Source organism: Rhinoderma darwinii, chromosome 8, assembly GCF_050947455.1.
Source record: "Rhinoderma darwinii isolate aRhiDar2 chromosome 8, aRhiDar2.hap1, whole genome shotgun sequence".
Taxonomy (NCBI): domain Eukaryota; kingdom Metazoa; phylum Chordata; class Amphibia; order Anura; family Rhinodermatidae; genus Rhinoderma; species Rhinoderma darwinii.
Window position 1 is genome coordinate 86,245,068 of NC_134694.1, and position 144,179 is coordinate 86,389,246.

The 144,179-nt window shown below is 40.4% G+C and overlaps 1 protein-coding gene across 1 annotated transcript; it reads right to left on the bottom strand.

Moving 5' to 3' along the window:
• Nucleotides 1-6,046: 6,046 nt before the first annotated feature.
• PASD1 (PAS domain containing repressor 1) lies at nt 6,047-66,112 on the bottom strand. The gene is made up of 20 exons (XM_075834361.1): nt 66,064-66,112; nt 64,752-64,808; nt 61,024-61,178; nt 60,833-60,924; nt 50,669-50,758; nt 49,712-49,832; nt 47,666-47,779; nt 40,431-40,549; nt 38,459-38,541; nt 27,290-27,396; nt 24,098-24,245; nt 20,025-20,106; nt 19,222-19,345; nt 16,312-16,418; nt 16,116-16,202; nt 14,589-14,747; nt 13,008-13,202; nt 11,477-12,003; nt 10,736-10,943; nt 6,047-10,429 (listed from the first exon to the last, which is right to left on the bottom strand). Exons 2-20 carry the CDS (start codon nt 64,781-64,783, stop codon nt 10,274-10,276), a joined length of 2,706 nt encoding a protein of 901 aa, XP_075690476.1. The 5' UTR covers nt 64,784-64,808; nt 66,064-66,112; the 3' UTR covers nt 6,047-10,273.
• Between the last annotated feature and the right edge of the window lie 78,067 nt (nt 66,113-144,179).

Sequence of the window (144,179 nt, forward strand, 5' to 3'; positions counted from 1 at the left end):
ATGGGCAGATCTTTGGAGGCGTTTAGCCCCCGCATTTTTAGCCGTTTTTTGGGGCGTTTACGACCCGAAAAACGTCTAAAAATAGCCCGTGTGAACATAACCTAAGAGTTCTTCTATAGAATCTGTTGCCTTAAATAGAGATGAGCAATTATTTTTGCAAAGTTGGATAATTTTTCGTTCAAAACCTTTATTTTGTTTTCGATGAAAAGAACATTAAGGCCTTATTCACACGAGCATGTCCGTTTTACGCGCGTAAAAAATGCACCGTTTTGCGTGCATTGCAGTTCCATGTGACATCCGTATATGGTGTGCGGCTGCATCTCTTACGCGCGTATGTCATCCATATGTCACGCGTTTTTTTACGTCCGCAAAAAAAAATTAAGGAGGTGTTTTTTTTAATCATTTCTTTAGCAACTGTTGCGTGAATCACGGACAGCACACGGATATGGGACCGTGTGCTGTCTGTGATTTTCACGCACCCATTGACTTCATTGGGTGTATGATGTGCAAAAAAACGCACAAGTATAGGTCATGCAGTGAATTTCACGCAGCAGACACACGTTGCGTGAAAAACACAATGTCTGAATGGCCCCATTGAATTGCATAGGTCCGGGTGACGTCTGTTGTTTTATCATGGACGTGAAATACGCTCGTGTGAATAAGGCCTAACAGAGTTAAAATGTTACTTCATAACTATTATTTGTCAATGTACAAAAAACAAACGATTTTGAAAACAAGAGGTCCAGCGAGTTGGTCTTTGCCCAGTGGCAGTTCAATCAAGTTACTATATAATCTGCACCAGCAAAACCTTTCAAAAATAAATAAAAAAAATAACAAAATAAATAAAACATAAATAAATTGCACAGTTGTCCCGATTTTATGTTTATGAACATTACACTTTCTAACTAAAATAGAACAAAAAGGGACAACAATTCCTCCAGGCAAAACGTTTAAACTGTGTTGTTTAGTGCCGAGCCTGAGGGGTGGAGTATGACTCAGGAAATGAAAGAATACCAAGGACAGAATCATTGTGTCATGACGCTTGAGAAAGGGGGAGGTCCCCCGAAACGTCGCACCTGGCGTTGTCTAGTCAAACGCCGTCTTATCCTCCCATGTAGGTCTCTGCTGACGTCCTCCAGATCTCTAGTTCGGAAAACAAGACCTCTTACCGGTCTATCTGAGTGAAAGGACTTCTCCATGTGGGGTGACTACTTTTTTACACGTCTGCACTATTTTTATAGTGATTTTGTATATCATTATATTGATACAAAGAATATACCTTTTTTTTTTTTTTAAACTTTAACAGGTTGTTCTCTATCATTTTTTGATGTGCCTATCTCTACATTTTAGCTCAATCCCTTCCACCAGGCACAGGAGGCTAAACATGAGAAGTCTATCACATAGAGGTTGTCCCGCGAAGACCACCGCTTTCGAGACTGAAGCCACCTCGGCGATCAGCTAAGATCAACCACTTTTTTTAGTGAAAAATGTTGAGGTTGTAGATATTTGTGTATAAATTTATAGGTCTGAAAGGCGTCGGTGTTTGGATAAGTGCTCATTTGCATTGTTTGCAAATTTTGGGTCTAGAGTCCAGATTAAACTGACAAATAATTTCACCCAAGTTCAACAGGCTTTAAAAGTAGTCTTTTTTTTAATTTATTTTTTTATCTTTTTTTAAAATATTATATGCACTCTATTAAAGCTTTTTTTCACATTGCAACAGGCTCAACAAGAAAGCTTGTCCAAGACCATAAAATAAATCTACCAGCCTGTCCTTTTATAAGACACATTTCATTACAAAATTATATCCATAGGAACATTTATAAACGCCTCTATTTGACATCATATAAAATAAACTAATTTCAATATTCGACTCAAAATTTGTACACGGAACATTTACAATATGTACATTGTAATAATATAATCAGAAATATTTTATTTACAAAAAGTCAAAAGTGCAAGGCCGTGTTAACCCTTTAAGTGCCAGTCACAAGTTTACACATGTAAAAAAAAAAATATGCTAACATCAGTAATGGGGACACTTAATAAACAGGAACTGTAAACAAAAATGTATTTGGAAGATGAGAATAAAGAATAAATGTTATACTTTAATACTTCAACTACATTAAATTTAGCAGTGATGTTTTGCTAATAGTTATTTTTCTTTGTTCCAGAGTAATTGTTTTGGGCTGTAACCATGAACCTAACAAATATGGAGCTTACATTCTTCCAACGTTAATATAACACTGCAAAACGTTAAATCACTACAATATTTTACATCTTTGTCACAATAGATAATCTATAAAAAAAAAAAAAAGATTTTCTTAAAGGCTCCCTCCTAGTGAAGCATGATAAGTCAGGATACTGGCTTCACAGCAGCTTTTATGCTCATAGGTATTTGAAGAGTGTGTCCACCTAAAATTTATTTTCAAGAAAAATAATACAAATTGATAATTATGGGACTAAGGACTCCTGGACAACGCCGTATTACGACTACGTGCATGAGCTGTAAAGGGGTTGTGAGATTAGAAAAGCATGGTTGTTTTCTTCCAGGAACGGCGTCTCTTTTGTCTGTGGGATGCATCTGGCATCACAACACAGTCCTGTTCACTTGAATATGTCTGAGCTGCAATACCATACGCAACCTATGGACAAAAGTGGGGCTGTTTCTGGAAGAAAGCAACCATGCCACGAACAGGATCAGATCTAATCCATCAGATCAAGAAAGACTTTCTTGGAAAATGTAGTATGAAAACCGCATATTAGAAGTGTCTCAACTGACTTAGGCTATGTTCACATTTGTATTCTGTTCATATGATGAATAACACTGGCGTCCGACAAACCCCATTGACTTACAATGGGATCCATTCCGTTCTGCGATGGTGTTCATCATTTTTCCTGTTAAATCTGATGGAAGCTCCAACGCAGATGTGAACAAAGCCGTCGCTGTTCAGCTCAAAGTTCTACTAGCAGTAGAAAAGCACATTGTTGGCACACCTTTGCATTCCCTAGCTCTGCTCATTACTATAGGGGACGTGTGTGGAAGTGGAATGGTTGAAAACTGAAATATACATCCCAATATTTACAATGAATTGCCAAGAATAGATCTAAGCCACATCTCTGTATATTTTTCCTCCTTTCGAAGTTAGACAATTGTGACTATGCCATGAAAAATTGGGATGGTTCGGAGGCCTTGCTAAAGACCTCCTATCCTGTCTGCTATGAAAAGAATGGTTCTTCTTATAGTGAATCATTATATTTGTGCTATATTGACTTTCCAAATGTTTTTGGTTTCCAAAATATTTAACGTTTTTGTAACTTTTTACTTAATGAATGTTGCAATTATTATAGTTGTGTTTGTATCCACTTTATTAGATTAGGGATTCTAGTTAAGTATTATAATAATTACTAAATTGTAATCTGTTCCTTATGCCAATATAATTATTAGAATCTCTTCCTTCACAAGTAAAAGTGATTGCGACTAGAGCACTGGATAACCGTGAGGAAATGTACTAATGACAGCACCACCAGGAAAACAGCAGGAAATCCGAAAATGAGAATCAGGAAAAATTCTCACAAATTTTACAAAAGTCACCTGCTGCAAACACAACAGAAAATATAACATAAGGGAATATGTATCTATGGCAGTAAAATCTAAAAATATTCTTTGTAAATTTGTAATAAATACACTATAAAACAGGAGACGGCTATTACGTTACAGGTTGAGTACAAACATTATAAAGGAACTAGTCGTTTCTTAAATGTCTTTTCCACAGGGCCCAGTTCATCGTACTTGTCTGACATCCAAAAACCATAGGTCTCTCAATGTGGGTTTTAGGACTGGGATAAGGGAGTTCATATACAAGTGACCATCGTAACAAAAACATTTCTCACAATGTTGCAAACAAATCTAAGAACTCGTTTACTTGGAAAAATGAGGTCCATGGTCTCGGACGGGAACACTAATCTTAAGTATGACTAAGTTGAGTGTGGTCTAGCTTCGAGAATTCTGCGGAGTATCTGGATCTACTGTCCTAATTGTGAGTTCTTGGATTATCGTGTCTCTACCCTGGGACGTCTGCCTGTGGGGCGGACCCTGAGGATAAGTCCCCCCTTAATACCCCTCTTTCCCTCTCTTCTTCCTTCACCTCTCCAGCTCCCCTTCTTTTTTTCCATTTTTCCTAGGATGGTATAATTTACATTGGTGTTCTTAGGTCATGTCTATGTTTTTCAGAAGTTGTGACGTGTTATTTTTCTGTCATTCACCTTTGATAAATAAATAAACTCAGAATTAAAAAAAAAAGTATGACTAAGTTTACGAGGCCATATAAAGATATCTCGTAAGCGAACATACCACGGTGCTCAAATACAGACTACAAAATAGGCCTACGCTTTTTACATGCTACCCTCTGTATCGGTCTCCTGCTACCATTAAATAAAATGACATTACTGTGCCTCTTTCATGTACAGACGGTGAAGGCAGCCATTGTATGGGCTGTCGGAAGGCAGGAACAGATGTTTGTCTTTTCAGATAGAACTGCCTGTGACATCATAATCTAGTTGTCCACTGTTCTGTCCCAGGGCCTCAGAGTGTCGGGCTCAGTGTATGGACCATAATGGGCTGCAAAGAATCCTACTTTATCTCCTGCCAAGTAACAACATGTGTATTGTAGTCCACGACAGCGTTTTCGGGACTATTGTTTTAGTCCGTAAAATAGTTACCTCCACTATGTGCAGTAGACAAAGTGGGATTCTAAAGGGGTTCTATTATCAAACATCACATGGGATCCATTGTTTTCAAAGAAAGCCTGAGATTCTGGAGAGCCGCTTTGGACGCAGGTTTATCATTGCTTTAGCTAATGGAGTAGGGAGGATAATTTGATTGGGTCATATGGCGTGGGGTTGTCTACAGCAGACCTCCTCTATGAGGCTATAGTAATTGTTACTGCACAGCGCCATTTTATAACTTCTACTGGTTATGCTCTTCAGTTACTATGAGAATAAATATAATATGAACATAAATTGAAGCTGGTTTGGGTGTCAACTTTGATAGATATGAATGGAAACTCTGTCACACCAATCTAATAAACAGATCAAGTTATAGATTTATGGGTTTTAAAAAAAAACAAAAAAAAAAACCTATAAAGCCCACCCTTGTATAGTGCAGTCCCTAGTAATAGAAATAAACATTGATGAAATAATCTGTTGATATGCCGTAAACATGTTTGTACTAAAACTGTGACTGGTTGGCAGATGAGCCATTCCAATACATTTTTATTAATTGTTTTGACTCCTACCTCATGTGTATGAATTAAAGGCTCAATTGGTTAAAAGAGAACATCACTTTTAGGCCATGTTCACACAGAGGTTTCAAGCAGGCAGAAAAATCTGCCTCACAATTCCTAAAGGAATTCTGACACAGATTTTGACCTGCCTGCACGTCCTTTGGCGCGTTTTTGGTCACGGCCATCGAGCGCCGCGGACAAAAAAACGCAGCGAAAAGCACTCCCATTGATTTCAGTGGGAGGTCAGAGACTGAACCGCGGGAAGAAAGAGCATGTCATTTTCTTCATTCCCACAAGCGATTTATTTTTCTCCTCTGCCTCTCATTAAATGGAATGCGATTTCGGCCAGTTTTTTTGCGCAGTTTCCGCGTCAAAATCAGCACAAAAAAAACTCTGTGTGAACTAGCTCTTAAGATACAGTACACGCACGTTACTTGGATGAATGATTCTGTACACCTGACAACCAGGGTGCCTCTTCTTACTGTGGGAAAGTAGCCCAGTAGGTTGCACTATTGATTCATCCTGAAAATAAGACAGGGCCAGCAAAACACACCTTAGGGTATGTTCACACACAGTGACCAAAAATGTCTGAAAATACGGAGCTGTTTTCAATCGAAAACAGCTCCTGATTTTCAGACGTTTTTGTAGCAACTCGCTTTTTTCGCGGAAGTTTTTGGAGCGGTTTTTCAATGGTCAATGAAAAACGCCTCCAAAAACGTCCCAAGAAGTGTCCTGCACTTCTTTTGACGAGCCGTCATTTTAAGCGCCGTATTTTGACAGCGACGCATAAAATAAAGGCTCATGGGAACAGAACAACGTAAAACCCATTGCAATCAATGGGCAGATATTTGTAGGCTTAATGGAACTGTTTTTCAGGCGTAATTCGAGGCGTAAAACGCCCGAATTACGTCTGGAAACACTGCGTGTGAACATAGCCTTTCCATGCGGTATAATAACCAATCAGTAAATCATCTGCCTTCCCTTAGACTTTTTATATTACTACAATAACTCTTCGACACGTATGACATTAACCTATTAATCTGCTCCCCTGTATAAGCTAATGTAGACCTAAAGATTCTGAAGACCGTTCCTTTTTATGCCAAGCATGGATTCTTCTCAACAGCGGCGTGTACAATGCAAACTGGCTGCCTCCAAAGTAAACCTCCAGTTTGTTGAAATCTGACACTCCAACCCTCATTTTGGTCTGCAGCTTTTTCTATGATTGTTCTCTATTATGTGCTATAAAATGATCAATTATATTGTGCAAGCATTTTTATGGGCAATGCGCCTCTCATAAGATCCCTGAATTACTCCGCTGATAACTTTCTGGCATAGGTTTGGACTGACTGTAAGGGTATGTTCACACGCTGAGCCAAAAACGTCTGAAAATACAGAGCTGTTTTCAAGGGAAAACAGCACCTGATTTTCAGACGTTTTTTGAGCAACTCACGTTTTTCGCGGCGTTTTTCGCGCCGTTTTCATGCCGTTTTTTCGGCCGTTTTTGGAGCTGTTTTCATTGGAGTCTATGAGAAAACGGCTCCAAAAACGTCCCAAGAAGTGTCCTGCACTTCTTTTGACGAGGCTGTAATTTTACGCGTCGTGTTTTGACAGCTGTCAAACGACAACGCGTAAATTATAGGTTGTCGGCACAGTACGTCGGCAAACCCATTCAAATGAATGGGCAGATGTTTGCCGACGTATTGGAGCCGTATTTTCAGGCGTAAATCGAGGCATAATACGCCTCGTTTACGCCTGAAAATAGGTCGTTTGAACCCAGCCTTAAATGTAAGCAGCGCCTGCAACAGAATTTTTTACGTTTTGTATATTTAGGGCTTATCCACACGTAACGAATTTCTGCAGCATTTCCGCTTAAACTAGTAGTCAATTTGCTGCGGAAAAACTCCCATTTCCTGTGTTTTTTACTGCAGAAAATAGTGTGGATTTCACTGCGTTTTTTTCAATAGTAATTTAGTGCATTTTCTTCAGCAGCAGGAATGGACATGCTGCGGAACAAAAAATACGCACGGCAGATGAATTTCCGTACTGAAATTTTCCACAGCGTGTGGCTGACATTTGTTCATTCACACCTACACAACTGTAATCCGCTGCATATTTTTCGTCCACAATTCCAGACGGAAAATACGCAGCAATTCCATTACGTGTGGACGAGCCCTTAGAGTATAGTTATGATTTGCATATCGCCCTAACCTCAGGTTGTTGAATAGACAATTTGTGACTATTCCATGCATGAAAAATTCCTGAAATAGACAGATCAGAGAATTCTTCAGAATTCTGTCATATTTTAACAATTTTTTTTATATATTCTCAAAGAGGATGACTGGGATTAGCGAAAAGGTGCTGCTTTTTTTTCCCCTCTCAGAAACAGCACCACTCTTGTCCATGGGCTCTGTCTGGAAGTGCAGAGTCCCATTTATTTGCATGGATATAAGCTGTAGTACCAGACATAACCCATAGACAAGAGTAGCGCTATATTTGCTTTTTTTTTGGGGGGGGGGGATTTCAGTCTCCTTACCTGGATCATTTAATTTTTTTAAGCGAAAATAAAACATATCCGAGGAGATCTATCAATACCTGCGCACCATGTGGTCTGTGTGCAGCAGTTTCGTTAACATTACGCACACTCTCGGACCTGGCATTGTTCCTCCAAACATTTTTAGTTAAAAAAGTGTTGGAAATGCTAGATAAAGGAGTTGCATTTGATGGGACACTGAAGTACTGGCCACTTTTTCCAAATTCATAGTCTGTATGTGTCAGAAAAAGTGGTGCAGGCCCTTAATAAACATACACCAAAAAAACTGGTGTAAATACATTGATAAATCTTCTCCATTGTCTAAAATGGCCTCAAACTGCAAGCGGCAATTGCTGAATTTTAATTTCCTAACACACTACATTTAAAGGGCCTTAGGACAATAGGCCGGTGCAGCGAGCGCCGATCAACGAAACATCGTTGATAGGTGCTCGTTTGCTCCGGTCACACAGAGCTATGGATGGGGACGAGCACTGGTTACTCCGATCGCTCGTCCCCATACATTATTATCATGTCGGCAGCGCGTCTTCCTGGTTGCACAGGGAGATGTGCTGCCGACGATAATATTTAACACAATACGATCACCAAATGATCACTAATGTTTGCTCGTTCATCTGCTGATCGCTCCCCTGTTTACACGGGGCAATTATCGGCAACGAGCGTTATATGAACGCTAGTCTGCCCAATAATTGCCCGGTGTAAAACCCCCTTAACTGCAGGTAAAAGCGCTGTGTGTGAACATGGCCTTACAGTTCCATCTAGGGCGCGCTTCATTTTAAACTAGTTCTTAATTCACTATGAACAGCCCTTATTCATTTTATGGCTTGACTCTAGGGGTCTGGCAGGCCTATGCTCGTTTTGTAGGGTTATAACCTCAAATAAAAGCAGCGTTTTGGTATTACAAAGTTAATGATTCCTATTGTTTTCATTTGATACATTCCAATAGAATAAATATCTGGGCATTTACTTAATATACGAGTCACATAAATAACAGGTGTACAATAGATCATACATAATACAATACAACGTAAAATTACAATCTGCCAAGGTGAGGTGTTCATTATCTGTCATCCTCACTGGATATAACCATAAAAGTTGCTCAATTGAACAGTTTGTACATCATGCCCAGATGTGCCAAGGTGCCCACTCTACAATCCGTGCCCGCTTCAGTAGTCATATACATAAGCAGGATAGGCCAGAACGCATATGGAATTGCTCCGTAGAAACAATTAGGCAGAATGAGCAGCTGGACAGATATTATTTCTTTTATATCAGAGGCACTATCGAATATTGTGGAACATTTACCTGGAGACAATAAAAAATATAGATTTAAGAACACATACCAATGCAATAAATATATTTATATAACAAATATAATTCATAAATCTGTACATTCTTATTTGACCATCTATTCTAACAATATCTGGGCACATATGAAATAAATGCTACACGCCTGCATATTAACAGCAAGCATGCAGCATTAATAAGCATTACAGTGCAAGTAATTCTACAGCAACCTGGCATCATGGGTAGTACTCATGTGCCAACCTTTAAGGGCTGAACCAGCCGTTCCGTCTATATACAGACATAGCAGAACATTTTCTTTTGTGCTCCATTTACTGCAACAAGATAACCCTGAAGGTTTACCTGCATGGAAAAACCCCACATGACATATTTTAATATTACAGCACAAATGACAATCTCAGCTCTGCTGCATTGACCAAGTCGGCTGTTACATCTGTGGATGGACGTATTAGTCAACCAGCACCAGGCTGGAGCATTATGACCAGTTTGGTTATCTGTTGGGCACTTCTCTAGGTACTTTTCTGATATAGCTCTAAATAGTATACTTTGGCATAAAACACCTAATTGATGCAAGGGCATATAGAACATCACGGTATTAGCATAAATCTCTGAATTTCTTCATAAAGTAGATGTACAAAGATGTGGCTACGTAATGTAGCTTCTATGGTACATAAAAATAGTGCCTGAGGTTATTTGACTTAACCGTAGACTGCCGTCCTCACCCACCGTGCACTCTTCTGAAACATTCTATGCCTAACCAAAACCACTAGATATATGGCTATAGTTTGTGGGCATAGGTATACATAATATAGTTCATAGTCACTTATTGGGTATGCTTTGGCAAACCAAAAAGAAAGCCCCTGACATACACTTTGGTGTAGAGATACTCTCGGTTCTTTTTGAAGGCAGCTGGGAATCTATAATAATGTATATGTGTTTGTTGCTTTCCGCCCTGCATCATTCTGTTTTCCCCCGATCGGTGTATAGCCCATCTTTAATGAACACTTCTCAGAAAAATCTTCAGTGGACTGGACTTGCTATGGGAGAGAGCTTGTGAGCCCATCAATGTCTACTACTACTGTAGCACATGGTGCACGAGTATAATGACTGAGGTCCATTTCTCCTTCCTCTAGTGTCATGGGAGTTGCATCTCCGGTAGGTCGGATATATTTCCAGATTGATTTTGTTGCTGAGGATGCAGAAAATAACCCATGTTATTCTGCTGAGGGATGTGAGGCTGCTGAAACATACGCGGAGACTGGCTCGATTGCATTGATTCTGGATTCTGCATCTGAAACACAATGGAGAACAGTGAAAACAATACCAACATGGGACATGTTCTAACTTTTAATGGCTGCCCACTGTATTTTTCATCATTCTGCTGTTCTTCCTTTATATGGCGCATGAACCTTTGTGGAGCACCAGGTCAAAAGCCCATCTGTCAAGCAGTCCGTACCCAATAGAGAGGGCAGGGGCAGGAGTCAGGTGTTTCGCATAGGCACTTGTAGTGTCTCACCTACCTCCTGATGGCACAGCACCCTGTGATTATTGAAAGCATGGAAGTTCAGTTTTTACAGATCCCTATGGCTTACTTTACCTGAATATAGAGATGCTGTGGTTGGGCCGGCTGCTGCTGACAAGGGTGTAGGTGAATTGCAGCATGGGTCTGCTGGGGGGTAAAGCTGGTTGGAGGGATCATAACTGAAGGAGTATATGCTGGAGCAGGGGACGCTGCAATCACTGTGCTACATGTGATTGGCTGCATATGTAATGAAGGCGGCCGCATTTGTTGGTCCTGAACAAACCTGTCATACAAAAAAAAAACGTAAGAAAAATACAACAGCGAGCTCACTCAACAATTCTGCCGTAAGAACAGGATAAGCTTTGTTTTTCTATCCACAGGGTAGGTGATAAATGTCTGAACGCTGGGAGCCCCACGTCTTGGACCCCTACAAACTACTAGAACAGGGATCCCGAGCCCCCGGTTTCTCGTCACTGCATGACCGCAATGAGGAGAACTTTGAATAGAGCGACTGCCGCTACATTCAAAGTCTAAGGGACAAGTAGAGACACTCGATTACAGCGCTCAGCTGTTTTTGTTCGGGGAGGGGGGCAAGGTACATGGCCTGGCAAGGGTCTCTGTCTTGCTACGCCCCACAGAGTAAAATCTATGCCAGTCTCTGGCATAATTGTAATAATTTATAAAGGTCCAAAGTTGCAATTTTGGACCCACATGAAACTTTTCTTTGCCAGAAAAGTGTCATAGAAAGGTTGATAAATTCCCCGGATAATGTTGAACTTAGTCCAGACACTACCGAAATAAGACGACATTGTTTACCTCAAATGCCTATCTTGAGTGAAATCCGATGTTTGGGATCTGTCCACATTGTCTGTAGAAATCCGTGAAGAAGCAGGGAGGAGAGTTTGTGGGAAAATCATAGTATTATTGTATAGTGGCATCACAATGTTGCCCTGAGTCTGTAACACAGTTGCCTGCTGTGTCTGGTTTACTCTCAACATCCGCTGATGCCTCTGTAACTGTTGCTGGTGCTTCTGCAGCTGCTGTTGTTGGTGACGCTGTTGCTGCTGTAGCTGGTGCTGCAGTTGCTGCTGGTGCTGTAGTTGCTGTTGTGCTTGCTGGACTTGCTGATGCTGGTTTTGCGGCACTTGTTGTATTTGCTGGTGTTGCGGTGCTTGTTGTATTTGCTGGTGTTGCGGCGCTTGTTGTTGTATTTGCTGGTGTTGCGGCGTTTGTTGTTGGACTTGCTGGTGCTGCGGCGCTGGCTGTTGTATTTGTTGATGCTGGTGTTGTGGTGCCTGCTGTTGTATTTGCTGAGTTTGAGGGTGTTGCTGGTGAGGTGCATTCTATTTTTTAATGCAAAATAAAGATGAACAGTGGTTAGTCAATGATAAAAGTAGTATTTCCATTCAATCTCATTCATTTACTGCATGCATTTCCCCATGTGAGACGTAACATGTATTTAAGACCCTAGAATATAGTGTTAACAGGCTTCTGTCATTGGATAGTGTCAGAGCTTATATATGTATTTTGAGTCCGTGCCTAGGACTGGATATAATTGACCTGCTGAAGGTTATAACCCTGTTCTAGAGGTACAAGTTGGAAACACTCTGCCATAGACTACTACCCAAGACCACCCCCTATGACCAAAGCGGAGAGACGCTAAGTATCAGCGGGTCCTGTTCTGAGGGACCCAGCCAGTGAATGTATAATGTGGACGGACATTCTTTTGAATGTATGACTGGTTACAACTTTCCTGGGTGATAAAACCTTATCTCCTGGGGTTTTTAAAACTGGACTCGCAGCGATCAGCTGATCACCAGGCCGGCTTCATTTTCAGAAGACATTGTCATGGTGACACAATCCAACCATACAGGAGACGTTGCCACCCCCAGGTACGTTCCAAGAGCTGGGACCCGCATCTTTTAGATATTTATGGAATGTCCTGTGGATATGCCATAATGGAAATAACCCTTTAAGGTCTGTGCTGAGCTTTTCTATACTGCAAAAGTCTACTGACATATACCAACCCAGCGAATGCCAAAAGGACACTCTTTTCGTCAAGCCCATAGGCACTCTATCGACACTTTTGGCGTATATACTAAGAGCATTTTCTAACGCATATGCAAAAAATACACAACAAATGCAGTCTGAATATAACCTAAAGAAATATTCACAAACATGTGACATATATTTCCTCCCACCTATTCTGTCCGTATCAATATTGAGCATTGTGGGTTTCATTTTCAATGGCACATATAATAATATCTGGCAAATTGCCAGCATCAGCAACATGGATCTCATCTATGAGCTTGACTAATAGATTATGTACTCAGAATGAATTAGTTACCTGATTTGGTGTAACATACGGAGGAGGGGAGGTTATCTGAGATCCACAAAAGTGTTTGGAACTCATTATCGGCTGAGATTTTTTTCCCATTTCGAGACTTTGCCTGGCCACTACTCCAGACTGGCGGGACGCCCTCCTTGAATCCGGCTGCTGCACATTATTAAATTCCATTGGGATCGGTTGCTGCATAAACATCTACACAGGAGACAAAAAAGAAAAACAATATTATATTCATAGACCATGTAACCATTACCTTACCACTAGCAATCTATAACTTCAAGAATATTTCATTCAGCCGGTGTGCTGTTCAATGTTGCCCAGTATTAAGGTAATCTGGTATCCAGCAAATGACTTAACAGCACATACCCTATAAAATGACAATATCAAGATGGCAGACTTTCTACCAGAAAATGATGAAATATTCAAAGCCAAAAACAATGTATCCAAATATTCTACCTTTTTATGTTGTTACTTGATCAGGGTCACCAACAAAATGGTGTTAAAGAGGTGCCCCATCAGGACAACCCCTGTCCATATGCCGTATTAGGGGATATGGATGTCACAGATGTAGGTCCCTGGCTAGGCACTAACAAGCAGCGGCTCTTGTTCTGGTGGGCTGGGGGCACCTATGTTATTTATCAAGAATTTCCAGATGGCAACAAAAGCCAGTTTTTTTCCAACTAACTAATTTCGATAGAAATATATATTTAGGTAAAACATTGTAATAATCTTTATTAAATTAACCAAAAAGACGAACCACATACAGAGTTAAAATTACAATGTAATCCGGTGGAGAGTACGCTCAATACTACAGCTATATCTCAGTGTAGTGGTAGCTGTAGGGAGGGTGTAGTCATATTACTACTGCTCAGTTGTGGTTGAGGTGCATTGTATCTATCTATTAAGTCTGTCTGTTAACACTGACTGCCTGAGGATGATATTGCGCTAAAAATTCAGAGAAGCCCCCCCCCCCCAGAAATGTTTTGCTGCGTCAGGCAGCGTCTTCAGGGGTTTTGGGGCTAAGGGGGGGGGGGCACCAATGCATTACACAAATCAGCTGTTTACTGGAGGTCTTTGGAACTCCAGCCCATAGTCCTCCCAGTCACACAAAAAGGCAGGATTATGCCTGTTCATATCTGCGTTGGAGCCTCCATTAGTGGACTCCGTCACAGATCTGGTCCAAAATGGCAGAAATAATAGTGCCGCATGAACACAGATATGAACAGGTCCCAAGCTTAGACATTATCAAATAAAGCTACAGGCCCGGAGCCTGAAAAAAAGATTCTGATCACAACATTTGCTGTTCCGATTTCTGTCAGAAGTTTTAATCATATAGATCTTGTTTGTATTCAAATTACCGAATACATTTATGTCCCTCATATACACACATAGCTACAATATTCAAGCCAGGTAGGAATTATATATATATATATATATATATATATATATATATATATATATATATATATATATTGTACTTGATTATTTAAATCCACTTAAGGCTGCATGTACACACAAGTGGTAGTGTGCCACTCATGGGTTCAATGTGTTTCACCTGTGAAACCGCGTACGTCGGGGTACCTGCAAATTGGAGTCCTGAACTAGCATTAGCTGTTCCTTTAAGACATCTAGTTCTTGCTGTTGCGTTTTGATGTCTGCCTGTAATATCCGCGTCCTCTCTTCCAGTTGTTCTTTCAGTTGGTTCACCATTCCTAGGTGACTGGGGTAATGACAGACCGGCTACAAAACATATTGGTAGATATTATGGAGAGGATAGTTCGTAGTTATAAAAAAATTGGTCCATTAATACATAAAGTAATATATATTAGAGTCTCTTTTCAAAGCAAACATGTCACATAACCTAAATTATTAATTTAAATTTTTAAAAACACATAAAACGATGATTCATATATATAAAAAAATACTTTACTATTGTTAGTAATACTTAAAAAATTAGTATGTACAATTTGGGAGTCTTGTGAGGTGAAATTTGATATGTAGGATAAGTTGAAAAGTTATTGGCATATTAAAGAAGGTGTTGTACGAATGCATTATAGGGCGCCCATGGACTGCTGAGTCCGTGTTGTACATCTGTGCGCCTCTGATTTTATGCTGAGGCACTGAGAGAAATTATGTGGAATCCATGAGAAAAAAGTAGTTCTGGTGGGGTACTCATTCTCCTTGCTGAGATCCAGCTGATAGGAATTCTTAAGGTCTATGCTACCTGGGAAAAATATGCAAAATAGCTCTCCTCCAGAAGAAAGAAAACGGTCTCCCTACTGCCCCCTATAGGTGACTACCCTCTAAGTCAATGTATAACCCCTTATAGAGCCTACAAACATGACTTGGGTTAATAGCCAAACCAGAGACTATTATCTGGATCTCTGCAAGGAGAATCTGGACCTTCCAAGAGTTGCTTTAAATTCAACCAGAACCCTACTCTGTACTGATGTAGGGAAACAACTTTGAAACAATGCTGTCCGCAGATGGTGTCCCTGGTTTGGCTATTACACCATGTTTAAATGTTTCAAGGCTCTATTAAGGTTCGGAAACTGACTTGCAGGGTAGTCACATATAGGTGGCACTAGAGAAACTTTCTTCTTTCTGTAGGAGAGATATTTAGCAAAAAAATGGTGGCATGGAGCATGTCGTATAACGCAGGTATTCTTTTAAAGAAGCAGTACTTTGACAGCATGATATTGAGGCACCGTGAGGCAGCACATGGAGTGTCTACAAGTCCAAAATATTTTCGCTATTTCAGTCATTACTTGGGGCACACCAGAAATGTGAATGATATGATAAGAAGTGTGAAGCTCCACCTTTGATTAATATTGGCTCTATAGTCAGTAAATGGTTAATGCAGCATCTTTATAGCCAATTTTAGTCAGCAATTTAAAGCATGAGAAAGTGATAAAATATGTATGTACAGTGTGAAATAATATTATTCGTAATGATTAATCGTGGCGCTAAATATTTTAGAAGACTGGAGCCGCAAACAATTTATTGTAAAATGAAGACCTTTGGTGGGCAGGATGTCTCATTGTATACATTTATTGAGAGCCGTAGGATGTTCTCAGTCATGTGGCTTTATTGTAACTTTTTATTTACCAAGATGGCTTGCTTTGGTGAAATAGTCGGCTGCGCCACGTGATGTTGGGGTATATGTTCAGCTGCAGGTTGAGGGGTTACTACAGGCTAGAGAAAAACAAAGAAGATTAACAATATTATAGCTCAAGGATTTGTGTGAAAAGATATAGGTTTTGTGATAACTCTAGTGCATGGATATAGTCACATATGTATATACCTGGTTTGCATTGGGTGCCATTCTTATTTGGGGCATGTCCTGCTGACTCAAAGTCATGGAGTGTCTAGAAGGAGTACTGGCTTCTGTACGTCTCATAGATGATGTTGCTAAAACACAGGACAAAATAACATTAGGAACACTGAACAGTTTATACTTTACGGTAATATGACAGTTTACATTCTGTGTTCTGAATCATATAGAAAATGACAGACTTACATTTAACAAACACATTTTAGTCATGATTAACCCCTATCCTGCGCCGCCATTTTTTATTTTCACTTTATTTTTTTCCTCCCCACGTTTGAAAAGCCATAACTTTTTTATTTTTCTGTCGATATAGCCGTATGAGGGCTTGTTTTTGGCGGGACAAGTTGAAGTTTTTTTTACATCATCATTTATTGTACCATATAATGTACTGAGAAACTGGACTTTTATCTTCGTGAGGTGGATGGGAAAAAAGAAAACAGGGATTCCTCCATTGTTTTTTGGGTTTTGTTTTTACGGCGGTTACCGTGCGGTCAAAACTACATGTTAGTTTTATTCTGCGAGTCAATCCCATTATGGCGATACCAAATTGATATAGTTTTTTTTATATTTTAATACTTTTAAAAGAAAAAAAAAATTTTCTCACTAGTGACGGACGTCGCAGGACAAGCGTGATACTTGTAGATATTACACGCAATCCGACTGTTTGAAAAAGGTCTATGATTGACTGAAACGTCACATACGTACATACGTTGTCTGTGGATGGCTATACAAAATAAAAAGATTATTCTTTCAAAGATCCCGCTGGTTACACTGATGTATCGGCTGACACTGAGCCCACTCCATACTCCCCCTCGAGACCTCCGCCATATATACACAGCAGATGTCAGGTAGGGGTTAATAGGCCTATATCCAGGCTAGGAATCCATGATGACTATAACCACATGTTATTACAGAAATACACATATATAACATTGTGTCACAATTTGCTTAGTGGCCTATGTAGAAGAGAATGGACCCCATATTATAGTGCTGGGTTTTGCCACATAGGACAGAAGGACCAGGTGTTTATTTCCCGCACTACATCCTTTCCATGACCCTTGGGCCAATTCCCCCTTTTTTGCTATCAATATAGTTCCTCTGGAGAGAGGAGTCCTGCTTAGGTTCTCAACACCCAGTAGCAAAGTGGATGAGACCAACCAGGTGTGGGCCCGCTCTCTCCAAGGGTCCCCTATTGCAGCTGCATCATCTGCATCTATGGTATGTACGCCCTAGAGTTTCCTGCAACATACCCTCAGTTTCATCGCTGGAACAATCAGAACAGAGCGGTTCTCCTGGCTGCATTACAGCCTCAAGAGTACAGAAGAGTGCTGCGCAGCCCTAACTTTATACAGTCGTGCTGTATTGGCATGTTTTCGATTCCACCAATTTCAGCAGGATACAGTATGAAAGCAATATCGTGTGTATGGGGGAAGCCTGACTGTCCCCAGATATTGCACACTATAATCTATTTATACACCATACATATCACTGACTGCATGTGAATATAGTGATAGGAACATATTTTGTACAAATTGTGTTTAGTGACCACCACGTAGTTGCCAGGGGTGAACGTCAGACTAGATACCTATACCACTGTCTGACCCTGTGTAGACAGGCGTAATACAATAGAGTGGAGTATAGAGAGGTTGTTGATAAAAAAAGAAGAGAACTTTTACCTAAGTGACCCTATGATGTTCTGGGTATACTGGATAAACCTACACAATTAGTGTATATAGCCCCTCTATATACCTGGTAACTGACTGCACCCCTTAATGTGAACACCGATTGGTAGTGTTCACATTAACAATAGTATTTAAACTTAGACCATCATCTCATTTTACAGATCTTTTATCTCTACGCGTTTCATCCCCGGGGCTAAATATCACGCTGCTGGAGTCCACCATCAGGGCTCTGGCAAAGCAGTTTTCACTGCTCTTCATCTACTTTATTATTTATCAACAGCAGTTTTTACAGCTCTTAATATCCGCATCGATCTCCTGGGGATCCCCCAAATGTTAGGGGGTGAAATGCGATGAGATAATTGTCTAATTTTAGATACTATTGTTAATGGGAACACTACCAATCGGTGTTCACATTAAGGGGTGCAGCCAGTTATCAGGTATATACAAGGGCTATATACACCAATTGAGTAGGATTATAGGCAGTATACCCAGAACATCATAGGGTCACTTCGGTAAAGGCTTTTTTCATCAACAACCTCTCTATACTGCATTCTTTTGTCTTACGCCTGTCTACACAGGGTCAGATAGTGGTATAACTATACTTAATCTATAATTCAGTGATACATTTATTTATACATAGTAGTAATAATAATAATTTCCATGGCTAAATAGTTTAATTAATATTTAATGTCTATTTTGTCAAGGAGAAACCAGTGGAAGTAAGGCAAGGAAAAGGAAGCTGAAAATAGACATAATGATCAGGTTTATTAATATTACTGTAGAAAAAAACAGAAACCTGATGGACCCTGTTGTAAGTCAATGGGGAGGAAAAAACAAATCCATCATATCAGTCATAAATCCTGTAAAAACCAAGATGTCAGTGTGAACAGAGGTTTATAATGGAAGCCACAGAACTGTGCTAGATTCATCATAAAAACGGATTCCAGTGACGCCTGAAGCACCCATTGACTTCTAATGGGGACTGTCCAAGTTCCATCGCAGTCTTCATTGTTTTGGCTGCAAGAATAGCGCTGTATGCAGTGTTATACTTGCCGTCAAAATTGACACAACTGCCAAGGGAGTCTCCAAACGAAGTCCCTGATGCAGATGGGAACAGAGCCCAGGGTATCAAAAATTACTACAAGTGTTTGATAAATGTCAAAAATAAAAAAACAAGAAATATTTAAAGGAGTATACATACACGCAGAGTCTGAGAGGGCTGTGTGAGACGATCTGCGGGAGCTATGCGATGAGACAGACATGCCTTCTCTGCTCGGCTCCTGGTTATTTGTACATTGTCTAATATCTAGATACGTGTTTTGGATCTGCATTTAGAAGAGAAGAAAACACTCATGTTACTTCAATGCAGATAAAGAATACAAGTGACAAGAACATCTATTACATAATTCATTCAATTCAGCACCAGATGGTCTGCATTTTCCCAATTAATCCCAATGTCAATTTTCTCTGTGGGATGAAGTAAAGAGTAATTCCAGGTAGGTCATGACAGTGGAAATCCTCTTGTTCTGAAATTTTAATATACAATATCTTCCAGAATATTCACTAAAAAGCCACGAAGGTGGTTTTGTAGATGCTGGGTTAACATAATTCTTCAGCTCATGCTCCATTGAACATCCCCTAGGGCTGGTTTTACATGGGTGTAATATGTTTGAATTGCAATGTCCATATTATGTCCGCAACACCCCCCCCCCCCCCCCGTCGTTATACTGAATCTAGCTTAGATCTCTATAGAATCCAATGGTGATCTTAGTCCAGTTCAGTAGAGCAGCAGGTTGGGGGGTGGGGGGTCCAGCTGTTGAGGACTTAATGCAGACCCTAAAATAGAGGAGTATTGTACCATGTGAAACCAGCCTAAAGTTGGTGTCAGTTTATCACTGCTATATCAGGACCGTGGCACCTAAGGTATGTCTGCAAATTACACAGGTGAGATCGCTGGGTCATTATATATTAGACATCACAAAAACTCTGATAGGTGCAGTGTACCTTTATCGACGACTCCGCAATTTCTAGAGCGGACTCCTCCAGGCCCAGGTCTCGCCTCCTTTCTGCTCGGACTTCGGCATAGCTGTAAAATAGTACAGTAATAAGGACCATAAAACATGTGTAAAAAGTGATGCAACTTACTTGTACCATGACTCTATGGATATATACTATATGGATCCAGGTTATGGTAAAGGTGTCTGGGTACAGACACAATAATATATATACAGGGAGGGAGAGAATGCTTGTATCTAACAGTATTGTATTCATATAAGGTCTCGGGTACCTCACTGATCTTGATCCATCGCTCTGTATGTCCGTATACATTGAGTTGTTAATCCATTTTAAAAGTGCATTGCTACATTTAAAGAGGTTGTCCAGATTCAGCAAATTAATGTTATTTTTTGTATTATTAAAAGTTATAAATTTTCCCTAAATTCTTTCTGTATTAAGTTTTCACGGTTTTCAGGATCTCTGCTTGTTGTTATTCAGTAGAAACATTCATGGTTTATTTCCAGTGGATACAACTCTGTCCATGGTCATGTGATGGACACACAGGTGCTGGGGTCATTAAAAGACACAGCTCTGATACACATACTGTAACTGTAATGAGCCCAGCACCTGTGTGTCTATCACATGACCATGGACAGAATATTATCCACTGGCATTCCTCCCTACCGCCCCGCATTCATCGGGACAGTCCCGGATTCCGGGTGGTGTCCTGCTGTCCCAGGCGGCTGGTGATATTTCCAGTGTCAACTGTATCTGCGTACTCAGGATGCAGATATAATTGATTCCAATGCTGAAGCAAGTAACCGTCAGCTCCCTACTTCAGCATTCAGGGAGCTGACGGTTACTTGCTTCACCATTGGAATCGATTGTATTTGGCGTTCGCTGTGTGAAGTGGTCGTAAGCGGCTCAGGCACAGACAGGTGCGATACAGTGATGTAATTGCGCCGAGCAACTCACAACACAGAGCAGAGGAGCAGCGGAATATCCTCCATTTGTCGTGGGAACAGGTATAGATGAGTATTTATTTTATTTTATTTTTCTTAGGCACTATCGGGCATTATACTGTATGGGGGAAGCTATAGGGGCATTCTACTGTATAGGCAGCTGTGGGGGCTTTATACTGTATGGGGCAGCTGTGAGGAATAATACTGTATGGTACAGCTATGGGGCATTATGCTGTATGGGGGGATTTGTGTGGGAATTATACTGTATGGAGGCATCTGTGTGGGCATTATACTTTATGATGGCAGCTAAGGGGGCATTGTACGGTATGGGGGCATTATACTGTATGGAGCAGCTTAGGGAGCAATATACTGTATGGGGAATCTGTGTGGGCATTATATATTATTGTGACAGCTATGGGGGCATTATACTGTATAGAACAGCTTTGGGAGCGTTATACTGTATGGGGGCAGCTATGGGGAATTATACGGTGTAGGGCAGCTTTAGGGGCATTATGCTATATCGGGCAGCTATGGGATATGATGCTGTATGGGGGAATTTGTGGGCATTATACTGCATGGAAGCATCTGTGTGGACATTATGCTGTATGGGGGCATCAGTGTAGGCTTTATACTGTATGGGTGCATCTATGGGGCATTATACTGCCGGGACAGCTATTAGGCGGCATTATACTGTATGGGAGGCACTATGGGGTGTTATACTGTGTGGGGGCAGCTATAGGGGCATTATACTGTGTGGGGGGGGGTTCTATGGGGGCATTATACTGTGGGAAGCACTATGGGAGCAGGATGCTGTGTGGGCTGAACCGGGTGTGTATGGAAGGGGTTGGAGGCGTAGATGCGCATGCTGCAGCAGTTGACACTCTTTGCGATACTTGAAAGTTGGGAGGTATGTCCACTGGAAGTAAACAATGAATGCTCCTACTGAATAACCACAAACAGAGATCTTGAAAACCGTGAGATATTAAAGGGCTTTTCCAGTCCCTACAAATTGATGGCCTATCCTCAAGATAGGCCACCAATAGCTTATGGGTCGGGTTCCGACTCCCGGGACCCCCGCCGATTAGCTGTTTTGAAGGGGGTACATCACTTGTACGAGCGCTGCTTCCCTTCATTTCTTCTTGCTCACTATGAATCATCGTCACGGATGTAGCGGAGATTCACAGGTATTGCAGACTTCTACTCCCATTCACTTCAGTAGGAGAAGAAGGCTGCAATACCTGTGAATCGCCGCTACATGTGTGTCGACAATTCATAGTGAACAAATAGAAAAGAAGGGGAACGAGCGATGCACCCCCTTCAAAACAGCTGATTATTGGGGTATGAATAGCACAGTCTACTACGGTATTGATTGCGTCACAACAAAGGAAACCCTTAAACAACGGTGACAAACGGAAACCATTTGCATCGGATCCGTCACCATTGAAATCAATGGTGATGCAAACGGAAACCTATGGTTTCCGTTTGATCCGTTTTGGATTCCGTTCATGGGTTCCCCTGATGGAAAGCTCCGACAGAACCCATGAACGGAGTCCCAACACAGATGTGAACGAATCCTAAAGTGTAGCTAACAGCTATATACTCTCACAATTGCAGAGGATAGTTGTTTTCTATAAAGTTACACTAACTGTAAATTTACCATCAGATGGCGCTATATACCTGATTTAAAGCTGACTGATTATTGCACATTTTCATGTTTCTATATGCAGCATATGTAGAAGGTTATGTACAAGGGTTAAAATCTAACTATTTCTGTAATTTAATAACCATAAAATATCTTGTCATTTGCTGATGTGTATTATCCTTTCAAATTCTCCATCTGCATGTTCTAATATAGCTGGATGATAATATAATATAACTAGAGGCATATTATAAAGTTACAAATACTATGTGTGATGGGCAAGTCTTGCTGCTTGGATCCCCCAAGAATGTCATATATCACAAGACAAACCATAATGTAAGTGTTCCTTTCCCCTGAGGTGCAATGCAGTGAAACGAAAAAATTTACGGTATTGATTTCAATACTTCCCGGTAGTCCTAAAGAAGTCGGGTCTGCTGCAGATCTCAGCTCTGGCTAATTGAGGGGTTTCAGGACATTTTACATGTTTTTTTTATGGAAAGAAAGTTTCTATACATTCTAATATAGTTTCAACTCCTCGCCATTTTTAAGATCCTGCGTCAACCACAGTAGTGTAATCACCGCAAGAATGCTATGGGGCCCATAGTGGGAGGGGTCCGGCAGTAAACTGCTTCTCCTGCCTCCACACACACAGTCAGAGCCTTTGCCTGAAGATGCCACAAGGGGGAGCTCACTGCATAGAACTTTTTACAGCTCCTACTCAGTTTAATAGCTATATAAACCCATTTGCACTGAGCTCCCCCTAGTGGTGGCTGTAGGAAGCCAGGGTTTTATCATTTAACTCCATATGATTGAACTCCATATGATTTGCAGCTCAATGTCAGAATGCCAGAGCTCTAAATTAGGCTGGGTTCACACGAGCATGTTACGTCCGTAAAGGACGGAACGTATTTTGGCAGCAAGTCCCGGACCGAATACACTGCAGGGAGCCGGGATCCTAGTATCATAGTCATGTACGACGCTAGGAGTTCCTGCCTCTCCATGGAACTACTGTCCCGTACTGAAAACATGATTACAGTACGGGACAGTTGTCCTGCAGCGAGGCAGGGACTCCTAGCGTCGTACATAACTATGATGCTAGGAGCCCGGCTCCCTGCACTGTGTTCGGTCCGGGACTTGCGGCCGAAATACGTTCCATTCATTACGGACGTAACATGCTCGTGTGAACCCAGCCTTAGGGTGAACATTAACTTTAATTGAAAAAAAAAAAGTAGCGCATTTGTCGGAGCTCTCTTCAAGCTGTGGGAAGCATTATAAGTTTTGCTCTGGGGCGCTATACTTTCTGTATACACCACTGGTCAAACGCATTAAAATAGCTGGCTTGAATTTATCTTGCAAAACGCCAGAAATCATATTAGACAGAACGCAATAATAAGAAATACACAAGGCCAAACAGCTGCAAGGTTTTGGCACAAGATCAGGTTCTGCTTTGGTTTTCAGTTCTCCGCAATAATAATTCTTACCTAACAACGGTGTGTGTACAAACAATGAACTCGGGCTTGGAATTCCACTGGTGGTAGGTGATGTAGTAGTGCGTCTGCAGCCAGATCCATTGTTGGCCTTTGGTTAGAAACCTGTAGTAACAGGACTTTCCCTTCCCGTATTGCATCACTAATAATCAATAAATGGAAAGCACAATAATCAGTGACAGACACATAAGGTATACTGAAGCCAAGAAACTTGCCGGGAATCACATTAAAACAAAGCAATAAAAAAAAAAAAAAACATAAGGAAGGTTATTAAGTAGGTTTATAAAATCTTCTGATCTTTGATTTTACCTGTCAACTTATTATAGAGGTAGCAGTGTTGAAATTGTTATTGGTTTCCTTAGGGCTGCATTATTACCCAGAGAATACATAGTAGGTTTTCTTGCGGCCCATGTACTGCTACAGATACGACATTGTGATATTACCAGGTAAGAAACCCATCCGTACAAACAAACTCAGCTCTGCTACATCTTGTTAAATAATTTGTTAGTTCCATAGCATGTTGGAATTTGCATGTTCATGTAAAACGGATAGGTGGCTCTTAACATGCTAATATCAAAAATTCTATTCAGACGTTTATTAGTTAAATATATTTCTGGAAAAGTTAGATGACAGCCAATTTTGAAGTCATTACATATCTCACAGGGTTTAATCACCAATATTATTATACTATATAAAACACGATTATTGACATAAATACCATATCTATATTCCAGCCCTGTTTACTTTATAACTATGTGTGTGTGTATATATATATACTTAATTACTATTGATTTTCCTGAAGCAATTTTCTCTTTAGGGTATGTTCACACGGGCTATTTTCAGCCGTTTTCGGCCAGTAAACGTCCCGAAATACGGCTGAGAAAATCGGAATCAGAACGCACAGAAACATCTGCCCATTGATTTCAATGGGAAATACGGCGTTCTGTTCCGACGGGGCGGTTTTTTACGCCTCATTTTCAAATAACGGCACGTAAAAAGACGCCCCGTAAAAAGAAGTGCATGTCACTTCTTCAGCCATTTTTTGAGCCGTTTTTCACTGACTAAATAGCTCCAAAAACACAGCGAAAAACAATAGTTTGATTAAAAAAACGGCTGAAAATCAGGAGCTGCTTTCCCTTGAAAACAGCTCCGTATTTTCAGCTGTATTTTGTTAACTGTGTGAACATGCCCTTACAATTAATGGGGCTCTGGTGTAGAGTTGGTGTAAGACTTTTTGATAATTAATTGAAATGGAATGATTCTTGGGCAGAGCTTTGGTATCTACATCACGTTCATTGTCGGAACAGTATTTTTCATAGGCTGCGTGGCTGCAGCTCTTCATGTAATCTTATTAAAAACTTGTGATTTATCTGTGCACTTCACTTTACTTTTATCATTAAAAAAAAATCCTGGCGCAGAAATACCAGTCTGCTAGTAGTAGGATACGGCTGGGTTCACATTACTTTGGGGCATTGCGTTCAGTGGGACCTTTTAAAATAAGTTGCCAAATTTATGCCTCGGATGTATACAACTGTATGCCTATACACATATACATAAATGTCTATACAATTGCAATCGTCTTCTATTGACTACCATTATAACCCTACGTAAGTGTTGTTTTTTTTTGCATAAAGTTGTATCGAAAAGCTTAGTTGGCTTATTAACCCCATAAGGAGACACAGACAATTTTTGGCCTTCTGGACGCAGCAAATTTTGTAAAAAATTTTCATTGTCGCATTTCAAGGGTCATAACTTTTTTGTTGTTTTTTTGTCGACGCAGCCATACGAAGGACTAATTTTTGTAGGACAAATTATATTTTTTAATGGTATCATTTTAGGGTACCTATAACTCATTGATTAACTTACTTTTTTTTGGGAGGTAAAAACAAAAAGCAACTCAAACCATTTTTTTGTAATTTTTGAGGCCATTTATTGTACGGTAAATATATCATTTTAACTTTGTTCTAAAAAGTCATTACCTTTACACCGATACCAGATATGTACAGGTTTTTTATATTTTACTACTTTCCCACAATAATAGCATCTTTCATAAAAAAAATTTTTGGGTATTTCAACATTCTGAGCGCTATTACATTTTTATTTCCCCGTCGACATAGATTTATCAGGGTTTGTATTTTGCGGGACGAGTTATATTTTTCAATAGTACTATTTTGGGGTACATCTAACTCATTGATTAACTTTTCTAAACATTTTGAAGGAAGATTAATAGGAAAATACAGCTATTCCACCATTGTTTTCTATTAAAAAAAAGTATACGTCGTTCACCGTGCGATATATATGAAATGTTAACTTTATTATTCAGATCATTACGAATGCGGCGATTCCAAATATAAATGTTTTCATTATCTTTGCATTAAAAAATTATTTTATTGTTTTAAACTTCAAAACTACTTTAAAGCTTTTTTATTTATCTTTTTCTAAACTTTTTTTTCATTTTTAGTCTTACTACAGGACTTGAATGTGCGCTCTCCTGAATGTTTCAATAATACACTACAATACTTCTGTTTTGCAGTGTATTATTGCCTGTCCGTGCTTTACTGAAAGGAAACCTACTAGGTCCTGCCAAGACAACCCATCGGCACCCCGCGATCGCCTTGCCATCACGGTGACTTAGATGCCGTGGCAGCTATTGACCATCTAAGCGGTTAAGTAGATCTGATCAGCGTTATCTCCTATCCCGACCGTTACAGCGGGATGAGAGTACTTGTCCTGCACCATCACCATGATGTGATAGTACAGCGGTTCGCGGGAACGACCCGCTCGCAGTGATGTACTATGACGTTATGGGGCAGGAAGGGCTTAAATTTAAAGTACAGATATCAGAGCTGTGTCTTGCAAGGTGTCGTGTACCTGTGCGTCAATCACATGACCAGGACAGCATTTTATCTACTGGAAGAAAACAATGGAGGTTCTCTCTATCTTTAAAACCGTGAGGAACTTCTATATGTTGAAAATGTTATAAACTTTCATTATACAAAGAATAACCTTTATTTGCCTAAACCAGAATGCCCCCGGTATATAAAAACAGCCAATACAGCCCGCATGTGGTTGGAGGTCATACTGTACAGTGTGTACTGGTGAGGATACACCATAAATGAATCTTTCCCAGTCTTCTAAATGAAACGTGGAAATCCCAAGAAACCAAGCAATGAAGGCGCGACTCACAGTGAACATGGCACCTTGCTAGGAGCTCCAGGTCATCTGCATGGTAGTAATCATACCCCGATGTCCCCAGCACTTCAAAGGGTAAATAGCCAATTATAGGTGGAGCCCTGAAATGATAAAAAAGTGATGTTAATGGGGGCAGCGGTGCTTGCTGGACTACCATAGAACACAATGCTCAACCTAAAAGCAGCCATCTCTGCACACATTGTAAGGAGGCCCATTACTGAGAGCCATTGACCTGCTTTTAGTGAGAATCACAATGGTTTGTCGAGTTCTGTCAGGGTTCTAGTAAAAGCGTTATGGTATTTTATCCAGCAATGCAAAGTCTTCCTGTAATAAGCAACATTTGGTAGAGGACATTCAAGATGTGATTATCACGGCACTTCTCCAAGTGTCAAGAAAATAGAAAGATGAATCAAAGGAAGTAATGTTCTTGCCCAAAGCAAAATGCCATGTCCTACTATTTAAATATATATTTCTTTAAAAACAATAAGGGCTTATTCACACGAACGTTGTATAGGTCTGAGTGACGGCCGTTAAAACAACGGCCGTCACACGGACACATTTATTTCAAAGGCGTAGTTCACACAACCAATGTTTTAACGGACCGCGTGAAGGGTCCGTTGAAAAATAGAACATGTCCTATTTTCTTCCGTTTTCACGGATCACTCGATAGACTGAAATATTTTAATTAAAAAAAGCAAAAAAAAAACAAAACGATTTTAAAGGTATAGCCTTTACGAAACCTGGTAGAACTATTTGAGATCTCAATGTTAGGGTGATTCATACTGCATCTTTATTGCAATGTGGCCAGGGGACTGCAGAAGCAGAAGTGAGGTGGACTGACAGAGAGCTAATCTAAGGATTATAAATCTTCACATTACGATCTTAAATCCCTGTAAAGCCTTTACTCTAATAAATTTCACTCTTGTCAATTCCCCCATTCGCCATTTTTATGATATTTAATTTGAACTTCTTACGGTATTATATTTTATGGTATCATATTGAAATCACTTTTGTTTGTAGCATGCGCAGTTTCACATATAGCTATTAACATATATTAGGAGCATTCTTCTATAATGTTAAGGATTATGTTTGATTTCATCTTGAAAAGAAGAAAACATCATATCTAGCAATTAAAAACAGCTCCAAAAATGGCTCCAGAAGTGACGTGCTACTTCTTTTTACAGGGCATCTTTTTACACGCCGTTTTTTAAAACGGCGGCATAAAAAACTCCCCGTCTGAACGAAACACAGTTTTTCCATTGAATTTAATGGGCAGATGTTTGTAGGCATTTAGCTATCGTTTTTTTCAGGTGTATTTCGAGGAGTTTACGCCCCGAAATACGCCTGAAAACAGAGCGTGTGAACATACCCTCATTCTGGTGATTTGCAATCAGTGAGTGTAGTCTCTACCCCAAGCACAGCACAGTAATCTGTTCTAGGAGAATCTAACCATCCCAATGCAATAGGAGCTCAGCTAATACATACTGTATTATACTCCAGAGCTGCATTCACAATTCTGCTGGTTATTATTACAAACAGTAAAAATACTTGTTGCCGGACAATGTATTTACAAAGTAACTCCGCTATTTATATAGATTATATCTTTGTAAACTGTAAAATGTTGATTGAAGGTTGTGAATAAAGAGGATCAGAGCAGCCTACATGCTCATGATAGGTCACACAGTTGAGCCCAGCCAAAATCATGTACTAAAATTCAGTGAAGACGAATCACAGCTGTATACAGTATGTGGTCTATACAGGCAAATCACACAGGACGTAATCCCCTTTCTAATCCCAAACCAAAGGCTAAACCTTGTGGCTAGTCAGTAATTCAATCTACAGTCGGATTAATTCTTTCACACACTTCCAACGTAGTGTAAGAGGGAATGTGAAAGTGGACAGTATGCTGGCTGCAGGTACCTGAGTAATGACAATCTTGAAATTTAACTCACAAACAATACAGGTGATTTTAGCATTTCTCAAGGTGTTCTGAAATAAATATTAAACTCAGAAGTAGTCCTTCGGGTTACTGTAAACTACAGAACAACTTCCACAATCGTCACACATCTGCGAAAGCTTATAGGACCTAGTGACAACTGGAATGCTGGACCATTGGGTTACTCTGGTCCCTGGAGGAATTTCATTATGTTCCCAAATTTAGTTTAGCCTGTCTGTCCTCATTCCTGGAAGTGAATCGGTTAAAAATAGGCTTGTTCATAAAGAAAAAGACAAAGATCTGTACAGCAAGTGTTAAATGTCTCAAAGTAGAGAATCACAGGTAGAAATCTCTGGGAAAGCTGATGGCGTATTAGGACTATTCCTGCCGTAGGCAAGATGATTCCTACTCCCATTGACTTCAATGGGAGGTTTGGTCAGAATCCGGCAGAAGATCGAGCAGGATGCTTCTTTTTCCCGCTAGCTGAAAAAAATCGAAATGAATGTGAAACAATTTTGTGGTGGAATCCGCCACAAATTTCCTCCGTGTGAACATACCCTTACTGATTGGATTCCTTTTTTAATCAAATCAATTATATGTAATTAATGTCACACAACTAAATGGCCCACCCTAGCGACTTCTTGGTAGGATGCAAGTGAAATCAATGTATTGTGTTCAATTTTTATGTTTTTAACCGCATAGTGTGGAAGGATGTTTTTTTTTCATCCCACCCACAAGCCGGAACCCACATATCTTATGGGCGGATTTTGGTACGGATTCATTGCGGATTTCACTTCTTCTACATTGAAAACGGTTGAATTTGCTGTGAACCTCCATAACAGTATAAGCATGCTGCAGATTTGAAAAGCTTTTCCACATGGCTGGTTCTGTAATCCACTGCGGATTTTCTGTGCACAAATCCGCACTGGGAATCCACAGCATTTCCATCCCATGTGCAAGAGGCCTAAGGAGTCACAAAATAGACAGTATTTTTGAGATGTCCTAAGACACTTAAGATAGTGCTAGGTAGGTTAGAAAAGAGACACGGCGCCGCAAATGAGTATCTGATAAGGTCAGAGAAATGGTGAATGCGGTGATTCCGCTTACCTCGGGTGGTGGACACCTTAAGGTGTCGGTAGGGCTTGAAAAGCTGCAGCCAGGTCCACGTCACAGTCAAAAACAAGTTGCTGTCAATGTTAGTAATGCGATAGGGTTGAGAAAAACGGGACCAACGGCGCTGCTTGGTTTTGAAGAATATCCACAACCATTCCAGTAGTAAAGGATAAAAGGGTTTATTGGTAATAGGCTACGTGTTTCGATGCCGCACCGGCATCTTCCTCAGGCCAATGCAGACTGGGCGGTTTCAACCTTATTTATACACTAGGGTAAGGAAGAAAGACCGCCAGAATGCAAAAGGGTCAAAGGTCATAAAAACAGAAATAAGAAAACAAAAAGATGACAGGAGAGAATAACAGCATAATACATTTAGACAACATTTGTGCACAACGATTATGTATATATTAGCCGAAAGCATTCATATTTTAAAAGCTTTTTGTAAAAAATTTTTTTTAGGGTTAGATTTTTACAACCATAGATTGTTTGTGTCAGCATACATACTGACACGTCATTAGCGGGGTTACACATAAGAGGGACTTTTCGGACCAAAATGCTGACTTTTAATTATATAACTGGTTGTGGATAGACAACAGTCATCAGGTTAGGACAGAATTGAAGTTTTGTTTATTTAATAGTATAGCGATGTAAAACTACAGGGTTTGTTGAATCGGAAGCGTCCCTGGTTACCACGGACCGCAACAAGTACGGAAGCCGGGAAGGATCAAAAATTTGTAATGAAACGCACAGTTGGAACGCATGAAGTTACGATCCTCGATACAGAAGAATCAGGAGAGGAACGAGGTGCCAGGACTGGTGAGTGAAAATGACCCGTACTAGGAAGGATATGCAGGGATATTAAATAATTAAATGATTAATTAATGAATTAGGGCTAAAAAAGGGGGGGGGCCCTTGTTAGAGATGGATATTATAAGGAACATGATAATACTGGTTTAGCTGTAAGTCGAGTTTGTGTAGAGATAAATAGTTAGCTAAAATGATGTAATTGCATGCCGTAAGCAGGAGAATGTTTGCTTGTATGATTGGAGGATACAATATTGTTAGGTTGAGGGCAGATCTAATAATATTATAATATAATATAATAATTTAATTAAAACATTTTTTAAAAAAATTAATAGAATAATAATACAATAATATAATAATCCCTGAATTTTTACCAGTGGGATAGAACAATGCAATATAATGGAATATATCCAAATAATGGTTTATATATCTGTTTTATGACGTGTTTGGTTTGAAATTGGTTTTGGTTTTATATATATATATATATATATATATATATATATATATATATATATTTTTATAAATATCTTTTTACACATATGTATATGTTAGATCCTATTTTAAATTATTCTAATGCGGACTCCGTGAGGTCATTCAAATCTTTCGGATGTAGAGTTTCTAATTTGTAAATCCAAAAGTTCTCTCTTTGTTTTAGTCGGGTGAATCTGTCTGGTAGGTCTAATGGAATCTGTTCAATAGGTGTGACCTTGATATTTGAGAAATTACATTTATGTTTGTACATGCAATGGCGGGACACGCTTTGTTTTAGAAAACCTTTAGTGACATTGAACCTATGTTTGTTTATACGGTTTCTCAGAGTTTGTGTGGTCCGACCTACATACTGGAGATTACAAGTGCATTCCAGTAAGTAAACGATATAAGTGCTCCCGCAATTTAGAAAATCTTTAATTATAAATTTTTCCCCGGTCGTTGTTGAGAAGTATTCTTTGCATTTATTTGTAATGTTATTGCAGCAAAGGCATCTATTTTGGCCACATCGGTAGGAGCCTTTTAAATCTTTCGTTTGACTCGGGTTTGATGTGTTTATTTTCCGTAGTTTACTAGGGGCTATTATATTTTGAATAGTTTTCGCTCGTCTATATGTGATATTGGGTTTAATTGGTATTAGTGGTTTTAAAAAGGGGTCATTGGTCAATATATGCCAATGTTTTTGGAGAATGGTAGCGATGGTATTGCTCCCTTTTGTGAATGCAGTAATGAAGTTTGTTTTAACCATTTTTTGACTTGATTCATTCTTGGTGTTTGTGTGTTTTACTTGAATGCATTCTTTTTGCGTAAGGCTCCTGGCTTTGGACTCTGCGCCTTTAATGAGACTTTTGGGGAAGCCTTTCTCCAAAAATCTCTGGTGTAAAATCTTACATTCTTGGTCAAAGGTTACATCATCTGAACAATTTTTTCTGATTCGTCTGTATTGGCCGAACGGTATGTTTCTAAGCCACGGGGGATAGTGTGCACTTTTAAAATCGAGATAGCTGTTTACATCGACCATTTTAAAATGGGTCCTAGTTGTAAAATGGCCATTATTTTTTCCTATTGTTAGATCTAAAAAATCTATGTTTGTATCCGAGAAGTTGTGGGTAAAAGTGAGGCCAAAATTGTTATTATTTAGAACTCCTATAAAATCACTGGCAGTCTTGGAGTCGCCCTTCCATATAAAAAACAAATCATCGATAAAGCGTTTGTAAAGCAGAATTTTATCTCTAAAAGCATGTTGGCTGAGGATGAGGGCTTCTTCAAAAGCCCCCATATAGAGGTTTGCATACGAGGGGGCAAACCGTGTTCCCATTGCGCATCCCTTTATTTGTTTGTAGAATTTACCATCGGAGTTAAAAACATTGTGTGTTAGAATAAAATCTACACAATCTATAATAAAATTGAGTTGTAAGTTTGAGTAACGTGAGTCTGTTGTGAGGTAGTCTAGGATCGCTTGTATACCCTGCGTATGGGGGATGTTAGTGTAAAGTGAGGATACGTCCGCTGTGATGAAACTAATATTAGATATATCACAGGTTGATTGTAATTGAAAGAGATCGTTTATGAGTTGAGTGGAGTCCTTGAGGAAGGCAGGTAATTTCATAACTAAGGGTTGAAGGTGAATGTCTACAAAGTGAGACAGGTTGCTCGTCAGGGAGCCTATTCCGGAGATTATTGGTCGGCCTGGTGGGTTAAGAAGGGTTTTGTGTATTTTGGGGAGGTGATACATAAATGGGATTAAATTTGAGCTCTTCATAATATAGGGTATCTGATAGTAGTCTGTGGGCTTCTTTTAAAAGAAGCCCACAGACTACTATCAGATACCCTATATTATGAAGAGCTCAAATTTAATCCCATCTCTGAGTTTATAATAGAATACAAATCCTTGATAGAAACTGCTTTTACTAATAACCTTCTATGTAAAAAAGAAAAAACTTTTTTGAATGTCCCATTCCCAAGCATCCCATTTATGTATCACCTCCCCAAAATACACAAAACCCTTCTTAACCCACCAGGCCGACCAATAATCTCCGGAATAGGCTCCCTGACGAGCAACCTGTCTCACTTTGTAGACATTCACCTTCAACCCTTAGTTATGAAATTACCTGCCTTCCTCAAGGACTCCACTCAACTCATAAACGATCTCTTTCAATTACAATCAACCTGTGATATATCTAATATTAGTTTCATCACAGCGGACGTATCCTCACTTTACACTAACATCCCCCATACGCAGGGTATACAAGCGATCCTAGACTACCTCACAACAGACTCACGTTACTCAAACTTACAACTCAATTTTATTATAGATTGTGTAGATTTTATTCTAACACACAATGTTTTTAACTCCGATGGTAAATTCTACAAACAAATAAAGGGATGCGCAATGGGAACACGGTTTGCCCCCTCGTATGCAAACCTCTATATGGGGGCTTTTGAAGAAGCCCTCATCCTCAGCCAACATGCTTTTAGAGATAAAATTCTGCTTTACAAACGCTTTATCGATGATTTGTTTTTTATATGGAAGGGCGACTCCAAGACTGCCAGTGATTTTATAGGAGTTCTAAATAATAACAATTTTGGCCTCACTTTTACCCACAACTTCTCGGATACAAACATAGATTTTTTAGATCTAACAATAGGAAAAAATAATGGCCATTTTACAACTAGGACCCATTTTAAAATGGTCGATGTAAACAGCTATCTCGATTTTAAAAGTGCACACTATCCCCCGTGGCTTAGAAACATACCGTTCGGCCAATACAGACGAATCATAAAAAATTGTTCAGATGATGTAACCTTTGACCAAGAATGTAAGATTTTACACCAGAGATTTTTGGAGAAAGGCTTCCCCAAAAGTCTCATTAAAGGCGCAGAGTCCAAAGCCAGGAGCCTTACGCAAAAAGAATGCATTCAAGTAAAACACACAAACACCAAGAATGAATCAAGTCAAAAAATGGTTAAAACAAACTTCATTACTGCATTCACAAAAGGGAGCAATACCATCGCTACCATTCTCCAAAAACATTGGCATATATTGACCAATGACCCCTTTTTAAAACCACTAATACCAATTAAACCCAATATCACATATAGACGAGCGAAAACTATTCAAAATATAATAGCCCCTAGTAAACTACGGAAAATAAACACATCAAACCCGAGTCAAACGAAAGATTTAAAAGGCTCCTACCGATGTGGCCAAAATAGATGCCTTTGCTGCAATAACATTACAAATAAATGCAAAGAATACTTCTCAACAACGACCGGGGAAAAATTTATAATTAAAGATTTTCTAAATTGCGGGAGCACTTATATCGTTTACTTACTGGAATGCACTTGTAATCTCCAGTATGTAGGTCGGACCACACAAACTCTGAGAAACCGTATAAACAAACATAGGTTCAATGTCACTAAAGGTTTTCTAAAACAAAGCGTGTCCCGCCATTGCATGTACAAACATAAATGTAATTTCTCAAATATCAAGGTCACACCTATTGAACAGATTCCATTAGACCTACCAGACAGATTCACCCGACTAAAACAAAGAGAGAACTTTTGGATTTACAAATTAGAAACTCTACATCCGAAAGGTTTGAATGACCTCACGGAGTCCGCATTAGAATAATTTAAAATAGGATCTAACATATACATATGTGTAAAAAGATATTTATAAAAATATATATATATATATATATATATATATATATATATATATAAAAACCAAAACCAATTTCAAACCAAACACGTCATAAAACAGATATATAAACCATTATTTGGATATATTCCATTATATTGCATTGTTCTATCCCACTGGTAAAAATTCAGGGATTATTATATTATTGTATTATTATTCTATTAATTTTTTTAAAAAATTCTTTAATTAAATTATTATATTATATTATAATATTATTAGATCTGCCCTCAACCTAACAATATTGTATCCTCCAATCATACAAGCAAACATTCTCCTGCTTACGGCATGCAATTACATCATTTTAGCTAACTATTTATCTCTACACAAACTCGACTTACAGCTAAACCAGTATTATCATGTTCCTTATAATATCCATCTCTAACAAGGGCCCCCCCCCTTTTTTAGCCCTAATTCATTAATTAATCATTTAATTATTTAATATCCCTGCATATCCTTCCTAGTACGGGTCATTTTCACTCACCAGTCCTGGCACCTCGTTCCTCTCCTGATTCTTCTGTATCGAGGATCGTAACTTCATGCGTTCCAACTGTGCGTTTCATTACAAATTTTTGATCCTTCCCGGCTTCCGTACTTGTTGCGGTCCGTGGTAACCAGGGACGCTTCCGATTCAACAAACCCTGTAGTTTTACATCGCTATACTATTAAATAAACAAAACTTCAATTCTGTCCTAACCTGATGACTGTTGTCTATCCACAACCAGTTATATAATTAAAAGTCAGCATTTTGGTCCGAAAAGTCCCTCTTATGTGTAACCCCGCTAATGACGTGTCAGTATGTATGCTGACACAAACAATCTATGGTTGTAAAAATCTAACCCTAAAAAAAAATTTTTTACAAAAAGCTTTTAAAATATGAATGCTTTCGGCTAATATATACATAATCGTTGTGCACAAATGTTGTCTAAATGTATTATGCTGTTATTCTCTCCTGTTATCTTTTTGTTTTCTTATTTCTGTTTTTATGACCTTTGACCCTTTTGCATTCTGGCGGTCTTTCTTCCTTACCCTAGTGTATAAATAAGGTTGAAACCGCCCAGTCTGCATTGGCCTGAGGAAGATGCCGGTGCGGCATCGAAACGCGTAGCCTATTACCAATAAACCCTTTTATCCTTTACTACTGGAATGGTTGTGGATATTCTTCAAAACCAAGCAGCGCCGTTGGTCCCGTTTTTCTCAACCCTATCGCATTACTTAAGATAGTGGGTACATTTAGGGTATATCCACGTACAGTGTAAACACTGCAGAATTTCTATCCAGATTTTCCATGTGGAGATTCCGCAGTGTAATACAGCAGCAGCAAAGTTTATGGGATTTGAACAAATCTCAACCACACGCTGCAGAAAAAAAATGCTGAAAATATGTGTGAAAATGTACGGATTCTCCATCTGCAGCATGTCAATTTCTCTTGCAAAATCGCTGCGATATTTCTGCACGGGCAATCCGGATGGAACTTCCACAGTGTTTACAGTGCGTGCGGATGTACCCTTAGGCTAGATTTACATGGGCGCTGCACATCTCTGACGTGAAAAACTGCAGTTTTTCACGTCCGAGGTGCATCCATCCTCTGCGCTGCAGGACGCGATATCACGCATCCCCCGTAGACTGGAGTCCATGGAGGGATGCGTGAAGTGTGAAAAAATAGGACACTTGCACTTTTGCACTAGGGGTAAAAAGTTACCATCAGAAAATAAAAATGTTGTCAATCCGAGGGTTTTATTTATATCCCGATTCAAGTTTTGAAAAATGTAAAAAAAAAAACAGAAATGTTTAACGTTATTACCAGATTTATTTTTAATAATGATTGCCGGTAAGGAATAGTATGCCATGTGTCTGTAGTTCTTTGCTTTTATATAAATAGATAAGGGCCTGTTCACATCTGCGTTGGGCTTCCGTTCATCTGTTGAACGGAAAGTCAAACGGAAACTATCGCTTCTGTTTGCATTACCATTGATTTTAATGGTATTTGTTCTCTTTCAGTTCCGCTAGGTTTCTGTTTTTTTTTACAGAAACAATACCGTAGTCGACTGCAGCCATATGGATAAAAGAAACCGCAATCAGAAAATGACTAGGGTGGCTGCTAAAAAATGATCTCTACAAATCAGGAAGTGTCAACCTATTGTGAGGCTCCGTGGCCAGCGTGGGAACTGCAAGATTTTTTATTTTTTTTTATGCTGATAGTAACATGGAAACAAAGTACCATCGAAAAAAATATGTCGAGTGTAAAGACTGGATTTAAACAAGTAGTACATTGACGATACATCCCCTTAAAGTCAAATGCATTTCCATCATTAATTGACTGATACATGGATGCAATATGCATATATCGTTCAATACAAAACTAAAATTAAATTTAAAAAAAATAGGACTAATTCAGGACCATGATGCAATCCTTGAAAGCTTACAGACTAGAAGAGCTTACCCTTTATTTCCGTAATATGATGCCAGAGTGATTATTTATTTAAATTGAATGGTCCAGTACCCAGGTCATCCCCACATCTAACTTTATCACCAATGGCCATTAAGGGTACATTTCCATTACTGATGGAAGGGTTATTTCAGAATGACAACCCCTGTTAATATTCCCTATTTAAGCATATGGATGTCATAGAGAGATGCCCTGTAAGAGCGGCTCCTTTTTTGGCAGACCCAATGTATCCATATATTACATGGTTGGATATTGATGTTTGACTAGACACGACTTCTTCAAGCGATAGCAGCGATCCGCTGCTGTAGGTTCGAGAAGCTGATCACCGGGCTGGTTTCTTTTTAAAGAGGGTTGTCTTCGTGAAACAACCTCTTTAAGGATCTGTTCACAGTGGCCATCGTTGATTAGTTTTGTAATGCATCCTAATCCATTGACTTATTATGTGTCCGTGTGCAAGGTATGCTAAATGGACAATCTATATTTTTTGTTTTTCACCATGCCTCTTCCCCCATGGTAATATTAGCATTGTATGATCTCAGTATCCTGCACTTTAAAGGAAATGCCAGTTTCTATAGCTAAACTTGTGGATATTTAGAAGTGGCTTGCTCTGTCTTGTGGACCTGAAGAAGGAGATTATTTTTACAAACCATAAACACACTATATTAAATTTACCTGTGGTCTAAAAAGAGAAATTTCCACTCTAAGCTGTGCCTCGATGTAAACTCTTCACAGGGCTCTTCTATGTTGCACAACTCCTGCAAACATATACACAGATAACATGAAAATTCATTCTCATGTAGCAAATCATAAATTTTTTATTATAAATATAGTAGTAACAACATGACCATAAGGCGCTATTATGATGGCATTGTGAACATTCTATAACCCACCATTGTTTTTGAAAGATGTATTTATCATATTTATTTATAATTTAACAAAGGAAAAAAATCCCTGTCAATGGTTCTGTCCTCCCCAATGATATTTCTTACCCTGATTTCCAGCCCTTGTCGTCCTCCCCTTTCATTTCTCTAGCGCTATAGTGGGGTGTGCTCTAGCTAGCGGCCTCGTGACCTGCAGAACTAGTCTATCTAACACAATTCACCCTAGAGTCTCCTACATTGCTGGTACAAGGCTGGGTGAACTAGCAGACCGCGCATGTGTGGTTCATTGGATGCTCCCCTGGAAAACATAGTAGTGAATGGGGCTGCATTGTGAAGTTCTTGCCACGCTCGGCCAACTTTCACCTGGCGTCAATGGGAACGAGCTGCAAACAGATAATAAGGTGCACGTCTAAGGTATTTTTTTCTATTAGACGCTGTAAAAGCAGGGGTAATATGCAATTGGTAATTTTTTAGCATTTTTATAATTTAATTTTTGTATTAATTCTGCTGTATCATGACATGATCATTTCTGCTGGAATACACCTTTAAGTTGTAAAACGATGGCACATTGTTATGGTAAAACCACTGACAAGCTATTTATACATATATAATGATATTCTACATTCAGTATATTCAGTTCAGTTTTAAAGTGTGCTGAAAAAAGATTTTTATTTGTCCTTTGGATCCACAAAGCTAAAAAATTCAATAGGCGAAGCCACAGTAGCAGTCACCTTTGGTGCACCTGCCTTTCATTCTGAGAGGGGCACATTTCTAAGCACTATTTCTTTTAATCGTATCTGTGATGTATGTGTGCCAGCTAAAATACTGTGTTTGGCAGGCATACATATTGTGTATGTAGGCACCCTCCGCCAGACAGTGTATGGGGGCCCTTTCTGACAAGCAATATGTATGTAGGCACTCTCTGGCAGACAATGTATGAGGGCCCTTTCTGACATACACTGTGTATGTAGGCACTTTCTGCCAGACAGTGTATGAGGGCCCTTTCTCATTGGCACTGTGTATGTAGGCACTCTCTGGCAGACAATGTATGAGGGCCCTTTCTGGCAGGCAATGTATGAGGGCCCTTTCTGACATACACTGTGTATGTAGGCACTCTCTGCCAGACAGTGTATGAGGGCCCTTTCTCACTGGCACTGTGTATGTAGGCACTCTCTGGCAGACAATGTATGAGGGCCCTTTCTGGCAGGCACTGTGTATGTGGGCACTCTCTGGCAGACAGTGTATGTAGGCACTCTCTGGCAGACAATGTATGAGGGCCCTTTCTGACATACACTGTGTATGTAGGCACTCTCTGCAAGACAGTGTATGAGGGCCCTTTCTCACTGGCACTGTGTATGTAGGCACTCTCTGGCAGACAATGTATGAGGGTCCTTTCTGGCAGGCACTGTGTATGTGGGCACTCTCTGGCAGACAGTGTATGGGGGCACTCTCTGGCAGACAATGTATGAGGGTCCTTTCTGGCAGGCACTGTGTATGTGAGCACTCTCTGGCAGACAGTGTATGGGGGCACTCTCTGGCAGACAGTGTATGGGGGCACTCTTTCTCAGACACTGCATATGGACGCAATTACAGTAGTGAATATGTCATATGGAGATGCACAACTGAATTTTTACTGAAATCTACTCTGCTGAACTAAACTGGGGGTAAGGAAATGGTGCATAATTTGTCTTATGTTCCTAGGGTGCCAAAGCACCTTGTTTCTCCCCTCTACTTGCATATTATCAAGTCATTTTTGTACTCACCTTCAGGAACTGTGGAGTGACAAGACGGACCGTTGCTACAAGACATATCTGCTCTTCGCTAGATGACCGGAACGCCCTTGCAACAGCTGACTCAAAGCCATTATATGACGATGTAGGCACTGTAATAAAAGCAGACAGGTGGCCACATCAGCACATTTTAAAATGAGATGTTTCTACTTATCAGAACACAATTCTCCTTCTGTCAGCAGTTCCGGTGTACACATAACATAGCATGATCTTATCCTAGCTCTACACATACTGCACTTCAAAACATTCAAGAGAGGACGGATTACTTAAAGCGGTGACTCTGGGGAAATAATCTTCCCATACTTAAACACTGTATCAAGGTCGTCAGATGTATCTGCATATTGTATAAAGGTGACTCTGAAATACAAACAAATGAAATATATAGCAGGGCACATATGAAACTGACTGATTTTTTGGGAGTTAACATGTCACAAGCCAGTGCGTCATGTTTATAAAGCATCTGGTCGCCATTTTATGCACGTCTTCTGCAAGTCAAACCGGTTTCCGTTTGGGATGTGGTTTAATTTGTCCCCAGCGTGCATCAAATTCATAAAGCGAGAGTGAAATTTAAGGCGCGAAGTAAAATGTTGGGCAGCCTAAGTCTAGTTAGACCTTTGAACATGTGACATTTAGCTTCAACATATAGATCTTGGGCCAAATTCTTATACATTCATATAATGATTTGGGGAATTTTGAGCCATTTTTGACAACATAAAATTGTCGGCAAAATTACACTTTTATAAATGTGTCCTAATATATTATTAAGGATACTGCAAACATAGTAACACGGAAGAGTCCGTCCTAATATAGTCTGCATGAAGTCAAAAATCCATATAAATAAATTTACATGTCAGAACATTTTAATTTGCAATGTCAACCTGAATTTTTTTATGTACACAAATAGATGAGTTTAACTAAAATGCTGCACCCCTTTTAACAACAGAAATTAAAATAGTAGTCTGTGCCAGGAAATGTGTCAGCGGGCCGGGATACATATTTGGAATGAAAGCTAATGCAATTAAACCAGAAAACTGATGTTAAAGCAGATCTGTCATTATACTATGCTGCCTATGTAAGGACAGAAACGTATGACAGATCCACTTTAATGCAAATATGTGCCACTCTCAAAGCTTCAATTTTACCAAGAATAATTACATTCACTAATAGTAAGCACAAATAGATATAATATTTGGTTAGTACATGGGTAGGTCATGTGAAATGGGTGCATTTTGAAAACCGTATTGAAAAAGGAATATAGCATTGTATTTGTACATTCAGATTCCTGTAATGACCAATAGCAACAAACAATCGTAACGATATTGTGGAATTGTACGGCCAGGATCACACACGCAATTTTGGTGCAGTTTTTCTCTTTTTTTTTTTTTTAGAAGGGAAATGCATCAGTCTTATATTTATACATTTTCTTCCTTTTAGATCCACTTTTGTTTTTGGCTCAAAAGCCAGAAACTGTATCAATACTGTGTGTGTTTTTCCATGCGTATTTTCTATGGCCCCATGCACACGACCATGGTTTTCATGGATCAGTGCTGGGGCCGTGAATCCGGATCGCAAAAACTCAGGACAAATCATTTTAAAAGTCTGGATTTGCGGGTTCACACTACTGGTGAAATCATTTCTTTTTGTTGTGGATCCGTGTATCCTGATGACACATGGATGTACAACAAAGGGTTTTTTTGCGGCCTGCAAAACCACTGCTGTCGTGTGCATGAGGGGGACATACACAGCTTAAACACTGTTGGTTTTCCACAACAGATTTAATTGCGGAAAATCCGTAGCGTATTACAGTAGTAGCAGAGTGGATGAGATTTGAGCAAATCTCATCCACACACTACGGAAAATAAGTCGCCAAGAAGCCATTCAAAAATTGACCTGCGGTGCAGTTTTTTAATCCGCAACATGTCAATTTATGCTGTGGAATCTCTGCTTTTCTGTTACAGCTTTTCCCCATTGAATTCAATGGGGAGTTAAAACCTGCAACTAATAGGCAACTGTTGCAATATTTGCAGCGAAAAATCTGCGATTCTGCCGCAAAAATCGCAAATTAAAATAAAAAAAACAATCATTTTTTGGGTTTAACCCCTTAGTGACCACTAATACGCCTTTTTACGTCGGTCACTAATGGGCTTTAGGCTAGGCTGACGCCTTTTCACGTCAGCCTAGTCTAAGTCCTGCACGGGTCTCCCGTGCAGGCAGGAGCCGGGGCTCTGCTGTCTGATGACAGCTGAGCTCCTGCTCCAACGCCCGCGATCGAAGTTTACTTCGATCGCGGCCGTTTAACCCGTTAAATGCCGTCGTCAATAGCGACCGCGGCATTTAACTTTGTTTACAGAGGGAGTGCGCTCCCTCTGTCACCCATCGGCGGCCCGCGAATTAAATCGCGGGTCTCCGATGGGGTGTCATGGCAGCCGGGGGCCTGATAAAAGCCCCCAGGTCTGCCCTGGACATATTCCTGTTAGGACGCGCCGGAGGCACGTCCTAACAGATTGCCTGTCAGATTTACACTGACAGGCAATAATGCTCTGGTATACGAAGTATACCAGAGCATTATAGCAGCGATCGGAATATCGCACAGTAAAGTCCCCTAGTGGGACTAATAAAATCAGTCATCAAAGTGAAATAAAGATTATTAATAAAAAGTACAGTAAAAAAATAAATAAAAACATTTTTTTCCATAAAAAGTGGTTTTATTTAGTATAAGTGTAAAAAAAAAAAAAAAAGTACACATATGTGGTATCGCCGCGACCGTAATGACTCCATTAATAAAGTTAATATGTAATTTAAACCGCAAAGTGAACACCGTAAAAAAAAAAACGCAAAAAACCATGGCGAAATTGCAATTTTTTTCCATTGCTCCCCAAAAAAGTCATAATAAAAATGAATCAATAAGTCCCACGCACCCCAAAACAGTACCATTCAAAACTACGTCTTGTGCCGCAGAAAACAAGCCCAAAAAATCACTACATTGATGGAAAAATAAAAAAATTACGGCTCTTGGAAAGCGACGATGCAAAAGCAAATAATTTTAGTTCAAAAGTGTTTTTATTGTGCAAAAGTCGTAAAACATAAAAAAACCTCTACAGATGTGGTATCGCCGTAATCGTACCGACCCATAGAATAAAGGTAACATGTTAATTACGTCGCACAGTGAACGGCGTCAATTTAAAAACACATAGAACAATGGCGGAATTTCAGTTTTTTTTTATAATCCCCCCCAAAAAGGTTAATAAAAGTTAATATAAAAATTATATGTACCCAAAAATGGTGCCATTAAAAAGCACAACTAATCCCGCAAAAAATAAGTCCTCATACAGCTATGTAGACGAAAAAATAAGAACGTTATAGCTCTTTGAATGCGACTATAGAAAAACGAATAAAATAGCTTGGTCATTAGGGCCTAAAATAGGCTGGTCACTAAGGGGTTAAAAAGAATAAAAGGTTCATACTTACCCCTGGGTGTTGTCAGAGGGACGTGATCCTGTTCTGACTGCAGCCCGGCCTCCTGGGATGACGTTTCATCTCATGTGACTGCTGCAGCCAATCAAAGGCTAACAGCACTACGGATTCCCAGCCAGTCTCCCACGCTGGTACTCGCGAGGCCTTAAGCTGTGTAACTTCTGCGATCTGACGAGAGCAGGAACATTCAGCTTAGAATGGCCACGGTCAATAGCCAATCAAAGGCTGCAGCGGTCACATGGACTGCAGCGCCATCCCAGGAGGCCGGGCTACGCTCAGAGCAGAGGGACACATCGCTATGACAAATGAGAACACGGTATATATAAAAAAAAAATTCTAGCAGTGTTTCCGCAGCGGAGATTCCGCCCGAAAAACTGCAGTACAATTTGGTGCGGTTTTTTCGTGCGGCCTGTGGTTTCCAGGACGGATATGCTGTCTACTTCTACACAGCATATCCGCACATTGTGCACTTACCCTGAGCCTTAAGGCTCCATACACATAGCGGTATTTCGGCTCTGTGACAGGATCAGACCCTGTCTTGTGAGACCAGAAAAAGCCTAGCCTTAGGCCAGGATCACACACGCAATTTTGGTGCAGTTTTTGGCTCAGTTATTTATACCTTTCCTTCCTTTTAAATCTACTTCTGGCTTTGGTTAAAAAAAACTGCATCAAAACTGTGTGTGTGATCCTGACCTACAGAAGGCTTTGGGAAATACTTTTTGATCTCACAGTACAGAATCCAATCAAATAATTGGCAATAAATATATGGCACCTGCACTGAGCCATATTATAGTAGTGTACATGGAGCCTAAAGTAGTTTACTAGTGGGGGTAGCTACACAACAAAAAGACGAAATACAAACATTGTTAGTCCTATAATTAAAAACAAAACAAAACACATACAGATAAAGAAGGGTTTAGAGCTCTTTTACACCGAGCAATTATTGGGCAAATGAGCATTTACAGAACGCTCGTTACCGATCATTGCCATGTGTAAACAGGGCAACGATCAGTCAATGAACGAGCAAATGATCGTTCATCGACTGATTGTATCGTTTTAAATGCCCAAAATACTATCGTTGTCGGCAGCACATCTCCCTGTGTAAACAGGGAGATGTGCTGCCGACATGATAGAAATTTATGGGGACGAACGATCGTAGTAACGAGTGGTCGTCCCCATACCAGCTACTTGTGAAAGGAGCAAACGAGCGCCGATCAACGAGCTGTCTCATCGATCAGCACTCATTGTACCTGCCAAAATGGGCAGGGGTAAAAGGACCTTTATTTAGTTTGTTATTTAGAACAATCCATCCTGATATCAGAATGTATTATCTGTAGTGTTTCTTAGGAGTGCAGATAAACCTACTACAATATCTTAAATAGTTATCACGGTGCAGAAATTAAGAAAAAAATGGGGTGGGGGTTTTGGGTCACATAAAAAAAATCTAGTAGGAAGCCTCTGAACTAATATCTGCAAATATTCATATTATTCAATGACCATTTATGCATCCATTATATGAAATCCCAAATATCCAAATCTATATGTAAGCTATATATAAATATATTTATTTCAAAATCTAATACACCAGTTAATGTTTCAAGCAATCATTTACACATTGCAGCCCAACTAGTGATGAGATAAAAATCTCATGTCAACTCAAATAAAGCACCTGAAAAATAAATGGTGGGACTTCTAATGAGATGTTTTCCATTCATGTCAAATTCGCACAATAGCAGCATTACTCACATCGACATAAGAAATAGTGACATATTAGTCATAGTTACAATGTAGCTTATTATCACATTAATATGTACAGATGGTATAAGAGCTCTGGCATAAGGTTAATTGGAAGCAACTTGTATTTTACCATTTTATAAAAGGTTTCAGAGATGTTGTTATCCATGATTATTGTGGGTTCACGCAGTTGGAGTTACCAACAAAAAGATACACTTATACCTATAAATTAACATGCTTTCTCGCACACTTATCCAAGAAAAATAATGATGTCTCCACAAAAATATGAGTATGATTCAGGCCATCGTAGTGACGTCCTGTCACTACAGGAACATGCTGCAATGTAGACCACTAGGTGGCGCTGTGTACAGGACTATAGATCTATATATGTATGCGTGTCACAAGTAATATACAATATTAGCTCACAAGATGATGATACTAATGCAAATATACTGATCTTCACAATTAATGTACCGACACGAAGTCACGAACCATTAGAAACCATTACAGACTCACAAGATACAAAAAAAATATTGACACACTAGATACCACCACAGACCCATATCACATCCAGAGGTCGCAGGCAATAAACAATAAGATACAAGAAAAGACGCACAGGACAGAGGTAGAGGCCGTAAAAAGGCTGACCAACAAGATAAAAACAATGATAGCTAAAGACTTAATATATACATACAACATACAAGTAATGTCCAACATTGTACAAATAGGGAACCACAATATATACTAAACCACAAGATACAAGCACCAAACCTGTTGGCCAACAAGATACAGACATTGGTCCGATGGGTGAAAGCACTGGACCAAAATTAGATTTTAGGGATGCTTATATCAAACATTCTTTAGTACATACAGATATAGCAGGGCTGAGCCTGTCATCACTGACTCTAAGGGTATGTGCACACGAGAACTGTCTTTTACGTCTGAAAAGACAGACTGTTTTCAGGAGAAAACAGCTGCGTCGTTTCAGACGTAAAAGCTACTCCTCGCATTATGCGAGGCGTCTTTGATGCCCGTAATCTTGAGCTGCTCTTCATTGACTTCAATGAAGAACGGCTCAAATTACGTTGCAAAGAAGTGTCCTTGACTTCTTTGCCGAGGCAGTCAATTTACGCGTCGTCGTTTGACAGGCTGGGTTCACACGACCTATTTTCAGACGTAAACGAGGCATATTATGCCTCGTTTTACGTCTGAAAATACGGCTACAATACGTCGGCAAATATCTGCCCATTCATTTGAATGGGTTTGCCGATGTACTGTGCCGACGACCTGTCATTTACGCGTCGTCGTTTGACAGCTGTCAAACGACGACGCGTAAATTGACTGCCTCGGCAAAGAAGTGCAAGACACTTCTTTGCAACGTAATTTGAGCCATTCTTCATTGAAGTCAATGAAGAGCAGCTCAAGATTACGGGCGTCAAAGACGCCTCGCATAATGCGAGGAGGAGCTTTTACGTCTGAAACGACGCAGCTGTTTTCTCCTGAAAACAGTCTGTCTTTTCAGACGTAAAAGACAGTTCTCGTGTGCACATACCCACAGCTGTCAAACGACGACGCGTAAATGACAGGTCGTCGGCACAGTACGTCGGCAAATCCATTCAAATGAATGGGCAGATGTTTGCTGACGTATTGTAGCCCTATTTTCAGACGTAAAACGAGGCATAATACGCCTCGTTTACGTCTGAAAATGGGTCGTGTGAACCCAGCCTTATTTCTATATCCCCTTATATCATAAAAACAAAGATACAAATAATGCAGTCAAATGAATTATATCACATCTTCACCACTGCTACATCTCTACAACAAAGGTTTTTTTTCTGTTGTAGGAACTACTTGCTAACTACTGCAATGTGTGTCTATTATAAATTCCTGGAGAAAAGTAGTCAATGGATACACCCTACAATTATCCAGAGAATAGAATATGTAGGGTGTTTATTTATTTGATATAATGGAATATGCTTTACAAACCGTATAATACTCACCATGTGTAAAAAACTTAAAATCTACGACAAATTTGACATATTCATAAGTTGGAGGCTCATTTGGGTCCAGACTTCCTCTTGCTAAGTGACAGCAAAATTCCACTTGTTTTTCATCTAAAAATGAAGATGTAACACGAAATAATGAGTTTAAATGGTCAGTTATCAAACTATGTGATATGTGTTCATTGTTTTGTACCACTATTTACTTCCCACTTCATAAAACTGTGAAATAATACATTGTTCATACAAATATGTTGTTTCATGACAGACTTTAACTTTACTGGGAAGCAAATTTAATGAAGCACATATTTTGTATCTACAGTATGTAATACGGTATAAGTTTACAACCTCACAAAAAAGTGCTCCGGAAATGTTACCACCACTTCCCTCGCCCCTACTAATTGTATAAAATGTTGTAAATGCTTGCAAACTTCAGATGGAACAGTTTGCTTTTAGATTTTATTACACTGTTGTTTTTACTTTTTCTTCACTGTGTTTTATGGCAAAATGAGTAAAAACTATGAGCTAAAAAAAGGAGTTGAGTAGAGGACTCACAGCAGCATGGTCAGTCACCTTTGCCGAAATACAGACATGCTGGAGGTTGGGGCTTTTTTGCATGGGGATCCACGTCCCTGTTAGCTCACACCTGAACGCACGCTCAACCACTTACATGATGATCGGTTTTATGGAAACGTGAAAATTTCAAAAATTTCTATGAGGCAACAACCATATGGAGGAAGCCAAATTGAGATGATGAACGCTGGGCAAATCCCTGCAAATAGGACATTAGATTGTGGAGATTGTGTCCGCATTCTGGTCTAGCAGTCACTTTGGATATAATGTTAGTGTTGGAAGCTATATTCATCCCTGACATCCTTTCTTCTATAGGATGAAGCCGAGACTTTTAGACTACCGCTTTTCTCCAGTGACAATATAGTGGAAGTGGTAGTCTAAGGCTGGATTCACACGAGCACATTACATCAGTAATGAACGGAACGTATTTTGGCCGCAAGTCCCGGACTATTACGACTGCCTTCCTGCAGGACAACTGTCACGTACTGTAATCATGTTTTCAGTACGGGACAGTAGTTCCATGGAGAGGCAGGGACTCTTAGCATCGTACATAACAATGATGCTAGGAACCCGGCTCCCTGCAGTGTGTTCGGTCCGGGACTTGCGTCCGAAATACGTTCCGTCCATTACGGACGTAATGTGCTCGTGTGAATCCAGCCTTAGACTGTGCAGATAAACATGACAACAAATTGAAGAAGATAGGAAGAAAATGTGATAAGTCCTCCTCTCTGTTGTTACATACACAATATTTTACAAAGACTTATTCAGACAAACGTATTTCAGGTCCATGTGCTGCCCGTGTGTCCAATGGACTGCATACGGACAGCACACTGACGCATTATAGTCAATAGTGCTATTCACTTGTCTGGTTTTTCCATCGGTGCATTTGAAAAAAAATCGCAGCATGCACTACTTTCATCTATTTTGCATCCTAGACTCGGCCATTCAAGTCAGTCGGGATGCAAAAAAAACCTCACAGCCCATGGACACCTAGTTTTGATGGATCTGTTGTTAGGAGACAGTAAAAAAAAAAACAAGTGGCCCTCCTGCTTTTTTTTTTGCAGAGGAGTAAAAGGGAATGACATACGGAAATAAGAAAAAGGTCACATGGAATGCAGACGGACACAACACAGAACTTAACACGGATTAAAAACTATCCTTTGTTTGTGGATGTAAAACGGACACTCTCGTCTGAATAAGCCCTAACATAGAAGTTTTTAGCGTTCGTAAGACCTCAAAAAAAAAAACTCTCAGAGAAAAATTTGCCTTGTCAGAAGTGGTAAATCACCAGTTTCCCTGGGAGTCACCCTACATCAACATCTCATTAATTTTTTAAACTGACCCCCGAAATCCCCTAAACGACCGGGGATTTACCCCTTCAGAACCCTAAACCCCAAGGGGTGCGGCTGCACAAATGGTGGCTATAACTTCATGCAAATCACTGCGCACATGATCTAATATAAGTTTACTTACTGTTGAAAAATTCTGGAGTGTTTGGTTCTGTCGTAGGTATATGTGGAGCCAGCATCTTATACACTTCACTATGTTCCCGCTCCGGCAGAAAGTTCAATATATTTTGGTCCACCAAATCTGACTGGTACAAAAAGATGCTTTGTCATGTTCAGTAAGATGAAAGCCTCATTTGTGACTCAGGCCAAAACTACATCAAATAGTAGCTCAAGAAACTTTATATTCAGTTTCACATGATGGGTGCATTAAATTATCAGATAGTTATAACTTTCCTACATTTTTCTGGCTAGTATTAACGTGTATTGCCATTTTCCGAAGACCCAGCAGTCTGATTACCTTAGAAAAGGCAATTGTTCAAAAATTTGTGATGGTAAATAATTTGCGACTGAATAAACAGACACACATTCATTTGAAATAGGTAATCCTACATGTATAAAATCAACATTATTGTTGCCAAAATTTGCCATTGTCCTGCTCTTTTGTGCACGAATAAGAAATAGCAGCTACAGGACATCTACAGGACTTTTTGAATGTTTGAATGTGTGAACGGTGCTCAGTGGTATAACGTTATTTAAAGGAGGATGTCTATTTAGGACAACTCCTTTCCATATGACCTATTAGGGTATATGGACGTTATAGAGGCTGGTGCTGAGCAGCCAGACCAGAGAGCAGTGCAAAGACCGTCTCTAGCTCTGCAGGACACCATGTAATACCACATTTCTCCTGCAGTGGCCACTGCAGGTAAAATGTGTGGCCACCTGCAGCTCCCCGTGACAATCACCATGAATTTCAGCTGCTGGACCTGCAGCGATCAGCTGATTGACAGTGGATACTCATATATAGAAGGGATTTTATCGCAGACTATTTAAAAAAAATGATCTAAATATTTAGGTATTTATCTATCTCATATCTACAGTATCTATATTCTGTACACATGAATTCATAAGTGACACAACTTACCGGTAAATGACCAAGAAGAGACGAAACACTGTCGGAAACATATATTATCATGCCGTCTGTGGTTAGCGCAATTAGAAACCCATCCAGGGCCTAACAAATAGAAACATAAATTCAATCTTCTCTTAAAGTGTTCAATCCAACTGGACATTGATTTTTTTGGAAGTGCCAAGAGTTTCTATTAAAAGACTATACAGATGGCAATTCAGTTTTTTTTTATCTAATCTATTTTTAGAGAAGGCTAAAATAAGCCTAGAGCAGGACATACAATTACACAGAATCAATGCCACATATATACTGTATGTTAGAAATGTGGAAACACAGTTATCACTAGTCAGTTGCCTTCTATAATATTATGTAGGTTGAGCAGTTTAATATCATTATTGTCAGATTCAGAATATTCTAATTGTCAGCTGGATATCACATCGTACATATACAAGAAGCCGGTGTCATACCAGTCGCATCATCCTAATTGTCAGATCTATATCACTATGTATTTTTATCACAATTGTCTTTTCTATATTGTTACAATTGTCAGATACCTACCATTTAGTAACAAAACTGTCAGCAGTCTTCAAAAAGAAATGAGAAAAGTTCTAGCTACAGCAATTGTGTTCTAAAAATGTTACTGGCTACCAAGATATAATAGGTGAAATTTGTTAACTTTTTATGCCAGTTTTCATTAAAAGTCATTAAAATTTGCGCAAACTTTTGGGACTTTTGATACATTTGCTACCTTTACGCCAATTTTCCAAAAAGTTGGTGGGGCTTAGCGAAAGGGGGCATGGCCTGTCATGGCTTGATAAATTTACTATAATTTACACCAGAAAAGGGAATAAATGAAAGCAGAAATCCATGCCTGCTCATAGCTGCAGTTGATTTTCCTTTTAGGCCCCTGACAGCCAAAGATGTTTTTAATTTAATAAAAGGTGTGCGCCTCTTAATAACTTAGGCGAATATTACTGCAGCTACCTTTATATAAAGACTGGCGTATGAAACGCCAGTCTTAATTTATCTCCATAAGCTTCAACTTTTTTAAACATTGATGTTCTTATATTTCTAAGGCTCTGTGCACATCTTTGGCTCCTTGAGAAGCCTTCATCACAGATACGGTTTAATGACGGAATAAATAGCGCAGTATGCAGCTCTATTTTTTCAGATAAGACGACGGACACCATGACGGAAGCCCAACGAAACCCATTAAAGTCAATGGGTTCCATTGGGCGCCGTTAGTGTTTGTCATTCGACACATTCGGCACTTCCCGTTTCCTATGACAGAGCAGAACAACGGCAAACCAAACAAAGGTGGTGTGACCCTAGGCTTAATTGTATGTTAAATATCTATTTGTTATAATGAAATAAATCATTATTATTATTATTATTATTATTAATAATAATAATAATAATAATAATAAAAAAAGATATTCATGTATAATAAACTAAAAAATAATTTAAAGGGAATAGGGGTATGAGGCTAGATGCTTTAATATGAACAAGGCCCTAAGTACTTATTTTACACGCAAAACATTAAAGGAATATTAGCATGATCAGTAGTCAGACTGTCGCAACTCCCCTAACCTTCACAACGAAGGAGGCACACAGCTAGTTAACCGCTGCTGCTCCGTCACAGTATTTCTAAGATGGTCATCCATTGTGCAGGGAACTACAACTACAATATCTGATACCTGCTGCAGGCACAGCTCCTAACTACATAGCACTAGTGATGTCATTTTAAGGCACATGCCACCAAGGATAAGTTTTTTTTTTTTCCATCTTAAGCATTATGATTGGTGGAGGTCCCACTTTTGTAACTTCTGATGATCACGAGAAAGAAGGGAACAAAGTACTTTGGGCTTTTTCCTGGAAGAGCAGCACTCCCATCCATCGACTGTAAGGAAACGGCAAGGATGTAGTCACACGATGCCGTGGAATTCACACAAAATCGCTGCAAAAACAGTGATTCCACCATAACATTAGATACACCCCAACATAGCTCCATCATGTTAATGGGGCAGTGTTGCAGTTCCTTGCACAGAGGATAGACACGAGCCCTGCTGTGAGGAAAGAACTATGAAGAAACAGCAGTGCTCTACTAGCGCTGCGTTAGTGGTAGTCCTGGCAGTTGGCCTCCCCTTGAACAGTAAAAGATGACACATACTAGAGATATGCCATCATGTCTAATTGTGGGAAAACCCCTTTAACATATGGCTCAGATATTTACCAATGTGGAAATAAATGTGTGATGGCGGCAAGAGCCATGAACTTTTACAATGTAGAAACCATACTGTAACAGTGAGCACTTGATGTACTATGTTCTATCTACATACAGGCACTTCCTGATAGCTGAATTTTTTTTATTGAAGTTTTGATTTAACAACAAATATTCTGTTTCTCTGTTTGAGGAAAAGTTCATATTTTAAATTCATACTTTTTTATTGTCCAATCATCTTTTTAATACATAAATATAAGCACAGGACTATTTCCATTGTCGATGAAAAGTGCCATGTTGGCTATTACAGTTATAATAGAATTCTCATTATAACTGGTGTTTTATAGATTCATTGGGTTTTTTATGTGAGCTTACATGTGAAAGCTGGGCCACTAAGGGTACGTACGCTACCAATGCATTGTGGGCTCTTTTTTTGCTAGAAATCTTCAGTGTTTCTCTGGCAATTTTTACCATATGGGAGGTATGCCCTGCTGTGTCAAACAATGTAACATGTGGCCACTGAAAGGCTCAGCATGTCGATTCACACAATAGGACATTACAAATGTAATGGAAAATGAGGGCTTTTCACGACATAAAAATACTGCATTAAATGTTAGCACTTCCCTGTGGTGCCTCTTGTGTAGATATTTGTATTTCTCTGTTTTTACAATCCATGAACGTGGAGATATCTGGAGTTGGGTAGACACACTCTGTTCTGTGATATTCTCACTTTTACAAATAACTAAATCTAGGCAGTAAAACAATACGAGCAAAAGTTTAATTGCCATGTGAATTTTTAGCACACACTGCACCCTTACTAAAATTAGATAGAAAAGTTCTCCTCCCTCTATGCGTCATAAATGATGGCATTAATTAAAATGAAGCTTCAGTCTCTACCAACGTTCGCCCAAAATCCCGCTCTCACTGACTGATCCACCCGTCCGTTAAAACAACTGAATTCCTGATAAAGCCATCAAAATGGAGACAGATGGGAAACCATTGTTTGGCCACTCTCCTCTGAATTCCTACAACGAAGATACATGTAGTAGTGATTGTTACCAGAACTGAAGTACAACACTTGTATTGTGGATTCAGAATGGCCGTAAGAACTATTAACCAAGGGCGTAAATGCCATAGAGCCATAGAATGCGGTTGCTATCGGGGGGGCTCCTGGAAAGGGGAGGCCTGCTCTGGTTGGTCCCCTCCCCTTTACTACTAGGTGGCAAAAAACAGTGCTGGGGTCCCCTCTCCAGAGGAACTGCATTGTTTTCAAACATAGGGGGTGTCAAACTGGCCCATGGGTCATGGAAAAGTCATGGAGGGGGAAACAAACAAAGGACCCTTCTGCCCTGTGTAGCAAAACCCAAACCCCTCTCTTATGTATACAGTATGTCGCTGCTATTAACAAGAATTGCTGCCAAATGGTGCCTAATTTTAAATTACTGTCGTTTTTTAAAAAATGGTCTACAAATCATTTGGATCTTGACCTGCCTATTATGAGCCAATCATGAGCTTTTTGTGAAAGTTATAGTATATCTTGGAGTCTGATGATGTCATCTGTTTGTTTGCAATAAGCACATTTTACGGTCACAAGTAGGATTCATTCCAGTTCACTAATATCTATAAACATTTGCCGAGAAGATGGCTAACTTGGGGAGGACCTTCTGAGGCTGGGTTCACACGAGCACATTACGTCCGTAATGGATGAAACGTATTTTGTAAAGCAGTTTTTGGCTCAGTTTTTTCAGGCAAACACAGGAGTGGACTCAAAAGAAAGGCGATACAACAATCCATTCCTTTATACTGTTCCTTTTGGATCCACTTCTGTCTTTGGCTTAAAAAATTGAACCAAAAACTGCATCAAAACTGTGTGTGTGTGATCCTGGCCTTAAAATTATATTTATGAGATTGTACCAAATTAAGTCATTCCTTAAGAGCAACTATCTCTTAAAAATAAAAAAGACCTTACAAAATGTTAGGTTACATTTAGGCCTCAAGCACACTTCAGTGAAAGGCTTTAGTGTGCTATCCATTTTTTTAACGGATAGCACACTGACCCATTCATTTCTATGGGGCCATGCACACTTCCGTTATTTTAACGTTTCCATGCCTCCGTTCCGCCAAATATAGAACACGTCCTACTCCTGTCCATCTTTCGTGGATCAGTTTTCGCCTTTCTATTCATTTGGTCCGTTAAAACAACGGACCGCACACAGAAGCCATCCGTGTGCGGTCCGTGTTTCACGGATCCGTGATTTGCGGCCATACAAATAGCAACGGATGCGTGCTTAAGGCCTTAACCTAACCTGCCAGAAGGTCCTCTACTCGATTTACTATCATTTTGTTAGCATACAAGGTACTATGACTTATACAAAGCAAACAAACAGGGTTCCCATTATCTCCCGGGAAGACACTTCTTTTCCTGGTGACACATGTACAAAAGCAGCTGCCCAGATAAAGCATAGCCAAGTTATACTGTATATCTGCTGGATTAGACTTCCCGGGTTGAATCAGTAGGTTGAGAATATATTTTTGATCCTAGTAGCAACTTTCCTGCTACTCTTTTGCGCAGCAGTCACTAGCTGCCTTGGAAAGAGAACTATGGCTAAAGTCTCCTCACGTAAGAGCCCCAGTTTTTACTTTGTATTATCAGTCATGACAAAGAATCTGTAGCTATAAGGAACAACTTTCCTTTAAAACAAACTAGCCAAATGTTCTCTCTATTACAAGGATCCTATTTGTTATTATAATGGAACGCCAGGCACTGTGCCTACCAGCGTGCCAATGTCCCTCTCCTTGTATCACATCCTTTGGGCTCTCCATAACAGAGCCACATCTTAAAGCGATAGCTGTTGGTGCTCAGCCTGCGGCTGAATAAATATGATTATTTATACTTTCTCAGAACTGGCATACCATACCTGAGCAAAAGTTTCCTGTTTATTTGTAGGGCTGGAATCACACATGCAGTTTTTGATGTACTGCATGTGATTCCAGCCCAAGACCAGGATCACACACACAGTTTTGATGCAGCTTTTGGTAAAGTTTTTGGCTCCGATAATTTAGCGAAACACAGACGTGGACACAAAAGGAAGGAGATGCATCAGTCTTTTCTTTATACCTTCCCTTCCGTTTGGATGTACTTTTGCCTTTGGCTCAGAAAAAGATCCAAAAACTGTGTGTGTGATCCTGGCCTTAAAGGGGTCTTCCAGCTTCTGACAACTGATGACCTATCCACTGGATAAGTCATCAGTACATGATCTGTGGGGGTCCGACAACTGGACCCCGCACAGATCATCCTCCATGCACCGGATGTACAAGCTGGAAGCAGTTCACTCCGGCCACAGAATAGCGGACGAGCTGCAGTACTGTAGCTCTGCTCCTATTCAAGTGAATAGGAGCAGACGTGCAGTTCTGCAGCACGGCCACTATGCTATGTACAGAGCCAACTGCTTCTGGGCTCCGTACATAGCATTATGTTCCACAGCATCCGGTGCCCGCAGGCCACCGAAGCGGCTTATCGGTGCGGGGTCCGGACCCGCACTGATGACATGCTGATGACCTATCCAGTGGATAGGTCATCAGTTGTCAGAAGGTGGACAACCCCTTTAAGGTGTTTTATTGTTTGTTGTTTCGGATTTGACCCAGACTCTTTTCTGACTCTTCCTTTTGATCTCTCACAGCCCTGACCTGTAGCCTTGGTGTCTGATTTGTGCAACCACGCTTCTGTTCATCGATTCTGGTACTTTCCTTTGGAAATAACATCTGCAAGGTGTCAGCAGTTGCTATTAGAGATTACTCTAGAGATTCCCTGTGCAAAGTCCATACCCATGTGAGAGGCAATTCAAAGTGATTTGGAATTCGCCCCCCTCCCAAGCCTAATTTAATACTTGACACAGTGAGTGCACACTCCTGTCCAGAGGTATGATATCCCACTACTAAATATGCATGTATGACACGTTACCCCAAGTCTGCATGTCACAATATTAAATGTTTCACAGATATAATGGGACAGATTTACTAATGCTTTCCAATATTTAGACAGTGTAAACTTAGACCAGGCAGTCAGAAAATGTGTCAAATTTATTACAGCAGTGCATGCTATGATAAATTTGGTGCATCTATCTAGACATGTTAGACATTTTTCTCTTCCTTATACCACCTCTTGGTTGGCTTCGTTTACGCCAGTTTTTTGCACCAAAGTTTTGACAAGCGGTGTCACATTTTAAACCACACCCCTTTCTTCTAGTATATGTCCCCTTTCCCACTTAGCCAAGGCCCCTTTGACGAGCGTGTCAAAAAAGTGTCTAAAACAGTTAAAGTGCAGCTAAATGTTTGACAAACTTCTGACATGTTATAGTGACATGTCAGAAGTTTGGATCCGTGGTGGTCCAAGCACTGAGACCCCCCACCAATCGCTAGAACGAAGCAGCTGAAGCACTCGTGTGAGCGCTCAGCCGCTTCGTGTCTGTCCGGCTTTTTCTGGAAAGCCAATGTATCGGAGTACAGACTCATAGACTTTCTATTGAGTCCGTACACCGACACTAATTTCCGGAAAAAGGCGAATAGACACGAAGCGGCTGAGCGCTCACACGACATGTCAGAAGTTTGTCAAACGTTTAGTTACACTTTAATAAATGTGGCGCACAGCATGTACAGCAGAATTCTTGTGCATTTTGAATAGTGAATTTGCCCCATTGTGTTTTCCTGATGCTTGTTATCTATCCTCTGGTCATGTAGGGTAGAAGTAGACTGTTTAGCTCATAATAAGAAAATGTACACATTGTAACAATAATAGATTTGTCACATATAATTCTGCATTTAGTGTATTTTTTACTTCTTTAGGGTATTTCTGTATTATCATTTCACCTGAGTTGATTATAAAATGGAGATACTGGCAGCTGCACCACATCAGATACAACTATAGAAGCGTGAGTCTAACTTGGTATAAATATACGGTCAATCTCCGGCAGTACCAGATCTATCATTTTCTAGTGCAAGGTTAACAAAGGAGGTGACTGACTAGTTAATATTATTTAATCCATGTTTGGATTTTGCTAGTAACTAATCGACAAATACTGGAGGATTATTTGTAGTTTATGAACCAGCCATGAAGATTACATAAAGCTGCCATGTCTGACCTGCTCGGCCTGGTCACTTTCCAAAAGACACAGAGCTGACCAGGTCACACTGTGTTCTTCTCCTCAGCCGTGCTCATTATCATTCCCTCTCTCCATTTCCTTCCTTCTTCCCAGAGTGGTGCCAAGACTGTATTACCCTTCAGGCGAGCAGTGCCTGTGGAACAGCTTCTTCAAATGCTTACGCTATTACCATTATAATTGCAGAATTACTGATGCCAGCTCTACCCACTCCCTTCTTCACAGAGAAAACATGCATTTTACTCTTGACATACTGTGCCTCCACTTGCCCAAGTGGAAAAACAGAAAAAAGGCTGGATTATTTGTAAAGCAGTAGTTATTGTTTCGCAGAATAAATTAGCCTGATGACTAAAGAAGAGCTGGCACTGATTTCTAATGCATGCAAATTGGTAACACAGGCAGAAGATCTAGTCTGAGTATACAGACCGGGGGACGCTACAAAGCTGTGCTTCTCAGGCTCACGTATTCATTTACATTTTTGTTTGGCGATTCATTTTATTGACAGGGTTTTCGTGAACAAAACAACCTAACTAGTGAGGTATTACAGCTGGCCAAGAACAATTGGCTTACGAACCTTAGATTTGTCAATGGCCTGGGCTCTGTTCTATGTCTTAAAATATACTGGGTGATTCAAAAAGGATGGTGCAAAATGATAGCCTCGGTATTCATGACCGAGAGAGCATAACACAAATTTATTAACATGAAAAGACACTCTACCTATCCAAGTTTTATTTATACACTGCAAATGTTCAAAGTGATTTCCATTGGTGACACGGCAGATGTCTAGGCGTTAGTCCAGTTCTATCAAGACGCGTAACAGCATATCCTCCGATATGGACTTCACTGTTTCAGTGATGCATTGTCTGAGGTCATTCAGATCCTGTGGCTGGGGTGGCTGATACACTGAGTCTTTGATGTAGCCCCACAGAAGGGTGTTAGATCTGGCGATCATGTAGGCCACCGCAACATTGGTGAATCGTTGTTTCCGGCGCGGCTGATCCAATGTTCCGGTAGAGTTTTTCTTCAAGTATCGGCAAACATCCAAATGGAAATGTGGAGGTGAACCAGTCTGCAGAAAGTTTACATTTGGCATATCTTCCTCTATCTGTGGCATAAGCCATTCCTTTAACATGTCCAGGTAGGAGTGGCCGGTGACCGTATCCTCGGCAAAAAAGAAGGGACCGTAGACTTTGCGCCTGCTCATAGCACAGAACACGTTTACTTTGGGTGAGTCGCTCATGTGCTTGATAAGGGCACATGGTTTTTGTGGGCCGCAAATTCTAACGTTGTGGCAATTGACCTTCCCACTGATGTGAATGGTAGCCTTATCGCTGAACACCAGCCTGTCAGTGAATTTGTCCTCTTCCAATCAGCCCTGCAAGTCAATGCAAAAGTCACAGTGTTTCGGTTTGTTGTCCGGTTTCAGCTTAGATACGCCATACTGTGGTGTGAGGCACCTGTAGTTCCATACTAGTCAGTCTGGTCGATTTTCCAGGACTACGCTCGTACACGGCTCGAATCCTGTTCACTGTCTCTTCCGAAGACTTTGGGCGGCCCGGACTTTTTCCATGACATAAACACCCAGTGGTTTTGAATTGCTTCACCTAATGCGAAATGCATTTTCTATGCGGAACACATTTACCAAATTTATTCTGAAAGTTTCGCTGTACTGTCACAGACTCCGTTCCTGCAAATTCCAACATGCAAAAAGCTTTTTCTTGCTTCGATGTCGCCATCGTATGTCACACTGTGTAAGTAGATTTTAAATTTGGCTCTTGAAAATGAAAGCTGTGCTGTGATTGGTTGCTATGTGCAACTAAGCCAGTTTTGCTTTGATTTTCAGTCACCGGCCATTTACCACTGATGTTACTTTAACTACAGGCCTTTACTTTTGCACCATCCTTTTTGAATCACCCTGTACAGACCAGGGCAGATTTATTAATGTATTTACTCCAGTTTTTCACATCACAAATTTAATCTCGCGACATGCTAGCAAAACCCTTGACAGGGTGCAAGTCATAGTACAACCACTGGGTGGCCACACATAAACACATATAGCTTAGACATCTAGCGACGTAGTAACACGAAAACATTCTTTTATTCAAGAATGGTCATCTCATGTCACTTATCTTAGCATATGTTGAACCAAGTGTAAAAGTAAGGAAGGAGACATCTGTACATTGAAAAACCCAGGGCATGCTGCGTCTTGAGAAAAAAACGCCACTGACCCCAAAAACATTACAAAAATGCCACTGACCTAAAAACGCTTTGTATGTAGTCTTTTCAACAAGTCACTATAGACTTTAAAGTAACATCTGTCTGCAGGATTCTTGACCTAAAAAAGCCTGTGAAAACCGCCATTGAAAAAGCCACGAAAAATACAACAAAACACCATGTGTATAAATTCAGCCTAAAGCTATCCAAACTGTGTAAATCTGAATAAACCTGAGGTTAGACAATTGGCACAGCATTTTTCGCAAGCTATATCTATGTTCTGGAATAGCATTAAGTGCTTTTAGGTTTACATGTAACTTCCTGGAGAACAGTTATTTTCTGTATTTCTTGTGTCTGTTCACCCAGCCACTAGAGCCCAAGGGGCCCAAAAGATCGATCTGTCCCATTGGAGGAGACCAGTAGAATAAATGACACATGATATTTAGGGGGCCCTTGCACTGATTTCACATTGGGACCCAGTTACGCCTGTAGGGGTTACCATTTTTTTCAGACAAGTCAGCCCCTCTTATAAAAGTGCGTCTGTATATAATGATATAATAAGCTTTATACGTTCTTAAAAAGTCTTACCTCTAACATCAACTGGGTAAACTCCTCATTACTAAGAAAAGAAGGTTTCCAGTCCTGCCTGATTTCACAGGCTTCTGTCTGTGCTGTTATTTCTAAGACAGAGACAAAAACATTGTTCATATGAATTTATATAACTTATGTACAGGTATAATACTTGACACCATATCCTACCACCGCAGTATGGGATATACCTTTCTGTTTCTGCAAGAAATCAATAGTTCTTTGGAGTATGGTGGACTTGTCCATCTTGAGGGGGTGTCCATGACCATGCAGCATTGTACACAGCTCCTTAATGAGGACATTAAATTGGTCTCTTCTCTTCTTCTCAGATTTATTCCGTGAAGCCCTAAAATTAAACCATACAAAGAAAAATCTCTTTAGGGTCAGTTCACACGGAATTAGTTGCGGAAAATCCGCAGCAAATACAGTAGCAGCATAGTGGATGAGATAAAACTGAAAAAACGCTTAGAAATTGACCTGTGGTGCAGAAGTTTATTCCGCAGCATGTCAATTTTATTTGCGTAAATGCTGCTTATTTGTTGCGGCTTTTCCCCATTTAATTCAATAGGGAGGTAAAACCAGCAACAAATAGAAGTTGTTGCGTTTATTCCGGCAGGTTCGCAGCAATACCGCCGCAAAAAAATGCCACTCAGAAAAATACAAAAAAACTTATACTTACCCAGGGGAGTCTGTGTTTCTTCCTACAGGCCGGCCTCCTGGGATGACGTTTCATCCCATGTGACCACTGCAGCCAATTACAGGCTGTAGCGGCGGTCACATGGGATGAAAAATCATCCCAAGAGGCCGGCCTAAATGACGTCAGAGGCCTGGCCAACTGAGAGGACGCTTCATCCCATGTGACCACCGATGGAGCAAATCACAGGCCGCAGCGGTCTCCTGGGATGAAACGTCATTCCGGGAGGCCGGCATGCTAACAGGCCGGCTATGTGCTGCGGTTTTCTGTAGCGGACATTCCGGTCGAAAAACCTGTGGTGCTGTGTTATTTTTTTAATGTTAAAATTCAAATGCAGAATTTATCCAACATTACTAGAATAGTATATTAAAACAGTTAATTCCTTCAATTTGGTCCCTTAAAGATCATAGTTGAATTTGGTATTTGGTAGCCTATAACAAGATAGTGTGTGCAGATCTCCTCTTAATCACCCCTCATATCACACAAAAATTTGATCTGAAAGTAGGGATTTCAATCTGAGTCATGTGGATTTCAGTAAGTGCCTATGATTGCAACCAGCGGGTCCGCTTTGTGGGAGCTGCATGTAATGACTTTATAAAGGCCTACAGAGCTCCAACATTAGTCATCAGTTTTTCCACATTTCATCTTTAATCAAAAGCACAATGTTTGTATAAAGAACAAAACAGCGAAAGCACAAAACCACTGGCTGACATACATAATCATTTGTAAATCATGCTCTGGCTAAAGAAAGGATGCTGCAATATTCCCAAATCTCAGCCTACTGGCGTAACCAGAGAAATAATGGGAGGAAAGTCCAAGTCAGAGGAGGATGAGTGTTTTGTCTAGAATATAAATCTGATGCTCCTACTGTAATATTGGCCATAAGCTATACTGCATATGTCTTTATTGCATAAAGTCTCTGTATAGGAAATCAAAGTGTAGGGCTGCCCCGGGGAAAACAAATATACACTTGCTCTCCTTCAACCTGTCAACAGGCTATGGGCTGTTTTATGACAGTCTGTAACCTGAATTCCAAAGGTAAATTGTAGACTGCCGTAAATGTTTCTGGACTGGCTTCAGGTCAGCCAAGGGAAATCCGTTTGCTGCTATCTGTTAAGATCCGGAGCAATTCAGTTAAAGGAAGTATTTTAGGAAAATGCATGTAATATATGTGTATGGCATATTAGCAAAGATATCTTCAAACCAGAGGTATGCTTTAAATATGTAATTTGATGGCAGCAAATCAACCACAGCTTGGTGGTTTACAAGTCTGTGCCATAGCACGACAATATAAAATTTAATTAAGGATGATATCATTGCTAATTACTCTGAGCTTACAATTGAGAAAAGCTTTGTTGACTGAATAATGACGGTGTGTTCACCATTTTGGTATTTTAAATGTTTATTTCAAAATGTTTAAAGAATACTCATGTCTTGAGATGCTTAAATATACTTTAAGAAAACGTTTGGGCTTGTTCAGACAAGTATTTTGCAATGCTGCAGAAAAAAAATAAAACTTAGGAATCTCCTTAAAAGAATATTGAGCACCACTATATATGTTACATTAAAGGTGTTTTCCAATTTTTAGAAAATTGTGTGCGTATGGTGAAACTGCAGTAAGAATTGTCACTTACTAATGTACAGTCTGTAGCTGAAATGCCTCTGTAACCCAGTCTTATATGCAGTCACATGCCTCTTATCTCGAATGCTCCCTGCTCTTCCCCTTCCCTCCCTGTCTCTGGAGGGATCTTGTTTCACATGCTGGGCAGAAGATAGTGCAGAGCTGTGTCTCAGTAGCAGACAATGAGTAATTACAGTACTACGTTAGTTCTTACAATAGAGGGGCATGTGGATATCGGAAAATATAGGCAATATCTGTAAGAGGGGAGAGTTCATGGAAACTGTAGACCTTTAAATAATAATCCTGCTGTACAGAGATGGGTAAGATAATGAAAATGAAAAATAACTACTTCTGAGCTTTGGTGGCATCATCTAGTGACCATTCAGACACAATACTTTTCTTTTTAAGCTTGGAAAACCTTTTAGTGACAGGAGATTAAGTACAGTAAGCCCAGAAACTTGCCTGTCCCATGAGCAATACTTTATCTCACATATATTTACTGTTCTGAAAATATCTTGAAACATTTACTTCCACTTGCTTCTAAGCTATACTTTTATTAGCTGCTGCCTATATGTTTAGTGTTCCTTTAATGAACATTTTCCTTAAATGCATATTAGGAAGTTTATTTAATTTTGAAAGAGTATTAGTACAAAAAATTTTTATACCTGGAAAACCCCTTTAAAGGGGTTATCCTCTTTGGACAAACCCTTTTTGTTAATAGGGCCCACTGACAATAAGCTGATCAAAGAATGTCTCACTGCTGGTTCCCCCAGCAATCACATATAATCTGGGCAGGAGCCTGGTAGCAAGTGGTTAATTTCCCTATAGTGCCACCTCGGGGCAAATTAAGGCCTCATGCACACGAACGTGCTTTTGCAGCCGCAATTCCCCCGAAAATCCGCAGGAGAATTGCGGCCCCATTCATTCCTATGGGGCCATGCACATGACCGTGATTTTCATGGTCCGTGCATGGCCCAGAAGCCCGGACCGCAGAAAGAACGGGCATGTCCTATTATGGCCGTGTTCTGCGGTCCGGGCTCATTTAAAATAATGGCCCCAGCCATGTTCACGGCCCACGATCTGCGGGCGGCTCGCTGCTGTCACTCCTTGGCCAGCCGACCCGAAAATCATGGCTGTGCACATGGCTACGGTCGTGTGCATGAGGCCTAAGCATTACACAGTTCAAATTGATATCAGTGGGCTGTCTTTGTAATGCATGGATGCATGCGGGATCCTCCAAAGTGAGAGACACTCTTTGTAGCTTTGTAGTCAACTACGCTTTTCAATACAACTGTATGTAAGAGGAGAAAAAAACTATACCGCCCTGTATAGTTTTTAATTGTGGGAATCAATATAACACATATGCAACTGAATAGCCATACATTTGGGGCATATGTTTGGCAGCATGTTTCAAACATTCTTCGAAGCTTAATGCCCAAATGCAGTGTGAATTGATTTAAAAAAAATATTTAACTTTTTATAACATATTAGATACTATATTTTAAAAACCGTTCATACATATTAATATAAAATATATGTACTAATAAATACGTATAAACATCTATACAACTACATATAAAAAAAAAACTAATTGCCACACGTACCTCTTCGCTCTGTCCTTCTCATCTTCATCCATCAGCTCGTTTAGACAACACAGGATTCTAGAAGAGAAAATAAGACACCGGTTAATGAAATTATTGAGAATTGACTTTAAGACCTAAAACAAAAATCGATATAAATTTGCAGCTAATGCGGAAATAAACATTAACGTTATTAATACAGCTGTGTCTATTCCCTGCGGACAATCTCTCAGTAATCGCTGCTGAGTAATAGGGTATCATCAAAACATCTGCTCCTACGGATTACGAGACCCACGATTTCCACTACGCTAAAATGACATATTGCCGGATACAGAACCATGTTCACTTGGGACTCCTATGTTGACTGTATTGTCATTATAGTAGTGCAGTAACTCTAACAGCCTGTATTGTGCTGGCGTTCTGTGCTACTATTACTTATCGTTGTTGGTTTATCAACATTCAAATCTTAGTATTCAAAAACGTTTTTATTTTTGCTTCAAAACGTTGTCAAATTGACTAGAATGTCCCTGTGTAAGAACACTATATAAACCCCTTGGTCTCTAATAGCTCACCACAGAGTGTCCCCCCCTTATGTAGCTAACATTCCACCAGTAATTATGAGCCATGAAACTTATAAAAGTAGAACCTTACATGCAATCTAAATGCTTTTTAGGTGCCAATGGACCCTTTTAGTTACTGGGCAGCAGCACAGGTTACACATATAGTATGATCACACCTGCTGTTATCTGAAAAGTACCTAATCAATCAATCAATCAATCAATCAATCCGGGAGGGGTGTGGTAAGGGACTGCATGACTTCTCAAAAGGGCGGCACTGCCCAGATGACTCTCTATCGGTAATTAACATACATACGCCACCTCTTCGTTGATTTAATTTAGACCAATATTTTGCACCAAAATGTTGGAGTGCCTTGGCACATTTTAAGTCACGCCCCTTCCCGCTAAGTCACATCCCCTTTTCTAAACACTTTTCAAAACTGTCTACTGAGACGTAAAAAGTGTCTAAATTAAATAATAATACTGGCGCAAGGCATGTACGACATTTGTTTTTTTTCGCAAATACTATTAAACTCCCCCATTGACCACATTGAGAGCCATGACTAAAGTGTGCCAGTTATTGCTCGGGACACATATAGGACATCTCAACCATGCTCCATCCAGAGCCAAGTTTGTTGTATTTAATACATGAATTGCTGTAATTAATTCAGTGCTTGAAATATTCTCTACATAGTAAATGTTTTCTGAGAGTCTCTTAAGTGACGTGTGGGCTCTTAAAAAAAAACCTGTTCACTTGTGATAAACATTGTACTACTTACACATCAGTGTTCTCTGTGAGACTGGACACAATGTATTCTGCTTCTATCGGTACACTGTTGAAAACGACATATATATTGAAACATTAATTACATTAAATTAATTTTATTATCGCATATTGTCTAAACATACCTGATATATGGTGATTGTGCAAAATAATATCATAAAATCAATAGGAAAGTGCACCCTATATCTAAAAAGTGTAATAACAAAAACATTTTATTTGACTACGTTTTCTGCATGTATTATATAAATTGCTCTTTTTTTTTTTTTTACTGTAATATGACTCAGCTTAATAGCTGTCAATGCGTTATCAATTTTATCCAGACTTTACAGTTCACACATTAAACTCATTTATACAAGCACATGATGCTTTAGGAGTCAGTGACAATTGTCCTATATCACAGTAATATCAAGTAAGGGCCCTCAAAGGATGGGCTACTAATAAGGCCCTGGTCGCACTGAGTTTTTTTACGCGTTTTTGTACGCGAAAACCACGTCGGAAAACGCGCCAAAAAATGGACGAAAACGCCTCCCATTGATTCCAATGGGAGGCGGAGGCTATTTTTTTCCGCGAGCTGTAAAACCGTCTCGCGGGAAAAAGAAGCGGCATGACCTATCTTCGGGCGTTTACATCTTTGACCTCCCATTGACATCAATTAGAGGTAGAAAAAGCGTTTTTCCCCGCTTTGCTCGACGGCCACGGACGAAAAATGTAGCGAAAAACGATGGCGTGCAGGCAGATCAAAATCTGACTCAAAATTCCAGACGGAATTTTGAGGCAGAATTTTCAGCCTGCAAAAAACTCAGTGTGAGCATACCCTTAGGGTATGTTCACACGACAGCGCAAAATACGTCTGAAATTACGGAGCTGTTTTCAGGAGAAAACAGCTCCTGAAATTCAGACGTTTTTGCATGTACTTGCGTTTTTCGCGGCGTCTTTTACGGACGTAATTGGAGCTGTTGTTCATTGGAGTCAATGAAAAACGGCTCCAAATACGTCCCAAGAAGAGTCCTGCACTTCTTTGACGCGGGCGTAATTTTACGCGCCGTCTTTTGACAGCGACGCGTAAAATTACACCTCATCTGCCCAGAACATCGTAAAACCCATTGCAGGCAATGGGCAGATGTTTGCAGACGTATTGGAGCCGTCTTTTCAGGCATAATTCGAGGTGTGAAACGCCTGAATTACGTTTGAAAAAAGGTTGTGTGCACATACCCTAAGGCTGGGTACACACGACCTATTTTCAGACGTAATGGAAGCGTTTTACGCCTCGAATTACATCTGAAAAAACGGCTCCAATACGTCGGCAAACATCTGCCCATTACTTTCAATGGGCTTTACGATGTACTGTGCCGACGACCTGTCATTTTACGCGTCGCTGTCAAAAGACGGCTCGTAAAATTACAGCCTGGTCAAAAGAAGTGCAGGACACTTCTTGGGACGTTTTTGGAGCCGTTTTCCCATAGACTCCAATGAAAACAGCTCCAAAAACGGCCGTAAAAAACGCCGCGAAAAACGCGAGTTGCTCAAAAAACATCTGAAAATCAGAGGCTGTTTTCCCTTGAAAACAGCTCCGTATTTTCAGACATTTTTTGTTAAGCGTGCGAACATACCCTTAGGGAGAACAAAAAAGTAGAGGTTAGGAAATGCATATGAAGAAGGACCAGTGATCGCTGCTATTAGGTGTATTATATGTATATGGCCATCTGTTAATTAAGCTAATTAAACATAATTAAACTCTCTATATGGCTTTGAATAGGATATTAATTAACCTCGGCTGTTTACACTAGCGTCATGGCTACCATTTATTATGGTGCCATGAAAGCTATGACAGATCCATTTCAAAATGTATTTATTTTTTGCATTTTTATCACATTATTTCGAGTATCTGTATAGTAGAGACATTGGTGACTTCTTGTGAAACACCAGACAGTAACATTACTGGTGGAAGAAGATTCTCTAAATTGAAAAACGAATCAAAGACTTTCTCAACCTTGATCTTGTAAATCTATGCATTTGTCATGAAATACTTCTTCTCACCCAAATCCTTTTAATTCCGCAGAAAACTGTTCCTTGATATTTCACATATAACAAAGCAAATCTCTTACAGGACTCCCACTCTTTGCTTTATGAAGTTATGGTTATGATATTACTAACATGACTGTTGGGGCCCAAAGTTTAGGAGCCTAGTTATGACTGCAGTGACCTATATCGTAACTCTATTAAAATCGAATGGAAATACATTTCTCCGTAAATAATAACCTATAAAATATGAATGTAAGTGCACAGGTATGCATTCTAAGTCATTTCCAAATTAAAAAAAACTGTATGCGTGAACAAGTTTTGGATACTGGAGGTCAAGACTAAATTAGCTGTGACAAGAACCTCATCCTTAACTTGAAGCAAACATTAAAACGAAACATTATTTATAAAGGAAGAAATACATCCGACTGCACACCTCCATCCAAAACATATAAAATATAGACCAACAGGAGCTAAGCTAAAAATCAACAGTTTATGGCACCAACAATTGAGAGCGGGGAGTGGTGGTCGTAATTGCATGATCAGTACATCACAACAGGCCCCTTAAGACTCGCCAAAGTAATCTGTAAGGCTGGGTTCACACGACCACATTAACGTCCGTAATGGACGGACGTATTTTGGCCGGAAGTCCCGGACCGAACACAGTGCAGGGAGCCGGGCTCCTAGCATCATAGTTATGTACGATGCTAGGAGTCCCTGCCTCTCTGCAGGACAACTGTCCCGTACTGTAATCATGTTTTCAGTATGGGACAGTAGTTCCACGGAGAGACAGGGACTCCTAGCATCGTACATAACTATGATGCTAGGAGCCCGGCTCCCTGCACTGAGTTCGGTCCGGGACTTCCGGCCGAAATACGTCCGTCCATTACGGACGTTAATGTGGTCGTGTGAACCCAGCCTAAGACGTGCTAATAAAACCATTCTTGTGAAAATAATCCTAGTAATTGAACCCCTAGGTGCCTATTGGAGGACAAAAATGTGCCTAATTTGTTAGTGGGCTTACCACCCTAAGTGGGCTAGGGATCCCATTCCGTGGGGGTAAGCCCGCTAACTGGACCCCCTTCTTTATGTCAGAACCGGAGATGCTCTGTATGATTAGCATCCGCTCTGACTGACCCGGCACGTCCATGCATTTGGAAATGTGTCACTGGCTGTTACTGCCCCCTGCGATTACGACTTATCGGGTAAGAAAAGTATTATTAGAGAAACACCAGCTTCTTTTTAAGAAAAGGGACAACTTCTTTATGAGACAACCCCTTTAAGGCAGAACATAAAGTAACAAAAGTTGAAAATAATGCTGTAATATAATGTTGGCTGCAATTGGTTGTTTGTTCCATATCCATCAAATTACAATCAAGTAAGATCTGAAAATATCTGAATGATCAGATAAATTTTTTTAATGGAATATCTGTGAGGAGTCAACATAAAAAAAAATTCCCAACTTTCAACAGATACTATCCACAGTGGTATTTTCAGTATTTGTCTTAAATATACAATAGGTGCAACCATTTTAAATACAATAAAGCAATTGTTCTGCCCGGCATCTTCTCTAGTGCACTCCAAGTTAGTTCATATAAGCAAATAAGGAGAGGGTGATAGAATTTGTTTTCAAAACCTTGCAGGAATTTTTAGGGAGGAAAGGCGGACTTGTTGGTCATGTCTCTTGAGTCAAAGTGACCAAAATACATTTTTTGCTTTTTTAAATTATGTCACTTAAAAAGTTTGTCAAAAAGCCGAATTTTACAATGTGCACAACAAACATGACAGGTGCTTTTTAAGGAGCCTGGGGACTGAGCTTATTCTTTCTGGCCCCTCATCAACAGGGAACATTTAGCGGGTGTACTCAGGGGTGTAGCCCAAATGCCCAGCTGCCACATAAGAAGACACCTGTATTATAAATGGCACATGGTAGGTGGGGGTGCCCTGTCACTGATTTGACATTTGGGTCTCCTCTGATTGTACCCACTATTTCAGCTTTAAAGACTATGTACACCTTTGTAAGCTTTTTTTTTTTTTTTTTAAATAAATAGATCAGTTAGTGTGATTGGTGTAAGTTCTTAATTCATTTTTATTAATAATTCATTTAACTTTTTAGGTACAGCTGTAATGTTGTACCTAGAGTTAAATCCTGTAGAGTTGTACCTAGTGCAAAATCCTGTTCCCGTCAGGTCGGCAGACCTGATGGGTTTAGTGAAAGGGTCCATGCAGGGTCCACTTGTTATCTATCACATCTAAAGGGGGTTTTACACAGGACGATTATCAGGCAAATGAGCGTTCATATAATGCTCGTTGCCGATAATTGCCCTGTGTAAACAGAGGAACGATGCAAACGCTCGATCGTTTGCTGGTTGTATAGTTTTAAAAAAGTAAAATATTATCATCTCAGTGTGTAAACAGGGAGACGTGCTGCCGACATGATAATAATGTATGGGGACGAGCGATCGGAGTAACAACCGCTCGTCCCCATCCATAGCTCCGTGTGACAGCAGCATGCGAGCGCCGATCAACGATGTCTCATTGATCGGCGCTCGCAGCACCGGCCGCATATCGGCCAATGTAAAAGGGCCTTAAGTTCACAACTTAGATGTGATCGATTACAGGTATATCCTGCGTGTCAGAGACACGCAGGACCCGCTGTCACTGAACCCTTCAGGTCCGAAGGACTGATGGATTCAGTGAATAGCGAATGATACAGCTGTTTTGTAAAGGGAATACAGAGCAGCTGTATCTCAATAAGTGAAACACATTTTTAATAAATACTAATTAAGAAGTTACACAAAACACACTGACCTTTTTACTTAACCCTATAAAAGCATTGCAGAATTTATAAAAATATTAAATAGATTTTTTCGTTAAATAACAAAAATACACCAAGGACTGACTCTCTATTTTTAAATAAAGACAATTCATATTGGGACGTCACAAAATCTCATGCAATAGTTATAAAGAAGTAAATATTAGTTACCATCCCAACGATCTACATTCACCTGCAGCTCATAAGAAGCTGTAGTAAAAAGTAATTAAAGACAGACCTTGACTTGTTCTGAAAAGCTGCGCCTGTGTTCTAATTAATACATTTTAATTATTCTCTTTTCTTTTTTCTTTTTTTTCTTTTTTTTAAATCCCTGAGCTCAACCATTTAAATATGTATTAAATTATTACTGCTGTGGGCAGGCTCCCTGGTGGTCGTCTTTATATGACATTCTCTTTCTATATGTTTCTTCCTTGGGAAAAGCAAGTTATAAAACACAGATTTGTTTTATGCTTTCCACAGGCTTACTCATCCTGATACTGAAATAATAAAACCTACACAACTTGTCAGAGATAATTATAAATATTTCAGGAAAATATCTAGCATACACCCAACTATAATGACACCCTAAAGAAAACGGCATAATCTGTAAGAAAGTAAATAAATAATTACGATCTCATTAAAGCGCGTGCAGTTCAAATAAATAAGTATATATATATATTCTTGAAATGTATTATTATTTCTGCCAATAATCCTTCTCGAATAGAGACAATGATTTTATTAAAATTGTTAGGGCATGTTCACACAGTATTAAGTTGAGGGCTTATTCAGACGAACGTTATATACGTCCGTGCAACGCGCGTGATTTTCACGCGCGTCGCACCGACCTATATTATTCTATGGGGCCGTGCAGACATGTGCGTGATTTTCACGCGCCTCGCACGGACCTATATTAGTCTATGGGGCCGTGCAGACATGTGCGTGATTTTTACGCAGTGTTGGTCCGCTGTGTAAAAGTCACGACATGTCCGCTCTTTGAGCGTTTTTCGCGCATCATGCACCCATTGAAGTCAATGGGTGCGTGCAAACCACGCATGTTACACGGAATCACTTCCGTGCGACCAGTGTGATTCGCGCAACAGCTGTGAAAAGGATGAATGAAAACAGAAAAGCACCACGTGCTTTTTTCTGTTTACAAACATCCAAACGGAGTGTCATAATGATGGCGGCTGCATGAAAATCACGCAGCCGCGCATCATATGATGCTGCCACACGGAGCTGTCAAGGGCCTTTTGCGCAGGCAAAATGGCGCGTTTTTTTTGCACGCGAAAACGGACACGTCCGTGTGAATAAGGCCTAAAATTGCCTTTTTGTTTTAACGCCGCTAATTTCGCTTCAGCTCATGGAAAATTCAGCGCCATATGAACTGCGTTGCTAATTCCCATTAAGAACAATGGGAGGCAAAATAAAGTCATTTTCTACTCTGATTTTAATGCTGAAAAAGCTTCTGAATCAGCGTGCAAAAAAAGCTGCGTGAACATGGCTTTATTATTAGAAATAAATGTGCCCATAATGTGCCCATAATGAAGCCATGACCGCTATGACAGATCCCATTGTATTATTTCTTGTATTTTTGATGGGAAGAATAGTGCTGAAGACTATGCTGTTTTTGCCATCATAAATACCAGAAACCCTAATGGAAAGTGAAAAACTCCAGTGTGAACGAGAGTCTAAGTTATACCAGAATGTGTTGAGGCAAAGGATTATGAGCGACTCTCAACCAGGTCAGCTTCCACTACAGTAATATTCTGCATGTGATGGTTAAACCGGACATTTATTTCCTTACTCAACTTAAAAATACATCAGGAAAACCAGGAGGAATCTAAATTCCTTGAGACTTCTCTGTCTTTCAACTGCAGACAACACAATGCTGTATGACGTATGTTGTATTCAATAGTTTGCCCAAATTTTCAGGTCAATTTGATACAAATTAAATGCAATATCTTAATGAGTGATTTAATTTTCATGTAGATTATTTCTGTTTCTACATAGTTACATGGTTAATGAGATAAAAAAAAAAAGTCCATCAAGTACAAACTTGTATACTTACAAACCTCAGTTGATCCAGAGGAAGACAAAAACCAACCCTACGACAGATCACTAGATCCACATTCTACATTATTACCAGTAACCCCGTATATTGTGTTTCTCAAGATAAATGTCTAAGGGTATGTTCACACGGCCTATTTACGGACGTAATTCGGGCGTTTTTGCCCCGAATTACGTCCGAAAATAGCGCCTCAATAGCGCTGACAAACATCTGCCCATTGAAAGCAATGGACAGACGTTTGTCTGTTCACACGAGGCGTAATTTACGCGCCGCTGTCAAATGACGGCGCGTAAATAGACGCCCGCGTCAAAGAAGTGACCTGTCACTTCTTTGGCCGTAATTGGAGCCGTTATTCATTGACTCCAATGAATAGCAGCGCCAATTACGTCCGTAATTGACGCGGTGTTCAAGCGCCTGCACATGCCGGTACGGCTGAAATTACGGGGATGTTTTCAGGCTGAAACATCCCTGTAATTTCAGCCGTAACGGACGCCCTCGTGTGAACATACCCTAACTCTTTCTTAAATCTATCCACACTTTCCGCCATTACCAAATCCTGTGGAAGCAAACTTCATAACTTTATTGTTTGGACTGTAAAGTAATGTTGGAACGATTAGATTCCACTTCCTTTTACCGCAGGTATTGACACCGTTTTCTCTGTGGAGTCCGCCCAAAAAAATAACTGCTGATTTTTATAGGGGTCATTTACATATTGATATAAAGATATGCAATTTCCATTAAACCTTTTTTTTTTCCCTAGAGTAAATAAATTTCGTTTTAGAAGCCTTTCTTCATAACTGAGATCTTTCATACCTCATATTATTTTAGTTGCCCTTCTTTGAACTCTTTCCAACTTTATAAAATCTTTTTTTATGAACTAGTGCCCAAACTGGACTGCATATTCAAAATGTGACCACACTAGTGTTTTATAAAGAGGCAAAATAATAATTATTTCTCCAAAAGCCATACCTTTCCTAATACAACACAATGTCTTGTTAGCTTTTGATGCAGCAGACTGGCATTGTGTACATTCTTTATTTTTATTATATTTAATTACACCCAAATCCTCCTCCAATTAATAAATAGTAAAATTTTCAAAGGTAGACATGATGAACGATTATGATATACTGTAAATTTTAGAATTCTGTAATGGAAATATCTTTCTTGAAGGTAAAGCATTAATATGTAATTGGGGTTATTTTCAGAAAATGTCCAATTATTAATCAATTAATTTTTTCTAAGGGCTAGTTCACACAGAGTTTTGTGTTGCTGATTTTGTCGGAAACCTCACCAAAAAACACCTGAAAAAGCCTAGATTTCAATGGGTGGCGGAGGCGTTTTTTTTCCTGCGAGCTGAAAAAAATGGAAGGCAGAGAAAGCGTTTTTCGTGGCATTTTTTGCCCGCAGTGCTCAATGGCTGCGGCCGAAAACAGCGGCAGGTCAACTTCCTGAAGGAATTTTTAGGCAGATTTTTCCACCTGCAAAAAACTCTAACTAGTGTACCATTGAGGCAATAGAATTTGATAAATTATAGTTGACTGATACTCTATCACTCTGATACTTCACCTCACTAATAGCAGTGAAATAATAGGTACATCTGTTTTATCTGCAAGCCTACATGCATTGTTACTTTAGGATTATGGAGAGAAAGCACTGCAAAAATATTTCAAATACTAATCAAGTATAAAAAACACTAAGGGTCAGTTCACACATTGCGTAAACACTGCAGATTTTCCACAACTGATTTTTTTTGCGGAAAATCCGCAGCAAATACAGTAGCAGCAAAGTGGATGAGACAAAACAGAACTCACGCTGCGTAAATACTGAGCTGAATTTTTTTTATTCTGCAGCATGTCAATTGTATTTGCGTAAACGCTGCTTGTTGCGTTTTTTTGCGGCGGGTATGAAGCGCTTCCGCTACAAAAAACGCAACTCAGAAAAAAAAAATATTATACTTACCCAGGAGTCTGTGTTTCTTCCTCCAGGCCAGCCTCCTGGGATGACACTTCATCCTATGTGACCTCAGCAGACAATCACAGGCTGTACCGGCAGTCACATGGGATGAAAAGTCATTCCAAGAGGCCGGCCTGGATGACATCAGAGAGCTGGCCTCCTGGAATAAAGCTTCATCCCATGTGACCTCCACTGCAGCCAATCACAGTCTGCATTCGTCTCCTGGGATGAAACGTCATCCCAGGAGGCCGGCCTGCTAGAAGGCTGGCTAAGTGCTGCAGTTTTCTGCAGTGGACATACTGGGTGAAAAATTGCACCACAGTTTGGTGCGGTTTTTCGCACGGAATTCCCTGCGGCGCACAGGGTGGATACGCTGCGTGCTTACACAGCGTATCCGCCCCGTGTGAACTCAGCCTAATAGTGTCATACACTTTCATAAACCTGCCTCTTAAGCAGCAACTGCCACGGGATGCAACTATTTAACATACATTTCCTCAGGGGTATACTCTGAGGGGTGCGCCCTAGAACCTAAGGTGGGCCAAAAGACGCCTCTGGCCAATATAAGGAGACCAATACCATAAATGACACGTAATAGATGGGGAGGCACCTATTCTATTACAAGGGAGTTTCTACACATAGGAGAACACTTCAAAGAGGAGACTTCGAAGACATGTTCTTCTACAGCTCCAACACTGCCCCTCTCCATCTTTGTGTTTGGTGCGGAGAGGTAGAGTCATGATAAGGTGTATTTTATAAGGCTCTACACCATCTAGAATGTTGCCTTTGGAGCATCATTTTAATAAAGTACTGAACCCCTGTCATTCCATGCAATCATATGGGTACTACTCGATTTGATATGCTAAGTGCATTATTACACCATTATGTTTTATGACCTTTCAATTAAATGAGTCATAATATATTGTTTTTGGAGATCTGATCACTGGGAGCCCCACACTGGAAGCAGAGATAGCCAGTATCTGACCATTGAAACAAATGGGAGTTATGAAAAAATTTGATTGGTGGTTTCTGTAACTCCGGTTTATTATTTTTGTGGAGTAGCTAAAAGGTAATGATGAAATGGTTTTTTTCTAGAGCAAATTTTTGGTCAATAGCTTTAGGCTGGCTGGTAAGCCATGTTAAAACATATATTACCACAACCGTTAGAGAACTCCATGTTGCCTAATTCTGGTTTACATACAGTAGATGTCCTTTAAGCATCCGTGAGAATGAGATATAAACCACAATCTTGCCACAGAAGCAGAACACCTACTTACAGTATAACCATTGTGTGATTGGTGATGTGTCAACAAGTACTTTAGAGCAGCTAACAACTAAGCGAAGGTCCTTGCTTAACAAATGGAATGAAAATTGCAGTAGGCTTTTGTCCCCTTTCTTTCTTTGTAAAAGGTGAAAATATAGCTCTTAAGAAAATTACTTTTCCATGGTGACGTTTCTATCTGGGGCTGAAATCAGCCTTGTGACCATAGTCATAAACACATAGCCACTTTTTATTAGTAGGGATAATTCTAAAGCAAAGTAAGGGAAAGGGACGTAAACATCAGATAAAACGGTTGGAAATAATAGTTTGATTAAAACTATACACGTGGACCTGTTATTCCAACAAACAGGCGTCTTAAAATAATAATTTGTAGACCATATCTATAAATAGGAAAAAATTGAAGACTTGGTAAATGTGTTATCATACTTCCATACACATATCACTATTACTATTTTTACTTTTAGAATGTCTGATGGATTTGTCTGTAGCTCTGAAATGAAAAAGTAATGGTTGTCACAACATGAGGTAGAGAAGACAAATAAAAAATACAAAAATCAGCAGAAAAATTTGTTTCGAACAGTGGGATATTTGAAGACCAGAGAGCCTATTTCTTTTTGCTGCTGATTAGTTTTTTGTTTTTTTGTTGTTGCTGTTGTTTTGTTTTTGGGGTTGGGAGTTTTGACAACTAACTCTAATTTGGGTTATTTTTTGCTTAAACCACATTGCAACTAAGATTTTGGAGGAAAAAAAACAACTAAAAAATTGCCAGAATATGTTCATACAGTTTTCCCTTAACAATTAAAGGACTCCACTAATTAAAGGATATGTGCACATTTAAAAGTGTACAGATAGTTTTTTAAAAAAAATTGCTCTAGTACATATAAAATAAAAATGAAGCAACAGATAATTATTTAAAAATATCCAACTGTTCTATGTCTACAGCTCCTATGCAGATCTATGTTTCTCCATGGTTACAGACTACAAACGAACCCTGTATGTAGTCTGATCCTCCAGTCATCCTCCCTTCCATCTGTACTACTTCCAAATTCTTGTTAATGAACGTTCAGGAGGTTAGCAAGAAGTAGGGATCAATACAATGGTATATCTATTTGAAGTCTACACAGGGTTTGTAATCTGTAGCCACATAGGTCTGCATAAGAGCTCTAGACATTAAAACATTTATTTAAAAAATAAAAATAAATGCAAAGGTATAGATACCCTTTAAAGAGGTTGTCTGGGACTTTTAATTTATGACCTATCCTTGGGCTACACCACCAATGTATAATTGTTTGGTGTACAACCCACAGGACCCCCCACTTATTAGCAGGACTTCATTGTATGGTGACGTATATATAGGTCCTGCAGCTAACCTCATTAAAATGAACAGGGCTGAGTGCCGTGGCCCCTTCGTACTACTGATCGTGGGTGTCCCAGATTGAGACCCCTCACGATCATACATTAAAGGCCATCAGTTAGTTCAGGAGATAAGAAGGTAAAAAATGGAATGTCAGTTAGTTCTTGATGTTCTTGATTTTCCAGCTTGAAATTCTGGCATGTACAATTTGTCTCAATGTAGATGAAGACTACAAAATAATTGGAAACTGCGACGCCACCAGTGCACCAGTCAAAAATAAAATCTTAGGGCGTACGCTACTAAGGAATTATACTTTCATTCTTATGACAAAATAGACAGTTGGTTTTGACCACAATCTCTATAGCTAGGGTAGCACTCTGCAGACCCCCATCACTACCTTCTCCAGAGCATTCATTGTCCCTCTACTGTGACTGGGCACCCACAATATTAATGTAATAATATAAGAGTCTAAAATAAGATTGTGGTTAGTGTCCCTCTCTCCAATTACAGAGATGAAGACGAATTAACCTATATAACCTAAGCAGCATGATCTCTCTGAACAGGATGTCACACACTGACCGCACCTAGAGGTAATAAGAACGGATTACTGGGTCTTGTGTCACCTCAGTTCACTGCTTATATAATGAGCAATATGGCACAGACTTCCTGGGAAGTTTACAAAGAATAAAGGACAGAGGGATTTTATATTTTCTTAGTAGATTGTCTTAGGTTGAGCCTTAAAATTATATATAAACCATTACGCCTCATGCACACGACCGTTGTGCCTCTTGGGCTGTTTTTGACGGCATCTGAGTGGCACCCAATAGTCTTCATGGACACATTTACTTTAGTGGTTGAATCGGGTCCTTGAAAAATGATCCGCGTCTCCGATCCGAGGAAAGATAGAACATGTTCTATCTGTCCTCGGATCACTGACGGGACTCGGCCGGCGCATGCGCTCGTGTGCATGAGGCGTTAGTCTGAAACAACCCAACTTAGTATTGTCCATAAATAGAATCAAGACAGAGAATAAGAGCATCAACTTTGTTCTAGATATGGATGTGTTAAAAAGTACGTAGACACTTAGGGCATGGCCAGACGTGGCGTATTTCTGCCAACACTGTCCGCATCAATGCCGCACATAATCTGCGTTTCTGATTCTGTTGCGGCTTTGCCTAAAATGCGCAGTAAATTGATGCGGATTAGCCGTTGCGTATTCAGGTGAAGAGTACTTCCTGCTGTCTTTTAAAACATTTCATCTCAGTCTGGCTATAGACCTAGGAATACATAGGTCCAGCCAGAATGAAGAAATATCCGGTTCGTAAAACCAATACGCAAAGCAACACACATAACAGCTGCGGATTTCATTGCGGAATTTTGAATCTCCATTGAAGACAATGGAGAAATTCCGCAATAAGTCCGCAACAAGTTTGCTACACGTCCGCAACAGCCAGTGTATGCTGCGGACACAAAATTCCACACCGCAGCCTATGGTCCGCAACAGAGTTTTCCGCAACGTGTGCACGAACCTAACTAAAAAGTTGTGGAAACCAATGGAGAAATTGTCCGCTGCAGATTTCCGCAGCGGACTGGCCGCAGCGGAATTCCAGCGTAATTCCGCCACGTCTGGTCATGCCCTTAGGGTACGTCCACATGTAATTTTCTGCAGCAAATTCCACGGCAGCTGCAAGGAAAACCGCAGCGGCAAATCCACAGCAAATTGTGCAGATTTTGGTGAAGATTTTCCTGTGGCGAGTTTCTTAAAAAAAAAAACACTATACTAACCTCCCCTGGAGCTCTCATGGCAATGCTTTCTTTAGTCTCTGTACATCCGGCCTCCAGCGATATGTCATTGCTGGAAGCTGGGTGTACAACAGGAAATTGCTGCCATGGGAACGCTAGGGGAGATGAATATAGTGTTATTTTTATATTTTAAACTATCTGCACTTGCAGATTTTGCTGTGGTTCCGCAGGTGTTCCACAGCAAAATCCGCAACAATAGGATTTAATTGCGGATTTCTTCTTCCCCATTGAATTTAATAGGGAAAATGCACAACAAATCCTTGCATGTTCTGCAGCATAAATTGGCATGGTATAGATTTAAAACTCTCCACCGTAGGTCAAATTCTTCTTGAAAAATGGTGTTTAAGTTTCATCCACTTTACTGCTACTGTATTCCACTGCAGATTTTCTGTCTGCAAATCCAGATGGACAATTTGCACCAAAACGGCTACATGTGAACGCAGCCTTAGGCCACATTCAGACGTGGCGGAATTGCTGTTGAATTCCACTGTGGACATTCTGCAGCAGCCGTTTTTTAATTTGTTTCTATACATTTTTAGGAAACAGATGTTGCAGAAAATAACTCTGCGGAAATTAGGCTGCGGTGCAGAATTTTCCCTCCGCAGCACGCACATTATGTTGCCGTTTTTTACAGCTGTTTCAATACATTTTGAGGCAAGTTAGTTCAGACTTTGCGGAAAACTCCGCTGCGGACCATAGGCTGCGGTGCAGAATTTTCCCTCCGCAGCATGCACTGTCTGTTGCGGAGAAGAAGCGGAATTTCACTGCGGATTTCAGCCTTTCCAATGCAAAAACTGAAATCTGTGGCAAGTCCGCTGTGATATCTGCAACGTCTGAATGACCTGTCAAATATGCAAATGTTGCTGCAGATTTGTTGCGTAATTGCCCCGAATCTGCACCAACATTTGCAGCGAAAAAATTAGCCTTAGGGCAGATACAGACGGACGTTGCGTTTTGCGCGCGCAAAAACCATTTGACAGCTGCATGTGTCATCCGTGTCTGATGCGCGGCTGCGTGATTTTCGCGCAGCCGCCATCATAGAGATGAGGCTAGTCGACGGCCGTCACTGTCCAAGGTGCTGAAAGAGCTAACTCTTTCAGTACCCTCGACAGTGAATGCCGAACACATCCTATCGAAAAACCTGTTGAAAAAAAGAAAAAGTTCGTACTTACCGAGAACATCCCGGCCGTTGCCTTGGTGACGTGTCCTTGGTGACGCGTCCTTGGTGACGCGCCTCTCGACATCGGGCCCCACTTCCCTGGATGACGCGCCAGTCCAGTCCCTTTAGGGGGGATTCACACGAGCGTGTATTCGGTCCGTGCGGGCCGCGTGGTTTTCACGCGGCACGCATGGACCAATACAAGTCTATGGGGCAGTACAGACAGTCCGTGCTTTTTGCGCAGCGTTTGTCTGCTGCGCAAAAAGCGCGACAGGTTCAATAACTCTGCGTATTTCGCGCATCACGCACCCATTGAAGTCAATGGGTGCGTGAAAACCACGCAGGTTGCACGGAAGCACTTCCGTGCGAACCGACTGAAACAGCGCACCAGCTGTCAAAAGGATGAATGTAAACAGAAAAGCACCACGTGCTTTTCTGTTTCCGACCATCCAAACGGAGTGTCTTTGCGATGAGCGAAGCCGGACAAGCGAACCGAACTTCACCGGGTTCGGCTGAACTCGTTTTGGCCGAACCCGGCAAAAAAATTATCGGTACGTGACGTCAGGAGATAGTCACTGTCCATGGTGCTGAAAGAGTTAAACTGTTTCAGCACCATGGACAGTGGCTACCGATCCCAATATACATGAGCCTGTAGAAAAAAAAAAGAAGTTCTGACTTACCGATAACTCCCGGCGTCTTCCTCCAGTCTGACCTCCCGGGATGACAATTCAGTCCAAGTGACAGCTCCAGCCAATCACAGGCCAAGCACAGGCTGCAGCGGTCACATGGACTAGCGCGTCATCCAGGGAGGTGGGGCCCGATGTCGAGAGGCGCGTCACCAAGGACGCGTCACCAAGGACACGTCACCAAGGCAACGGCCGGCAAGTTCTCGGTAAGTACGAACTTTTTCTTTTTTTTCAACAGGTTTTTCGATAGGATGTGTTCGGCATTCACTGTCGAGGGTGCTGAAAGAGTTAGCTCTTTCATCACCTTGGACAGTGACGGCCGTCGACTAGCCTCATCTCTATGATGGCGGCTGCGCGAAAATCACGCAGCCGCGCATCAGACACGGATGACACACGCAGCTGTCAAATGTTTTTTGCGCGCGCAAAACGCAGCGTTGTTTGCGCGCGCAAAAACGCAACGTCCATCTGTATCTGCCCTTAGTGGCCAATTTATTTTGACCACCTTCTTGCCTATCCCCACATATTGTAATGTTCGGCATTGTATTGTACTGTTGAGACTTGACTTGGCCCTTATTCATATAATCTGCAATAAGACACAATGTTACACGTCCCTTTGCTTTAGTAGCATCGTTTTAAGGGGTGCAGAGATAGCAGTCACACCTGGGCTCTGGTTGCTTCTGCTCGCACCAGAGCTTCACCCACAATCATCCCACATTACGCTTTTGTGAGATCACGTTGTTTACCCATCAAGTCCTAAGCAGAATACTGAATGCTGTCATGTTTAGCTTCTTATGTCTCTCAGTAATCTGATGTCTGTGGAATTTACATAAAATGTCCTACTGCTCATAATATGCTGCCCAACGACTGGATAATACTTCCAAAAATATAAAAAACTTCTACATATGGTTTATGCACGTACTCAAAGCTCAACACGATCTAAGGCCTCATACACACATCCTTCATCCGTTTCACATCCGTTTAAAACGGATCCGTGTGTCCTTTGTGACATCCGTGTGTTTTCCGTTATCACTCCCCATCCGTTCAGTTTTTCCATTTTAAATGGACATTGCGCTTCCGTTTGTCTTCCGTTTTAAACGTTCCTTTAAAATTCATCTTGTGTGTTGAATGCAGGGAACTTTGGCACGCCCTGCCGTTGCTTGGCAACAGTTCCGTGAAAAATGGACGGCACACGGATGACTTCCGTGTGCCGTCCGTTGTTTTGACGGACCCATAGGCTTCAATGGGCGAGACAGACACTGAACAACAGACTAAAGTAGAACATGTTCTTCTTTTGACGGAACGGACGCACGGAACCGTTAATACAACAGAAGTGTGCATGGCCACATAGAAATTAATGTGTCAGGGTGCTATCCGTTAATAAAAAGGGATAGCGCCCTGAAGAAACTAACTGAAGTGGGCATGAGGCCTAAGACATAATAAATATATAAAGAAATAAAATGTTTAGGCTAGGGGTAAACGCAAATATTTTATCACTTGGCTTAAAAAAATTGCTAGTTAATCGTTATGAATAGGAATACATTGTACCACTATTTTATACGGAGATGCTGATTATAACCTGGTATTAAAACATTTTGTATAATAATATGATTTGAATATATAAATATAATTTTCCACTACTAGTGTAAGAGATTCTTACTTTTTTTTTTTTGCTTTCAGCATGATATACTTTTACAAGGGCACGTCAATTTAGGTAGTTCTGGTGATTCACGCTGCATTGGGTAGCATAGTCATTTGACCTTCTCTGATCATGTGATACACATGACATGCAAAGATTTACAAAGCAAACCACAAGTATATAATTTCTGTACTGACTGATTTAGAAGATCAGCACTTATGGAACCATAATGGCGTTTATTAATGTCGTATAAAATATGCTATGGCGCAGGTTTGTTTTTAGGTTTGTTAAGCATTATTTAAAAATAGTCAATCAAATATACAGCATTCAGCTTTTTAAGCTAGTAATATGATCGGTAACATATTGCATACTATGTAACATTTAATATAGATGTTATCGCGCTTTGCTACGTTTTTATGCGCTTTTTTCACATTTTAGTTTTTATGCAGCCAGAAGTTACAATAAAGTCTATAGTAAAATGTAAAAGGCACTACATACACTGCATTTTAGGTTGTGAGGTTTTTGTTGCATTCATCTGGTCAGTGGTGTTTTTTTTCTGAAAAAACTATGTGTTACATTGTACTGACTATGAAACTTTGTTGAAAATTATTTTTATGACCAATTTTTTAACAGTTTGCTGAGCTTTTTATTCGTACTGAAATCTTTAGGCTATGTTCACACAGAGTTTTTTGCAGGCGGAATTTCTGCCTCAAAATTCAGTTTGGAAGTTTGAGGCAGATTTTCCTCTCCCTGCACGCCGATTTTCGCTGCGTTTTTCGCCCGCGGCGCTCAATCGCATAAAGCGAAATACGCTTTCTCTGCCTCCCATTGACAGGTCAGAGGCGTAAACGCCCGAAGATAGGGCATGTCCCTCCTTTCTCCAGTTTTACCGCTCGCAGGAAAAAGACGCCTCCGCCTCCCATTGAAATCAATGGGAGGCATTTTCGGGCCGTTTTTGACGAGTTTTGCTGCGCGGTTTCCGCGTCAAAAAACTCATAAAAAAACTCTGTGTGAACATAGCCTTAGTGAATTAAAAGCAAAAAAGCCTTCAACTGTATCTAGTTTCTAACAAAAATAGAAATACTGGAGGAGCAGGTGGGCTCTCCTTTAGGCTCTATTTACATCTGCGTTGGAGATTTAGTCCAAAATAACAGAAAATGATGGACACCATGACGGAACCCGTTGGAACCCATTAAAGTCAAAGGGTTCCATCAGGCGCCGTTGGTATCCCTAATGCAACGAATCCGGCACAATCCTGGTTGTTTAACCCCTCAAATGCCATGGTCAATAGTGACTTGGCATGGGAGTGGCTGGACAGAGGGAGGGGCTCCCTCTGTCCAATGATCAGCCCCATGCGACAAAACTGCGGGGTGAGGATCGAATGCCATGGCAGCCGGAGACGTATTAAAGGCCTTCAGGTCTGCCATGAGTGTCCTCTGGTAAGGTTTAATACTAGAGCACAGACAAAGGCAATACACTGCAATACATAAGTATTGCATAAGCGATCTGACGATCGCATGGTTAAGTCCACTAGGGAGACAAAAAAAAAAAAAAGAAACAAGGAAAAAGTTAAAAAATGTTTAATAACATTTTTAAATATATAAGCCATAAAAAATAATTGGTATCCCAGCGTCTGTAAAAGTCAAGCTGATTTTTATTCACATCGCTTCCCCCAAAACAGTACCAACAAAAAGACCAGAAAAAGCCACACAGATCCATCGATGGAAAAATAAAAAAGTTATGGCTCCTAGTTGGAAAAAAATAAAAATAAAAAAACAAAAATAGGCTGTGTCTCCAAGGGGTTAATTTGACTGCAGTGCCACCACATGAGATATAAAGTATTACACCGTTACCATTGAAATCAATGGAGTATCCATGGAATGCACAAACGTGTTGGGTACGTGAGGGTGAGGCGCTTTATAGCCGCTCTTAGCTCTGGCTAATAGATGAGGGTCATGAGGGTCCAGTATTAATTCAGAATTTCCTAATAGGGTGTTAGGTTTTCTAAACCATACAACCCCTTTAACTTTTATAGCATTAAATGACATAAAGAACCTTAATATTATACCTGATATAAAAAGTTTACTAAAGAATACATAAATAGGACTTAAAATACCTTAGTGTTGGATGTGTTATAATGTTCTAAAATACTCATATATAAAAATTAGAATGCTAGCGATGATCTCGATGACAGTGGAGGAGCAGTATTTGTTCTCACATGTTTTTCCATAGGTATGAGCTACGCATATTGAAAAGTTACAACATGTCTCAATTACTTAATACATATTTTCATTTTCCGGGAGAACCCATTCAAACTACTATACAAAAGTGAGCCGTCACACTTTTTTGAAATCATATCGCTAGTTACATGATTACCTTCGAGCGGTGAAGTCTTCTATTGATAAATGTGTAGATCCTGAAAAAAGTTCTGACAGTCTTTCTCTCTCTTTCGGATACATGTATATTCCCAGATGTGTGCTTATCCAATCTGTACTCCAATGTGGCGGCTTACTAAGTGCTAAGTCACTTGTCAAATATTGTAGAAGATCATTTTGCTTTGTCATACCAGTTCCATGGGCAAAATATGGAAGTGGTTTTATTGGTTTAGACTGAGTTGTAGGAGGAGAGAACGGAAAGTAATCACACGAGACACCTAATTAAAACCGGTGCATAGTTATGTCACTGTAACAAAAGATTCACATCGGGCAAACAATCCTAAATATGATAATGGCAAATTCTAACTAGGTCAGGACACGGGTTTCTACAAAATATAGCACCACCTCAATGTTTGGCATAGCTAGAAAGAACAGGTCAAATTATTTTGTTGGTGAAAACTTGCGAGAAAAACGGTTTCTACAGGTTCTTTTAGGGGGCCAGAAGGAGTGCGCTCTTCTCTAAGATTTTTATGAATTCAAAGATGCAGAGAAGTCCTAATGCAAAGGAGACCGTCACATTTATAAGTTCTATTTAAGGGTAGATTCACACAGTGTGGTTGAGTCTTGGGTTTGCAAAACCTGGCATGCCCAGCAAACAATTGACAAAAATGGGAGTTACAGAAAGGTTGATTGATATTGAATGGAACTATTATCATCTTATTGGTCAGAACCCCCCCCCCCCCCCCCCCCCCCACACACACACACACACACACCTTTGCTTTATACACCATACATGTATTTATTCTAAATTTGTAATAGAATAGTCTCTAGAAGAATCTGAATTTTAGCGGTTTATCAACATTCATTTTATACTTCACCGATGTGCCCACTTAGGCCGTGTGATGGAGTCGAGCAAGAGGTTGCATTTCATTGCATCATTTATTTGTGTAGATACAAGTCATCACGTTAATTATATGTTATAGTTTCCAACTTGTGATTCATTGATAATTTTTTTTTTGTGCATAACACCGGCCTTATCCAGTTTATAACTACAACACTACTGGTCACATTCACAAGGTATATGTAAAAATAATACCGTCTCTGAAAAATATTACATAGAATTGATCCACTTGAATCCTTTGTCATATTGATGAGATGACTATTTGTTATATCATAACTTGTTATTGTGTATTACATATGTGAAATTGATCATATTTAATAATACTTGTTCAATTTTTACATTTTAATGTATTTAAGGTATTTTTTCCATACACACACACACACACACACACACACACACACACACACACACACACACACACACACACACACACACACAAACATATATATATTTTAATAATAAGTACAAGATAGACATGTTTATGTCTCTCCTGCCTGTTTCCATGTAGAGACAGCGGTCAGCAGATCATTGCTAGTATTACAATGTACTGTACATTTGTTAAGCATTTATCCAAACACTAGTATAATTTAGTAGTATTATAGTAGTAATAGTAGTTCACCAATCCAACTTTTCAGATAAAAAGAAAAAAGTTAAACATTGCAGAATAATAGGCAGAATAGATACCTGTTTAGGACACTTCTGTACTATGAGGCACAAACCATTTTCCAGAATTTTAGTCTTTTAGAAACAGTATTTGAATACATTTTATATTCACCTTTATAAACCATATATAAACAAAGTATTTTTTTACATCCAATATGCTGATTATTTACTTAACACATCTTTATAGTGGTTGCAGTTTTTGTAATACAGAGCTCCAGCAGAGACATAGTGCCAAAAGATAAAACTTACTGCATACTGAGTTATCATTGAATTCAATGTATATACAGTATGCAATAAGCACCTAAGCTCCCTCTAGTGGTGGTAGAGGCTTATCATTAAACTCTACGGCCAAACAGGGATTTTGAGCTCTGTAATAAAAAAAAATAACTACTATGAATACTGTACATATTAAGAAATGAATTAGTACAGATTTTTGACCTTTAAAAAGTCATAATGGTGTTCAATGGTGGTCATTTACTTCAAGTAGAATCATGGATCCTAACAAACCCCACTGACTGTTAATGGAAACTGTATGGTTTTGCTTTTTCTTTTCATTTTTTTTTCTAGAATAGAGCAAAAGACTACGCTATGCTGCCCACCAGGGGCAACGGAAACCTAAATGCAATGAAATCTAAATAAAAGTGTGAAAAGAGCCAATCGCTTTTCAGAATGGTATCCAGTGATACTTTATTTGCATTTCATGTCAGTTAAGTATAAAATAAAATACTTAAATGACGCAAAATTTATTTCAATGTAATAATAATTCATCATTGTTATGAAACAGCTCATCTACCACCCAAACAAAATGAATATGCAATTGTTAACAGCAGAATATGGTATTTCATCAGTTTTAAATTCTGTCGATTCTTGAACACTCTGGTTGGAGGGGGAAGTAAACCAGTTCCTCAGTTTTGGGCCAACAGTAACAATTTTCTGCCAGCAAATTGCAAAATGATACACCATGCCACTGATTTGATTGCAAGTTACTGTCCTTTAGCACTGCCGGGAATACCAAAACCAGTTGTGTCGCTTATAATTTTATACAATGCTTTTTATTGTTTGTTAAGGAATCTTGTGTATTCTGAGATGTCATGGGGTTATATGGATCGCAACACCTGATTTTTTTTAGACTTTTTGTTATGCAAATGCTCATACTAAGGCTCTGTTCACATCTGCTTCAAAGCTTTCTGTTGTTCTGCTCTTTTATTAGGATCCGTTGCATTACTTTTTTGGGTTCCGTCAGGTTTCCGGCATGGTGTTTGTCATTTTGCCGGACATAATATCACACCAAAAACGATGGAGATGTGAACAAAGCCTAACACCATTTGGAAGCCTTAGAGTAAGAATTTATTTGAAGAGTTGTTTTACAGTCATCAAAATGTACATTAAGAACCTCTCATTTATTACAAATACGTACATATATATGTTTCAGATAATTGTGCTCTGGGGTGTAGCTAGAAAGGGCCTGGCAGGTACATGGGTACCAGGCGGGCTGTCAACAAGCCACTCTGATCTGGTTAAGAGGATTTAGATACAGGGTCAGGGCAGATAATCTTAATGAGGTCGCTGAAACTTGGCTGATGGGTACACAATGTGATTGTGTAATGGTGTGTACAACAGTCTATATATACAGGACATTATATATACAGATGTAGCCAAGTTTATCTTTACTCTGATAACTTGCTGCAGCGTGATATCACACAACAAAAACCATTGAAACGTAATTGAAAAGGTCAAGTTAAAAATTATTTTCTTGCCACTGTGTATTTAATGAGTTAAAAGTCAAGATAAAGATGGCTACATCTCTCTCTCTGTGTGTGTGTGTGTGTGTGTGTGTGTGTGTGTGTGTGTGTGTGTGTGTGTGTTACTTGCACAGACAGAATATGCATACTCAGCAGATCGACAGATTTATCGCTATGCACAGAAATCTGTCAATCAACAGCAAGTGGGTGGAGGAAGCGGCAGCTCATGAATACGCCAGCTCTTCTCTGGTGGTGGTGGCTGGGTTCTGCATGTAAATTCTCTAAAATGGCATCACTTTAGCAAATAAGAGGCAGACCGCTGAAATCACTGCAAGAATGGAGAGACACTATGTGAGAACAGCTGACAGCTCTGCTCTGGACCCCCTTCTAGAAGCTATAGCAGGAAACTGCAAAATAAGAGTGGCTCCTACTCTGGCAGACCCGACCTCTATATCTATTACATAGTCCGACATTTATTTTGAACGGCTGGTATGTAATGCTACCTTTTACTTCAATGTATGGCCAGCCGGAGCTTCAGCCAGGAAAAAGGTGTGGAGAGAGAGACCCTCTAGGTGGCAGAAAAAATATCACCAACAGCTGTCAATGGAATCTGCCAGTCAGGTACTAAATATTCCAGAAAGTAAAGAAAAAAAGAATTCTGGGCAATAAACAGTTACCACACTTAAGGATTCAGAACTGCTATTGTCATAGTTTAATTTTTAATTTTAGAATTATTTTCCAGACCTCACGCAGCATATAAGATACCTCTCATTTATTCATTGTTTTGAGGTAAACTACATCTGTTTATACCAGAATTGCTCCTAGAAAAACATCACAAGGGGCACTATATATGTTTACAGCAGATACATAAAAATATATTAAAATCTTTGGATTTTCTATTCTGGGAAATATGTACCAAGCCCTGATATTAAAATAATGAAATGTTGCCTTTTACTTTCCTGACAGTTGAAGAAAATACTCTGTACTGTATATGATAGAAAAGAAGTTGAATTACATACAAGTACAGTTTTTTAAAATATGTGAAGTAGCAGGGAATAAATACAATGTAGGAAAGAAGTTGTAAGCGATTTAAAGAGAATGTATCTATTTATTTATATATGTATCTATAATGTATCTATTTCTGTGTAGACTGTGACAGGATTTGCAGAGACATCTATTTATCATTAGAGGGGAGAGGATTTAAATAGATACTAACTCTTCAAACTATTTATGTTAATCTAATAGTATATCTGATATATGCCAACCATGTCATTTACTTACTGTTAAAATATAGTTGTTTTAGTCATGCAAATTCTGTGTGAAATTACAGCCACTAGGTGTTGCCCTTCCAGTAATCTGCTGACCACACCCTGTTGTCAAGGAAAATCTGCCCCTAGTTACAGAGCAGATGAGATGGAGGAAGGGGGTGACTCTACATAGCCTGCCCATAGAATACTATGGAGAGAGGAGAGGGGAGCAGTAGGGGAGAGCGGGAGAAGAAAGAGGGACACAGACACGCTGCCCATAGAAAAGAGAGAGGAGACACAGGTTGGTGGTAAGGGTTATATCTAACCACACTGCTGGATTCTCAGCTACACAGCTTATTACTGCTGTATGATCTCCTCCATGCTGCTACAGCTTTTATAGAGAGCAGCACCATATAGTTGCGGTTGCGTGTGTGCAAGCCTCAGAGCCTAGACCTACAGTCCCTTTAATGTAGACAAAAGTATATTAGGCAGCACTCCAGAGTTAAAAAATAAGGCAAAAATGTATCTTTTATTCACCCATAAGTATTCAACTTTTCAGCCACAAACATGTATATACAGTATATATGTGATAGCTAGAGATAGGAGAGCAGGAGTCTCCTCTTCTCTGTGTGCTGTATATAGAAGACATGATAGCGGTTAGGCTCCACCCACTAGCTCACAGAAAACTGAGAATTATAGATAAAGCCTGCAGAGGGGAAAACTGCTAAACAGTGCAGAATGCATCCATATAATGGCCAGAAATAGTGTTATCCCCCATGTACACACATATATCAGCTTATTCTGAAATGTCACCTAAAAAGTTAGGTATGCTTTAATGACCGCTCTATTTGGACTGCTGGAGGCCTAGATAAGGCAGAATAGAAACACTACACACAATTAATGCTCTGTGTGCAGCTCCCCTGTCACCCCCTAGTCTCTGGGGAAGGAGGGGGTTCTTCATGTCTTCCTGGAGACTGTATTAGTCTATAATATTTTTAAGACCATAAACTCAAGTCTCATGTCTGTAGACCTGGAATGTGTGGACGGCATCGTAGAATTGGTATGACATAGAGAGGCAAACTATGATCGCTATCCTCTCAACTCCACTGTAAGCAGTTAGAAGTTGCTTTATCCACAACTATATTTTTAATTATTGTTAATAAAGAGCTATGATTCATCTTGGGTTATTACTAAATGCATGCGTTGCACAACAGAAACTATCACCACTTATCTCAATCTGTTTTACATGTGGCTTATCCCATGAGTAGATTTTATTGTTTTTCTCCTACGTGCCATACGAGTGCCATTGATTTCACAGGAACGCATGTGGGCATCGGGACTCTTTTTAGGGGATGTCACATGGGCAAAAGACCATAGAGTGTACATAGACCCTTTATCTCCATGTAAAGCTTTGAGGTTATTTTTTTTTTTTTAAATCAATTTAGATGTGATCGGTATAAGGATTTGATAAGCTGTCAGAGGCACACAGTAGCCACTGACAGCCGAGACGTCAGTGCAGCCCCCTGACTAATTTGGCTTAAAGCGCCGAGATATGCAACTTCTATGTAAGGCTGGGTTCACACAGAATTTTTTCCAAGCGGAAAATCTGCTTCAAAATTCAGTTTGGAATTTTGAGACAGATTTTCCTCTGCCTGCACGCCGATTTTCGCTGTGTTTTTCACCCATTGAGTGCCCCAGGCATAAAACGCAGTGAAATACGCTTTCTCTGCCTCCCATTGATGTCAATGGGAGGTCAGAGGTGTAAACGCCCGAAGATAGGGCATGTCCCTTCTTTTTCCCACAAGCCAGTTTTTAAACTTGCGGGAAAAAACAGCCTCCGCCTCCCATTGAGATCGATGGGAGGAATTTTCGGACGTTTTTTCGGTTTCCGTGTCAAAAAACTAGTCAAAAAACTCTGTGTGAACCCAGCCTAAAGAAGACGCATAGCTGCATCTAAAAGTAAGCAACATTTCTAGAAAAATGTATTCGAAATATATTTTTTTAGCTATTAATACATAGATTTATTTAAAAACAAAAATGCCCTCAAGGTTTACATAGCCTTTTAAGCTTTAAATATGTGTTGTCTCTGTGATGCCGTCTTCATAATTACTGAACTATGTTTTAAATTATTCTTAAAAAGAAATGAATAATAATAAACTGCTAAGATATGTCCTCCTTCCTGATAGTTCTCACTTTCAGCTGATACTCAGCTGGTGGCCTACGGCTCCTAATGTGCCTACTGTGCTCTAGGAAAAAAGGCAACTACATAGGGTTTAAAGAGGCTCCGTCACCACATTATAAGTGCCCTATCTTGTACATGATATGATCGGCGGTGTAATGTAGATTACAGCAGTGTTATTTTATTTAGAAAAACAATAATTTATGACGGAGTTATGACCTATATTAGCTTTATGGTAATGAGTTTCTAAATGGACAACTGGGCGTGTTTTACTATATGGCCAAGTGGGCGTTGTGGAGAGAAGTGTATGACGCTGACCAATCAGTGACCAATCAGCGTCATACACTTCTCTCCATTAATTTACACTGCACTAGCGATATAGCTATATCGCTATATGCAGCCACATACACAAAGACTAACATTACTGCAGTGTCCTGACAATGAATATACATTACCTCTAGCCAGGACGTGATGTCTATTCAGAATCCTGACACTTCGCTAACACAATCCCGACACTACAGCACAGCAAGTGTAATCTCATTTTAAATGACAGTTTACAGCGCAATCTCGCTATATCGCTATGTGCTGTGGAAATGAATGGAGAGAAGTGTATGACGCTGATTGGTCACTGATTGGTCAGCGTCATACACTTCTCTCCACAACGCCCAGTTGGCCAAAAAGTAAAACACGCCCCCAGTTGTCCATTAAGAAACTCATTAGCGTAAAGCTAATATAGGTCATAACTCCGTCAAAAATGATAGTTTTTCTAAATAAAAAACCACTGCTGTAATCTACATTACAGCGCCGATCACATTATGCACAAGATAGGGCACCTATAATGTGTGACAGAGCCTCTTTAACTGCCTTCACCAGGTTAGTAATCCTGACCTGCCCTACCACAGAGAACATATGAATGCTGGGAAGACACAAACTGTGCCCTCCCAGCATCTCTCTTCCACCTGTTGATTTTACAAAATCACAGGTTTCTACAGAAGGCACCAGAATGTGGGTGCAACCGGTTCTGCATTCGGGGACACAGTTCTCATAACTTACAATCTATTAAGCATTTATAGTGACGGGACAGTCCGATCCAATGGATGGCAATTCACATAGAAAAGCATGCTGCTGTTAAACAGTGGACATATATTAACATATTGATAGCACAAGTGCCTTTCTATTTGGATGTTTATTTATGTTTAGTGATCAGAAAGGGGTTAATCCACAAGTCATGGTTTAGTCATCAGCCACACTCAACTACTTTCTTAGAGGGAACTATGAAAGAAAATTACTAGTCTATTTGTCATGAGCATTGATTCAACCAATAAATATCTGCCTCCTGAGAATGGTTACAGTGTGCATTCTACATTCTATGTTACTCTCTTCAGTATTTTGATTACATGTTCTACAATCTAAAAGAGGGGTCTGTTCCTTAGGACCCCCCCCCCCCTATTAGCTAGAGTAGAGATCTGCAGGGAAAAGGATCTCCTGCTATGAGTTAATGTGACCATTAATGACATAGTCATCAACTGAGAGGGCACCACGTAATACTACAACTGCAGTAACCATACATATCTACAGATGGTTAGCACCAGACAAAAAGTGTAAATTCAATTTATGGGCAGACTTTTTCCCCCAAAGTTTTATTTACCTGATCAGAACCATTCTGAAGATCCCCCCCCCCCCCTTTCCCCTACTAGACCACAGCAAAATCCGGAACTGACCATGACAATGGAGCAGCATTGTCAGGCGCCACTTGTGAGTCTTTTTTTCCCAAAAAGAACAAAAAAAAAGTTTAAATGTATATTAATGATACAAAATGTAACTTTAGTTTTATAAATAACTTTGTATTACTTGTTTAAAAAATCCAATTGAACATTTATTCCAGGTGATTTGGTAAATCTACCCTACCGTATCTTTATTTGTGTTCTCAGCCACCATCTGTTCATGATGAATGCAAGCACCAAGCCGTAATTTCCGGCATACAATTCACGAACAGGATATTTCTAAATATTGGTATCGTAGGAACCACATGTATTATTTTTTCATCTTTTCTAGGTTATGATGCAATAAATCTGCCATGTGGACTGAACATGGTCTAAAAAGTGGTAAGTAATTCTCTGGTCTCTTATTAATACACTTCTGCCGTCACATCATTTTCATTTAGAATCTTCCAGCTCAATTGACATAAATAAAAATAATAAAAGATAAAATTAAACAGTCCAATGTATGCCTAGTATTGAACTCAGTTATATCTTAAACACTAATATACTTTTCAATACTAGACATTGATGTCACATTGATTAGACATGCCACCAATTAGAAAAGCTTGCAGTACCCACAGAGTAGTTACTGCTACATTAGACCCCAAGCAAATGCCCTAGATACAGTGCCCTTATAATACAACTCACCTATTTCCTCCATGGTCCTGCACGACTCTCTACTCTACGGAAATTTAATTTGAGCAGCCAATCAGAATGTAGCTGTTTCTTTCTGTGCCACTCTCTTCGTCGAAAATCTGTCAGGCAGAGGCAATCTATGATGAATCTCTTCTATCAGGAAATATATGTGGTGTCCAGGGACAGTGCCAGGTATCCAGGACTCTCTCACTAAATCCTGGACTATTGTTTGTCATAGGGTTGGGGTGTCAAGACTCAAGAGAGGCCCACAATCCACATGTGGTTCCCCAGCCACGTATGGAATATACAGAAATACAATCTTTCTATTTCTATGAAATTAGTGCTAAATAAAAAATTTCAATTTGCACTACAATTTAAGACACCCATATTAATCTCTTGCCTTTCACATATCACAACATGGATAAATAAATACAGTGAATTCTCTAAAAAAAACAAAACAACACTTTTTGGGGAAGACGACCCCCATCCAGACCGGGACCACTCCGCTAAAGACCATTTTACAATGCAATTTTTGGTGGTTATTTTAAGGAGGTGTCACTGTATATAAAAAAAACCCAGAAAGGACTGAAACAAGATAAAAATAGCCTGCTTAGTATGCCCTTTAGGTGGCATTTTCTATATAGACATCTCATTCCCAATTTGACCACAGAGAGGGGCTATGTGAACTAATCCCAAAAAGGCTCCTTATTTACTGTTCAAATGAGGGAGGACTAGCAATATGAGTTGGGATTGTTAAAAGTTTACAACCCCTTGGATACTTTTGCATATTAAATGAGAGGTATGCAAAGCATGCATGCAAACCTCACTGTTGATATATACAGAAGTGGATCTAGGGAAACAAAGATATGTTATTGGTTTGTATGTTCTCGCAGCTGTTACTGAATTCACAATTTTCCTGGTCTTACAAGAGAAAAAAAGCTTTTCAAAAAGTTCTGCATTTATACATCTTTCCGGTGGTTCTGTATCTGAGTGCACAAACCTGGGGACCAGATGTGAATAGTAGAGCCACCGTGCTACAACGAAACATTAATAATAGTTACCCCAGAAAACTTGACACCCAAAGATCTTTAGGATACCTATAAGTGGCAACATGTATACCGTAGAGTGATATTTTAAAGCAGTTGAAATGCAGAATTATCTTTGATATATATTGATAACATATATTAAAGAACCTTATGAACAGCTTTTGTCAGAATCACGTCCTTCGCACTACAAAAATGCCATTCCTCCAGCCTGAAGACTTATGCAGAACGTCATGAAATGAAGGGTATACTTTAAATATTCCATCAGCCCAATAGCTTTAAACAGCCTCTAGCTTTACCCTATGTCTCTGTTCACATATGTGTCAGGGGCTCTGTTAGGAGCCTCCGCTGCAAAGTCTGACGTTTTTGGATAATGGGTTAATTCGGGCACCATTGGTGTCATCAGGCGCTACAGTTTTCTCGTTATTCTGTTCCTAGGACGAACAGAATAACGATAAACCTAGCACAGATGTGAACATAGCCTAACTGGATGGTATGTACCATCATGGATAGCAGCACTTATGGGTGTCTACTACACTGTAAGAATTTATTTTTGCAATTATACCCCCCCCGGATGAAGGCTCCCAGCCGAAACGCGCATCGGGTGTGACTCCAGACAGCACATCTTTCACCCATGGGTAAGCTGCTAGTATACAGCAATACATACTTTATATATAGCCATTTGTTTGTATGAGTTTATAATATGCATCTATGTTCCCTCTTGTGAACTTTGATCTGGGACTTCATATGTTAATCAGAACGCTGGCTTATTTGCTACATTTTTGCAATTGCTCTGGGTGGTATCATGATATTCTATATATACAATTTTGGATATAGTTATATACTATTCCACATTAGTAGTTGTCTGGCTTCTTCTATTCACACTGTGGCAATCATCTCTGATTTTAATGTTTGTATTTTTTATGTTTTTATAAATAAAGAATATAAAATTGTATTAGTTAAATGTGGGTCTGACTCCATTTCTAGGTTTTCAATTATACAATTACAGTATAGAACTAGTCTCAAAATCCTCATGCCCATTAACCTATCACTATCATCTACATATGTCCCAATCCTCCTATTAGAATTACTTTTATTTAAAAAACATTTTTTTAGATTTCTGCCTATTTTTTAATATTTATCCAGGTAGATAGTTGCTTTCAGTATTCTGATAGTTGCCTTTAAAAACAGACAGAGGATTAATTCCGTCTCACTGACAGACATGTGACCTAGCAGCTTAGCGTGTTCACATAATGCAGTTTTGCACAGTTTTTGAATATTTTTTATCCATAGCCAGCCATAGATGTTAAATATATGAAAATGATAAATGGAAAAATGTTAACATTCTAGATTTTGGCATAAAAAACACATAAAAATGCATCAAAACTGCTATGTGTGAACAAAGCCTAGAACTACTTAGACCCCACACTGCACTGTGCGGTTTTGAAAAGAAAAAGTAAAACGCTGAATTCAGCTTTAGGCATGAGTAGGGAAGAAATCAGCAAAATGTGTGTGACTAAATTTTTTGGACAAATACAATCACAATATTGCAACATGTATCACTTCATAATGCCAGTTATCTGCTCTGAGGACTGCCGTACACATAGATCAGGTTGGACCTGACATACAAGTTTCCCCCTCCCCAGGCCGGGTTGCCACAAATGCGCGCAACATTTTAAAAATGTGATGCAGAGACTGGCATTTTTGGCAACGACGGGTGAAGATAAAATTAGGGTGTGTCATGCAAACAACACTTTTGATAAATGACCCCTATCTGTACAAGAATACCCTAAAAGTCTTAGGAGGGGAATTTCATAGATTTGCACTGCCATATGCAGTATTATATCACAGCAGCAATACTGCAAACAGAATGCCTTGCTCCAACCCGGCCTCAGGGCAGAAAGTGCAAATTCTTAGAATTAGATGAATTTGTAAAATAATTCTTATTACTATAGTTCTTGAAATTAGGTCTACCACATGAATAACTGCATAATTATCCCATACCTCCCACACACATCTACAGTGCAGGTCTTGGCTATTTGTTTACTTATCCTACGCCCCATATCATTATTTTTCTCATGCCTGCCTTGTTTCCTTATTGCTCAATGATTTATTCCTGTTATGCCAGTCTTGCTGCCAAGCAAGTGAGTGTAGTAATGCATTTTATGGAAAGAAATCCAAGAGGATAGATAAAGGCAGTATTTACTACTAAAGATCTGTTCTATCAACCCAAAGGTGGCCTTACACATTAAATGGCTATCAGCTTAAGGCCTTATTTACACGAACGTGTTAAACAACGGCCGTCACACGGACCTATATAATTCAATGTGGCCGTTCACGCGGCCGTTGTTTCAACAGACCGTGTGAAGGATCCGTGAGAAAATAGAAAATGTTTTATTTTTTCACGCTTCACGCATCCCTCCATAGACTCTAATCTATGGGGGATGCGTGACATCGAGTCCCGCAGCGCAGAGCACGGATGCACCTCGGACGTGAAAAACTACCGTTAGTCACAACCGAGATGCACAACGCTCGTGTGAATCCGGTCTAATGCTTATTCTGCTGACAGCTCCTTCTCCCGACTCCTCCATAAATATTTTTATTGTAATGGGGTGGGGAATACACGTAAAGACAAATTGTAAAACCAAGATTCTAAGTAATATAGTTGATAGCTGAAAATACTGATATATACACATGAGGAGTGTATACTGTGAATTGTACGATGGCGATAATTACAATCCCAAAAATCTGTCCAAGTTCCTCCAATTTAAAAAAAATCATGGACACATACATTTTTATGCTTTTTCCGGCCACTAGACAAAAACGTACTAGTTTTACAAACTGTCCCGGAATTTACGGACAGTTGGCAACCCTGCTCAGCCATGGTTGTGTATTGTCTGACATGTGTCTTATGGAATTGAAAGATAACAAAGCTTTACAATATAGATGACTAAAAGTTAATTTGAAGTGGGATTCCTATTTTAACAACATTTAAAAGTTTAATTTTTTTAATGGAAATTTGTACAGTGGAATTTGTAATTTCTGTTTTCCAACCACTGGTTTAGGAGCCACATGTGTGTACCAGTGTTATTACAGTACTGAAACTTCGTAGAACCATATGACTGGCATTCGACACCAGCCTAAGAACCATATCACTGTCAGGATCATATCACCGGAATTTGGCACCACAACCACCATTGACAAACTGGACTTTGTCGTAGCACAGTTGTAATGACAGGGATGGGGAAACAGACAAGTGAGCCCTAATCTACCCACCACTCAGTCCCTGCCTACTTGCAACGACCCGCCCTAGGCGACGGGGTACAACTGGGCGACGGTCCCTACACTCAGTAAGTGCACGACAGACAACCAGACAAGGAACACAGAACAAAGGGAAACGGGGCAGTTGCCCACGGCAACACCGTGAGCAACAAGAGTAGTGAACGAGCCGAGTCAAACCAGGAGTGTACGAGGTGCCAAACGCAGAGCAGAAGAGTAGTCAGTAAGCCAGGGTCAATACGAAGCAGGGACAAGTAGTACAAGAAGCTGCAGCAAGGCCAGGAAACCAACAGGGAAGAATCACAAGCAAAGGAGGAACAGGAAAGGCAGGTATAAATAGACAGAGGGCGGGAGCTAGCTCCGTCTGGCCAGGCTGTGATAGGCTCTCCCACTCCTAAGCCTGCCATCCTGAGTGGTGGAAGATGGAGTCAGTCTCACAGACATAGAAGCAGGTGCAGACTGATTACCTATGGGCGGGGATACAGAAGCTGTGCCTGGCAGATCCTTAACAACAGTAATCTGTTTTTGCTTGGTAGTTTTATTCATAGTATTTATATTATGTTGTTCTAAATACAAATTTACTGATAAACTGTTTTTTTCAATAATAACTCATGTGGTTAAACGCCCCCTGTTTATTTGAATGTGGCTCTCAAATTAAGAAATGTTTGGCATCTCTCTGCTTATTTCTACTCAAAAGTAGAGTTTAAATTCTTCCATTAAACATTAACTTGTTAAATCCATTTAGAATATGTTGTGAAGCATCATATGTTATTTCAAATGATACATTGAATGCTATAGATAAATATAAACATAATAGACATACTGGGTTTTTTACACAATTTCCTCCATTTAGTAAGATAGGATTAAAGATCTCATGATTAATCTATAATATTTTACGTTTCACATTTGTGGATGTAATTTAAATTGTAGACAATTTATGACCTGTCTGCCAAGCAAATTAATATTCCCAATCCCCAACATTGTCAGACTGGGATCCTTTGGGACCATCTTAAAAAATTATACTCACGGCCCTCCCTGCGTCTATACAGAACCTGTGCATATTAACTTTTAATTTCGATGTAATTTTAGTTGTTACCGTTCTGCACATGACATATAATCGATAAGGTCTTAGGTTAGGTTATTTGAGAATCAGAAATAGACCATAGTGGAAAACTATTGGTTCTAAAATCCCCAGAGGCTGGGCCCATCGGAGGACCCCCTATTCTCTGGTGGGCAGTCCGAGTCCGTCCCAGTCCTGTAATTTGTGAACACAGTCATATAACATAGTGTGGTCACCAGCTGAGAAAAAGGAGTCATAAGAACATACAGCAGGGGGATTTAAGTGGGAAATACACAGCAACATGGAGCAGATCTAGATGGAATTCAGAAAGCCGGATGGCATCCACTATGGAAACATTAACGTATACCATCATGGTTATCACCATTGAAAATCCAGTGTGCTAATATGTATTTGGAAACCATACGGACACTTTCGGGAACAATACGTTAAATTTCTTCAAAATCTTTTAATTGGTTTTATAAAAGGGACAATTCAGAAGCAAAGTTCCACACGGGGTTTTGGGTGAAAAGGGACTTTAATGGCATTATGTTTGACACTCTTGCATCAGAAATATTTCACTTTCTAATTATTTTTGTCTGTATTTGTTAATGAAATAAATGATTCCTTCATATGTATAAGGAAAGGAAATATCAACAGTTTTATCACAGTTCTCTTCTTTCCCATTCACTTTTTTTTTTTAAAGAAACCGGGAGAATATCCAACAAGAATGAGAGGTTTAAAGCTTTCCTTCATAGTACATGTTGGATTCAATCTTGATTTTGGCAAAAACAAAAACACAGGCGAGTTTAGACCTTGACATGTTCTGCTCAACTAGATATTACATACTATGGGATGATTGCAATTTTTACATCACAAATTCCCTGCAACGTTACATGTACAAAACCAAAAAGCCTATTTACTCAAGTAAATTGGAACACAGCAGGGCCTACCTAAGACATCGCAGTATTTAGATGATCACTTCCAGGACATATCCACACAACAAGGAAATAAAATGTTGCACACCTAGGAGTGGGATCTCCCAAGCTATACTTCAATAAAGCAATGGTTGCCATATATTACACTGATGAAGACTAATAAGCCAGAAATGGCTGTCTATGAGTTGGAATAAATGGCTTGGTACTTATTAGGCTTTATCGGTGATACATACCTGTGCTTCTGGATGCATAGTTGGCCACCAAGGACAGAAAGGATGCCTCCCGCCGGGCATGTCTCCCGCCACTATCCCAGAACGAGTATCCATTTTTTTGTTGGGTGGATATGTGATGGAAGTGAGCATGTAAAAACATTCTGTTTTAAGAGGACCTTACTTCTATAATGAGATTTAGTATTTTTTTATACTCAATTATTGTTTTTTTCCTCTTTATTACATCAGCTGCATCAGCAATGACTGTTGCAGGAGAAATGTGTTATTACATGACAGTCATTCAAATTATTGCCGACCAAGCAAAAGATAGATGGACCAGGTCAGAAGAGCGAGAGCCGGTCTTTGTTAATGGCTTACCAATCTGGCCAAAGGAAGGAGGTTGACAGACCCCCCCTATATGATGTCCATATGCCCTAAGAGGATATGTGGAAAGGGTTTGTCTCATTTAGGCTTGCTACACCCGGCCACGTTCGGTCTGTGATATTTCTCAGACCGAATACAGTTCAGGGAGCCAGACTCCTAGCATCATAGTTATCCATGATGATGTGAGTCGCTGCCTCCCCGCGGGAATACTGTCCCGTACTGAAAACATTATTACAGTATGAGACATTAGTCCCATGGTCAGGCAGTGACTCACAGCAGCAAGGATGAAAATGATGCTAGGAGTTTGGCTCCCTGAACTGTGTTCGGTCCGGGAAATACGTCCGAAATACGGTCCGTATCTCACGTACCGAAAACAGCTGTGTGCGTCAGGCCTTCATGTTCATTTAATACAACAATCTTGATTATTCTATCACGAAAAACTATTACTACTGGAATTTAATGAGGCAGCCAATATAAGAGAAAGTTAAGGAACCGTCAATTTATAGGAATAATTGTAACTGACTATGCATGCAGTAAATGCAAGATGTTACATGACCACAAGGCATTTCTAATCTGAATAATAAACAATAAAGAATTTCCACGCGGACACTAAGATAAACATGCGATATTGGCAAAATACCTGGCATATCTGTTTCGCAACTGATCCTTGCTAATATTTCTAACAATACCTTCAGCTTGAACACAGATCAAAGGACAGAAAACAGGATTTCAACATCCAATTGCAAGAGAATAAATATTGTGAATAAGAAATAATGAGATATTCTCTCGGGATTATTTATATCTTCACACAGTCCCGAAAAAAATCTGTAGAAGTAACCTACACAATATTATAAATCAATTAATTTTTTTACTAAAGAGCTCTGTACTTATACATATTTTGTCCATATTTATGGATTAGATCTGAATAGACATACCAGTATGCCAGAAATAAGTAATATGAGGTTCTCCTTGAGGTGTGGAACCAGAAGAATGAGCATGCTCACAGTAGTGCCTAAACACCAGTGCAAAAGTAATACTTGGGTCCAATACCTGTCACCGATGTTTATTACAAAATGACACTGCATAAGAACTATATACCATAAATTGTAAATTTAGAGGGTATGCTATAAAGCCAATTGAAAACATCCTCACAATTGACTCCCTGTTTACTATTACATGCACCCATATAGTGTCGTAGTACTGGGGACATATGATGACACATAGTTGCAAGAAAAAGTAAGTGAACTCTTTGGCATTACCTGGATTTATGCATTAATTACTAATAAAATGTGGTCTGTGGTCACGCTGTGTTGTCACTTCAGGCCGCAGGTTTTTCAACACCTTAACTCAGCGCTCCTCCAGGAAGATTGTCACAGCTCCTGCTGTGGATAAGAGTCGTCCTGACACGGCTGGAGGCAATGCAGGGGCCGTCTTTCTAGAGGATCGCTGAGTGAATGTGTTGAAGGACCTGCGGCCGGAAGTCACAACACAGCATGATCTCGCGATTGACACTGAGATCACGCTGGGCTGGGAAGAGGAGAGTTGTATGACGCTGATTGGAAAGCATCATACAGAAAATAATACACCGCCCACAGAGAAAATGAACAGTTACCTCCCATTTGGCTAGTACAGCCATATTAGCATATTTAGAAAAAAGGTAATAACTTTGAAAATAATAAATGTTTTGGAACACAATTTACACTGTAGTTCTCAGCATGACTGCGGCTATTCAATTAGTTAGGAGATAGGGTATTAATAAACTAGTGACAGATCCTCTGTAAATTCATTGTTCCCTCAAGATTTCTAGGCCCGGAGGGAGCAAAGCAGCCCCAGACCATGAATTTCCCTCCACCATGCTTCACAGTTGGGATGAGGTATTGGTGTTGGTGTGCACTTTTTCCTCCAAACATAGCATTGTGAATTTGTGCTAAAAAGTTCCACTTTTGTCTCATCTGTCTATAGAACATTTTGCCAGAAGTATTGAGGAACACCCAAGTGGTCTTAGGCAAACTTGACACAGGCCGCAATGTTTTTTTGGGATATCAGCGGCTTCCATGAACACCGTTCTTGTTCAGTGTGTTTCTCAAAGTGGACACATCAACAGAGGTTTTTGCAGTTTGAAGAGACTTTAGTAGATATTTTGCTGTTACCCTTGGGATCTTTCTCACTTCTTTCGGGGTTGTCCGTTGTGCTCTGGGAGTGATCTTAACAGGACGCCCACTCCTAAGGAGAGTAGCAATAATCCTGAATTTTCTCCATTTGTAGACAATTTGTCTAACCGTGGATTGATGTGCATCCAGGTCTTAAGGCTGGGTTCACACGACCTATTTTCAGACGTAAACGAGGCGTATTATGCCTCGATTTACGCCTGAAATTACAGCTCCAATACGTCGGCAAACATCTGCCCATTCATTTGAATGGGTTTGCCGACGTACTGTGCCGACGACCTGTAATTTATGCGTCGTCGTTTGACAGCTGTCAAACGACGACGCGTAAAATTACTGCCTCGTCAAAGAAGTGCAGGACACTTCTTTGGACGTAATTTGAGCTGTTTTTCATTGAATTCAATGAAGAACAGCTCTAAATTACGGCCGTCAATGACGCCTCGCAGAATGCGAGGACGAGCAATTACGTCTGAAATTACGGAGCTGTTTTCTCCTGAAAACAGCTCTGTAATTTCAGACGTAAATGCAGTTTACGTGTGCACATACCCTTAGCAATGTTTCTGTAGCCTTTTACAGCTTCAGGCACCTTTATTAAATGGGCAACGCACCTGTAAAACCAACACTTCCAATTTGTGGAAGTGTGGGCAAACCTTTTGCCAATTGGCTCTTAGAGAAGTCATTAACACAGATATTCACTTACTTTTTCTCCCTGAACTGCGGATGTTTACTTAATCTGCTCAATGAAAGACATGAACAGTACAACTCTTTGTGTGATATTAGTTTAGTTACATTGTGTTTGTCGATAATTGTGACTTCGATAAAAATCAGGCCACGTTTTATTAGAAATCAATGCAGAAATCCAGGTAATCCGCACATATTTCCACGTCAAAATGTAAAATCCACTACTTAAATTATGTGCGGATTTTACCTGCAGAGTTACCTGCGTTTATGTACAGTTTTGATGTGGATATTCCGCATCAAATTCTACGTGTACATGTAGCCTAATAAAGTTGGTGATGCTGCAGGACACTTTTTTGTTGTCTCACGGATTTGCACTGAATTCAGAAGAAAAATCCTGTCCACAATAACAGTCAATATAAATTTAAGATTTGGTCAGCTCATGGTTAGTTGAGGTAGACAGTTTCTACACAGAGAGGATTCAAGATCTTAGAAAACTGGTTTATTTAGGCTATATCAAAGTACGTTTTACTGTAAGGCTATATGCACACGTTGCGTGTTTTGCTGCGGAAAGTACGTAGCAAAACCGCAGGAAACTGCAAGTAATTTGCAGGGAAGAAACGCACATGAAGGTGTGTTTTTCGATGCATTTTTTGGTGCGGTTTCTGAGTTTTGATGCGTGTTTTCATGCTGCGGATTTTGGTGCGATTTTCCTCTGAACTAGGCAGATAGAATTCTCAAGTGGAAACGCAAGATAAATTGACATGCTGCGGATTCTAGAAAAACGCACCACAGGTCAATTTCAGTCCGAAAAAATACCGCTTGAACTTTCCCGGAATCTCATTGACTATGCTGGTACTGTATTGCGCTGCGGATTTGCTGCATGCAAATCCGCGTGGCAAAACCGCACGTAATACGCATCGTGTGCATTGGCCCTCAAGGAGAACCATACTTTTGCAATTGTACCTTAGGTGGCAGAATAATAGTTAACAAAACATCTCTCTTTGGGATCTCTGCTCTACTTGTACAGTGCAGCTTTCTACCTAGACGTATTACTGTGTCCAGCGCACTTATCTATGCCGAAATCTGGACTACAGTATCATACAAAACATTCAGTAAATGATACAGTAAAAATCATAGCAAATCCTATTGTTATATTTATAATCTATATAGATAGATGCACCAAATATCCATAGCCATGTTGTCTGTACTCCGGTGTGCTAGCAGTACCGGGGTGTGATAATTGTAAAACACTCCATATCCAGGTCTTGAACGTCAGTAGACAATGTAGACTATGTCATTATCAGGACAGTCAAAGAAGGCAGCAAAACAAACTTGACCTAGTAATTACAAAACACACAGTCACAGCCTCCTCAGACTGAAGCTACTTTGTCTACACGGCTATATTTGGAATGTGACGGTGATCTTGTAGTTCCGTAATATCCAAGGCACTAAGGATATTAACCCAGTGCTATTTCAGTTCTCAGATTTAATCGTACAGATTGTTTGCAACTTATCCAAGAGACAGAGAATGAAAATACACAGAGATGTTAAGCAGAACCTTCATTCTGACCTATACAGGGCCGGAAATGGGTCAACCCTTTCGGCATATTTTTATCCCATAGAAACCTATGGTAAAGTTACAGTTTACATTAATATACTTTTTGAACTATAACTATGACTAGACTATAGAAACCTAGGGGAACTTTACAGTATATGTTAGTAAGCAGATTTCTGAATGACATAGACATGAGTTGAAAGTTTAAACCTGCACTTACTGTATAGCTCAACTTTCAATCATGATTCCATATAATGTAAATAATGTTCAGTAACTTTGCAAGAACTTTGCTTCACTTATCTTAGGCCCCTTACATACTGCGTTTTAGCCTTACATTTAACACGTACGTTGGGAAACTCATATATATGGACAGCTATCGCTGGAGTTTCCTGAGGCAGCGGGGGCTGACCTGCCCGCCTCATGGTGGCCCTATCCCCGCAAGACCTTTACAGACGGAGTTTCCAGTCGCTTTCAAAGTAACCTGATTCCGGCTATCTCTGTCCTTGGATGATACATCATTGGAGATTCCCTGGGGTAGGCCCAGTAACGTAACTGTCCATTTACGTCACTGGAGCTACCCCAGCAAAGCTCCAGTGATGGAGTTTCCCCAAACAGGAATAGCAGCCGGCTGCTTTAAAGTTCTTGCGGTCGTGGGGGATAAGGGACTTTGTCATTGCAAAGCTCCTGACATCACTGTCCATATATATGTACAGTTACATCAGGGGATCTCCTTCCCGACCAGAACGCTTCTGACCCACCAGTTAGGGACTCCAGCATCGCAAAGCTCCTGACATCACTGTCCACTGTCTTATCCTCAGACAGAAGGAAAAAACGCAGTGTGAAAGGGGCCTTACTCATCTTGATTTATTATATAGTCTCTGTTCACATTCCGGCTACACGGGGCGGATCACTGCGTAATAGCACGAAGCGCATCCACTCCTGTGGCCTGCAGGGAATTCCTGGTCGAAAAAGTGCACCAGACTGCAGCACTTAGCCGGCAAACTGGCAGACCGGCCTCCTGGGATGACGTCTCATCCCAGGAGACCACTCCAGCCTGCGATTGGCTTCTGCAGCGGTCACATTGGATGAAGCGTCATCCAAGGAGGCCGGCCGTTTGACGTCATCCAGGCCGGCTTCCTGGGATGAGGTTTCCTCCATGTGACCGCTGCTACAGCCTGGGATTGGCTGCAGCGGCGGTCACATGGGATGAAGCGTCATCCCAGGAGAATGAAACACAAACTCCTAGGTAAGTTGAATTTTTTTTTTTTCTGAGTTCCATTTTTTGCCGCGGGATCCCCACGGATCCGCCGCAAAAAACGGTACAACTGTTATTTGATGCGGGATTTACATGCCTATTGAATTCAATGGGGAAATCCCGCAACATATAAGCAGCGTTTACATAAAGATCAATTTCTGAGCGGTATTTCCGCTCAGTATTTATGCAGCGTGTGGATGAGATTTGCTTTACCTCATCCACTTTGCTACTGTACTTGCTGTGGAATCCTCAGTATTTACACAACGTGTGAACTGGCCCTCAAAGCTGTATTCATAAGTCTGCTACTTTTAATCCAAGGGCAGTACCCTGTCAGATACACCCCTAACAGCTTAGCTAATATGATATATATATATATATATATATATATATATATATATATATATATATATACTCTTTTTGCACTCTGTTGCAGCACTTTCTTTGCAGGTGTGTTTTTGGCTGTACAATTCCAGGTGTAAAGACTACATCTCTCACAGTGCACTGCAGCAGAGCATGCCCTCTTCAAACTCATATGTCACGACACTACATTACACACAATTCTCTAACATAACTACATTATTAGAATGATTTCTGTTTCAAGTCTCCAAGGTGGAATAACTTACAGCGTTTCAAGTTTGTTACCACATCCATATATACAGAATAAATATCTCACGTAAATCTGCAGCTCAGCTTTTTAAACTGAAACATGTTTTAATTTTTTAAACAGAATCAATCACTTTTATTAGAGACTTATTTTATACTATCAAAGAAAACCTTTTATCTAAGCGCTTGAAAATGCCAAAAATTTCCAGGTCTTGATAACAAATTGCACAACTCTCTACAAATCTGTTCAGAGGGCAGAATTCCAAAATAGAAATCAGGACAAGTCGGGCTAATCCCCATTTTTTTTCCATATAAAGTCAAACACAAAGATTATCCTGCAAAAATCAGGACAGATGGCAGTAATGTTTACACAGAGATGACTACATAACTATTGATCTATTTCCAATATATTCACATTACAGTAGAAGAAATATTTTAATTCCTCTTCACGTATAGCTATCACTTAAGGATCATGGGTGTCTGACCTCTGGGAACCCCCACCAATTCCAAGAATGAAGGGGCAAAAGCCCCTTTGGCAATTTCTTTGCATGGGTCCATCCAGCCACTGTGCAGTCTATTCAAGTGGAAGGGGCTCTGTTGCATTTCCCTGCACAATGAGTGTCTGGAAGCGTCGCTGTGACATCGTTTCTTAGGTTGAAATAAAGTCACGTCCTGCCAGGTTGATCCTTCCCAGATCGATTATACATCATTCATTGAAAATTATTTATAAGCCTCAATGCAATCCATAGTTTAACTACTCTGACTGTAAAGAACCCTTTCATATATTGATGAAATGTCGGTACTTCACACGTAAAGAATGTCCCCTTTGTGCAGTTCTCAGGAATGAATAAATCATGTGCCACCTTTATGTATTGACCACACATATATTTATACATGTTAATAAGAGTTAGGGCACGGCCAGACGTGGCGGAATTGCTGTGGAATTCTGCTGCGGACAGTCCGCAGTGGAATTCTCGAGCGGCCGTTTTTTACATTTGTTTCAATACATTTTTAGGCAAATTAGTTCAGACATTGCGGAAAACTCCGCTGCGGACCATAGGCTGCGGTGCAGAATTTTCCCTCCGCAGCATGCACTGACTGTTGCGGAGAAAAAGCGGAATTCCACTGCGGATTTCAGCCTTTACAATGCAAAAACTGAAATCTGTGGCAAGTCCGCTGTGATATCTGCAACGTCTGAATTACCTGTCAAATATGCAAATGTCGGTGCAGATTCGTTGCGTAATTGCCCCAAATCTGCACCAACATTTGCAGCGGAAAAACTCCGCCACATCTGGCCATGCCCTAAGGGCCTGTTCACAGTGAGTTTTTTGCAGGCAGAAAATTCTGCCTGGAAAAATCAGCTCAATTTTTTTTAAGTGGTCTTGCACCACACACGGTTTTTGACACGTTTTTTTCGCCACGATTTTATACGCATTTTTTGCCACTTTTTTTTAAGGCGTTTTGTTTCCTATTTCTTCAAGAGACAACATGAAATTCTGAACGCGTTTTTTGCTGAAAAACGCGTAAAAAAAGCTTAAAAAATCATGGCAAAACAACGCGTCAAAAAACGTGTTTATTATCGTCTCCCATTGATTTCAATGGGGTTTTTGAGGCGGAAAACGCCTCAAGGTAGGGGATGTCACTTCTTTTTCCAGTGAGCGCTTCCATCTCCCATTGAAATCAATGGGAGTCAAATTGGGCAGTTTTTTGCCGCTGTTTCTGCGGCAAATACTGCGGCAAAAAAACTCTGTGTGAACAGGGCCAAGGAGTCTTTTTTCCAAGCTGAACAAGCCCAATTTTTCTAGCCTTACATTATAAGAGCGAACTCATTTAATAATATAATGCAGGGAGAACCTGTGAAAGAGCAGAAATGCTTTACTAGTGCTGTAACCCCTTCATTCTGAGGATTGCTAGGGTACCTAGCCGTAACCCCTACAGATCAGGAAGCGAAGGTATATCCTAGAGACACGCCAAAACATTGTATTGTGGGAAAACCCCTTTAACATAGATGCCTAACGGTAGAAAACTATTTTTCAGCTATACTGTAACTATAAATGATAAGGATTGAAATTCCTGGTACAGGATCCGTGTGCCCTGGACCTATTTCCTGGAACATTGCAGAAACAAACATTACATACAAGCAAACAACTTTCCTTATTAAGTATAACCCGTCCATTTCCTTTTCACTCTGCTTATCCATTATTTTAAATTAACACATTCTGTCAAAGAGCAACTCCAGTCAAGAAAACGCATTGAGGCCTCATTTACACGAGCGTAATATACGCGCGTGCGACGCGCGTGCTTTTCACGCGTGTCGTACGCACCTATATTACTCTATGGGGCAGTGCAGACGATGCGTGAATTTTGCGCAGCGCGAGTGCGTTGCGTAAAACTCACGACATGTTCTATAATCGTGCGTTTTTCGCGCATCACGCACCCATTGAAGTCAATGGGTGCGTGAAAACCACGCATGCCGCACGGAAGCACTTCCGTGCGAACTGCGTGATTCGCGCAAGAGCTGTCAAAAGGATGAATGTAAACAGAAAAGCACCACATGCTTTTCTGTTTACAAACATCCAAACGGAGTGTCAAATTAGAGATGAGCGCACCGAACTTCACCGGGTTCGGCCGAACTCGTTTTGACCGAACCCGGCAAAAAATTTTCCGGTACGCGACGTCAGGAGACAGTCACTGTCCACGGTGCTGAAAGAGTTAAACTGGTTCAGCACCATGGACAGTGACTTCCGATCACAATATACATGTACGTGTAAAAAAAAAACAGAAGTTCTGACTTACCGATAACTCCCGGGTTCTTCCTCCAGTCTGACCTCCCGGGATGACAATTCAGTCCAAGTGACAGCTGCAGCCAATCACAGGCCAAGCACAGGCTGCAGCCAATCACAGGCTGCAGCGGTCACTTGGACTGCCGCGTCATCCTGGGAGGTGGGGCCGGATGACAAGAGAGGGACGCGTCACCAAGGCAACGGCCGGGAGACCGGACTGGAGGAAGCAGGAAGTTCATGGTAAGTATGAACGTTTTTTTTTTATTCACAGACTGGTGTATATTTTGATCGGAATTCACTGTCGAGGGTGCTGAAAGAGTTACTGCCGATCAGTTAGCTCTTTCAGCACCCTGGACAGTGACGGACGTCGACTAGACTCATCTCTATGATGGCGGCTGCGCGAAAATCACGCAGCCGCGCATCATACACGGATTACACACGGAGCTGTCAAGTGCCTTTTGCGCGCACAAAACGCTGCGTTTTTTGCGCGCGCAAAACGCACACGCTCGTGTAAATCAGGCCTTAAAAAAAATAAAAAAATAATAATAATTTGAACCATGTTTGAGGAATCCAGTACAGAGCGATGGTTTTTGTAATGCAATGTTTGTAATGGCACGGCCAGACGTGGCAGAGTTTTTCCGCTGCAAATGTTGGTGCAGATTTGGGGCAATTACGCAACAAATCTGCACCAACATTTGCATATTTGACAGGCAATTCAGACGTTGCAGAAAACACAGCGGACTTACCACAGATTTCAGTTTTTGAATTGCAAAGGCTAAAATCTGCAGTGAAATTCCGCTTCTCCTCCGCAACAGACAGTGCATGCTGCGGAGGGAAAATTCCGCACCGCAGCCTATGGTCCGCAGCTGAGTTTTCCGCAACGTCTGAACTAACTTGCCTAAAAATGTATTGAAACAAATGTAAAAAACGGCCGCTGGAGAATTCCACTCCGGACTGTCCACAGCGGAATTCCACTGCAATTCCGCCACGTCTGCCCGTGCCCTAAATATTTTCAATGGTAATGCAAATGGAAGCTGTGGTTTCTGTTTGGCTTTCCGTTTATCGGTTCCTCCAACAAAAAGGTCGAAACAGACAAATAGAATTTTTAGATAGAATTAATAAGAATGTGACAGAAGCAGAAACTCCAGGACCGACGGCTGTGGCTCCGTTGCTCCGGCATATTGGGAGTTATAGTTTCAGTAGTTACATCTACTTACAGTATATTTATTAGAAAATGTTTTATTACCCCGATTGAGTTTCATACGAAAGCCTTTTTAAATGATATTACATTAACTGATTCTTATTCCTTAGAACGGCTCCAGGACGGAGAAAAATGCTATGAATTTGAGCATTCTCCAAAAATGCCTGCAGGAAATTATTTGTCCCTGAATGAGGTTAAGTGATTTTGCATCAATTTAAACTTTTATAAATGCGGTCTTTAAAATCATTTACACAAACTTTTTTTTTTAACATTAAAAATGTTTCTTCTTTTTGGATTGTCACTATGGAAAAATGGTTTGTCCTGACACATTAAATGAAGCAACAAATATGAGGAGATAATTTAGGAAGATTTATTCCAAATGTTTACTTCAAGCCTAGGCCCTCTTCACATCCCGTCTGTGATGTACATTGTATACCAGGAAATCCGGCTTGCACACTAAACGTGTCCATAGGGCTCCATTAGCCTGACTGATATAAAAAGAGTGCCCTATTGGCCTCCGTCGGCCCGCTATACGTCAGTATAGCGCAAAAAAAGGTATGCAAAGGAAACCCTAAATAAATGTATACTGTGCGGTATAGGTTATTTTTAACATGGGAGCCTATGAGTGGCAGATGCCACTGTATGTCATCCATCACTGGCATCCGTTTAACGTAGCCGTCATGAGCTTTTCATGCCATAATAGTCTATGGGTGACGGATGCCTGTGATGGATGCCTCACAGGGATCCGTTTAACGTATACGTCATGAAAAGCTTATGACGTATACATTAAACATATGCCATACAAGCCTATAGGTAAACGCTGCCACTCTGCATTAGTCACAGCCTACGCTTAATTCCTATGTCGGGAGCTTTTCCAAGCACTAAACGTATGCCAAATATGTGATGTGAACAGAGCCTAACAGTGTTCTTTTGACATGTTATAAAATACTTTTGTGGGATTTTTTTCCCCAGAATTGTTATTTCATGGGGAATACAAGTATCTATCTACCTGAAGGTATATAGAGAAAAAGTCCTCCAGCTCACCTGACACTTGCTGTATGTGTCGCGATCATCGCACGGGCTCTCGTGTCGGCACACGATGGGTATAGACAGGCAGAGGCAAGAGGGTTGAGTCCAGCGCTGAAGAGGATAAAACGGAAACTAGTTCCAAGTTTACTAAATATTCGATTAAAAAGGTCCAATAGGTTGGAGTCCTGGTGTGCATACGGGAGTGAATAACGATCCAGTCCTGAAGCCTACGCGTTTCAGACGTTAGGCACGTCCTTAATCATGGCTGTTGATTAAGGACGTGCCTAACGTCTGAAACGCGTAGGCTTCAGGACTGGATCGTTATTCACTCCCGTATGCACACCAGGACTCCAACCTATTGGACCTTTTTAATCGAATATTTAGTAAACTTGGAACTAGTTTCCGTTTTATCCTCTTCAGCGCTGGACTCAACCCTCTTGCCTCTGCCTGTCTATCTATCTACCTATCATCGACTCTATCTATCTATCTATCTATCTATCTATCTATCTATCTATCTATCTATCTATCTATCTATCTATCTACCTATGATCTATCTATCTATCTATCTATCTATCTATCTATCTATCTATCTATCTATCTATCTATCTATCTATCTATCTATCTATCTATCTATCTATCTATCTACCTATGATCTATCTATCTATCTATCTATCTATCATCTATCTATCTATCATCTATCTACCTATCATCGACTCTATCTATCTATCTATCTATCTATCTATCTATCTATCTATCTATCTATCTATCTATCTATCTATCTATCTATCTATCTATCATCTATCTATCTATCTATCTATCTATCTATCTATCTATCTATCTATCTATCTATCTATCTATCTATCTATCTATTTATCATCTATTTATCTATCTATCTATCTATCTATCTATCTATCTATCTATCTATCTATCTATCTATCTATCTATCTATCATCTATCTATCTATCTATCTATCTATCTATCTATCTATCTATCTATCTATCTATCTATCTATCTATCTATCTATATCTGACTATTTTATATCTATCTATCTATCTATCTATCTATCTATCTATCTATCTATCTATCTATCTATCCATCCATCCATCCATCCATCCATCCATCCATCCATCCATCCATCCATCCATCCATCCATCCATCTATCATCTATCTATCTATCTATCTATCTATCTATCTATCTATCTATCTATCTATCTATCTATCTATCTATCTATCTATCTATCTATCTATCTATCTATCTATATCTGACTATTTTATATCTATCTATCTATCTATCTATCTATCTATCTATCTATCTATCTATCTATCTATCTATCTATCTATCTATCTATCTATCTATCTATCTATCTATCTATCTATCATCTATCTATCTATCTATCATCTATCTATCTATCTATCTATCTATCTATCTATCTATCTATCTATCTATCTATCTATCTATCTATCTATCTATCTATCTATCTATCTATCTATCTATCATCTATCTATCTCTATCATTTAATTTATATACTATCTATCTATCTATCTATCTATCTATCTATCTATCTATCTATCTATCTATCTATCTATCTATCTATCTATCATCTATCTATCTATCTATCTCATATCTATCTATCTATCTCATATCTATCTATCTATCTATCTCATATCTATCTATCTATCTATCTATCTATCTATCTATCTATCTATCTATCTATCTATCTATCTATCTATCTATCTATCTATCTATCTATCTATCTATCTATCTATCTATCTACCTGTCTATATCTGTCTGTCTATCTATTTATATTTTAACGACTGAACCCCACAAAACAATGTTGATGACATGCAAAGGCATTCCCCCAAACCCAGCACTTTTCAATGAGACTCAATACATTAGACAAAATTGCATGTGTGTAGTTAATTGTACATTGCTTTATAATTTTTGGTGCAGTCTATAGTCATCTAAAAGGAAATTGTATATGTTTGGATTAACATTAAAACGATTCTGCACAAGACTTGAGGGTACGATTGTAAGAAATAAGGTAATTACTGCAGTCAATCACTATAATGTAATAATAATAACAACATAACATAAAGCATCATAATCATCAAATGTTCCATTATTTACACTATGTTCTCCTTCACATCTGTTCATTATATAGCAAAGAGTAAATCTGAAATGGTAAAATAACAAATGAACACATATTCATGGAGCCCGGCTACATTTGGTCATACATTGTGTAACTGACAGACGTAAAGCAGGTCGGGGCATTCTTTATAGATACACCTAATGATTTCACAGATTTAAAAGAAAAACGACATCGAATTATTTCTATCATAGTCACAGCAATTCTAAAAAAAACACAGAGAAAACCCTCAATAAATACATAGCAACAAAAAAAGGGCTCTGACACCTCATAGACATGGACACATAGTAAGAAATATTTTTCATGCCGGTTTCATGTTTCCAGGTAATCTTGTCCTTAAAATATCCTATAGTATAATGTGGGAAAAGTTGTCTCAGTTTACACAATTGGCTACAAACGTTTCTTTTTGAAGCTTTGACTTCTCATTGTTAATGATTTTGATACAAAGACTCTTAACATTCATTACCCTTCACTTTGACAACTTTATATTTCTGCTCAAAGAATGACAACATTACAAAATGTGCGCATTAAAGAATATAAGTAGACAATTCGGGTGAGTTTTTTTTTTAGAAACAGAATCAAGGCTTATTTTAACCCCTTAATGACCGGGCCATTTTGCGCGTTAATGACCAAGGATTATTTTTTGTTTTCTCACGGTCGCATTCCAAGAGTCGTAACTTTTTTTTTTATTCCGTCGACATAGCCGTATAAGGGCTTGTTTTTTGCGGGACGGGTTGTATTGTTCAATTGCACCCTTTTTGAATGCATATAATATATCGATTAACTTTTATTAACTTTATTTTAGGAGAGAATTGAAAATAAACCGCTATTCCAGCATTGATTTTCACGTTCTAAATTTACGCCGTTTACTCTGCAGCATAAATAACGTGTTAACTTTATTCTATGGGTCGGCACGATTACGGGGATACCAAATAGGCAAAGGTTTCATATGTTTTTTCCTACGTTTGCACAATAAAAACCCTTGTTTAAATAAAAAAATGACTTGTTTTTGCATCGCCGCATTCCAAGAGCCGTAACTTTTTTATTTTTCCGTCAATGTGGCCGCATGTCGGCTTGATTTTTGCGAGCCAAGGTGTAGTTTTCATTAGTACTATATTGGGGTACATGGGACTTATTGATTAACTTTTATTTTATTTTTATCAGGGGGAATGGGAGAAAATAAAGAATTTTGCCGTTGTTTATTGCGTTTTTTTGGACGCCATTCATCCGGCGGTTTAATTAATGTGTTAATTTTATTGTTTGAGTCGTTACGATTGCAGGGGATACCATATATGTGTATGTGTTGTTTGTTTTGACACTTTTACTAAATAAAAAGGTTTATTTTATTTTGACTGTAAGATTTTTTATTTATTTTTCATAAACGTTATTTAACTGCTTTACATTTTATTTTTTTAGCCCCACCAGGGGACTTCACCATCCGATCTGCTGATTACTTATATAATGCTTTGGTATACTTAGTATAGCAAAGCATTATTGCCTGTCAGTGTAAAACGGACGGGCAATGTATTAGGCCATGCCTCTGGCAGGGCCTAATAGGCAGTTGCAGAAGGCAGACCCTGGCTGCCATGGAAACCCAACGGTGCCCCGGGGGCACCGATGGGGTGACAGAGGGAGCTCCCTCCCTCTGTCAAGCACATTAGATGCTGCTGTCGCCATTGACAGCAGCATCTAATGGGTTAAGCTGCCAGAATCGTAGCGCGCTTCGATCCAGCAGTTGCGGCTGATCGCGTGGGTACACTGGAAGTACCCACGCGATCAGTGAATGGATACATCCGTCCTTATGCGGGAACTAACACCTGTATAGGATGGATATATCCGTCCTTCGTCGTTAAGGTGTTAATTGCCATGCAAAATTATACATTTATTTGCTCAGAGCACATTCACTTATTTCCCCTTGTACACATGACTGCAGCATGATTTACATTATAGAGGATATGTCATTGGAGGACAACTGCACTTTACATCTATTCTCTCATGACTTAAAAGTGTCAACTCCCACTTCCGGTTTTTGCCCTGGTCCAGAGTACACAAATTGATGTCAGGGGTAGTTATTTTGGTCCAGTATGCTGACCCATAGAGATGAACTGATGTAAGGAGTCTTTTGCATAACTGACATCAAACACCAGGCCAATTGGACCCGATCAACCTGCATTATGGGAGAACCCCCTTCAATATAAAGTGAAGTTGTTCTTGAAATACCCTTTTTAAAACTAAAATTGTAATTAAAAAAAATAAAACATAATAATGATAGAAATTGCAATGCATACCTTAAAAAAAAACAAGTTAACATTAGTGGGCAGGAGAGGGGACTATAGTTCAAATTACAGAATAGAAAACATCATTTTGAGTTCTTAATTTTTAGTCAGAATTCAGCCGAATGTCTATCTCTGTGGCCAGAACATGGAGAAAAGTCAGCATCCAATCAGATACTGTGGTCAGACTGTCCACAGCAGCACAGAAGAGGTTGTATGCTTTGGTCTTGTAGATGACCGGTCCACTCACAGTAACAAGAGGAAGATTTATGGGAAGAGTGCGTTTTTATTTCTGTCTTAATATTGTCAGCTTGTACCTATTGTTCAGGTCCATCTAATGGAAGAAAAGGTAACTTTGTATTCAAAGGAAAGAGAAATTTGAGTGAAAATTGATGGCCTATTATCAGGATAGGCCATTATTATTTGATCGGTGGGGGTCCGAACTCGGCACCCTCGCCGATCAGCTGTTTTGAGTGGGCAGCTTGCCCTTCACTGCTCACTCTGCTCAATACTGTCAAACGTCGACACACTTGTAGCGGTGGTTCACAGTATTACAGTCCTCTCCCACTGATCAAATATTCATGACATATCTTGAGGATAGGCTATCAAGTTTCTCACTCTGGAAAACCCCTTTAAAAAAATAAATAAAACAAAAACAGGAATGATACTGATGACTCTGAACGTGTTACTGTTGGTAAAAACTTTTGAAAATACCACGGCAAGCAAGGAAAGCAAACGAGATGATGCTTGACCGATTCCAGCTGTACCTTCTACTTGAAGCAGAAATTAGTTTTATATTAAATAAATTATATCATTGGAAAAGACAATTCTGATTGAAACTGTTCAAGATAACAGAGGATGATCAGCAAACGAAAAGATGGATGATATCACAGAAACCATGACTACTCACATGGAGAAGTGTGGAGACCCAAATAGAAGACTGGATATTCTGAATAAATAATATGTGGTCAAATGAGTCAAAATCCTCACTGACTGCATATAAGTTTAATTATAAGTTTAATAGTAATAAAAACATAAGGTGAAGTAATAGATTTTAAAATATTCAGGCCCAAATACCTCAAAATGTAAGTACTTAATTACATAAATGACCAGTTTACTAGCTAATGGTTTCTACCTCGGTGGTCCCGTAGGTCTAATGATATTTCAACAACATGACAGTCACAGACAATTTTTTCGAGCAGAGATGATCCCACATTTATCAAAAGTGGTGTCATGTCAGCCATGGTCTAAGTTAAAGCTAGACCTAACTAATTGATATATGCAGCGACAACTTCATCATTGTATGTGCCCTTTTTTTACAAATCTGTCTCAACAGGCACAATTACGAAAAGCAAAATTTTAAAAAGTTACACATCAGAAAAAAGTTGCATCTCTACTCCACGCAAGCCCTGGCTCAAAATTCTTGCACAAATGGTTAATGCTAGAGAGCAAATTAGGCACTATTTACGAGTAAGATGCACCAGAAAAAGGTGTAAGTACAATGATAAATATGGGCCATAGAGTTAAAATGCACCATATTTATAAAGCATCTGCATAACATTTATAAAGAACATGCAACATTTTCTATGCAATGAGGCAGCCTACACCGGGTCAGACCAGGTGTACAATGTAGATGCAAGATTGGGGGAGGTTTAGGAAACAGTGTTGTAAAATGCATCATTTAATGAGATGTAGAAAATGTTGCAAATTGCATCATTATTCAAAATGGTGCATGCGGAATAATAAATTTGGTAGCAATATGAGTGAGCATGATCCAGCATATAGACCTTGCACCAAATTTTCATACAAACCATTCTGTGACATTTTTGACAACAGAATACTGCCAGCAAATGTATGCTCTGTTCACACTAGCACCATGGCTTCTGTTCATAACAGAACCATGGTAGCTATGTAGGATCCAAATCAATCCTGATGATTCCTGTTGACTTAGAATGGGGTCTGTCAAGTTTCTACGGGTTCGGTACTTTTTATAGCGGACTGCGCTACTCTTGCCATCAAAAATACCAGAAGCCTGATGGAAATAGCATAACACAATATACCCCACTAATATGGATCCACCATTATGATTCTTAAGGGCATATCGACAACTTAATTATTTTGCACAGGGTGCACATTACTCTCTTTACTATTGCTAGAATTTGACTGTGTATATATAGCAGTGATACATAGCTGTAGAGCTGCTCTTCAGGTAGCGTATACAGTCCTTCTATTCTACTGGATCATACAGTGCCCCCTGTACTATTAAATAAGCACATGTTGATTGATCTACAGTTGCCTCCGTTGGGTCATTGTACAACTCAGTGGAACACAAGCAAGTACTGTATATATTTGGGCCTTACTGGTTTTCCTGGTGCATGGCACATGTATTTTACTATGTTAGTTATCCTGCATGGGACCATACATATAACAGCTTTAAAGCAGATAAAACAGACACGGCGCCACATAGTGCAAAATAAAAGCGATAAAACCACAGGGGCAATTTAGACAAGAAGAAAATTGCTCACCTAGGGTTGTGGACACCGGTTAGATGTCACAAACGCAAAAAAGCTGCTGCCAGATCCGTGCACACACAAACCAAGTTTGTTGTCAAGAGGTACTGCAAATCCACAGAGAAAAAGGGCCTGCAGAAGGGCCTGATGAAGACGCCGGTCCGGCGTCGAAACGCGTAGCCCTTTCTTCATAATAAATACTTTATTTATTTACACTCTATCTGACATCTTTACGAGCAGCGCCGTTTTGGTCCCCTTTTTCTCTATGGATTTGCAATATAATAGCTTTGTCAGCTGTAGTTTTGCGCTGGTGCCCTGAGTTCGAATCCAACCAAGAACAACATCTACATGGAAATTGTTTTCCCCGAATTTGCATGTGTTTCCTCCCACACTGTTGTTGACCCAGAGGTCAAAATATACAGATATTTGTGAGCTCGACCGGGGACAGGGAGTGAGAACAACCTTTATACAGCACTGTGGAATATGTTGGCGCTATATAAATAAATAATAAATAAACGTTATGTGCCTCTTATTGCGTGTATTAAAGAGTACCCTTCAGCCTTCAGACATATCAGTTTCAGTAAATACATACTTGCACTTCTTATGAATTGCAATGCTGGAACATCTTTGCTTGAAACTATGCATATAGCCAAACATCTATTATTCCTCCTAGAAATGTATAAGTTGACATCTAGGTGTTTTCCTGGTTAATAGAGTGGATCAAACCACCATTGACAAGGGGAATTGTAACACTTAGTTATCAATGTGTTCATACATTTCCAGGAGGAATAACAAAGGAATGACATAATTTAATTGATGATAATCCAGCTTTTGAATATAATATTTCATGCGTACCTAACTTTTTAGGCGACTTTCCAGAATAAGCTGTCATATGTGTGTACATGAGGAATATCACTATTTCTGGGAATTATATGACTTGTATTCTGCATTTTGTAGCAGTCTTCCCCTCTGCAGGTTCTATCTCTAATTCTCCATTTTCTCTGAGCTAGTGGGCAAATCCTAACTGCTATCATGTATTCTATACACTGCACACATAGAGAAGCGAACAGTCTGGCCCCCCTATCTCCTTGTAGCACACCCTTAGATACATCGGCAACATGGAGGACATCTTACAGCAGTACTGAGCAATGTAACTGCGGATCCAGTACTGGGGTGAGACATAACACTTACTAGAAGCTGCAACAGCATCTCTGTGTGTCTCTGCCTCTGTCTCACTTCCATAGACTTCTATGTGCAGCATATAAACTAATTCCTCAGTGAGCTGATAAACACTCTGGTCTTTGGGAGAAGCAGGAAAATAAACTATAGACATTAAAGAGGACTTGATAGTTCTCGTGACATGTATGTTTTAATAAATACTTGCATTTGCCATAAAATCATTCCGGTGCACCTTCTCTTAGAACTGCGCGTTGTGTTGTCCCTCTGTTCACCCTCCTGGAAATATATGAATAAATTGACAAATGGGTGTTACCATTCTTCTTGTCAATGGGGTGTGTCCTTACACACTCTGACACTGTCCAATCAGTGCTAACAATGTCAGAGTGTGTAGAAACAGACCCTATTGACAAGGAGAATGGTAACACCCAGTGGTCAATTTATTCATACATTTTCAAGAAGAGTAACAATGCAATGCAAAGTTCTAGAAAAAGATGCTCCTGCATTGTTATTTCATGGGGAATACAAGTGTTTAATGAAACAGACATGTCAGGAGAGGTGACAGATCCTCTTTAAATGTTTGTTAGTGGAAATAACTTAATATTTGTGCCAACCTATCCCATACTGCACTACCAGCTGAGTGTGGGTCATGTTCATACAAAAACATCATTTTATTCATACATTTCATCCCAGTTGCTATCCCATCATTTTCAAAGAGTATGGAAACTGTCCCACAAAAGCGTGTAGATGTCAGGTATTCTAAAACTGACAAAGGAATAGGTAATTATTTTGTTTGTTTGTGGTAAGAAGAGCACACCTTAGGAATGGCCTGTTACACCCTGCTGCGTCATGCCAAGCCATGGGCAGAGAGACTGCATACCTAAGAGGCATGCCCATTACTTTCAGACTCCTTTAATGCCAGCTCACACAAGGGCCTCACAGTCTCCTGCTCACAACGGACAAAATAAGAAAAATATCCTTGTGTTAAAATTTTATTACCAACTCCTATTGTTAAGAAAAATGCTGTTGATTGCTTGGCCTTGTAAAAATACTATTTCAATATTTATGGCTAAGCAGATATAGCTGTAAAATAGAACACAGCCTTGTAGTTACACTTGAACTTCGGAGAAGCTCTTTGTAGACGCCGATGTTAGTCAATCCTTGGAAACGTACAAAAATACATTGACGCAAAAAATTTCACTTTTTGGGAAGGAGAGAGTAGCCTTATATAGTACTTTATGGATCCACAATATCTGACAGCTTAATGAGCAAAGGAACAAAAAGTAGCGGAGGTTCTAATTTGACACCTTTTTCATATGTTCACAAAATGATAAATAATAGGAACAAATGCTTTTGAAATTAGAATCAAAATTTTACATAAAAGTGGTACCTTCTAATTTGTATTTTTGCGTTAAATTATTTTCAATTATTTAATTAGCATAACTGAATAAGAAAACGTCAGCGAACAATCCTTTCTGATGCGAACCAAAAAAAAATAAAATACACAATAGTTGTCTTATCAACAGGAAAAATAAATGGAATTAAATATATTATGTCTTATGTAGATGAGCTTCACATGTTACATTAGTCAGAATACATCTATGTGACACATCGGAAGACAATTTTGGTGAGGTTCCCCGAGCTGGGGCTATCACAGATTTTGAGAGGGAAGAGTCTCATATGCTCAATAATGCACCAGAACCACTTTGGCTGGTCAGAGATTTCCAGAACTCAATCAATGGTCAGAGATTCCAAAAGCTCGAACCAGTACTGAAGGAGTCTGGACATTATGTAGCACCATACTGTAGTTTCATCATTCTATGGATTGGTGGGGGACACAGACCCTCATCGATTTTCCTTTTGACATGTCTAAATGAGTTGTGTACAAAAAAACTTAAACCTCTTTCATTGAATAATATAGGGTTCCTTAACTCAAGACAAAATTAAACTAATCTAAAAAAAAATCTACACTATTCATAATAAACTTGGGGTTTAGCATTGTTTAGACCAATCTTATGGGTGTCCAATTTTATATGATAAAGTAATATTGAATCTGGTTGGACCAAATAATCTTCATATTAGCAATGTAACCAGTTCTTCATCCACCCACTGTTTTTAGTTACCCACATAGGAAACAAAAACTGTTTTTAATATGTCACCAATTAAATGATAACTTCCCAGCACTCACATCCATTCATTGTAAAAAAAAAAAATGTACAAAAAAAATTATACGTTTTAGTTGTTTTTGACATCTACTGGAACTTTAACCTACCTAGTCACATAACATAAAAACTAGAAAACAATATTAATATTATATTGTTTATATCATATCGTTCTCTTGGGAAACAATGATAAAACAACACTGGAAGGAAACACAATAAATGAAGCATTTGAAATGTGCCCTCTGTACTCTGTTTCAACGTTATGGGACTGGGCTTGTTGGCACTGCAATTAAACTCAGGTATAAAGCCAAGTAGAACAGTATTATTTCCCAATACCGACCAGCGGTTGAAACTTTCTCTTCCAATGATCTTCTTGTGTTTTTACCCAGTATGTTTAGTAATAAAATGGAAGCGGCTCTACTAATTAAAGCAATCTTTATCTCAATGCCAGGATCCAGGGATGAAGTCCAAGAGAAGGTGTGTTTATGAAGGTAAAAAAAGAATAATCATCATCAAAGGCACATAAAAAGGCAAGTGCTGATGTGTTTAGGAGTGGAAAATTCCCAAAAACATGGAGGGAATCAAGCTACCTGGGGATATAATATATAGTATGTCAGCGATCTGTCATATATAACCAAACACTTCCAAAAAGACTTAAACCACAACCCCCCCCCCACGTACACACACGCTCTTAAAGGAATATTCCAAACTCCAGTAAAAAAAAAAGTTTATATGTAATGGGATGAAACGCATTCGAGACTGATCCAACAGGGATTCCTATCCCAGGTACCTCACTGTTGCCCCAAGTGAAGCAGGTCCTGGTTCTGAGACCACGCAGAAACTGCTTGAGTGGGTTAAGCCAATGAACATGCAGCACTCAACAGCGTTGGATTTTCCAAGTAATGGAAAAACAGGGGTCAAGGTGGTTTGAAGACTATCAGGACCCACTGTTTAGGACAACAAAGGTCCCAGGAAAGGGACCACACACTAACACCAACTTAATTCCATTTCCTTACATATATATGGTTTTAATTGAGGGAAGAATAAGCCTGGCACTGCCAATACCATGGGAAAATCTTACATATAACAGCAAAAGCATCATTACATGATGAAGCTAAACAACTTATGGCACGAGTCTTGCATGACATGGGTCACGTGTAGTCACTTTGGGCAACTTTCTTTTTATGCCCATAGAAGTTAATATTGCAATACCGTCCCATCATAGTGTCCATTGACTTCTATAGAGTAGGATTAGTTCAAGTCAGGGAAAGATTTCATAAATGTTTGAGTCCAACGCAACTTTTGGTGGCAAAAGTGTTGCAGCTGCGTTGAGTCAAACATTGTACCTACAGTATCAATACATTCCTATGCAACCCAATGGCACACAACAGAACCTACAGATGGAAGTTGTGCCGCAGAATTCACTGTCTATCCCAACAAACATTATTCATGCATGGAAAAGGAAACTCTGGATCCCTTTGGAATAACCTTTAGTTCATCATATCACCCCCTATAAACACAGGTCTGATAGAGTCCACTTACCCTGAATCAATTGAAGTAGTCAGTGAGTGGCACTGCCATGCCAGGACCCCGGGACAGTGCAGATCCTGACTCCTTGTATCAGGACAATGATTAAATCCAACAGCCAGGAAGTCCCAAAACCCAATCTCAACATGTCATCATGATTCAGTATCCCAAAAAGTATCCAGTAATATTGAGAAGCCACAGAGTAATCCCAGAGCACTGAGGGTGGGACAGAGGGGGCACCCTAAAACTGCTCCACTGCTAAGTAGTGACCACCTGTGCCAGTGCCAGGAAAGGGCAGGGAGGGCACCAGGGCTACAGGACAGCGCTGCTTGTGTAACTGGTAGCTGTGATGAGCCTGCCCTGCTCCTCCTCCTCCCCGGCCTCTGTGTATGTGGAGTGGGGAAGAGGGAGTGAAGTGAGGAGTGAGAGGCTGGAGCACAGAGCAGCAACTACTGCAGAAACTAGGTCACATCATTAGCAACCGGAGAGGGGAGAGCTGCAGCCGGCTCGTGCTGCTGCCACACTGCTGGGTCCTCCTTCCTGCCATCCCTCTCACTCCAGACTCTGCCCAGCTCTCCATGTCTCCCTCTCTGCTAACTTGTCCTGGCACCATATCCCTCAGTGTCCATGTAACAATACCAGTGTGAAGATTACCACCCGCACAACTGACCTACATTACTCTGATATACATATATATATTAGAGGCATATATAGAAAGATCGATAATAGATGATTGATAGATGTTTAGATAGAAATGGGATGCATAGATATTAGATAGATTATCTATCTATCTATCTATCTATCTATCTATCTATCTATCTATCTATCTATCTATCTATCTATCTATCTATCTATCTATCTATCTAATTTCTAATCTCTATCTATCTATCTATCTATCTATCTATCTATCTATCTATCTATCTATCTATCTATCTATCTATCTATCTATCTATCTATCTATCTATCTATCTATCTATCTATCTCTGTCTCATTTCTAGCTATGTGTCTGTATGTTTATATCTATATATGTATCTATGTATCTGATTTCTAGCTATCTGTCTACTAATCTATCTATCTATCTATCTATCTATCTATCTATCTATCTATCTATCTATCTATCTATCTATCTATCTATCTATCTATCTATCTATCTATCTATCTATCTATCTATCTAATTTCTAATCTATATCTATCTATCTATCTATCTATCTATCTATCTATCTATCTATCTATCTATCTATCTATCTATCTATCTATCTATCTATCTATCTATCTATCTATCTATCTATCTATCTATCTATCTCTGTCTCATTTCTAGCTATGTGTCTGTATGTTTATATCTATATATGTATCTATGTATCTGATTTCTAGCTATCTGTCTACTACTCTATCTATCTATCTATCTATCTATCTATCTATCTATCTATCTATCTATCTATCTATCTATCTATCTATCTATCTATCTATCTATCTATCTATCTAATTTCTAATCTATATCTATCTATCTATCTATCTATCTATCTATCTATCTATCTATCTATCTATCTATCTATCTATCTATCTATCTATCTATCTATCTATCTATCTATCTATCTACACATAACAAAAAATAAAAGATCCATCATCAGAAGCTTGCTGATAGTTTCCAGTTAACAACATGACAATAGCCCATCTTAACCAAAGATGGAGCTTCACTTAAAGAATTAACACATATATTTTTATAAGTATTCAGATTTTTTCATATTCATGAAGAATTACTATATTCATTTATCAATTCATTTAATGTATAAGTATGTATATGTTAATATACATGTTTTATACTTACATACACCATATGGCCAAAAGTATTTGGACATTTGACCATCACACCTATAGGAGCTTGTTGGACATCCCATTCTAAAACTATGTGTGTTAATATGGAGCTGTGTCCCCTTTTGCAACTATAACAGCCTCCACTCTTGCAAAAAGGCTTTCCACAAGACTTTGGAGTGTGTATGTAGGAATTTGTGCCTAGTCAGAGCATTTGTGAGGTCACGGACTGATTTTGGATAAGATGGCCTGGTTTGCAATTAGTGTTCCAATTCATCCCAATGGTTTTCAATGTAGTTGGGGTTAGTGCTCTGTGCAGCCAAAGTTCCTGCAGACCAAACTCATCACACCATGTCTTTATGAACCTTTGAGCAATAGGGCACTGTAACTGGAACAGGAAAGGGCCTTCCTTAAAGAAGCTCTGTCACTACATTATAAGTGCCCTATCTTGTACATGATGTGATTGGCACTGGAATGTAGATTACAGCAGTGTTTTTTATTTAGAAAAAACGATCATTTTTGACTGAGTTATGACCTATATTAGCTTTATGCTAATGAGTTTCTCAATGGACAACAGGGCGTGTTTTACTATATGACCAAGTGGGCGTTGTACAGAGGAGTGTATGACGCTGACCAATCAGTGACCAATCAGCGTCATATACTTCTCTCCATTCATTTACACTGCAGATCGCGATATAGCTATTTCGCTATTTGCAGTCACAAAAACACACTATAACGCTACTCATGTTTCATGACAATGAATATACATTACCTCTAGCCAGGACGTGACGTGTATTCATTCTCCTGACCACTTCTGTAGCGTCTGTGTGATTTACAGCACAGCACAGCGAGATCTCGCTGTAAATGACAGTTTACAGCGTAATCTCGTGAGACTACGCCTGCTGTGCTGTAAATCACAGAGACGCTACAGAAGTGGTCAGGAGAATGAATACAAGTCACGTCCTGGCTGGAGGTAATGTCTATTCATTGTCAGGAAACTGCAGTAATGTTATAGTGTGTTTATGTGGCTGCACATAACGATATAGCTATATCGCTATCTGCAGTGTAAATGAATGGAGAGACGTGTATGACACTGATTGGTCAGTGATTGGTTAGCGTCATACACTCCTCTGTACAACGCCTACTTGGTGGTCATATAGTAAAACACGCCCAGTTGTCCATTGAGAAACTCATTAGCATAAAGCTAAAATAGGTCGTAACTCTGTCAAAAATGATCGTTTTTCTAAATACTGCTGTAATCTACATTACAGCGCCGATCACATCATGTACAATATAGGCCACTTATAATGTGGTGACAGAGCCTCTTTAAACTGTTGCCACAAAGTTAGAAGCATAAGTTTGTCTAAAATGTCTTTGTATCATTTTCCTTGGTCCCATCTACAGCGAATCTCAATATACCCTACGTTACAAAATGTATCAGCTCTACCGAATCTAGCGGACCTACTAACCACACTAGACCCTACCCCCATCTCGTTTATACATGAATTTGCTTTCAATAGGGTATGTAGAGAATTTTGTTTTCACAACCACTAAGGGATATTAATTGGCTAGAACATTATTTGATATTTCCCAATTTACCTAAAGGTCTCCTCTCTAAAATATATACTAAACTCCTACAGTTAGCGGCTCCGGCTAAACCTGGGTACATGATAGCATGGGAAAAGGAGCTATCTGTCACCTTTACCCCTTCTGAAGTCTCCATGGTCTTGTCCAACTCGCAGGGTTTTTCCCGTTGTGTTAAGATCCAAGAGAATTCCTTTAAGACATTGACAAGATGGTATAGAACTCCCCAGATCCTCAATAAATGGAGGCTTACTACGGATGAAATGTGTTGGAGGTGTGGAGTGGAGGTGGGGTCTATCTCACATTTATGGTATCACTGTTCAGTCCTACAGAGTTTCTGGGCTGAGGTTGGGAGACTTATTAATGTAATATGTTGGGGCAAACATATGCCTTACCCCCGAATTGGTGCTGATATGGCTACCTAACATTTCGTTTAGACCATCTAAGCATTCTCTAGCAACCCACCTGCTGACAGCAGCTAAACTTCTCATCCCTATGAATTGGAAATCTAAGTCCCCGCCTACAATCCCTCAATGGCTAGAAAAAAACAGACAAATCTTCAGAATGGAAGAACTTGCCGGGTGGGAGAGTGGCACACATATAAAATTTCTAAATACGTGGAAGAGTTGGGTAGATTTTACTAAGAGCCCCGTATATAGCCATAATATGACACCCTCCCTTTTGACTTGACCTGACCTATCCTTTACATAGGTCACTATCTCATACACAGAAGAGGAGCTTACAAATGCATACATTGACTTTACTAGGCTCTCATGGTGGTCACCTGTTTTATTTTATTTTGTTGGTTTATTTATGTTATTGTTTATCAGTTGTCAAAAAGAAATGCCCCTGATAGATAATGCTGGTATGCCTTAATAGGTATAAAATGGATACGACATGTAGACCTTTAATAAAGCCATATATGGCCAGGTTCACGAAGCATACAAATATGATTAAAACTGTACTTGCCATATGTTTTTATGTCTCCTTTTAGGCCTGCGTGCCGCATACTATTATGTTATATATTTTATGCCGGGTTGCATGTCAAGCTCATATGTTATAAAATTTTTCTCAATAAAAATATATTGAAATAAAATATCTTTGTATGCTGTAGCATTAACAATACCCTTGACTGGAAATAAAGAGCTTATCCCAAAGCCTGGAAAACATCACCAAACAATTATTCCAAATATCACAGTAGGCACCATGCATTCTGATACTTCCATACTCCTGGTATCCATCAAGTTCAGATTTGCTAGATAGTGAAACGTGATTCATTACTCCAGAGAATAAGTTTCCTCGGCTCTGAGTCAAGTGTCGGCGTGCTTTACAACACTCCAGACAACACTGCGCATGTGTGCAACTGCTAGACTGTGGAAATCCATTTCATGAAGCTCTTGACGCACAGTTCTTGCACTCATCTCACTTCCAGACATAGTTTGGAACTCTGTAGTAAAAGATGTAATAGAGAATAGGCGATTTTTAGGTGTGACACACTTCAGCACTCGGTGGCAGTGTCCTATGAATTTATATCGGTCTACCGCTTTATGTCTCAGGCTTGTGACATAGATGGCATCCTATAACAGTGCCACTGAGCTTTTAAGTACAACCCATAATACTAGCAATGTTTGTCTATGGAGATTGCATGGCCGCGTGCTTAATTTTATGCACCGGTTTGCAATGGGTGTGGCTGGAACACCTGAACACAACTAGGAGCAGTGTCCACATACTTTTGGCCATATAATGTAGCTATGAGCCTCTCTTTCTGGTTATAAACAAAGTGATTAGAAACTGGAATAGATAGGTGATCAAGATTCAAAAGAATGACAGTAGATCCCAGGGGCGTAGCTAGAGGCTCATGGGCCCCGATGCAAAAATTCTTACTGGGCCCCCCCCCCGCAAACTTCTCATGGCCGACGGTCCGCTTTCAGCTGCATTGCTGGGTCTCCTAAGTGACCCAACAATGCAGCACTAGCAGCCGGGGGCGTCACTAAGGCTGGGTTCACACACACTATTTACGGACGTAATTCGGGCGTTTTAGCATTGAATTACGTCCGAAAATGCGGCTCAAAAGCGTCGGCAAACATCTGCCCATTCATTTGAATGGGTCTTACGATGTTCTGTGCCGACGGTCATTTTTTTTTACGCGTCGCTGTCAAAAGGCGGCGCGTAAAAAAGTGCCTGTCACTTCTTCAGACGTAAATGGAGCCGTTTTCCATGGACTCCATGGAAAACCAGCTTCAGTTACTTCCGTAATGGACGCAGCAAAAGACGCCTGCACATGCCATTACGGCTGAAATTTTCTCCTGAAAGCAGCACAGTAATTTCAGCCGTAACGGACGCTGCCGTGTGAACATACCCTCAGGGCTTAAAATGTCCGGGAAATAGCCCCAATACATATGTGTCCGCCCCAAAAAAAAGTGTGTATATGAGACAGCATAGCATATCTATAGCACTACGACCCTATAAACTATGGATAGGATTAGATACAGTGGCTGAGCAGACAGTATCACACATGATAGGATTAGATACAGTGGCTCAGAAGGCAGTATCACACATGATAGGATTAGATACACAGCTCAGCAGACAGTATCACACATGATAGGATTAGATACAGTGGCCCAGCAGACAGTATCACACATGATAGGATTAGATACAGTGGCTCAGCAGACAGTACCACACATGATAGGATTAGATACAGTGGCTCAGAAGACAGTACCACACATGATAGGATTAGATACAGTGGCTCAGCAGACAGTATCACACATGATAGGATTAGATACAGTGGCTCAGCAGACAGTACCACACATGATAGGATTAGATACAGTGGCTCAGCAGACAGTATCACACATGATAGGATTAGATACAGTGGCTCAGCAGACAGTATCACACATGATCGGATTAGATATAGGGCCCAGCAGACAGTATCATACATGATTGGATTAGATACACAGCTCAGCAGACTGTATCACACATGATAGGATTAGATACAGGGCCCAGCTCGCTGACATTGCGGCTCCAGCGCTGGACCCAGGATAGGTAAGAATAATAATTTTGCTTCTTTATGTGTTACTGATTATTTTTGTGTTTGTGTTTTTTTTACAGGTTCGGTTGTTGGACTTCGGATACGAGGACTTCAATGACGGCGTTTTTTTTATTCTCCATAAAATGGTTAATGAGGGTTGTGTTTTTTTATTTCAATAAAATATTTTTTCTATGTGCTTGTATCTTTTTAAACTTTATTATCACCGCCTTAGTAATGGCCGCTGGCTGATTGACAACCTCCTGTTAGGGATCTGCCAGGTACTACGTCTAGGTATACTCCTGGGATTAATCAATCCACACCTGAGGCCAGACCTGTTCGACTGACACCCTCTCCCACCAACCAGGGTGGCAGGCTCAGGAGTGGGAGAGCCTATCGCGGCCTGGTCAGTCAGAGTTAGCTCCGCCCCCTGTCCTTTATTACCTGCCGTGTTCTCCTCCTCACCAAATGGGGTAGTGAATGTCTTATGTCATGTCTTTCTGTTAACTCTATTTCTCCCCGGGAGGAGGTAAACACGCTTCCTGAGTTTGTTCAGGACTTCGCCGATGTGTTTTCTAAGGAGGCCTCCGAGGTGTTGCCCCCCCATAGAGATTACGATTGCGCCATCGATTTGGTGCCTGGTGCCAAGCTTCTTAAGGGTAGGATATTTAATCTTTCATGTCCTGAACGTGAAGCTATGAGGGTGTATATCCAAGAATGCCTGGCCAAGGGTTTCATTCGCCCCTCGACTTCTCCTGTAGGTGCTGGCTTCTTCTTTGTGGGGAAGAAGGATGGTGGTCTTAGGCCGTGCATTGATTATCGTAACCTGAATAAGGTCACCGTAAGGAACCAGTACCCACTTCCTTTGATTCCGGATCTTTTTAATCAGGTTCAGGGAGCCCAATGGTTTTCTAAGTTCGATCTACGGGGGGCATATAACCTTATCCGCATCAAAGAGGGGGATGAGTGGAAAACTGCGTTCAACACACCCGAGGGTCATTTCGAATACCTGGTCATGCCCTTTGGGTTGTGTAATGCCCCTGCTGTCTTCCAGAATTTTGTCAGGAAGGTGCTCCAGGTCCTTCGGGAGAATAATCTGTTTGCTAAGACTGAAAAATGTGTCTTTGGGGTACAGGAGATACCATTTTTAGGGCAAATCCTCACTCCTCATGAATTCCGCATGGACCTGCCTCCCTTAAGGCGTTACAGTGTTTTTTAGGGTTCGCCAACTATTACAGGAGATTTATTGCCAACTTCTCGGTCGTCGCTAAGCCTCTTACGGACCTTACTCGCAAGGGTGCTGATGTCCTCCATTGGCCCCCTGAGGCCGTCCAGGCCTTTGAGACCCTCAAGAAGTGCTTTATCTCGGCCCCCGTGCTGATTCAACCCAACCAAGAGGAGCCATTTATTGTGGAGGTTGACGCATCCGAGGTGGGAGTGGGGGCCGTCTTATCCCAGGGTACCAGCTCCCTCACCCATCTCCGCCCCTGTGCTTACTTCTCTAGGAAGTTTTCGCCCACGGAGAGTAACTATGATATTGGCAACCGCGAACTTCTAGCCATTAAATGGGCTTTTGAAGAGTGGCGGCACTTCCTGGAGGGGGCCAGACACCAGGTAACGGTCCTTACGGATCACAAGAATCTGGTTTTCCTAGAATCGGCCCGGAGGCTTAATCCTAGACAAGCTCGGTGGGCACTATTCTTTACCAGATTTAATTTCTTGGTTACCTATAGGGCTGGGTCCAAGAATATTAAGGCTGATGCCCTGTCACGTAGTTTCATGGCCAATCCTCCTTCCGAGAAGGATCCTGCTTGTATTTTACCCCCTGGTATAATCGTTTCTGCCACGGATTCTGATTTAGCTTCTGATATCGCGGCTGATCAGGGTGCAGCTCCCGGGAACATCCCTGGGGACAAACTGTTTGTTCCCCTGCAATACCGGCTGAGGGTACTCAGGGAAAACCATGACTCCGCTCTATCTGGTCATCCTGGCATCTTGGGCACCAAACACCTCATTACCAGAAACTATTGGTGGCCTGGGTTGCCTAAAGACGTTAGGGCTTACGTCGCCGCTTGTTAGGTTTGCGCTAGGTCCAAAACCCCTAGGTCCCGACCTGCGGGCCTACTACGTTCCTTGCCCATTCCCCAGAGACCTTGGACCCATATCTCCATGGATTTTATCACCGATTTGCCTCCATCTCAGGGCAAGTCGGTGGTGTGGGTGGTAGTAGACCGCTTCAGCAAGATGTGCCACTTTGTGCCCCTTAAGAAGCTACCTAACGCCAAGACGTTAGCTTCTTTGTTTGTGAAACACATCCTGCGTCTCCATGGGGCCCCAGTCAATATCGTTTCTGACAAAGGGGTACAATTTGTTTCCTTATTTTGGAGAGCCTTTTGTAAAAAGTTGGAGATTGATCTGTCCTTCTCCTCCGCCTTCCATCCCGAAACTAATGGCCAAACGGAAAGGACTAACCAGTCCCTGGAACAATATTTAAGGTGTTTCATCTCTGACTCTCAATTCGATTGGGTCTCATTCCTTCCCCTTGCTGAATTTTCCCTGAATAACCGGGTCAGTAACTCGTCAGGGGTCTCCCCGTTTTTCTGTAATTTCGGGTTTAACCCAAGGTTCTCCTCCGTTTCCCCTGGTTGTTCCAATAATCCTGAGGTAGAGGATGTTCATCGGGAACTGTGCACTGTCTGGGCCCAGGTTCAGAAGAACCTAGAGGCGTCCCAGAGCGCACAAAAGATTCAGGCAGATAGTAGACGTTCTGCTAACCCCCGGTTTGTCGTCGGGGATTTGGTCTGGTTGTCGTCCAGGAACTTGCGCCTTAAGGTCCCGTCCAGGAAGTTTGCTCCCCGATTTATTGGGCCTTATAAGATCATTGAAGTCCTCAACCCTGTATCCTTCCGTCTGGAGCTGCCCCCATCCTTTCGCATACATGACGTCTTCCATGCCTCCCTCCTTAAACGCTGCTCCCCGTCCTGGACCCCCTCGAGGAAACCTCCTGTTCCCGTTCTCACCCCTGAGGGGGTGGAATTCGAGGTGGCCAAGATTATGGACAGTAGGATGGTCCAGGGCTCCCTCCAGTACCTGGTCCATTGGGGAGGATACGGGCCGGAGGAGAGGACTTGGGTACCTGCCCGTGATGTTCACGCTGGGGTATTGATCAGGAGGTTCCACCTTCTCTTCCCTACTAAACCGGGTCCTCTTAGTAAGGGTCCGGTGGCCCCTCATAAAAGGGGGAGTACTGTTAGGGATCTGCCAGGTACTACGTCTAGGTATACTCCTGGGATTAATCAATCCACACCTGAGGCCAGACCTGTTCGACTGACACCCTCTCCCACCAACCAGGGTGGCAGGCTCAGGAGTGGGAGAGCCTATCGCGGCCTGGTCAGTCAGAGTTAGCTCCGCCCCCTGTCCTTTATTACCTGCCGTGTTCTCCTCCTCAGTGCTTGTAATTCTTTTGGATTCCTGGCCCCACTGCTGCTTGCTCCAGCCTGCTTCTGCCGTGCTTCTGCCTTTCTGCAGTTCTGCTTAACCCGCTTTGCTTTGCCTCCGGCTTGCTTCCTCCTCCGTGCTCACTTGGGTATACTCCACTTCATCCTGGTCCTGACAACTCATTCACCGCTCCGTTTCCTCGCGGCGTTCCGTGGGCTACTGCCCCTTCCCTTGCGTGTTCCCTGTTTGTTCTCCCGTGCACTTAGACAGCGTAGGGACCGCCGCCCAGTTGTACCCCGTCGCCTAGGGCGGGTCGTTGCAAGTAGGCAGGGACAGGGCGGTGGGTAGATTAGGGCTCACTTTCCCTTCACCTCCTTCCTGCCATTACACCTCCATTACTAAGGCGAGGCTTAATGTTAGCCGGTGCAGAGGCTACACTAACCCCCATTATTACCCCGGTACCCACCGCCACCAGGGGTACTGGGAAGAGCCGGGTACAAACCAGTACCCGACCATCTGTAGTGACGGGCAGGCACCGGGGTGGCCGCAGGCTGGTAGTATTAGGCTGGGGAAGGCCAAAAACAGTGGCCCTTCCCACCCTTGTAATGCTGCCTGCTGCTGCTGTGTTGCATCTGGCTGGTTATGAAAATTGGGGGGGACCCGACATCGTTCTTTCCAATTATTTTTTATTTTTTATTTTTTTAAATGACGTGGGGTCCCCCCCATTTTCATAACCAGCCAGATACAATAAAGCAGCAGCAGGCAGCATTACCAGGATGGGAAGGGCCACTGTTTTTGGCCTTTCCCCTCCTGATAATACCAGCCTGCGGCCACCCCAGTGGCCGACCATCACTACAGATGGTCAGGTACTGGATCGTACCCGGCTCTTCCCAGCACCCCTGGTGGCGGTGGGTACCAGGGTAATAAAGGGGGTTAGTGTTAGCCTCTGCATCCGCTAACACTAAGCCCCGCCTTAGCAATGGATGCTGTCAATCAGCCGGCGGCCATTACTAAGGCGGTAGTAATATAGTTTAAAAAAAAACCACAAAGACATAGAAAAAATATTTTATTGAAATAAAAAAAAAACCCACACAGCCCTCATTAACCATTTTATTAATAAAAAAAAAAGCTGTCATCGAAGTAGTCCTGGAATCCGCCGTAGTCCAACGACCGAACCTGTAAGAAAACACACAAAAAATGATTAGTAACACATGTGTTAGTGTATGTGCACACACACTAATTACGTCCGTAATTGACGGACGTATTTCGGCCGCAAGTACTGGACCAAACACAGTGCAGGGAGCCGGGCTCCTAGCGTCATACTTATGTACGATGTTAGGAGTCCCTGCCTCGCTGCCGGACAACTGTCCCGTACTGAAAACATGATTACAGTATGGGACAGTTGTCCTGCAGCGAGCCAGGGACTCCTAGCATCGTACATAACTATAATGCTAGGAGCCCGGCTCCCTGCACTGTGTTCGGTCCGGTACTTGCGGCCGAAATACGTCCGTCAATTACGGACGTAATTAGTGTCTGTGCACATACCCTAAGGCTTAGATACAGGGCCCATGTGTGATACTGTCTGTGGGACCCTGTATCTAAGCCTACCACAAGGTAGGCTTAGATACAGGGTCCAGCAGACAGTAATCTTATACAGTATAAGATTACTGTGTGCTGGGGCCCTGTATCTAAACCTACAGTGTGGTAGGCTTAGATACAGGGCCCAGCAGACAGGATCACGCATGGGCCATGTATCTAAGCCTACCATGTGATTGGCTTAGATACAGGGCCCAGCAGACAGGATCACACAATCTGTGATCCTGTCTCATGGGCCCCCTAAGCCTGATACATCGTAGGCTTAGGGGTTGTGCAGTCCCTAAACATTGATGGCCTATCCACAGGATAGGCCATCAATAGCTGATGTGTCACCCGGGACCCGCAAATCAGCTGTTTTGAAGGGGCGGCAGCACTCGTACGAGAGCTGCTTCCCCTTCATTTCACTACTCGCTCACACTGTGAATCGCCGACACCGATTCACAGTGTGACCGGAATGAAGTGACAGGAATGAAGGGGAGCAGCTCTCGTACGAGTGCTGCGGCCCCTTCAAAACAGCTGATTGGCGGGTCCCGGGAGTCAGACCCCGCCAGTCAGGGCTAACTTAACCTTACCTTCCTCTTCGGCCGCGGCGGGAGTTCTGTAGTCTCGATGCTGTGTGCGGCGGCATAGCGCTGTGACGTCATGCGCTGCGCACAGCGCTTGACGTCAGGACCTCCGCTGCGATCCGGAACCAGGAAGGTAAGTAAAGTATGTTACTATAGTAACAGGGGCCCGCGGCCCGAGTTACTATAGTAACTTTTTATTGATGTGGTGCGGGGGGCCGTGGGCCCCCCTGGCTTCGGGGCCCGGTCGCAATTGCGACCGCTGCGACCCCTATAGCTACGCCAGTGGTAGATCCCTTGAAGTAAACTATAAGAACGAACAAGGAATGTGTCGTCCTAACCCATTGAGTAGGTCACGGAAGTCCTATTTCAAAAATATCTTCATGTACCAAGAGTCGTATGAAACTTAAGGGGGTATTACCATCTTGGACATTTAGGACATATCCACAAGATATGTCATAAATGCACGATAGATGCGGGTCCCACTGCTGGACCAGCACCTATCTGTAGAACGAGGCCCCCTGACCCCGGTTCTACCTTCTCTGTCTCTCGCTGCTCTCCTGGACACTGACTGACGAGGTGGTCGGGAGTACGGAAGCAGTTGAGCTTGCTGAGCTGCACTGTTTCTGTTACTTCCATAGAAGGGAATGGGACTTGCAGAAACAGCTTAGCACGGCGAGCTACAATGTTTCCGGAACGTGGGAGCTACGGAAACAGGGTAGCTCACTGTGCTATATTGTTTATGTAATTTTAATTCACTTCTATGGGAGTTACAGAAACAGAGTAGTATAGCGATCTTGGCTGTTTCCATACTCCTGACCACCACGTCAGTCAGTGGCTGTAGAGCAGCGAAAGCAAGAAAAAGTAATATGGCGGTCAGGGGCCCCATTTTAGAAATAGATGCCGGTCCTAGAAGTGGGACCCGCAACTATTGAACATTTATATTCCTGTGCCATAAATATCCAAGATGGGAAACCCCTTTAACCTGCCTTCATACCGAGTTTAGGGGTTCCGCTTTCTATTTCTTTTTTTCATAAAATCCTAGTAAAAGAAGAAGAAAAACATTCCCTAAAGAAATGTTTGGCAATGTTTCCCTTCTTTTCTGTGCTAGGATCTGTTCCCATTTTGATAAAAAAAAAAAGACGTACCAGAGAACAGACCTTCTGAACATTGTATAAAGCCAGCCTAATACAAAGGTTAAATTCAAAAATATGGACATACTTTTAAATATTTTTTGACATTAGACCAAAGTGCAGTTATGGAATTCAAAGCTGGGACCCTGAATGAAGCTGTCCTGTCACTGGCCAGACCACGGCAGCTATGATCAGCTCTGACTTGGCTTTAATAACTTGCAAAAGCTTAGTATTAAAATACTTTTATGGTTAAACACTTCATAAAGGTGACAATAATGTACAGTGAAATAGGCATATAAACAATTGTGACATGATGCAATGTTTTATTCTTGTCAGGGGTGGACTGAGATTGCCCCAGACAATTAGGCTTGGCATATGGATTATAACAGTGGTCCCCAACCACCGGGCCACGGACCTATACCTGGCCGTGAATCATTTAATACCGGGCCGTGGAATCCAGTATCCGCCCCAGTGGCCAAAACCTCTGGGTGAAAAACCGCACCAAACTGCAGCGGCGGTCACATGGGATAAAACGTCATCCCAGGAAGCCGGCCCTTTGACGTCATCCAGGCCGGCCTCCTGGGATGACGTTTCATCCCATGTGACCGCTGCTACAGTCTGTGATTGGCTGTAGCGGTAACATGGGATGAAATGTCATCCCAGGAGGCCGGCCTGGAGGAAGAAACACAGAGCTCTGGGTAAGTATAATATTTATTATTTTTTTTTAATCGCAACAACTGCTATTTGTTGTGGGTATTACCTCCCCATTGAAGTCAATGGGGAAAACCCGCAAGAAATAAGCAGCGTTTACGCAAATACAATTGACATGCTGCAAAATAAAACTCTGCACCGCAGGACAATTACTGAGCGTTTTTTTCCGCTCACTATCTACGCAGCGTGTGGACGAGATTTGTTCTATCTCATCCACTTTGCTGCTATTGTATTATGCTGCAGATTTTCCGCAAAGAATTCTATTGTGGAAAATCCGCAGTATTTACGCTACGTGTGAACTGACCATAAAACTTTTTCATCTTTATTTTATTACCATTTAATTACAGTCTGCAGGGTGTTTTGTAATGCGTGTGACAACACCCCACCCCCCTTGCAAAAATTGTCTTGCATGAAAGTGGTCCTGGTGCAAAAAATGTTGGGGACCACTAGATTATAGCACCATTACAACTACTGGGGGAGTCACTCCATTGCAGGATATTGAAGGTTTGAATGTCAAAAGCTATCATTGGGGTGAAAGTAATCTACTCCACTGACAGTGGGAGACCACCTCTTGGTTCTGTCAACTACATAGTGCAAAAAAGGGCTCCCCTAGCCCCCTTAACTGCCAGGTGTTTCGGCATTGCCCTACTGCTTCCAACTGTTTTGCTCTTAGTCTACATTTGACTCTATTTAAAACTTAGTTAACTTAAACATGAAAGTAGCACATTTTTTCTACACCTTTGAAATGCTGTTAATAAGAAGACTTGGTAAGCACATGCTCATCTTGGCAGATCTTACAATACTTACTATCTTACAACGCAGTTTTATAATTCCATAATGTCCTGACTGATTTATTCCAATGTTCTTTAGGATGACAGCCAAAAATATAATGTAATCACGAGTAGGCAGGGCTTGTCTCTACCCATCCTAAGTTTATTGCTATCATGGCTAAGCTGCTAGACACTAATATGGAGCTAGACACAGACTAATTGTAGTTCATTTTTAATATCAAACCCCGTAGGATTTTTTTAATCCATTGCAAATTAAACATAAAATTCTCTCATAAAAGCAAAAGGTGTAAATTCCACGTTTTAGTTTTCTTCCCAGGTTGCTTTGGGCTGCTGCATATTTATGCATGTGACGATATGCTACTAATATAACTCTAAAATGTGCAACCTTCATATTAAACACTGCATAAGACCTTGCTTGTTTCATATAAAACATTTGTTGTTAGTTTGGTGAAATAAAACAACATTTACATGGCAAATAAATCATTATCAGCGCCGGGTAGGGGACTGAAACATATGTTCAGACATACGTTTGTGGCCGCAGATAAACTTAAAATTTCAGAGAAAAAGAACTTTGTTCAAATATGCAAATTACTGTAGGTCGATGTGTCCTGATGGTAGTTCCAAGCCCATCAACTGCTACAGCTCTCATGTGTAAACCCTGCTCAACGCCTCCCCTTTGAACTTGATTGACAACTCCAGCATTCGGCTGATAACAGCAACGTCGTAGAACACCTGAGCCATCAATGAAGACCAAGACGAAGGCATTGGGCAGGGTTTACTCAGCAGATCTGAAGAACTTGCATCTGCAGGCATCATGTTATAGGGCAGGAGGAGCTGGGTAGATAGATAGTTTTTTTTATGAGAAAATATTCAGTAGCACTTGTCATTTATTCATCTAATCCTTTGCACATCCTGAGTTTAGGCGTCCAGTGCGCGGTCCAAACTCAAAAAGTGCTCAGCCCTTTGGCTGAGCATCTTTTCTTATTTAAGGCTCTATGCAGAGCCGTATTTGGAGTTGGTGCTGCCCTAAGCACTTTTAGTGCTGACGCACCAGATAACGCAGCTTTTCCGCTTCAAGAATCGCAACATGTGCTATTTGTTGCGGGTTTACCTCCCCAATTAATTCAATTGGGAAAACCTGCAATAGAAAACCAGTGTTTACTCTATGTGTGAACCTACCTTAAAATAAATACTGATACCCCATTAACATTCCCTCCCATGTCCCCCACATGAACACTGGGGCCCATTTCCCCTATTATGGATCAGATCACAGTTTATTATTTTTTAGAAAAAAAAAACACTCCAGCAGCGGCCCCCCTTCCCGACTGGAGCAAATTACGCTCTGCTGGTTACATCAGTATATTGCCCTACTATTAAAAGTAAGCCAATGAACTGAGGTAACCTCGGATCAAGTGATGTAAACCAACCAATGTCAGCTTAGAGCTGTCACTGCTTAGTTCACTGTTACAGACCCAGGAAGGCAAGTATAATAATGGTTTTTCTTTTTCACTTATTAGTTACTGTTATTATTATTCATGTATTTGTGTGTTTTTTTACAGGTTCAGTTGTTGGACTATGTTGGATTCGAGGACTACCTAGATGACAGCGTTTTTATTTTCAATGTGTTGTCTGGCGGAGCGTGGCTTAGTGTTATCTAGTGAAGAGGCTAACACTAACCCCCCATTATTACCCTGGTACCCACTGCCACTAATGATGGTGGGGTACTCGGGCAGCCGCAGTCTGGTACTATTAGGTTGGGATATGACAAAAACCGTTGCCCTTCCCACCCTAGTAATGCTACGCAGAAGCTGCTATATTGTATCTGGCTGGTTATGAAAAATGGGGGGGGGGCCCATGTTGTTTTTTTCAATATTTTCTTTCTTTTTTTAAACTACGTGGGGTCCCCCCCATTTTTCCTAACCAGCCAGATACAATTAAGCAGCCGCAGTCTAGCATTCTCAGCCTAATAATACCAGCCTGTGGCCGCCCCAGTGGCCGACCATCACTTCAGATGGTCGGGGTACTGAATTGTACTCGGATCTTCCCAGCCCCGCTGATGGCGGTGGGACCGGGGTAATAATGGGGGTTTAGTGTTAGCCTCTTTACCGGCTAACACTAAGACCCACCTTAGTAATGGACACTGTCTATTATCCAGCGGCCATTACTAAGGCAGTAGTAATAAAGTAATAAAGTTAAAAAAAACACAGACACACAGAAAAAATATTTTATTAAAATAAAAAAACACACGACCCTTTTTAACCAATTCATTGAAAATGAAAATGTCGTCATCGAAGTAGTCCTTAAATCCGACGTAGTCCAACGACCGAACCTGTAAAAAAAACACACACAAAAACCATCAGTAACACTAATAAGTAAAAAAGCAAAACCATTATTATACTTACCTTCCCGGGTCTGTGACAGTAAACTAAGCAGTCATTGGTTAATTTATATAACATGGTCAAAGGTTACCTCAGTTCATTGGCCTACTTTTAAAAGTAGGCCAATGAACTTAGGTAACCAGCCATCACGTAATGTAAACTAACCAATGACAGCTTAGAGTTGTTAATGCTTAGTTTATTAAGCCTGCAGAATTACCCGAGAATTTTGGCGCATCTCGGGTGCGTGCACCACAATAAACCTAGTTCGGGTACTCCTTCAGATACAAAGGAGTCCCCGCGCTAGTATTCACTAGAATCGGTGGAGCTCACCAATTATGTTTTCCATTGATGCAGGCCTGGTATTTTATGATCAGGCCTGCTCCAGCAGAATGACGGCAGGCGGCATGATTACGTCAACGCACCACCCGCTCCACAAGAAAAGTGCCTAATGATGAGGAAGGAAACTGATTGTTCCCTTGCCTCGCCGGCGTTTTCAATTGTATCCGCTTCCTAAGGACGCGGATACAATTGAAGTATAATTATGCATTACATACAGTACATTTGTACATACCTGAGCTGGTGCGATGCCCTCCAGCTCTGTCGTCCGTTCCCCACATTGCTTCTAAGACACTCCCACTGTTCTCGGATTGGCGACATCAATAGCACAGTCGACTGCGCTATTGATTCCGTCAAAAAAACTGAAACCTTACAAGACGGTGACAAATGGAAACCATAAACAACGGAAGCATTACCAATTTAAATCAATGGTAATGCAAACAGAACCTATGGTTTCTGTTTGCCATTCCGTTGAGGGGTTCCTCCGACGGAAAGGTCAGACAGAACACCTCAACGGAAACCAACGCTGATGTGAAGTTGGATTTGCCTGAATCTTGCAGAAATATAGGGACATGGCACAATCTTTGTAATTTTTAATTGTAAAATTCCGTTTACATTAAAACTTCAGGTGAACAAAGGAATTTTGACTAATTTTGTTTGTAGGCAAGTAAGATGCAATTTTTCCTATGACAGAATACTTGCTAATGTTTTTGTGATCCAGACATAAGTAAATTAAGGCCAGGATTACAGAGTGTGAGCAATACCCGTGGTCTGAAGGAAGGCACATCCAGAACTATTGAACTGTTGAACTTGCATGTGAATAACTGGCATTTACTGACTACAGATAATAAGATCTTATGTGTCCAGCAGCCAGATATAATAATAAGGAGAACAGAAGTATGTCTGCTAAACTTTACAATCCAGCACCTTGTAGTGTTTTTATAACCCCATCAGCATAATACAATATAAACGTGCAATAACTTGCAAACCTCTTCCACAAACTAGGTCAGTGCTCTCCCAGCTAAGTAGTTTATGACCTTATTAGGGACAGGGCGGACTGGATCAGACTGAAATGCATGACAAATGAATGATTCATCTGTTTCTTGCTCTCCCATCTCTACAATAATTCTAAAGCGTTTTCTAGTATGCCGCGATATTATTGAAAGACTTGTCTGGATATATATAATATAAGCTTTTCACCTTGCATGCTTACAGTATATATCCAGGTTAAAACTGGGCCAGTGCTGGTGTGAAAATCTGCTTCCTAATAAACTAAAATGTAATAAACCTATGTAAATAAGGAAGTCTAATTTATTTTTAAAACATGGCCATTCTTTACAAGTCTGCATAGGTTATTGTGGCAATGTAATAATCCAGAGATGCATATTGTGGATATTAACAGAGAAGCAGCTGCTTGAAAGAATACATTAAGGAACTGCATAAATAGCAATCCCATAAAATAATGGCACTGTAAGGAGCGCTTCCGTTAAAAAGTATCTATGATTAAAAATTAGGGAGCTGTAGACATATATTAGATTTAGTGCAGCAACATAGGAGTGGCTCAAAAAGAAGCACATTAAGGTCATGGAGTGGCCTAGCCAGTCTCCAGACCTTAATCCCATCGAAAATTTATGGAGGGAGCTGAAGATCCGAGTTGCCAAGCAACAGCCTCGAAATCTTAATGATTTACAGATGATCTGCAAAGAGGAGTGGGCCAAAATTCCATCTAACTTGTGTGCAAACCTCATCATCAACTACAAAAAACGTCTGACTGCTGTGCTTGCCAACAAGGGTTTTGCCACCAAGTATTAAGTCTTGTTTGCCAAAGGGATCAAATACTTATTTCTCTGTGCACAATGCAAATAAATATATATAATTTTGACAATGTGATTTTCAGTTTTTTTTTTTTTTATATAATCTATCTCTCACTGGTAAAATTAACCTAGCCTAAAAATTCTAGACTGTTCATGTCTTTGACAGTGGGCAAACTTACAAAATCAGCAAGGGATCAAATACTTATTTCCTTCACTGTACATAGTTGATAAGGTTTAAAAAAGACACAGGTCCATCAAGTCCAACCCATAATCCAACCATGTTGATCCAAAGGAGGGAAAAAAAACCCATGGGGCCGATGCCAATTGCCTCATTAGGGGATAAATTCCTCCCCGACTCCAAATATCAGAATAAATCCCTGGTCCCATCTCCAGAATCTAGTACCCATATCGTGTAATATTATATTTTTCAAGAAAGACATCAGGGCCCTCCGTGAACTTACTCAATGTACCAACCATCACAAAATCCTGTGGCAGAGAGTTCCAAAATCTCACTGCATTTACAGTAAAAATTCCCTGTCTATCATTATAGTGAAACCTTCTTTCCTATATGTGTAGCGGATTGTCTCTTGACATGGTTACAGAACTAGGTGTAGGATTTACATTAGAAATTGGTGCATCCAATTTACACTGCAAAATTTGTTAAACTGTTTTTGAAAAAAGGCA

Excerpts from the sequence above, each read along its gene's own strand:
- PASD1 (XM_075834361.1), bottom strand. The coding sequence starts at position 64,783 with ATGGATGAAGATGAGAAGGACAGAGCGAAGAG. Across the intron at positions 61,179-64,751 it reads GAGAAGGACAGAGCGAAGAG|GGCTTCACGGAATAAATCTG; the intron begins GTACGTGTGGCA and ends GTTTAATTTTAG. Across the intron at positions 60,925-61,023 it reads TTTCTTGCAGAAACAGAAAG|AAATAACAGCACAGACAGAA; the intron begins GTATATCCCATA and ends TCTCTGTCTTAG.